The sequence below is a fragment of the Sceloporus occidentalis genome, unplaced genomic scaffold (genome assembly GCF_023333645.1).
Source record: "Sceloporus occidentalis isolate IW3139 unplaced genomic scaffold, rSceOcc1.0.p SCAF_10, whole genome shotgun sequence".
In the NCBI taxonomy this organism is placed as follows: Eukaryota; Metazoa; Chordata; class Lepidosauria; order Squamata; family Phrynosomatidae; genus Sceloporus; species Sceloporus occidentalis.
In genome coordinates this window covers 30,303,986-30,415,974 of record NW_028316990.1, presented here as the reverse complement: position 1 = coordinate 30,415,974, position 111,989 = coordinate 30,303,986, and the positions used below count along the sequence as shown (strand labels likewise).

Here is a 111,989-nt window from a genome sequence, read left to right as displayed (position 1 = left end):
GGAATAATACATACTCTCAATAAATAAATTGAACCGCCTTTAAAACAGGATTAAATACAATAAAGTTTTTGTTTTTTGGACTGATAAGTAGCTTCACATGAACACCTTTTGGGTGGACAATAAAGCTAAAGCTAGCCACTAAAATAAGCCGATTTGTTACCCGATTTCCAACGTAGCCATTCCCTACTGTTTATATTTTAAGTTATGTTTTAATAATAAATTGTTTAATTGTATTTTAAGAGGGTGGGGGTGGGATATGGATATGTATGTTTTAATCTTGTAAGCGTCCCCAGTGTATCTTACACAGAGGGGCAGGATAAAAATAAATGTTGTTGTTATTATTATTATTAGCCCTGTTTTGTGGATTTTGGATGTTATTGTACTTTGCTACTTGGCCAACATGGATATGTTTTATGTATATATATGTGTGTGTGTGTGTGTGTGTAATATGTTTATATTTATCATTATAATTATATTTATTATTATTATTATTATTATTAATCCTAAATATATTTGTGAACTGCCTTGGGTCCCTTTCTGGGAGAAAAGGCGGCATAGAAATAAAATAAAATAAAAAATAAATAAATAAATTGCCTTGGCTTGATTGCAAGGGAATTCTGGGAACTTTTATTATTATTATTATTATTATTAGCCCTGTTTTGTGGATTTTGGATGTTATTGTACTTTGCTACCTGGCCAACACGGCTACCCCTGGATATATATGTATGTGTGTGTGTGTGTGTGTGTGTGTATATATAAAATATGTTTATATTTATAATTATAATTATATATTTTTATTTATAATTATAATAATCCTAAATATATTTATGAGCCGCCTTGGGTCCCTTTCTGAGAGAAAAGGCGGCATAGAAATAAAATAAAATAATAAATAAATATATTCCCTTGGCTTGTCTGCAAGGGAATTCTGGGAACTGTATTTTTGTGAGGCGTTGTGTCACAACAAACTACAATTCAAAGCATTCCTTAGCACTGAGCTAGGGCAGTTAAAGCAGCCTCACACTGGATTATTTCTCCTTTGGCCCTAACTGGATTAATTCCATCTTAATTTTCATTTAAATTTAAATTTTAGCTTCTCTCAGGACCAATGAACTACATTTCCCAGAAGCCCACTGTGTAGAAGGAAGGCGCTGGGCCTAACTACATTTCCCGGCATGCTTTGCGCTTTGAAAGGCCCGCGCATGCGCACTGGCCTCCGAACCAAGTCCTCCGCAGGACAGGTAAGAAGAGGCGAAGGTGGTCTCTAGAGGCCACAAAATGGCGGACGGATGGGAGGGAAAGTGGCCAATAGGGCCATTGTTTGTAAAATTAACCCCAAAACTTGACACTTACATTTCCAAAAAGCCCTCAGAATGCATTTATAAGCCTTTGAGTCTCCTTTTTATACAGTTATGGCTTAATGAGGGGGACTTCAGAGGTTTTTCTGAGGTTTTCTGGTCCTCTAAGGAGGTTTGGCCACAAATAGAGCTTATAACACATTCCTTAGGAGTCCTAAGCTTGGGTTGTTATTATTATTATTGGACTCATTGGTCCCCCTTTTCCTCTAAATGGTGTGGGCTCTAACGTCCAAAGTGTGAGAAAAGGAGTCTTTTTGGACTGCCACTCCCAGAATCCCCTAGCATTTGGGGAGAAGGGACCAAGGTTTTGTTTGTGGGGATTCTGGGAGTGATAGTTCAAAAAAGCAACTGTTCCCATGCTTTGGAAATCCCAGCCCGCAGCATTTGGGGAAAAGGGACTAAAATCCTGTTTATGTGGATTCTGGGGGTGATAGTCCAAAAAGGCACCTTTTTCTCAGCTTTGGAAGTTCCATCCTGCAGCATTTGGGGGAAAGGGACGAAAGTTTTGTTTGTGGGGGGATTCTGGGAGTGACAGTCCAAACAAATAACTTTTCCCCATGCCTTGGAAGTTCCAGACTGCAGAATGGAGGGGGAAGGGACCAAAGTCTTGGGATTCTGGGATTGACAGTCCAAAAAAGCAACTTTTCTCCATGCTTTAGAGGTTCCAGTCTGCAGCATTTGGGGAAAAGAAACCAAGGTTTTGTTTGTGGGACGATTTTGGGAGAGTCTGTGACAGTTTTGACAATAGAAAACCCAGCCTTGTTCTCCAACTTCAATTCCTTTAAATAGAAATGGGAACCTTGTGACCCCTTCCGATGTTGGATTGCAACTTCCATCATTCCTAGCCAACACAGTCAAGGCAAAGGCGTGATGGGAATAGCCATCCAACGGCATCAGAAGGAACCTGGTTCGCCTGCTCCTGCTTTCAAGGGATCCTTCACACATACTATTGCCTGGCTGTTTTTCTGGGCCATCCTCTTACACAATCATCCACTGCCAGTGTATGTTATGACCCAACTGCTGTTACTTCTTGTAGTACATTTAGAGTAAAGGCTGCTCCCTGATTTTGCAATGAAGGGCTAATCTTCAGTGCTAATCTTTGCTGCGAGACAGGTTTGTGCAGGAACAGGCAGTTGTTCAGATCCCAAAAGATAAAGGGAAAGGGAAGTTACCTGGAAAAGATAGCAAAAATATATTGGCCTCTTCTTTCTAAAGTGTGTTGTTAACGATGCTACCATTTTCTCTCCCACTTGGCAGGAAAAACTTGTTGCCTCTGACTGTATTTGGTGGAAAGGGCGTTATAAATAAGCATCATTAGTACCAGATTGGAGCTGTGAGAGAACCATTCCCTGCTGTCCTTCTGCTGGCAAAGACCTTTTGATTCAGCTGAGATTTTGGTAAGTGCCTGGCTGAAAAGGAGCCTTTTAGCATATATGTTTTAAAGCCCATTTTTATCAGTGGGCTTTTGAATCACTTTTAATAGCTGTGGATTTATTTGCACTTATTTTTAATCTTGTTTGTAAGCTTTCCTTGAGTTTCAGATCGGAGAAAAAGCTGTATATAAAATAAATAAATAAAAATTTCCTCATCTTCTCTCAACTTCTCTGAGGTGCTGATACAACTATCCCATTTCCAAGCCATCCCAGATTCTGAGGAGGCAGCCATTACAATTGTACAGGGCAGATATAGAAAGTGGAGACAGTTATACTTTAATCGAAGGCCCAGAGAGGCTTACTGGGGAAAAGATTCTTTGGATCCATGTTGTTTATTCTTTGGTTAGATCAGTGGCCAAAATGTGTTGTGGACAGAGAAGATGTACATGTAGGGGATTGTTCTCTCTGGTCTTGTGGTAACTGGCAGCTTGTTTTCAGCAGAATTGTCCACGGAGCCATGTCCCAACTTGGCTTTGCTTGCCAGCCACCTCCTGATGTTGAAACAGATGATTGTCTTCCGGAATATACCTACCTCTTCAACCCTGACATCCTCAAGTAAGTTGTTCCAAGAGAGCCCTTCCTACTAGCAGGATACTACTTGGAGACTCTGAACTAGATAAAGTGAACGCTGCATGCTTTTCCTCTTTTTACTTCCCAATTCTGCTCTCAGTTCTTTGTCCATCACACTTCCATCCCTTCAGCAGAGATGTCAGCCAGTAAGGTGTTTCTTTCCTTATGTTGTTTGATCAGGAGCAGGAAACATTTGGTTGGACCACAACTCTGGTGAAAATTGTGCCTCAGGCCACATGTTGTCCACTCCATCTTAGAATAAGTTTTTGGGTTTAGACCCAAAATTGTGTTATTGTTTTTTCCTAAAGGGTGAATAATAGATTTAAATAGACCCCACAAACTGTTGAGAAACAGTTGGAAAGCTCTGAGGAACTTCCTTACTTGAGCCTACCTTTGTACCCAGCTGGTTTGCATGTTAACAAAGATAACCAGATTAAAGTGCATATAAGGAAATTTAACATCAAAAGAAACCAGCAAGACACAACATGCTAGATTTGAAAGAGAGGCTGACTATATCTGCAGGGATAAAAAAAAAGGCATCAGCCTATGGGTGGGGAAAAGCTAGTTTGGGATCTGTTAGTAGATCTCTGAGGGATTCACAGTAAATGGGCAAAGAATGGAACTGCTACTTGGGTGTACAACCTCCACAATCCCCCAGTAGACATGGTCACTAACTTTTTTTCATTATATGCATTTTAGAAAAGGCACTGCCTTTTTAGGAAAAGTTATGTTTCAAGCAGTCTATGTAGGCAAGAGTGTTGCCTGGTAGTTGTTTCACAGTAGGAACAACAAAAGGATTTTTAATCCCATCTCCCAGATTAAAGTTCTGACGTAAAGAGATCTTAGGGTACCCAGGAACACAGTTTTTTGTTAAACAAGCAAACATACAGGAAAAAACAGAGCTTAGTTCAGTTCTAATACTGAAAGCAAATTTTTCAGATCAGGATGTTCTCAAAAGCACCCTCTTCTTTAATTCTAAGTACTGGTATATATCTTTTTCACCTGGCTCTGGATGATGGATCTTAGGGTTCTGGTGACAAAATAAGCCTGAGAGTAAGTCTTGTTGAACTCAGTGGGATACACTTCTAAGCAAATATGTACAGGGTTGTACCTTAAAACTTGTAAGAAGCTTCAGTCATTCCTTTTCTTTATTCATCTCTATTCCTACCAGTATGACCTTGCCTCCAGGCAGGAATGACAGTGTAGAAGCATGGTGTACATGCCAGTTCTGCTGCAAATATTCTTTTCTAACCACTTTGCAGAGTGCAGATTCTATTCTGGGGTGTTTAAAGTAGCTGGCTGTCTCTAATAAGACCTTGCCTTTGACTTAAGCACGCAGGTTTTCAGGTGTACAATTTTTCAAGATCAAGTGAAATGTACATAGCAGGTGCCTGTTATGTGTGTGTAGCACTATATGTAACCAAGTCATTTTTTCCCCTGTCTTCCTTTACATGTTGGGAGTCTAAAAAAAGTATTCTTTCAGTTGCAGAAAGTGGTAAATATATGTGTGTAGGATACAGAAGAATGAAATCAATGCCTTTACTAATCCCTGATATAAACTCCTTTTCATATGAGAGAACTACTTTTCTTTTACTTGCATCCAGAAGCAGAAACAACCTGTGCATTTTATCTTTCTTTAGCCAAAAAAACCCAAAAAACAGGCTAGTAATTTCATCTCAGATGCTGCCTTTTATGTCACCAGTTCCTAATAAGCTGGTGATATATGCAGTCTTTGATCTGCCTGGAACTGATGTGAGCTGACGCGAGGGGATTTGCTTCTTTTGTCATAATCTTCACTGCTACACTTTTTGTAATAAAAAGCCTGTATGAATCCCATTGGCTCAATGTCCTCCTCCTTGTGGCTTCCTAGGAGCAAAGTTGCATTCATCACGGGAGGTGGATCTGGCATTGGATTCCGCATCGCTGAGATTCTGATGAGGTGCGTATGAGGCCCTTAAGGTTCTAGGATGGGAACATGTTTATCTTATTTTTGGAGGGTGCCACTGCTTTTCCTTGGCTGAGCTTCTGTCCCTGGCAAGCAAACATTGCCCTCCCCTTGCAGCCACATCATGCTCTGAGGTAGACATGTTTTCTGCTGCCATGCTGGCCTTTGACTGAAGGCTTAGTGCTCTAATTGCATCATTCCTCGGTTTGTTATATTAGTGGACAATTTAGTATGCACACATGGCCTCCTTCCTTAGCTTAGTAAAATGTGAACTGCTAAAGTTCCCAAACTTGGGTCCCCAGATGCTTTTGCACATACAATTTCCAGAATCGCTGACTATTGCCAAGACAACAGGAGGTTCTGGGAGTTGTAATCCAACAATTCCTAAGGAGCTATGTCTGATAGTTTTTAACAGAGGTGTGTAAAACATGGAGTCAGTCTGTTCTGTGCCCTTCTCATCTTGTTGCTTGTTACTGTTTTTGTTTGGCAGGCATGGCTGCCAAACTGTCATTGCCAGCAGGAACCTCCAGAGAGTGACAGAGGTAAGTGGATGTACAATATTTAATGGCAAGTCTGTGTCTTCTTCGCTGAAGCATCCTTGCTACAAGATGTCTGTTCCAAGCACCAGATCTGGGGCAGGATCAATAGTGACTGAATCAAAAATGGACAGAACAGATCAGTGAGCACAGTCCTGTAGGACTGTGCACTAATAAGCAGTATAGAAATGTACTTGTTATTGCTGTTATTGTTATTGCTGTTGCTTTACACAACATGACCATTGCCTGTGCTTCCTGAGGGATTCTGGAACTTATCATCTAAAAAGTAACTTTTCCACACTCTGCCTGTATTCTTAACCCAGCTGCCTTTATGCCAATTTGTGATATCTTCTGCTGGATTTATTCTGCCCAAAATACAGGAGAAGGTGGCCATCTAAATGCCAAGTCTTTATTTCTTTTCACAGGCTGCTAAGAAGCTGTCAGAAGCCACTGGTCAAAGATGTTTGCCTCTTACTCTAGATGTCAGGCAACCTCAAGCGATCATGGCAGCTGTAGATGAAGCCCTGAAGGAGTTTGAGAAGATCGATATCCTGGTTAACAGTGAGTTATTTGTGTCAGTCTGTTTCACTTCTGGGCTGGGAAAAATGGTCACTGATAGACTCTTTAAGACACAGATGCTACCAAGGCAGTTCTGAACCTATTGCAGAGCTTGGAAAAATTACTATCCATGCTGGCTAGAACATTCAGGGATATATTAAAATTTTTAGACCTAATTATACAAGACCAGTGGGAATAAATGATGCTCTCCATGAAAAATCTAGTCTGAAACATTTCCAGCTTGAGAGGAAATGAGTTCATTATGATGGAGTAGCAGAGCTATGGTGTCAGCCTTGTTGCCCTCTCTTGTCCTGACACTGTCCCTGACCTCTTTCCACAGATGCAGCTGGTAACTTCCTGTGCCCAGCCAGTGCTCTGTCTTTCAATGGTTACAAAACAGTGATTGAGATCGACACCTTGGGAACATTCAATGTCTCCAAAGTACTATATGAAAAATGCCTCCGTGTAAGTTTTCCTCCCTTAGGAAGTCTTTGAGAAACATATCTTAGATCCCCTTTCTATCTGGATTTATGCATTCCTCCTTAGTCCTAGTCCAACATTCTTACACTCTTCTCCACACTAGCTCACTGAAATGACACTTGTTTGTTTACTGTTGCAAAAGATACTGCTTTGCATTTTGAGTATCTTTTTTATTTTTAATGCCAACCCTATTGTTTTGCTTTCTATCCTCTGTACTTGCTCTTAATTTTTCTACCCATCCTGCCTGAGTTGAGTCTTGTTCTCTTCATCTAGGCCAATGGAGGGGTTATTGTCAATATCACAGCGACTCTTAGCTACAAAGGCCAGGCTCTCCAGATGCATGCTGGTACAGCTAAAGCAGCCATAGGTACGGTAAACCACCTGCCATTTTGTTCTCCCCCTCCTTATCTGCATCCTGTCCAGGTTTTGCAGTGATAGAGTCTATAATTTAATGAGGCTGCCTTAGTTTGTAGTTTGAAAGCCGTCCTTTGATACTTTGTGAGTAGCTTTCAAAAGGACTTGCACTTTAGAATAAAAGTGTCGTTGGACAGCTCCTCCTGTTTGTGGAGCTTAAAATATTACAAGTTTCTTCACTTCTTTTCCCGAAGTGTAGCTCACAGGATTGGGAAAGCGTCGCCCTGGTTCTCCATTTTGTGCACAAATGGACCACTTCAGTCAAAGTATGGCTCCCAAAAGCCTAAATTGCCATATAAAAATGGGTTTGATCCTCTTGCACCCTGGAATCCCCAAACATCCCTAAAATGAAAGTGGCCCTTTTTCCACCTGAAAACTTGAAACCAGAAGTAACGTTCTGTCACTTCCTATTATGCTGAGAGCAAAGAATCGATGAGAACAAGGTTTGCCCTTGAAGATATTCCTGTCCTTTCTCAACTCATAATTGTCTTCCTGGAAAAAATACTTTTGTGTACTGTTCATGGAATCATAGAGTTGGAAGAGACCCCAGGGCCATCCAATCCAACCTCCTGCCATGCAGAAACACACAGTCAAAGCACCCCCGACAGATGGCCATCCAACCTCTGTTTAAAACCTCCAAAGAAGGAGAGTCTACCACTCTCCAAGGGAGTGTGTTCCACTATTGAACAATTCCTGTCAGGATGTTCCTCCTAATTTTGAGGTGGAATATCTTTTCTTGTAGTGTGAATCCATTGCTCCATATCCTAATCTCTGGAGCAGCAGAAAGCAAGCTTGCGCCATCCTCAATATGACACCCCTTCAAATATTTAAACAGAGCTATCGTATTACCTCTTAACCTTCTCTTCTCCAGGCTAAATGTGCCCAGCTGCCATACTAGCTAGAGCTGTAGCATGAAAAGCTAACTTTTCAAGCTCTGTTTTTGCTTGCTTCTCTTCTTCCCTCATATTTATTCTTGAGCCTGTCTATTTGTTTGTTCTCTAACAGATGCAATGACAAAACATCTGGCTGTGGAATGGGGCCCTGACAAAATCAGAGTGAACAGCCTGGCACCGGGTCCCATTTTGGGCACAGAGGGCACCCGCCGTTTAGGTAGGAAGTGAAATACTGGCTGGAGGTGTAGTGTGGGCATGCCCTAAGATGGGGACATGGGAGTGTGCCCATAGAGGGATTCTAAAGCAACCTTCTTCATCTCGGTACCCTCCAAGTATGTTTGACTCAAAGTCCCATCATCACCCATCAACTTAGTATTTTTTAATGCATGTAAATGAGAGGATTGTCCTAGACTAAAATTCCTGTGGTTTTATAAAGGGTTCACTGAGGTGGTGGAGAACAACTCACTTAGGCCTGTGCACTTTCACTGTCCTGGTTTGATCTCACCATGTCCAAGTTTTAGCTTCCCTCCTTTCTTTTCAGTCCCACCTGGTGTGGAAAGCAGAAACATCTATCAAGAAATCCCTCTTCAGCGGGCTGGGAATAAGACGGAGATTGCCCACGGTGTGTTGTATTTGGCCAGTCCCTTGGCATCTTATGTGACCGGCACAACTCTGGTGATGGATGGTGGCTGTTGGATGACGACCAAGAACGACTTCCCCGCACTGTTGGGTATTGCCTCACAATCTGCTAAACTCTAGGTGATGCTCCTTTCCCGCTCTGTGGGATTAGATAGACATAAAAGGTGCTTGTGTGTCAGAAAATCACTTGCCTTCAGGCAAGAGTTTGCACCTCGTGGTGGTGGCCCCTTTAAAAGGTAAGTGGAAGATCAAACAGGATCTCCTTGTAGATCCAAGACTTGTGAAAATTACCTTTTGGATATCAAGTCCCACAGTCGCCCAGCCACAGCATGGCTACTAGTCGTATTGCTGTAATCAATGCATTGGTTAGAGCAGAGATTTCCAACCAACTTTCCCTGAAACCCTAGGGTTCTGCTAGAGGTAGTAACTAAAAAGAAAAGAAAAACATTGTGTGGTATTTTGATCTGTAGATGTAATCATATTTTTCAGAACTTCCTTGAGACCTAAAAGTTATTTCAAAGTTTGTGCAAAGTAGAAACGTGAGAAAGGCTGGGTTAGAGTATCTGAGTCCAAGAGATAGACATATATATGTTTGTTTGTTCGTCTCCAACCTTTCCCCCAGAACTGGGACCAGCTGGTAGATCTGTGGATGGTTGCGCTAGATTTCTGACTTATAGAGCAAGAGCAAATACAATTGTAAGAACAATCTGTGTTGTGGCTGGTCCTGTGCTACTTGCTCATCTCTTCACTTCAGTATTCCTCATCTGTAAAATGGGAATATGACTCGTGTGTTAGAGTAGGACTTTGTTTATCTCTGCTGACTGGTCTCTTGTATAAAAATGCCCCCGTCTTGGATAACTCATATGTAACTGATAGTGAATAATTAACTCCACCCACTGAATTACTAATTAGTTGTAGAACTTTGTGTTCTACAGAAAGAGTCTACTAGCATGTGTGTGCCTTATCTCTAAGCACCATACTAATGTTTTTGATCTGAGCTTCAAAAAGTTACTCATCTAGACAACATTCAAGAATCCTTATGCTACAATGGTCAGAGACTATGCTGGCAAGGGGACTGTAGGAATTGTTGGCTAAAAGAATGTTTACAACTTCTGATCTTGCCTGAGAAGTAGTTTTTAAGCCATTTTCAGACCCAACAAATACTTCAAAATGTCTTTAAATCAGGTAAATAATTCATCATGAAAGAGCACGTGAGAAGTAGCCATGGTCTTTGGGAACATAATATAACTAATTCCCTTTTGGAAGCATGTGCAGTAAGCACGGTATTACACACAGCTTTTTGTGAGCAGAAGAGACATCAAGCTGCAGCTGTTGGACCTCTCTTATTTCTAGAATCCATGGTTTGAATTTGCAACTCCCAGAATTCCCTTAGTCATTATGGCCATTGGCCATGCTGGATGGTGGATTCTGGGAAATATAGTGTGACTATTCTGCATTGTGTGATTTAACACCTACGACTCCTTGAACGCTTTCATCAGCGCTGTTTACGCACAATTCTAAATATACACTGGACTGACTATGTGACAAATGTTGCTGTCCTCGAGCAAGCAGGGATCACCAGCATTGAGGCCATGCTATTGAGGACGCAGCTGCGCTGGGCAGGACACGTTTCTAGGATGAAGGACCATCGCCTCCCCAAAATAGTATTCTACGGTGAACTCGCCACGGTTCAGCATAAGAGGGGCGCCCCAAAGAAGAGATACAAGGACTCCCTGAAACAACATCTCAGGCTTGGCCAGATAGATCACCAACAATGGTCCTCCCTGGCCTCGCATCGGGAGGCATGGAGACGCACTATCCATGACGCTGCAGCCTTCTTTGAAAGCTCATGCCGAACGAGCCTCGAAGAGAAACGACAACGCAGAAAGAACCGCAACCTAGAAACATCACCCAAGGAGACTTTCTGCTGTGCTTTCTGCAACCGGACCTGTTTATCCCGAATTGGCCTTTTTAGTCACCAGAGCGCTTGTACAAAGCGCGGGATGAGTCCTTCCTGAATCTTCGTTCGCGAAGCAAAGCCAGAGAGAGAGAATAGAAATTTGAAAAATGTACCCTTCTATCTCCCCCAAAGAGATGATAAGGGTCTGCTTAGGCTCAATAGAACTTACAGGCAATTGTGTACAGGATTTCATGATGTATATAGGATGCATGTATATAACAATGCTATGTATTCAATGCTTTGCAGCTAAAATGCATGCTCAGGTGGGAGGTTATCTTGCCTTGAGTCTTTATGGATGCCTTTTTGAAAGTAACATGTTAACTAATACACTCTTTGTTTTGTTGTTTTCTCATTTCATGTTTGCCAATAACCAGATGGTTTTTAATCTTTGTCTGAACTCTTTTAAGTCTTATGCGTCACTCTGAATCTATTATCTGAGTTCCAAAATATTTCTGTCTTATTAATCTAGCTGCAGATCTCCCTTCTTCATTTTTGGTCACATCTTCCCCCTCTTTAGATGTCATATAGTTTCATCCATCCACCTCATCTTTTTTCTTTCCTTACAGATTTCTGGACTGCGGAATTTAAAAAAGATAAATGAAAGAAGACCTTCTGGACTCTCCTGGAAAAGACCCTCCAATTTAAATGCTTCTTCACAAGCGTCTGTGCAGGGCCAAGGGTAGGAGTCACACACCTGCCCTGGTTGCAAAGTAGCTTTAGACAAAATTGGCAACAGAAGTATTTAAGATCATGCTTCTTGATGTCATGGGAGGGCAGATTGGCGTTGATGACAAGGGGGCTACAATACAGTCAGGAAATAAGTGGCCTTCCAAATGTTGTTGGATTGCATTTCCCATCATCTTTTGCCATTAAAGCAGGGTGGGCAACTGGGGGAGGCTAGGGAGCCACATAAGTCCCCAGGAGTCTGGAGAGCCACATCCACCACCAAAAACCTTTTTAAAAACTCGTCCCAACACCTTCTAAGGAATGCTGGGGGCATTTTTGCAATGTTTAAATTTCAGGTTTAAGAAGCGGTCTTTATAAAAACAACAGGAATTGACTGGTTTACTTCCTGTTTTTCAAAAAAGGCCTCTCCTGGGCCTAAAAAGCCTGGCTGAAGGGGGCAAAATGTGGCTAAAATGCCCCCCAAGCCTCCCACAGGAAATTTTGAGGCAATTTTTCTTTTACTCTTGGCAGGTCCTGGAGGCTACAAAAATGGCCCTGGGGGTCGGCACTCTGCCCATTCCTGCATTAAATAAATCATTGGGAGTTTGTAGTCCAACAATAATTGGAGAACCACGTATTTCCCAGTCCTGAGATAGACAGTGTATTGTATTCTTACCTAGGACTTTCCTGTTCCATGCCAGTTGTGCACTGTATGATACAAAAGAGCTATCTGGTATAGTAGCCTGGAAGAATAGTCACGATCCAGCTTAACCTCCTGGCAGGGGAAGTACATTTGGCTTGGTTTTGTTTTATTTTAATTTCTATGCACACACTAATGTTTTTTTGCCTTATCTGCATGGTTTGCCACCTGAGCCTTTTTACAAGGGAAGAAATGTATGTCTGTTCACTATTGACCAACCCAGCCTGAATGGTATGTGTTGTGATTCTGGACCAAACAGGGTGATTCTGCACTTTTGCCAATGCTCCCTATTTTTCAATTAGCTGGAATAATTCCATCCTCAAAATAAATTCTGTTTATTCTGTCTTTAAAAAAATCTATTTGAAATCCTTATTTTTGGGGCAGGTTTATAGTTTTAATATTGGACCATTTCAGGGATGGGGGAACCTCAGGCATATATTCTCTTGGGACTTCACCAGCGTGCAAGCCTCTTTTGCTGTTCTCTCCCATCAGTGATTGGAGAGAATGTGGTATTTACAGGTAGCTGAACTATGCTGCATAAAACTGGGCTGATATTTGCAAACACTGGAAGAAGTTGCATGGAGCTGAGATGTGTGGTCTCTTCTTGGACTATTTGTACTGGGTGGGGATATCATAATTAGGAATCTATGGACAGAAGGTCAATGATCTTACTAACCCAGGAATAACAGACTGCAGCCACTTCTGAATCTGGTTTGGCCCCCTTTGGGCTATTCTGTGCCTTCAAGTCATTTCCAAATTATGGCGACCCTAAGGCCATAATCATGGAGGTTTTTGGGCAAGATTTACCCTGAGGAGGTTTACCAATGCCTTTCCCTGAGGCAGAGAACATACTGGCCTGTTACAGACAGCCAAAATAAAGCTGCTTCGAGTCACTTTGGAGGTATGGTGTTTCAATGATGCATGCGTCCTAAGAGTCCAGAAGTCGCACCAAGGCCACGCTCCAGTCTGGAGCGTGGCCTTGGTGCGACTTCTGGACTCTTAGGACGCATACATCATTGAAACACCATACCTTCACTGTGACTCGAAGCAGTTTTATTTTGGCTGTCTGTAACAGGCCACTGTATGACCTGTCCAAAGTCACCCAGTGGGTTTCATGACCGATCAGGGAATCGAACCCTGGTCTCCAGAGTTGTAGACTCCAGTTAGGGTGCCATGAAACCATTGTCTTCCTTCATACCTCTGCTAATGGATTGGAATTTGGAATTTCTCTTTCTAGTCTTCCTTTGTAATTTCCTTGTTCAAGGAGCACGACAAAGTACAGGGTGTCCTCTGAGATACGTACTGTTCTATTAAATGAACTAGAATGCCTTAATCTTTTTTTTTTTGATGGCAATAGAGATCCTGCTGTTAGCAATCTGTGTGCAAGAGGATAAAGGGACAAAATTGTGACATTAGAAACAGCTGTACCCAAAACCAGTCACAGGGCATTTCAATCCTTGTGGACATTCAGCCAATGACCTACAAGTAGCTGTTCTGGAAGAAAAATTCAAATGAAAATCAGAAAAAGAAAAGGTTGAATTGGGATATATTCACAAATTCAAATCCATTATCAGAGGCAGGAACAGAGAAAATTATTATTATTATTATTATTATTATTATTTATTTATTTATAAAGCGCTTGACACACTGTATATATTAAATATTGGTTTTTATCCTATTTAAACATGTAACAAAATAATTTTCAGGTAAGTTTCTACTTCAAGGGAGAAGTAGAATGTATTGCTTTCAACAGACCAATCACTTGACAAACCTATATTTTACACAGCTTTTTGGAGGGTGTCACATTTTGCATCGTTCTGTATCCCACCACACTCCAGTTCCACCGCCACCACAATGTAATGCTTAAATATATCTGTGGCATCAATTTTTTATACTAGCAGTTCATCTCAAGAAGTGGATTGAAATCCACCAAATCTCATGCTAAAATAAATCATTTCAGAGGTACTGCGAGATTATTTCCCCCCTTCCACACACACTTTCCTTTTCGTGCTGCAACAGTAACACAGCTCTCATTGAGAACAGAATCTGCTGTATGCTTTATTTTAATGGGAAATTTCAGCATAAATTAGGAGTTGTTTGGGTTTTGTTTGTTGTGTTTCTGTGCTGCATCTTTTGGCTCCCAACAGAATTACTGATCAGAATTACTGATCCTGGAATTCATACAATTGATCATGATTTGTTGGATAGCTGAGCAAATAGCTGAAAAAGATGCTCCAAGTGGGTGCATGTTGTCAGCTTTCTGGTGCCACCTAGCGCCAGCTTTCTGAGTGATTCCTGAGATATGTACTGATTTTTTTCCACCAAAGAGAATGTGTGTGTGCTGTTGTTTGCCTTCAAGTTGTTTCTGACTTACTGTGACCCTAAAGCAAACCTGTCATAGGGTCTTCTTGGTAAGTTTCTTCAGAGGGGGGGGGGGGGGGTTGCCTTTGCTTCCTTATGAGGCTGAGAGAGTATGACTTCTCCAAGGCCACCCACTGGGTTCCATGGCTGAGCTGGGATTCAAATTTTGATCTTCAGAGCCCTAGTTCATGGCTCAAACTACTATGCCACACTGGTTCCCAACAAAGAGAATACTTCTACTACATAACTTAAAGACTATCCTTTATGATGTGTGTTGTGATCTCTTTTGGAAGTCTTATATCATGTTTAGGTTTTTTTTGTGGGTTTTTCGGGATATGTGGCCATGTTCTAGAAGAGTTTATTCCTGGCGTTTTGCCGGCATCTGTGGCTTTTGGCATCCTCAGAAAAAGATAGTTGTGTGCTTATATCATGTACTTGCTGCAATCTGGGCTTAGAAGAAGACGACTTTTCTATACAAAGTGTCACACTCTTTCCATAGCAAAATTTGCTTCAGTCCTTTAGATGCCAGGCTAAGGTGGCTTTCTTCTGGAGGTACTTGGGTTTCCTTTACTGAACATCACCTCTTTCATATAGAAAAGCATTGTCTGCTGCAAAATGTGGGAAAGCCTCTGGATTCAGGAAGTTGTAGTCCAAACAAAGGAACGTTTCCAAATTATAGCTATGATCAGTGCAGCTCCTAATTTGTATTCATAAAGTAGGATCCTAAAAAGTGGATTCTTTTGTATACAGTTTGTTCATCACAGTGAACTATGGTTTATGTTAGTCATGGTTTGTTGGTTTAGTCATTAATTGTCTAGGGGATTGCTAAACATTTTTCCTTTCATTTCTGGTCTGTTTTTTATTCTCTTTCCTTTGGTTCTGGTTCCAGAATGAGTAGCTAGACAGTCGGGCCAAGGGCAAGACATAGTTATGCGCTGAGACAAAACCACAAGCCATGGCTTGAGCTGTCTGTGCTTGTGAGTCCTTACAACAGAACCAGGCTTCCGGTTGTGGTTTGCAGCTGGTAGGAAAACATGGTCTGTGGAGATAGGTTTGGCAATAAGAGGAAGAGAGAAAATCCAACAAACCACAACTTGGCTTATTGTTCTGTGGGAATTTAGCAAACATGTCCTTTTGTTCTGTTTTGTCACACCTTGCTAAGCCTCCAGGAGAACGGTGAATTGCAAATACTTTACTTTCTGTATTCAGGTACCTTTATTAGGCTGACCAGCAATGCGTGCAAGTTTTCAAAATTCCCAGATCTCTTCATTGGCAAGATGTTACAAAAAGAAGATAGGTAAGACAACAGAACAGTCTATAGTAATTTTGAGGGTGGCTCTTTCAAGTGATGTATTTGGTTGCACTTGGAGTAGCCCTTAAGCATTCTGGACAAACAAACATGAGCAAAAAAGTGAGATCCTCTCCCTTTTTTTTTTTTAGTTTGGTAATAGTTTATTCTTAATAAAATCATAATAATTAGTTGGCATTTATGCAGTACCTGGAGTATTGGGAGCATGTATTTCACATCTGATTCATCCTTAGGAGAGTGGTAGGAAGGTCAGTATTATCTCCCTGCTCCGGAGGAGAGGATTGAGAATGAGAGAGAGTGACTTCCCTAAGCCGTTTACTGAGTTCATGGAAAGGGGAGATGTAGACTAGTTTGTGGAAGGCGGGGAGATATAAAGTAAGATTCACAGCTCAGTCTCTCAATCACTATGCTATGACTTCAAGTCAAGCCCTCCCTCCAGTCCATCTGCCTTGGTCCAGGCCTCGGAGGTAGAGAAGAACTGATGGCTCCTTTTGTGTTGTGTCTTTTTAGATTGTAAGCCTGAGGGCAGGGAACCGCCTAATTAAAAGACTGTATGTACAGCGCTGTGTAAATTTACAGTGCTTCATAAATAAAGGTTAATAATAATAATAACTGATTTGGAGAAGTTAACTCGTTGACTAGATTAAAATTACAAGAAATGAGATTCTATCTAAACATTAGAAAAAACTACTGTCAGAACTGTTTGACAATAGAATCATAGGATGCTAGAGTTGGAAGAGACCCCAAGGGCCATCTTGTCCAACCCCATTCTGCCATGCAGGAACTCTCAATCAAAGCATCCCCATTGAGAGATGGCCATCCAGTCTCTGTTTAAAGGCCTCCAAGGAAGGAGACTCCACTCCGAGGAAGGAGTGTGTTCCACTGTCGAACAGCCCTTACTGTCAGGAAGTTCCTCCTAATATTGAGGCAGAATCTCTTTTCCTGCAGTTTGCATCCATTGTTCCAGGTCTGTTCTCTGGAGCAGCAGAAAAGTTTGCTCCATCCTTAATGTGACATCCCTTCAAATACTTATACAGGGCTATCATATCACCTCTTAACCTTCTTTTCTCCAGGCTAAACATCCCCAGTTCCCTAAGTCGTTCCTCATAGGACATGATTTCCAGACCCTTCACCATTTTAGTTGCCCTCCTTTGGACACACTCCAGTTTCTCCACATCCATTTTGAATTGTGGTGCCCAGAACTAGACACAGTATTCCAGGTGAGGCCTGACCAAAGCAGAATCGAGTGGCACTAATATTTCCCTTGATCTAGACACTATACTTCGATTGGTATATTCTAATCCACGAATGCCCACCACTTCATGCCACAGCTGGAATAATGCAAACATTGGTGGGGCTGCATTTCTGAGGCCTGTTGGCTTGTGGTGGGTGGGTTCCAACCTGTCATTCTCCCTTCCTCACATGGGATGTTGCCAAGTGAACTGTTGCTAAGCAATTAATCCCTCCTCTGTGTAACCAGCGACATTCCTGACGCTGCAAAGGCTCGTTCTTGTAGCCATAGCAACCAGCAGGTGGTCAGAGAGCATCCTTGCTAGCCATGGTTGCCTTGGCGGTGACTGGCAACCAGAGCTTGGGTAGAATCGAAAGGCCTTTCAGGACTAGCACCTTCCCAAAATGCGTGTTTCAATGACATGAAAGTCTCCAGAAATGCAGATTTAGGAATCCGCATGGATCCGCTCAATCCTTAGAGTATATAGTGCAGTCTATATAGAGAGAGTATATAGTGCAGACTGAGGGGTTTCTGCAGAATCCTGAAAACATTAGCCCCAAAAAACCCCAATGCAACACTTTAAACCAAAATTGAGGTTAAGAGAGGAGCCAGAGCTTGAGAAATTACTATTAAAAAGTAATTCATTTACACTCTGATTTCTCTTCAGATCATAGAAATCCTTTGCCTTTTACTAAAGAAAGTAGAGTGAGACCTCCACATTTGCTGGGGTTAGAGGGAACAGGACCCTGTGAAAGTGGAAAAACCACAAATTAGTATAAAGAAACAACACATTTTGAACCTCTAGGAATCTCTAGGCCCTCCAGCACAACTCTGTGGTCAACGTCTGGCAGAGTCACACTGGAGGACCCAGAGATTCCTAGAGAGAACATGTGAATCAACTCCATGAATGATCAAATCTGTAACAGTCAAAGCCGCAAATGCGGAGGGCCGACTAATCCATTCCTTTATTCATGGTACTCATTGGCGTTGCTCGTTGCATTAGTTTTCTTTAAAAATGGCTGAGCAGAGAATGGCTTAAAACCTCATACAAAAGCATTGAGATGTGAGAAGGGTTTATTCCTGACGTTTCGCCAGCATCTGTGGCTGCCATCTTCAGAGAATGCTAGAATGGAAGAGAGGGGGGGGTATACAATGCTGTTGGTTGAGAGGATGCCGGCGAAACGTCAGGGATAAACTCTTCCGGAACATGGCCACGTAGCTCAAAAAACCCTAAAAAACTATGGTTGCCGCCCGTGAAACCTTTGACTTCCCATTCCTGGTGAAGGTCCAGTTGGTACAAATGGCAGGCAAAAGTGGTGGTAAGAGCTCTGTGGAGCTTCCATCTGCTGGAGCTGAGTCCCAGCGACTGCCGCCTCCTCTGCAGACTGACTCATCTCTTCTCCCCATCCACTTTGCCCACCTCCATCGGGAACGGAGGGCTCTCAAGGCAAAGCTGAGCCTGTTTCTGTTCCTGCAATTCCTAGAATTGGGGTGCATGAAGGAAGGACAAAGAGAAATGCCCCCATAGAGTAACAATGAAAAGGCAGCCCACCTCTTTCCACCACTGCATTGCAAAATGAAGTAAAACCGCTATGCGAGCAGCTGCTGTTCATTCTTCGTGCTAATGAACTTTTCTCCATTCCAGAACACTTGGATTGTTAATGCAAAGATACAGCCGTGTTAGTCTGTGGAATCAGTAAGCAGAGAGATCTTGTAGCACCTTAGAGGCTCACTGAAAGAAAGAAGTTGGCAGCGTGAGCTTTTGTAGACTACAGTCCACTTCCTCAGATGCATTGTTAATCTCACCCGCCGCTCTGATCACTGGAGGCCTATGGCCTTTTTGCAGCAGCATTTCAGTTCGGTCACAGATATTCAGACTGAGCAGAAGGGGAAGCTGAAAGAGCTCCAACAGAAAGCTAAAGCCTTCTGTTCTAATCAGAAATTCAGAAAGGTACTCTCAGATTCAGTCCCTCAAAAACAAAAAGGATGGTGGTGGAAATCATGTATAAGTCTGGAAATTTCAGTCGAAAAATTGACCCCCCAAAACCCCCAAATCCAGGGCCAATATAAATACTATACTTTTAATAGTTATTTTGAAAAGGGACCATCTCCTGGTGAAAGTCAAGAACTGACCCCCCTCCGTTATCTCATCTATACAGTCTTTAGTCTGAGCACAAACAGTTCATGTCTGCTGGGATTTTGTATGTCCTTTGACATTGTTTTCTTTGCATCATCCTTTACATCTTTTGTTAGATGCTCTTAACTTCCCTTCTGGGCACTTTTAAAGTGCGACAGGATTGCTGTAGACATCTAACATGGCTGTCTGTTTGGAAACGGTTAAGGAACAGGACCATGATGACAATGGATATGGCAATGTTGGGGACCAACAACCACTGATGTGACCTGGAGAATATATATTTCTTGTGATTTTTGAGAGAGGGTGCGAAATCAATCTCTTACGAAAGGCCTCTGATTGCTAAGCGGTCGTTCTTTGTTTGGGTTGCGCTCCTGCAAAAGGGGTAGTTTTCGGTCTTTGTTTACCAGTGTGTCATCTCAAATTATGGCTTACTGTGGGGATATGGTTGTATTTAAAGACACAATACACCTTCACCCTGTCAATTAGGTTACTAAGGTTATGGCCCAACTGCTTTGTTTTTTGACTCTAAACAAAATTCTCCTGGCCACTTCTAAGAAAGCCATCTCCAGATGTTGGAGGTGGAGGATTTGGAAAATTGGGCATTGCATTCCACCTATTGCTAGGAAAGGTGAAGAAGAAAGAGAGGAAGGCCACATACTAGATGGATGGACTGCATTAAGGAGGTCATGGGTATGCATCTGCAAGAACTAAGAAAAGTAGTGGAAGATGGGAAGTCTTGGAGATGTCTCATCCACAGGGTCGCCATGAGTGGAGAGCGACTCAAGGATGGTGAACAACAACAAATTCCACACATGGGGCTCCATTGCCCCAAAGTCGCCAGTTCTGGAGGTGGGTACTTGATATCTTAGATCAGGTAACAGGCCATAAATATTACTCCATTTACACTCTTATTAGTTGAGGGTCTACTGAGAAACCTGTACAAAGAGATCTAACAGCACCACTTCTTGGAAACAGTCAGACTGGAGTTCTCTAGAAGATGGTAAAATGTGCAAGACCTAAACATTTGAGGATGGATGGACTGTACATGAAACCTCACATTCTTGGAGAAATTCAGTTATAAACGTCCAAAGAATACTGATCAGCGTCATCATGTTATATTTCTTTTTCTTTTGTAGGATTCCTAACATCTTGACCCGATGAAGAAGACAGTGGGGCTTCAAAAGCTTGCATCATGTATTTTATGCTGCTTAGGTGGCCAAATAAAGGTACCTCTGTTTTGTGGATTCTGCATGTTATTGTACTTTGCTATATGGCCAACACGGCTACCCCTGAAATTAATTAATTATACACACACATACACACACACACCTCTAAAATAAATATATATGGACTTAAAGAAGAATTTTATGAAAATTATGAACAGATGGTATTACACACCATGGGAATTGAGAAAGATACATAAGTTAAAACAAGGGGAGTGTTAGAGATGTAAAAAAGAAAAAGGGCCAGCATCTGTGCTTTGGCATCTTCAGAGAATGCTGGCATGGAAAAGAGTTGGTCACACAGCCTTATACACACACACATACATATATATACACATACACACACCACTCTCTTCCCTGCCAGCATTCTCTGAAGATGCCAGCCACAGATGCTGGCGAAACGTCAGGAATAAACTCTCCTAATACATGGCCACAGAGCCTGAGAAACCCACAAAAATGATATAAATTATATATTTACTCCCTTTTGGAAAATAATCTGTTTTCAAAAGGCTCCTACACACAATAGTGTGAGCTGACTCTTTTCTGACTGAGATGTCAAACCACAATTGACATTTGCCTCTCTCTTCTCTGAGATGGGACTTTCTTTCCTCCCAAGACCTGGGTGTTTAGCAGTTACTTTATCACTTTCTATTTACTTCCAGTAACAGTTTTTGGCTTCCCAGACATGTTTTTGCTGCAGGCTAAATAAAGGCGCAGTAAATATCCCCTGGTATGTAACAACACCTTCTGCGGCGGTGTATTATACCAGAAATTGCCGTGTGATTCAGCAACAGAAACAGCTTTCCTTTTTTGGCACTTTTTAATTTTTGCTCGGTGGATTAATTTTAACAGTGCCCAATTTCTAAAATAAGAAACAAGAGGCCAGGGCATGAGAAATCAATGCTGTCACTGTTTTTTCTAGCCTTAAAACATGATTCATGGAGGTTGGGGGGGGGGACACCTTGTTTTGCCTTACATCAGGCTTTACTAAACTGGAGCTGTCTGGATGCTTTGGATTGCAACTCCCATCACCCCCTGGCTGGCATGTCATATTGGTAGCCAGTGGTTGTGGTACCTAGGGATGATGGAAGTTGTGGTCAACATTTTCAGGAGGCACCAGGTTAGGGAAGGGAGACATCACATTACTAAGGAAGGTCAAAGAAGAACATGCCAAGGTTGAATTCATGCAGATCCTCTGTGGTCCTTATTTTTGCCCTGGATTGGTGCTGCGACAATTGCACGCAGCGGCACCAATCCACTCCCTGGAGGGAGCAAAAAGAAGCCATGAAAGGTGCCATCATGGGCGCCAAAATGGCACCCTGGCGGCAGGGCCACAGCATCACGCGTGTGGATGCGACGCCATGACTCCATCCACAGGCTGGCCCTTTTTGCCGGTCTGTACAGGGCCTATATTTAATGGGACTTGAGCATTCATGGATTTTGTTATCCACGGGGGATCCTGGAACCAAACCCTGGCGGATAGAAGGACCAATTTGTATATGCCATTGGTATGTGAGAAGGCCAGTTCAGATTCAAAATCCTCTGTGCATGGAAATGAAGTAGCGTACGCTAAATGCATCTGAGGAAGTAGACAGAAGTCTAGGAAATCTCATGCTACCAATTTCTTTCAGTGAATCCCAAAGGTGCTACAAGATCTCTCTACAGACTGATTCTACAAACTAACACAGCTATATCTTTGAATTCTACCGCTATAAAACCTGGAGGTAGACTTTAAAGACAAGGCACAGTCTTTTTTCTTTCTTGCTGGTTTCTCTTGTTTGTTTCTGTTCCATTTCCCCCCTTTGAAGATAGAGGGGTGTGATATGGATTACATAATAAATCCGTTGGCGAGTGGCAGAGAAATAAACACAACACGATGACATTTACAAGCTGCAGAGCCAGCCCACACGGTTGTAGTGCCGGAGGCAGAGAACCCAATGGCCCTCCACCCTGGTTGCGCATGTGGGTGGGCGCATGGGTCAAGGGGGTGCCTGACTCTGGAGATGAAACAACTTGACAACAGGCACACAGCTCTGGTTCCTTTCAAGCATCAGCATGCATCCCATCTCTGTGGCTCCGGCTTTGATGGATTGGATGGTTTACTGGCAGGACTTGGAAATATGCCTTTGTTTGGTGGCAAAACCCAGAATCCCCCTGAAGCAGCATTGTCTCAGGTGTGATGCTGCATATGCTGCGAAGCAAGTGGACCACTTTAAGGGAAACACCAGAGCATCAAAGAGGCTTCCATTGAATGTGGATCCCTTTCCTCCTTGCCATGCAAAGCCAAAGGTTCTTTGTAGCCAGAGAGAGCAAGGGCCTCTGTGAGTGGCAATGCAGTTAGGCAAGTCTGGGCTTTGGGTTTATTTCTTGGTTCCAATAAAATCTGTCATTAACTCCATGTTATTCTCATAACTACCCAGTGAGTAGTTGAACTGAATTGAAGGGTACAACTCAGATTCTTCAATTCCCAGCCCAGTGCCCTGACCCATTATGGCTTTAGATACGTTGCAGAATTAACACAGTTTGACAACACTTTAGCTGTCATGGCTCCATCCCATGGAATCATTGAGTTGGGAGAGACCTCAAGGGCCCTGATCCAGTCCAACCCCATTCTGCCATGCAGGAACTCTCCATCAAAGCATCCCCATTGACAGATGGCCATCCAGCCTCTGTTTAAAGACCTCTAAGGAAGGAGACTCCACCGCTTTCCGAGGCAACATATTCCACGGTCGAACAGCCCTTACTGTCAGGAAGCTCCTCCTAATGTTGAGATGGAATCCTTTTTATTGTAGTTGCATCCATTGTTCCAGGTCCAGTTCTCTAGAGCAACAGAAAACAAGCTTGCTCCATCCTCAATATGACTTAAACAGGGCTATCATATCACCTCTTAGCCATTTCTTCTCCAGGCTAAACATCTCCAGCTCCCTAAACCGCTACTCACTGGGCTTGCTGGTTTCCAGACCTTTTACTGGTTTGGTGGCCCTCCTCTGGACATGCTCCAGCTTCTCAATGTCCTTTTTGAATTGTGGTGCCCAGAACTGGACACAGTATTCCAGGTCAGGGCTGACCAAAGCAGAATAGAGGGGCACTATAATATCCCTGGATCTCTATTGATGCAGCCTACAATCGCATTGGCCTTCTTAGCTGCCGCATCACACTTTTGTGTTTCTAGATAGCAGAATGGGGTTGGGCTGGATGGCCCTGGGGGTCCCTTCCAACTCTAGGCCTCTTTGTATTCCTTCACTGCAGAAAGGGTTGGACTGGATGACCTTTGTGAGTCTCTTTCTCCCAACTCTAGAATTCTATGATTGTATGTATTCCTGCATGGCAGAAGGGGTTGGACTGGATGGCCCTTGAGGGTCCCTTCCAAATCTAGGATCCTATGATGCCCAGCAGCAAGATCCAGGCAGGAGGAGTCCAAAAGGACCCAGCCTTTTGCTGATGCTCTTCCCCTCTTTTTCTGGCCAACAGAGAAGGAAGCGCCGGGTGGAGCCTTTGCCACAACGCAAGCGAGACAAAGCCAGCCTCTCTCTGCTCGGGAGGAGCTTCCAGGGAAAGAAAGCCAAGGGCCCCCTTCTCTCTCTCTCTCTCTGTCTGTCTTTGCTGGAGCCGGCTTCTTTTTTGCAAGGAGCCCAACGTCTGCAAGGTAAGAGGGGCCCCGATCTCCTCCATCTTTGCAGGAATGCCCCCCCCAAAGCCTCTCCAGAGGCCCCCTTTCCTTGGCAAGCTGGCTTCAGCAAAAAGAAAGAGGGAAGGAGAGGAGGAGGAGGAGGAGGAGGAAAATAATCACCCAAAAAGGTGGAGGGGGAGATTTCTTAGACCAATTGTCCAGGTCTTTCCACCGTTTTCCCCATTTCCCTTCCTTTCCTTCTATTCCCACCTTCTTCTTCTATTCCTCCAGGAGGAATGTTCCCCCAAAATGCCCTCCATCTTGAGCCTGACTCTGCAGAGAGACACCTTTTGAGAGCTGCCTACATATTGATCCTACAGACTTAGCAAGGCTAGAGCTTTGCATCCTGCCACTAAGGAGCATGGCATTGATCTTTACATAAGTGATGTATTATTAATTATTATTATTATTATTTGGTCGCTGGTTCCAGTTTGGCTTGAGTGCCCTCCACTGGGGCCTTGTCCTCCTTTGAGGTGAGGACCTCTTCTTGAGGGCCACCCTTTGCCTTTGCGCCAAGGGCCCTCCTGGCACTAGAAACTCCTCCAGGACTGCAGCCGCCTCTCCATGATCTAATACATCTCCCCTCCTTTTTTTCCTTTCCTTTTTTCTCCCTTTCCTCCAGCCCAGCTTTGGAGAACGCCTGTGCCTTCAGAGAGCCTCCCTTTCCCTTCCAGGAGCAGAAGATGGAGATGAAGATGGAGATGCAGAGGATACGGAGATGATGGATGCAGAGCCCAGATCTGGACCAGCCACCAAGCCATCGGAGGCTTTCTTAGCCCCCCTGGACACCTAGGCCTTTGCTGCTGAATTGTTCTTTTTTTAAGGAAGGGTTGTTGGGGGGGGGCAGGACACACACACACACACACACACACACACACACACACACCCCAGCTGATCCATCTCTCCACATCCCCAGTCTCTCTGATGAAAATGGAGCCGGATTTGCTCATGACTCTGGCCGATCCCGGGATCAAACCGGATCGAGACCCTTTGCTAGGGCTGGGGCAGCATCTCCATGGGAAATACCTCCTCCTAGAGACCCCCCTTGGCCCAGCCAGGCCCAGTCCAGAACTGGTCCTGCTTCCCCGAAGCCCCCCAGGGCCCTTTATCCTGCCAGGAGATGGAGACCAACCATCTCTGGCCCTGGAGCAAGTCTTAGGTGGGATGGAGATGGCTGAAGAGGGCTCCACTGACCATCAGACCTTCTTCCCTGAAGGTTCCTTGGAGTATCTGTATGGCATGGAAGAGGAGCTGGGAGGCCTGGCTGACCAGCCAGTCAATGGAGGAGAAGGCCTCCCAGGTGTGGAGGATCACCAGGATTGCTGCAACCAGCCCTCTTTGGATGTGGATTTGAGGCTGGTCCCTGTGGAGAATGAGTCCTTGGCTTCGCAGCTAAGCTCAGAGCCCAAAGCTGAGGAGGAGCAGGTAAGCTCAGAAGAGTCTCTGGATCCTCAGGATTTACCCCTGGTTGTAAGGGAAGATGTGGAGGAGTTGAACCAAGAGGAGACCTTCTCCCAAACTCTAGAGGAATCCCTTCTCCAAACCCAGGAGGACCTGATCTTAGACACAGCTCCTTCTCCTAAGGAAACCCTTCTGGACGGACTCCCCCTCGACTCTCCTTGGACTCAGGAGATGGAGGGCTGCCAGCCCCCAAACTGCCAAGAGAGGAGGAAGAAGAGGAGGAGGAGAAGTGGCAGCCCCTCTTTGCCAAGGCCCTTAGACTACTTACCTGGGCCAGCCCAGCTTGGCACCGTAGTGGACCTTTTCCCCGCCTGCCCTCCTGCCACCAGCCTTGGGCCCCCGCTTCTTGAGTTTGGCCAGGTGGACCCCACGACAGAGGACGAGGGCTCCCATGCTTCCCCAGAGGAGGTGCCTCGGCTGCGGGCCGTCTTCGAAGCCCTGGACCGGGATGGAGATGGGTTTGTCCGGATTGAGGAGTTTATCCAGTTTGCCACCGTCTATGGGGCAGAGCAGGTGAGGTTGCTCTAGTCTTGGAGGGTTTGGGACTGCAGTTGTTGGGTTCTCTTGGATTGTCCTTGGCAATGAGTCCACCTGTCTGTGTATTTTTGCATGTATACATGGACACTATATATCTATGTATGTATATAATTTATACACCTAGAAGAGTTTATTCCTGACATTTTGCCAGCAACTGTGGCTGGCATCTTCAGAGAATGCTGGCATGGAAGTGAGTGGGGTACATATACCCGAAATGGCATGAATAAACTCATGCAGAACATGGTCACATAGCCCGAAGAACCCCCCAAAATCTATGGATGCCGGCCATGAAGATACACACAAGTTTGGGGTAAAAACTACATTAGGATATGGCAAAACATCTTCTAGAACATGGCCACACATGTGTGTATCTTTGTTCTTCATGCAGGGGTGATGTCATGGGTACATTTTTTGGGCTGGGAAACCAGTTGTATTTCTGCTAATGCCTACTCTATCAGTTTGCTATACTCTATATAATGCTTTTGCTGTATGGTCCAACTCTGGTCATCTTGCCACTGTGAATCCTTTTGGGGTCCATGAGGGTTACTTCAAATTGAGGCTGGCCCCTGCCTCCACAAATCGAGGTACACAAGCACCCAAGGCTGGACAAGGTCTCCTTGCGCCTGAGATGGCAGGAAAACTCAGACTCACAGTAATGTGGGAATAAAAAATAATACAATGATGGTTTGTTGGTCTTTTGTGACACCCCAGATCAGCTGACTGAAGCATCTGCTTCATGCTGGCTGATGGAAGGGCCAGTACCAGATGGATCATGGTAAAGGTTGTAAGGCTTTTCTTGGGATGTTTAGTTGAGACTGTAGGTGAGAGTTGGTATGTTTCAATGGTGTTCCTTCAACATGGCCTATTGAGAAGAATAGCCAAGAACAGGTGCCAGGAAGAACTTTCCGCTGAGCCTTTCTTTATTTGTATGCAGGACATTCTTATTTTATTTTATTGATTGATTGATTGATTGAAGATCTAAACTGGGCTCAGTCTAAACAAGATTCTGCAGGACTTTGATTTCACATATGAAGTTGAAGGCGTTTTTGGCCGACCTCCATCGTTTTTTGTGGGTTTTTCGGGCTGTGTGGCCATGTTCTAGAAGATGTTTTGCCCTATCTTAATGTAGTTTTCACCCCAAACTTGTGTGTATCTGCATGCATGTAATGGTGTTGCTCCCTCTTACTTCAAATTCCATGGTAGCAATAGTAACATCTGGTCAGGATGGGATAACCACTGTTGGGTTTGCTACCATAGTTATCTCTGGGTCTTTTCAGCAAGAAAGATTGTGGAAAGTTGGAAGCAGAGGAGTTTGTTTTGGACTACGACTCCCAGAATCACTCAGCCAGCATTGGCTGGGGGATTCTGGGAGTTGTAGTTCAAAACAAACAAGGATAAACAACCTCTTCCAAGCTGTGGCTGACCAAAACTGGCTTCTTCCATCAAGGCTAGCTGGTCGGTTGGAATACAGCCCAGAAGAGGTTGTAAAAAGGCTGGGAGAGTGTATGCGGACGGTGAATTTAGCTGTAACTGTGGTTGGCCTGATTGAAATCACCTGCAAGGATGATCGTTTTCCGTAGCTGGTCGAAAGGTTTGCTTTTTTTAGCAACGAGGCCCAACCTTGTTCATTGCTCCATGGTGCAGTGTTGTGCTGTTCCAAAATATTTCCCAACAGTTACTTTCATGCAGACATTTTCCTCTTTAACCAACCTTAATTCACTCTAACTTGGAGCTTGAATTTTTGCTGCTGCAAATTGATGCACAGCACTAATGAGTGCAGATTTTACTCAGAGTTAATGTTCCAGATGAGCCTTGGCAAATTGGATACAGGCGCTAAATCTAGATGACTGTAATGCAGGTATGTCAGATCAAGCCAGACAACCTCACAAACCCTTTTGTCTTGAAGGGGCTGCCTTGGGAATGGGCGATTTACAGCCTGAAGCTGCATCTGGCCATTGGCCGACTTCCACCAGCCTCTCTGCAAGTGATCCTTTCAGGCCTCTGGCAAGAATGGTGCGTCTCTTCTTCAGCAGCTCCTGAACACAGAGAGAAAGGAGCACACTATTTTGGGTCTGGCCCAAGCTTCCTTCTTGCATATATGGGGCATTGACAATAATACACCACTTTTAAAAGCCATGGCTCCATCATACAGAATCCTGGGATTTGTGGTTGTGTGGGGCAGCCATACTCTTTGGCAGAGAAGGCTAAAGATGTTGTAGAACTATAAATTCCAGGGTTCCATAGAATGGAGTGACAGCACTTAAAGTGATGCCAAACTGCATTATTTCTACAGTGTAGAGTATGCATGATAGATTATCCTGAAAGGAACTTAACTCACCCCATCTCTTAGGGTTTTCTTAGGGGCTTGTAGGAGGAAACTACCTACAAAGGATTTTGAATTTCAACTGACATTCTCACATACTACTGGCATATATATATGTCTGTTCCTGGTTTCCACTCCACTAAATGCATCTGAGGAAGTAGACTGAAGTCTATGGAAGCTAATGCTGCCAACTTCGGCCTGTTACAGACTGCCAAAATAAAGCTGCTTCGGGTCTCTTTGGAGGTATGCTATTTAAATGATGCATGGGTCCTAAGAGTCTGGAGGTCACGCCAAAGCCACACTCCATTCCTAAGCACTGGAGTGCAGCTTTGGTGCAGCTTCCAGATTCTTAAGATGCATGCATCATTTAAACAGCATACCTCCAAAGAGACCCGAAGCAGCTTTATTTTCGTAGTCTGTAACAGGCCTTCTTTATTTCACTTCATCTCAAAAGGTGCTATAAGACCTCTCTCTATACCTTCTTATGATGTTCTAGTGCTTATTGATTTCCACTTCCTTCGAGGTTTTGTCTGCAGCTTCTAGGACAGAGCTGGGGAATGCTTGAGTCCTCTACACACATTTTAATCCTTATGCATTTGCACATTTTAATTCTGGCTTTCCAAACTTGATGCCCTTGGGATGTTGGGCTATAAATTCCTTCATTCTCTACCTGGGAATGATGGAGGTTTTACCCCAATGCATCCCAAGATTACTAGGCTGAGGAAGACTGGGTTCAATACACGAAAGGATGTGGCTGGTTGTATTTTTGTTTCTGCTGTTGCATTGACTTACGGTTCTGGCGCATTTCCTAGTACGTCTAGTACATCTCTAGATGTTGTTGAACTGCACTTCCCAATAACCCTACCAGTATAGCCAATGGTGAGGGATGATGGAAGCTGCTATCCTACAACTTCAGGAGGATGCCATGTTCCCCATTCTTGTTCACAAGGACAAGATGGAATTGTACCCAAACAAACGCCTGTGGTTTCAGTTGCTCTCTATTGCCCATCATCACGGATATGGGGAAGAAGTTGTGTTTCCAGTCAAACTGGCTACTGAATGTGCTTACTTGCCTCTTTCCTTTGTATTGTGTGGCTTGGCTCTTCTGCATGGCTAGCCGGGAAATAACTTGCTCAGCAAACCTGCTCATGTATGCCTCTGTTGACTTAACCAAAGTAAACCTGATCAAAGTAACATGGGCATTCCCAACTCCCATCTTGTTCCTAACATTAAAGGAGGGCATTATTAGGGCGAGTTTAGAGAGGAGTAGTAGTGCTTCAAACCTACTCCTCCCTCCTAGTTCTCCTTTGGAAATATTCCAAATGATGTCAGGTTATGCGATTTAAAAAGATTAGACGGGAGGATCAGTTGCATGTTCAAGGTGTGAAATGAGTGCCTTCCGCTGCCAAGTGGTTTGCCCCATAATCTCCCTGCTTCTGTGTACTTGGTTATCTGGGCAAAAGCAAACCTTTGAAGTAAGTGTCTTGCTCATCCCTGTGATGGTTGCGGCTTAGCACCTTTGGGTGTTTCAGTCTTTTGTCATGATGGAGAGCTGTGCATAAAAATGAAATATTTAGTCAGAACAAGCCAGGGAGGTTTTGGTAAACTCCGTCTTGCCCATAGCCGGCTGTAGAAGATACAATTAATGGTTCCAATTGTGGAACTGCTTGGATTACATTTGAAAATAATGGAGACATAATGATTTTTGGGAGGCTGGACCTTCGAAGAGAGATCCAGCAGGGCTGTTGTAATACAGTATGTAATGGATACCTCTTTCAGGTGTGTGTTTATGGATCCAGGTTGTGAGGCATGTGTGTGAAAGGATCTCTTCCCTTTCAGTTTTCAGCTTGCGTATAATATTATCTATCCTTTGGGAAAATATAGAGAAGTGTGCAGGTGAAAAGAGTTCTCAGCTGGAGCGAGTGTGCATCTCTTTTAAAAGAAGCTTGTTGTGGTGGTTTTTGTTGCATGCCTTCAAGTCAAGAGCCAGCATGGTATATTGGTTTGAGTGTTGGACTCTGAAGATTTGGGTTCGATTGCCTGCTTGGCTATGAAACCCACTGGGTGACTTTGGGCAAGTCCCATGCGCTCAGCCTCAGGGAATGTCAGTGGCAAACTTCCTCTGAACAAATCTTGCCAAGAAAACACTATAATTGGGTCACTGTTGTTGTTGTTGTTGTTGTGTGCCTTTAAGTCATTTCCAACTTATGGCGACCCTATCACAGAGTTTTATGAGGGTTGAGAGAGTGTGACTTGCCCAAGGTCACTCAATAGCTTTCCAAGGCTGAGCAGGGATTCGAAGCCTGGTCTCCAGAGTCCTATAGTCTGGTGCTGAAACCACTATATGCTGGCTCACACATATTAATTCTTAGACATTTAAAAAAAAGCTTACATGTTTTAATTCTGGCTTTCAACATTGATGCCCTTGGGCTATAAATTTCTTCATTCTCTACCTGGGAATGATGGGAGTTGTAGCCCAATGCACCCCATGATTACTAGACAGGGGAAGACTTTTCAATACACTAAAGAATGTGGCTGCTTGTATTTTGCTGTTGCATTGCCTTATGGTTTTGCCGCATTTCCGAACGACTTGAGCACCAGTCGCATCGCATCTTGTAGTGGTCAGTGTACTAGACTTTGTTATTGTTGTGTGCCTTCAAGTCATTTCCAATTTATGATGATCCTAAGGTGAGCCTATCATGGGGTTCTCTTGGCAAGATTTCGTTGGAGGAGATTTGCCATTGCCTTCCCCTGAGGCTGAGAGAGTGCGACTTTCCCAAGGTCACCCAGTGGGTTTCATGGCTGAGCAGGGAATTGAACCCTGGTCTCCAGAGTCGAAGTCCAACACTCAAACCACTACTCCACACTGGGAAAACCCAGGTTCAGATTGCCTCTCTGTCATGAAACTCCCTTGATAACCTTCATTGTTAGTCTTCTGTATCCATCTGACTTACTTTCACAGGATTGTTATGACAATGAAAAGAAGAGGGTGAGGTTGGCTGAGGATCCTGTAGTACAGTGATTCGGAAACTTTGGTCCTCCAGGTATTTTGGACTCCAGTTCCCAGAAGCTCCATCCAACTTGGCCAACCACCAGCAATTCTGGGAGCTGTAGTCCAAAACACCCGGAGGACCAAAGTTGGGGACCCATGCTGTACTGTATTAATGTAATATAGGGCCCATACAGAGAGGCCAAAATAAAGCTGCTTTGGGTCACTTTGGAGTTATGCTGTTTAAATGATGCATACATCCTAAGAGTGCAAAAGCCGCGCCAAAGCCATGTTCCAATCCTAAGGACTGGAGCGTGGTTTTGGCGCAGCTTCCAGCCTCTTGGGATGCATGTGTCATTTAAACAGCATACTTCCAAAGTGACCCAAAGCAGCTTTATTTTGGCATCTCTGTACTGGCTCATAATGTAATATTTCTGTCTGTGTTCCTGACTCTATAGGGAGAAGCAAGGGTTTGACAGATGATCTGTTGCACAGTGTTAAATCTCTCCACTTCTGGAGGATTTCTCCGACCAAATCAGTGTCAATGGATTCTTTGCATGCTTGCTTCCTCAAGCTCCACAGTTGCAGATGCCCATTAGAATGCATTTCTGCTGGGATGAAAATCCAGCTAATATTTTGTGCTGCTGGTGTGACCTTTGCAGGAAAGCACCTTGCTTCCAGTTAAACCTGCTGTGCCATGTGATGCAATCTGCATGGTGAGGGAAAAATAGCTAATAATAAATTGGGAAGGGAGGTGTTCTGGGTTATGTTAGCCCAAGTGCCACCCTGTATGCTGTGATAGAGGTCATTGCCAGCGGGTTTATGCGCCTATGAGATGCAGAGAGTTGCAGGTTAGCTTCCTTTATCCTCAGTGAAGTTTCTGTGGTTGGTCTTTTTAAAAGCTGAATTATAGTTCCTCTATCTTTAGAGAAGGTTTGAGATTCTAAAGAAATCAAGCACAACGGCTTCATCCTCTATCTCCAGTATTCCCTAAAAGAAATAGTTGTGCCGCAACATTTGGTTGTCCTGATACATAACCTATATTCTGGCCACTCTCTTGGAATGCCTGCTGATGGAAGTCAAAACAGAAAGTGCAAAAAGCAGGGTTACAGCGGAAAAGAAAACTAAAATGTGGGGCCACAGAAGATTTACAGACCTTTAAAGTGGGTGATGAAACCATCAGAATAGTTAAAGATAGTTTATACATTGACTCAGTCATAAATCAAAACAGAGATTGCACATCAGAAGTCTAAGACATAGAAGAGTGGCTGCTCTAGGTAAGATCCCCAAATGTAAAGATAGATCATGGAACTCCAAAGTCAGAATCATCCATGCCATAAGATTTCCAGTTTCTTTGCATGGATGTGAAAGCTGGACAATAAAGAAAGCCAACTACTGTATATCCTCATATATAAGTCTAGAAATTTAGGTCACAATATTGACCCAAAAAACCTGAGTCAGCTTATCCATGGGTCAATGTAAGTACTGTATCTTAACTCTTATTTAAAAGAAGGAACCATCCCTTGGTGAAAAGCAAGAGTATAATATGTCCTGGAAACACCAATCCCCTCTACTCTCTCATCCATCCAGCCTTAAGAGTAAGCACAAAGAGTTATGTCTGCTGGAATTTTGTAAGTTCTTTGACATTGTTTTGCTTTGCTTCATCCTTTCAATCCTTTGATATATGCTCCTAAGTTTTACCCTCGACTTATCCACGGGTCATAGCAAAATCCATAATTTTGGCCCCAAAATGTGCCCTCGACTTATACATGAGGCCGACTTATAGTCGAGTATATGCGGTAAATCGAAAAGACGGTCATGCTTGATGAAGTTGAAGGCAGAACAACTGTGTTATATTGGATCGGTTCAACCAAGGAAGACACAATCCTGACTTTGCAAGACCTAAGCAGGTGACTGTGAGTCTTGGAGGTCCCCATTTATAGGGTCCCCATTAAGTCCAAATGGACTGGATGGCAGATAACAACAACACAGTTTCTCTAGTATTATAGCAACACATGGTTTGTTGGCTGAGAAGTCAGAAATGCTAAGAGAGATAGTAAGGAGTCTGTGTGTGTGTGTGTGTGTGTGTGTGTGTGTGTGTGTGTGAAGTAATGTAGCACAATCAAATGAGGATAATCCAATAGTGTCTTGAAGGCAAGATGTCAAAGATTTTCTACATCAAGACGTGCGTGGGAGGATATATATAGCCTTATTACACATGCCACATGGAGGTTTTGAGCCTAAACATTGGTTGCGAGGAAATCATTCCATATGGATTAAATTTTATTGCAAGTTGTCTTCTCTCCCTCCTCCTTTCCCATTTAAATCTGTGGGGCAGGTAGCATTATCTGAATGGCGGTTAATCCCATTTGTTGTTCATACAATCCATTTCTTCGCAATACTGTGCCTACACCATTTCAGTAATCTTTGCAAGAAGCCAATAACTTTGCAGATGGCAGGCGGCTGAATTGTCTTCTCCGAGTCAGTATGTGGTTGAGAGGACATGGAGAACCAGGGATGCCTGGCGCATGGCAGTTCAGACAGATAATCTGTTGACGGGGAGAAAACGGATCAGGCAAAATAGCAAACAGTGCTAGGTCTGTGTTGGTACTATCGTCGGCATATGTAGAATGAAAGAGACATCTTGAGAGAACTGTGTATTGGAAACACACAAGGGAATATGTGTGGCTGATGGTGTCACTTTTCTCACTTCCCTCAAATTCTCATAGTTCCCTTTATTTCTGATGCTAAAACAGTGCCCGTTGTTGCCTATTCCCCCCAAATAGTGCCACCCAAGCGCAAGAGAGGAATTGGCAAGCCTGTGAAGCCTCGAGATTTGTAAAATTCCCTTTCATACATATCTCTCGATGGGGGAACAACCTTGTGAGGACTTGGAATGATATGCGCCTGTTGTGGAGTGGGGCAAAATGGAGCACAGAAAACTGGCACAGTTTTGGTTGGATGCATGAAACACGTTACAGTCGGCCGGTTTGATCTGCAACAAGGTGATTTTCCAAACACAATGGTCACACCGGCCGTAGAAAATATTAGTGGAGCTTCTGCCTGGATAGTCGGGAACATAATCAGAAATATTATAGCATTATATCTTAATTCTGCCCTCCTTGATGTCCAAGGAGCCATGAAAGGCATAATAGGATCCCAAGACAACAACCCTGTGCAAGTCAGATAAATAGCATGGCGGTCCTTTTCCTCCAGGCTTCCAATCTGAATTTGAGATGTAATACAACAAGGAAACAGGCATTTGGAAGAAGGATGTTAAAGAATCAAGTTGAGTACTTTACTTACAATGGGCAGTTGGATGGAAATAGCCCCATCGGGATGCTAGAATAGCTGATCCATGTTGACATTTGAAGGAGAGAAGGGAAGGCCTCTTCCTCTGTAAATGTTAGGTTTTTTTGAACAGTTGAAAGCTATGTGCAATTTATAGAGCCTTGCGCAAACTGAAAGGACTGTAGCACCAGAATCCTCCAACCTGGACTGCTCCAGATATTTTGGAATACAACCTCAGTAAGCGCAGGCTTAGGGATGATGGGAGCTGTAGTTCCCCCCCCAAAATCTGGAAGGTCTGGGTTGAGAGAAGTGGTTGTAAAGAAAGAACTGATGAGTTCTGGCATTTTTCTTTGTATGAAGCACTGTGGATTACTATGGGTGCATCTTGGATTACTATGGGTGAATCTACACTGTAGAAATAACGCATATCGACACCCACTTTATCTCCATGGCTCCATCCTAGAGAATCCTGGGATTTGTAGCTTTGTGAGATACCAGCACTTTTTGGCAGAGAAAGCTAAAGACCTTGTAAAACTACAAATCCAAGGACTCCATAGGATGGAGATACAGCACTTAAAAGTGGTATCAATCTGCATTGTTTCTACAGTGTAGATGCAGCCTATGTCTGTGAGGTTTTTGAAGTCATGTGCTGGAAAACATCTTGCCACCAGAGCAAGTTCTTTGGTTACTGTTTGGGTTATGCTCAGGCTTAGGATACGGCGGCAGTGTTCAGATTCTCCTAACCCAAACCCCGCCTGGATTTCTTTGTATTATTGATAGCCATCTTCCATCTCCCTCCTTCAATTTCATCCTACTGTTTTCAACAGTCTTATCCTCTTTCATAAGGTCTCCCTCAAGAAAGAAATCTTTAAAATATTAATGTGGGAAGTGGCTGTTAATTTTCACTTGCAGAAGTCCTTGGTAGCTTTTGCCTCTTTGGTCCAAAACACACTGCAGAAATAATCCCATTTCAGACCGCTTTAACTGCCCTGAATCAGTCCTAGGGAATCCTGGGAATTATAATTTATTGTTGCACCAGAGCTCTCTGACAGAGAAGGCTAAATGACTCAGAGATCTACAGTTCCCATACTTAAGTTGGGATGTGTGACTGAATGGACGTGTAAAACCTGTAAGGCAGGATGGATCCGTGGAGTTAAATATGAAATGATGCTTGTATATTTGCTTTTTAAATTAATAATTGTATTTACAGTGAGCCATTGGTATCTGCTAGGATTTGGTTCCAGGACCCTCATGGATACCAACATCTGTGGATGCTCAAGTCCCATTATATGCAGTGGTGAGATAAAATGGTGTCTCTTCTTTCAAATGGCAAAACCAAGGTTTTCTTTTTGGGGTTTTGTTGGGGTGGGCAATATTTCAAGCAGTGGATGATAAAATCCATGGATGCAGAGTCCATCAATAAAGAGGGTCAACTACATATTCCACCTTCCAATTGCTGTGTTCTTCCAGTGAACACAACAAGATGTGGTTCCCTGCTTCCTCCCACATTGTCTTCACAACTTCAGCCTGTGAAGTAGTTCAGGCTGGGAAGATGTGTCTGGCCCAAAGTCAGCTGGTGAATTTCATGGGTTGAGTCTCTATCTCTCAAGCTCCAGTCCAGGTATCTCACCACTGTGCCACAATGGCTCTAAAGCAGCTTGCAGGAGACAAATCTAGTGTAAAGCAAGGCTGCGATCCTATATGGATATGACCCTACCCATGCTTTCATATTGGAGATTATCACACGGGGGTTGTCCCCATCCTTCTGGCGCAATTGCGGGAAGGATTTTCAGACAATGTTGTGCAGATCCTGCATTAACCTATTCAGAAAGCACAATTGACCACGATCGTGCAAAAGACTTACAGATGACGTTGTGCAGATCCTATCATTAACCCGCCGTTAACCTGTCATTCAAGCAACATTGGCTGGAATTTTGCAATAACGAAAGTTTGTATTATTGCAAGGTTGCTTCAGTCATGGGATAACGGTGGGATCGGCTCTATGATTTCAAAGCCTTTCGTGCTATTGCAGTCACAGATGGGTTAATGATGGGGGAGCAATCTGGTCCCTATCCCATCTGTGTGTGATAATCTCCATGGTGTCTCAAATGAGTAAGTCCTACCACTAAACTCAATAACACTGGGCATGTCTGCACAGGCCACTTAAACCGTTTTGCCCCTGCCTTCACGGGAAAAGCCTTGATTCAACATGAGGCCAATTCCTTATTGAATCTGGACCATCCTTCCCTTAAATCAGATTCAACCTTTTGCTACAGACCTTCCAAGAAAACCCAGAGCACTCTGGAGCGACACCAGGTTACTGTTTGCACACGTGTCCCACTGTGCTGCCTGCCGCTGGTGGCATGAATCGCTCCCTCTGAGGTCCCAACAAGGCACTCATGTGATGGATGCTGGGTGCCTTGTTTTCATCACGTCGGGGGGCTGAGGTCCATCGTTACATGTTTAACTTGGCAACTTGGTCTGCGTTTCTTATATCAACATGATGGGAGTTGGAGTCAAGTATCTAGAGCATAGTGAGCGAATAAAGTAAATATCTAGAGCAATACCAGGCTGGCGAAGGCTGGCACATAAGAGGGGAACCCATTTGAACTTAATGGACTTGGAGAATTTGACTCCATCTCATGGCTGGCTGAATTGAAGGCAAGGGAGTGAAATTTCAGTGTGCTGCTAAGTGAGCTGTTTGGCCCAGACTGTGTTGGCTTTCCCTGAGCTCTCCTTGTTTCAAAAGAATTTAGCCGGCTTCTGCCAAGAGCCCTACCCTTGTGACAAAGGAGGGGAAGAGAAACTGGCAAGGCTAAATAAGGATGTAGATTTTCTGTGTTTAACTTTGGTGCACCAGAGAAGCTGAATCCTCTGACAGTATGGCTTTGGCTGGAGAAGGGTCCTAATGTTGAGGCTCATCCAGCTTGCTCTTTAGGCCTTTGCTATGTAATTCTCTATTGGAAAAAACCTCAAGGCTGGCATGGGATGGATGGTCTCACCCCATGAAGGGCAGATGTGATGGCCAGCATCTGCATATCTTAGATGGTTGATCCTTCCTTCTGTCTTTGCTCCTCCCTTCTTCTGCATTCTGCCCACATTCCAGGACTTTGAAATGCCCACCCATCTCCCTTTGATGTTACTAATCCTTGCAATAAGGTGGCATGCCTATCTCAAGGTACATGTCAAAACTCCAAAGAATGTGACATTTCTTCTTCTTTTTTTTAAAGATCAAAGTGGTCAGGAAAATGCCATGTTGAAAACAGGAGTTTGCTGCATAGTTCAGGGAAAAGGAAAACTGGGTTGAAGCTATTCATATTTGTGGCTGCGGTTTTAGCCAGAACAGTAGTTTGCTCAGTCTGAAGAGTGTGTGTGTATGTGTGCAAAAGCAGCAACTGCTTTCCTTCTTTTTTCCAAGTGCCGTCCTCCCTTCTCATAAAGTCAACACCGCCATTGTGTTATCCTTGCTATTAGATTCTGGCAATGAAAGCCTCTGCTTGAAAGGACAACAAATTAACAAGACTTTCCAGTTCAGTTCAGTCTTGTTATTTTCAAATAACCACAAAGACGACCTGTGTTCGGGGCTGGCTTCACTGTGCAAGCAAGGCAAACAATCCAGACACCCATAATGGTGGGAGCCACCAATGTTGGTGCTATGTGTAATGTTGCAAAAGATGCTGGGTTTACATTTTGCTTGGTTTGATCATGCATGCAAGATGCACATTGAAATCATAACAAGGGAGAGAGATGCAATACAAGTCCAGATATTGAGAAAGCTGAGCCAGTCAAAGAATAGACATTTCGCCAGCATCTGTGGCTGGCATCGTCAGAGAATGCTGGCATGGAAGTGAGTGAGGTGTATATATAATGTGTGACCCTGGGTTAGGAGGAGTGAACTCCATGTTAATCTGTGTATTGTTCTGTTGTTGAATGGCAAGGCCTCGGGGTGGAAAGACATACAAAGAGAATAAACTCTTCTAGAACATGGCCACATAACCAAAAAAACCCCACAAAAAACTATGGATGCCAGCCATGAAAGCCTTCGGCTCCACAATACCAAAGATGTTCCCAGCCATTAGGTTTAGGGCTGTTGTTGCCTGGAAAGCCTCCTTCCCCTCCTGCAGCTGGCACTGCCTTTGTTAGAATCATAGAGTTAGAAGAGACCTGAAGGGCCATCCAGTCCAACTTCATTTTGCCATGCAGGAATACCCAAACTACCCTTAACAGATGGCCACAAAGCCTCTGTTTAAAACTCTCCGAAGAAGGAGACTCCATCACTCTCCAAGGCAGCATGTCCCGCTGTTGAACGGCTATTACTGTCAGGAAGTTCCTCCTAAAGTTGAGGTGGAATCTCTTTTCCTATACAGTAGTTTGCATCCATTGCTCTGGGTCCTATTCTCTGGAGCAGCAGAAAACAAGCTCGCTCCCTCCTCAATATGACATCCCTTCAAATATTTAAACAGGGCTATCATATCACCTCTTAACCTTCTCTTCTCCAGGCTAAACATCCCCAGCTCCCTGAGTTGTTCCTCATAGGACATGGTTTCCAGACCCTTCACCATTTTAGTTGCCCTCCTTTGGACACGCTCCAGTTTCTCAACATCCTTTTTGAATTGTGGTGCCCAGAACTGGACACAATATTCCAGGTGAGGTCTGAACAAAGCAGTGCTGTTCCTCTGAGCTGCTGACTGCAAGCCTGAAAGCAAGAATCTTGAAAACAAGTGAAATTTTCCATTCATCTAATGCTTTGCTAGATACTAGTCTTGGAACTTGGCCTGATGATTCCCCTGGCATGCTCAGTATTCCAGATAGTACAATACACACCACTGTGGTGCAGCCAGCATCAGAAAACTAACTCTCTCTTTTCTCAAGTTGCATAATGCAGCCTCTGGTTTTTGTGTACCAAAAGGGAACTTGAGGTGCATTGTGTGCCTCTTTTGTAACGCATGTATGGCTGTAAGACATCTGTGTGTGAAAGCTGGAAAGTGAGTAAAGTGGATAGGAGGAAAATCAATTCATTTGAGATGTGGTGCTGGAGGAGAGTGCTTAGTCACCTCAAGTTGAGGCTGTCAGACTTTGGGCACATCATGAGAAGGTATGACTCATTGGAAAAGACAATAATGCTAGGAAAGGTGGAGGGATATAGAAAGAGAGGAGGACCACACGCTAGATGGTTGGACTCTATTAGGGAGGCCCTGGGAATGAATTTACAGGACCTAAGCAGAACCGTGGAGAAAATGGAGACTTGGAGATGTCTCATCCACAGTGTTGCCATGAGTCGGGATCGCCTCAAGGGCAGTTAACAACAACAACAACAACAACAAATCTGTGAATTGAATGCCATCTGGCCTAAGGTCCTGCCCTTACCTGCTGATCTTCTCCTCTCGCCTTACCCTGCCCTTCTTTGGGGGAATGAAGCTCTCTTGGACTGGGTCAGTTTCTTAACACTGGATGAAGCTGAGCTGTTTTCATGTTATGTATGGATTCTATCTTTATATGGTCAGCTGGTGCCCCAAATGTAACTTTTCCAAGCTCTGCTCTGACACTTTCATATGCTGGTACTCCTTTGTCACCTTGCATCCTCTGATTTTCTCCTCAAGCATAGAGTAGCATCTGAAAACACTATAAAGTTTCCAAGAGGGACGTGATTTCCTTTTTTAAAATAAGAGTCTTGAGAAATGCTGATGTAGTACATTGAAATGATGGGAATGGCTTTTGAAAGGGTTGCACGGCAAAAAACATATATGTGAATTTGCTGCACTAGAAATGTGTTTGTGTTAATGTCTGACCACAGTTCCTGTGTTTTCTACCTGCCCTTATCTCTGGCTGTATGTTGTCCCTTGACAAATGATTCTCCTTGGCTGTCTGGCACATTGTGTGTGTGTTTGTACGCACACAGATCAGAGATCAGAGTTTGAATCATTGCTCAGCCATAGAAACCCAGGGGCTGATCTTGAACAAGGCGTACTCTCTCAGTCTTAAGAGGAAGGGAAAACCCAATCTGAACCAATCTTGCCAAGAATAACCCATGATAGATTTCAGTTTTTCTTCTTGTACCTGCCTTTGAGTTGCTTCCAGCTTAAAGTGATCCTTGGCAATATTTGTTCAGAGGAAGTTTGTCCTTGCCTTCCTCTAAGGTAGAGAGAGTGTGACTTACCTAAGGTCACCCAGTGGGTTTTTATGGCCAAATGAAGATTCGAACCCTGTTTCCTAGTCTGACATTCAAATCCCTAGATCATGCTGGCTCCAGATTTGCCTTGTTGTTTTCGTTATGTGCCTTCAAGTCATTTGCGACTTATTTCTTACGGTCACCATAATTTGGAAACGACCTGAAGGTGTCAGCAACAACACTGTTGTGGCTTTGTGCTAGTTTGTTTCCTAGTGATCCCAATCTTTAGAGGTCTAGCCCATACAGGCCCTCCATATCCACTGATTTTCTTTTATTCAAGCATCCATGGATTGAAAATATTCCAAAATAATATAAATTCCAAAAAGCAAGCCTTGATTTTGCCATGTTATATAAGGGACACCATTTTACTAGGCCAGTGTATTTGATGGGACTTGAGCATCCACGGATTTTGGTATCCAAAGGGAGTCCTGGAACCAAACCTCGGTGGACACCGAAAGCCTTCTGTATTCAGTTTTTTTGGTTACTATAATGCACACTGTTGCTTGGGTGAGAGGAGAGAGAACTTGTCTGTTGGGTTTCCATTCTTTTTGTTCTTTTCATTTCCTCCCATGCCTCAAAGGTGGTTTAAATTTAGTAAACTCCTTGCTGTAGTAATGTGGGAAAGATGAGTGTAAAGGTGAACAGGGGAGATGACAACGAATGCACAGCGATGGGTTCTTATGACTCATTGGAGGTCTCTTGCCAGGACTTCTGCAACATTATACAGTCATAATACGGATGTGGAAGGGACACCCCCGTCCTCTTTCCTATTCCTGGGCCTGGAACAGTGTGATAACTTGCTACTGTATTATTCTAGAGACGTTGGTTCGTGCAGCTTCAGCATGGATCCCCAGAGAATGGCGGTTTTGAAAAATTACTTTCATCAGTTTGGACTAAATGCATGCCAAAAGTCCCCCCCCCCTTGTTCCCCGCCTCTTCGTGATGAGCAGCAATTACTCATTCTTCTTAGATCGGTATTAAGCAGAACAAAAGGGGGGAAAGCTCTTCTCAGCGGCGTTGGTAACACATCTACATTACAGCTGTTTGGTTAAATGGGAAGCTTAAGTCTCCCTTCTTGATCACAAGCTCTACTCTGTTTTGCTTTCCTGCAACGGTGGACTTTGGCTGGCGACAGCAATGCATTTCTTGAGTTAATCCACATGCTGCTTGGTCAGCCCCAACATTTTGCAGTTAATTGGAACTGTGTAAGGAAAGAATAGATGGTTGGACCCCATAGTAATCTTGTCTCTTTCCGCACATTGATGGACACAACTTTGATTCTCTTTTCAGGGCCAGATGTGACTTCATGGTGTGGCCAACATTGTTGTGATGGGGCAGTTATAATGCTGGACTGCAGAGATCCAGGTTCAAGTCTCCACTCAGCCATGAAACCTTGGGTCAGTTGCTTTGTCATTCAGCCTGACCTACCTCTCAGGATTGTTGTGAGGATAAATTAGAGAGGTTAAAAGACATGCATGCCCTCTTAAGGTCATTGAAGGAGAGGCAGGATATAAATATAGCCGCACTAGGGTTCAATTCCCAGTTTAGCCATGAAACCCACTGGGTGAACTTGGGCAAGTCACACACTCTCAGCCTCCAGGGAAGGCAATGGCAAATCTCCTCTGCCTTGAGTCTCTATGTCAAGAGAAAGGCAAGATGATGATGATGATGATGATGATGATGATGATGATGATGATGATGATGATGATGATGATAGTAATAATAATCTTTTTATGGAAAAATATTTCTATGGTGAGCCAGTATGGTGTCATGGTTTGGGCACTAGGACACTGGGAGACCAGGGTTCAAATCCTGACTTGGCCATAGAAACCCATTGGGTGACTGAGCAAGTCACACTCTCTCAGCCCCAGGGGAAGGCAATGGCAAAACCTCCTTTGAGCAAACCAAGAAAACCCCATGATAGGTTCCCCGTAGGGTTGCCATAAGTCAGAAACGACTTGAAGGCACACAACACAATACACACACACAGAGAAGCAAAAATAATAGTATGGTAATAATAATGGCATTAATCCACACTTCAACAGCCACTGTGATGTAACATCTGAAGTGCCACTCCAGGACTAGTGTTGTTCTTGTTTTGTGGTTTCAAGTTGACATTGATGTTTGGTGATTTTCTTGACAAGATACTTCAAACTTCAGAGGAGATTTTACCATTGCTTTCTTCTAAGGCTGAGAGAGTGTGACTTGCCCAAGGTCGCCAATTGGATTTCCATGGTAGAGTGGAGAGGATGGAGCCATGGCAGCATCAAGTCATATCAAAGTGCTATAAGTGAGTAATGTCAGAGGGTCCTAGGGATAGATAACTTTGGCAAGAGGGATGCTCTATCTTCCAGACTTCTATTAAGTCTTATCAGCTTGGATTTCCTTGTTTTTCTCTTGCATGAAATTAGTAAGCAAAAGTATGTTGTGCGATTCAAGGTGAGACCTGGCTGAGCTTCCTAAATTCGGGCAGATTCATATATTTCGCGTCAGGGCACACCCTTTCGTTGGGAGCTGCTAGCTTTGGCCTTCCAGCCTTGTGGTTAAGAAATTATGAATATTTTTCTTTGACTTGGTTAGATTACAGTTTCCTCTGTTTCAAACCCAACCTTTAATAAATTTTCCGGGCTTCCTTTCCCCACCTCTCTGGAATCCACCCAGGGAAATTTCAGTGGCTTTCTGTAAAGGAAGTTCAGTATGTAGAGTGAAATCCTTTCTGGGCTGCTCTATAATGTGAGTTACAATGCAGGACTTGTTCCCAAGGCAGCCTATAGATCAGATGGGATTTCAGTGCTTTTCGTTTAACTCAGGTTTTGCATGGGATTAAATGGTCCTATATAAAGGAGATGGTGTTCCTTATATCACAAACATGCCTGTGGGCCTTCAATGCCCATAAGACCCAACAAGACTTCCCAAATTCTCCATTGCTGGAAAAAAATTGCTCTTCAAATGGAGAATCCTACCTCCAGGGATGGGAGTGTCTATTTTAAGGATGTTTCCTAGGGTACAGGAACAGCATGTGCCCCCCCCCCCCCCAGCAAGTTCCAAATCTCATGCATATTCAAGCACCATAGACTTGAATGGGACACATTCATGCGGGGCGCATGCCCCATTAAGATTAATGGCAGCCACCCCTCTGCAAATTTCCAAGTCTGCAGTTTTCAAGTCTTGGAGGGGCGACTGTAGTTAGCATGCGCTAAATTACAGTGATTCCCAAACTTTGGTCATCCAGATGTTTTGGACTTCTACTCCCAGAATCCCTATCCATTGGCCAGGCTGGCTGGAGTTTCTGGGAGTTGAAGTCCCAAAACACCCGGAGGACTAAGTTTGGGAATCACTACCACTAGGACATTGGTTTGTCTCAGAGAAGCTGGGATGTAAAAGAGTGCTTCATGCCATAACAAACCATGGTTTATTTATTGCTTGTTTGTTGTGACATTCATGTGTAGCCAGTTTAACCACTACGACTGAGCAGGGTGGGCCAATGCTCTGATTGCAGCTCCCTGTATTTCAGTATCTTTTCACTGAATGGATGATGCTCAACTAGAGTCCTTTTTTCAGACTGTAACTCCCAGAATACTTCAGCTAGTACATAGCTCCCAAATTGAGCTTTTCCAAGCTTTGGCACAGCTCCTGATAAACATCTTGTAAGATGGGAAACTGTAAGAGTGCAAGGACCGATGGAAGGGATACAGTAGTCTTTTTCAGTGATGGGTGTTGGCCTCCATCTTATACGGCTTGCTTATGTACTTTGGCTCACATTCCACCCATTCCTTCCTGTTTGGGCTATGAAGAAAAGCGTATCATTGCTTTCTTATGTGCTGAGCCAAATCCATATGGTGAAGCCCTTGATTTAGGAAGGGTGATGTTTGCTTTGCTTGACAGGACTCCTGTTCTCAAATACATGTCGCTATGTGTTTTCCCCCTCCGGCCTGGTTCACGTTTCTCCTGACTTCCTCTAAATACACATTTATTTGGTTTAACCTTGGAAGAATCTCGTATCCCTCCTTAGTTGTTCTGTCTCGGACTTTCAACCACAATATCAGTAATGGAATATGCATAGATGCATAACTCTCTGTTCTTAAAGCCACTAAGTTTTGTGGGGGACTTTTTGTGGTTCCCTTGCGTGGCTGATTCAAATTACAAAACGAGAGATTCTACCTAAAAATTAGGAAGAACTCCTTTACTGTACTGACTTGTTTCAGGAATGCTTTAGCTGTATATTCCTGCATGGTTACCGAAATAACACTTGATTCTGTGAAGAGGCACGCTGCAGATACTTAGGCCTCATTCCCGCTATCTTTTAAACCGGATCGCAATTCAAATGACCCTGGTTCCCACTTAAATGAATCGCTGAAGCGATTTGGCGAGGGGCGCCATGCGCCAGACCCATTTAACCCACGTCTTTTTGACGCTGATGTTTTCCATGTCTTTTTGGATAAATCAATTCTGCGCAAGTGTGAACCAGATGTGGATCGGGTTCGGTTTAAATTTGCCCTTCGGGTGCCTGGAGCAGATCCGTTTTGAACCGATTCATTCGTGAATGGGAACCACAAGTGGGTTATTTTACAGGGGGAAAATGCATTTGGAGCAAATGTAATGGGAACCACACACCGCTGTCAAATCAATCCATCAATTCAGATTGCAACCCCTTTTTTTTTGTAAGAGGGAATGAGGCCTTAGCTTCACTCTTTCTTAATTTGTTCCAGAATTGAATGGTGGATTTGGAAACTGATCCTGTTAGTTGTTCCTGATAGCCTGTGTTTTTTACCAGCCTTACCCAACCTGATCTCTTACAGAAGTTTTAGCCTGCAGCTCCCTTCAGCCTCCAGTAGCATGGATAGTGGTTGGGGATAGTGTGAATTTGTAGACCTGGAAGGTCTTGGGTTGAAGGGGGGCCTTTTGTGCTCTGGATCATAGTAGGTGCATACATTCCTGTTCAGAAACATCCTAACACAAAATTGCTGCTGAGTTGGAATAATAGAGTTAAATGGGGTCTCATGGGCCATCCATTCCAACTCAGTGCTCAGTGCAGGGTCTCCAGCTAAAAAATCCTCAGCTGACCAGACTCTTTTTGAAGACATCCAGAAAAGAAAACCCCGAAGTAAGGATTGCAGTCCTAATTTATCAAACTCTTTGTCCTTTTCAACTGATGTGTGTTTTAACTGATGTTGTGTGTTAATTGTTGTTCTTCCTGACCTTGATTGATGAGGAGAGGTGAATACGAAATAATAATAATAATAATAATAATAATAATAATTTTGTGACATTTGGGGGGGGGGGCTCCTGGTGGGCTTTGCAATTGCAACCCATGGGCTAAGCCTTCCTTATCACTATTCTATAAGGTCTTTTGGACAGTCTTTTAATGGCATAAGCAGACTATGGTATAAAAGCATATTTAACAAATACCCCAATAATACCCAGATCTTTATATCCCAGTGATGTATGACTTACATTTTAAGGGAGCTAGGAGAGTCTGCTTTTGCTCCTACTATAACTAGCCATTGCTGTAACTGGATAGGGCTTCCCGAGGCCCTTTTTAACGATTAATTAATTGGTTGTGATTGGAGTCGAGCAGATGCATGCTCCGGGCCAAAGGCAGTGGTGCATATTAACTAACTTTTCTCCTGATCAGCCTGGTTAGCAATGGGGAAGCAAACTGGCTTCTCCGCTGTGTTAGTCAACTGGATGGCGAACGCTGTGGTTGCTATGGCACCTTTATCTAGGAGCTCTGCCATGGCTCTGAGCAATCAAATGCTTCCTCCAGGTATTGTATGTTTTGGAGTAATGGTGCAAGGAGATCTTCTGGGGTCAGTGCATTCAACCATTAACTGTCATTGCCTGCAGAGAGCTTCACCGTGGCAAAATGAAAATAGCGGCTGTGATCCTGTATCGGTTGACCTAACTATGAGACCCTTCCAACCCTCTCCAAAATGGACCTTTTCTCACCTATAGCCCACACTGAGTTTGGCTATTTCCAAGTTGGTTGGTGGAGAGTGGGGAGATCATTCTTTGCCATGGTCTTTCACAACCACACAACTGCAGCCCACAACTTTGCAGGGTTTCCCTTCTCTGTCGATCTTGCAGAGACCTACCCACTCACCCAGCTTCTTGTTGTTTTCCTACAGCTGAGCCCACAATGACAGGCATCTGAGGAACCTCCAGGAGTCCTCCAGAAGTCCCTGCAGATGATGCCATTTCTCAGCATCCAGCTGCAGGGAGATAGCTAGATACTTGTTTGCAGCTCCTCCTGCTTTCCACCAATGATTAAATAATTTGTTGTTGTTGCTGTTGTGTAAGTCATTTCCATCTTATGGTGACCCTAAGACCCTATCACGTGTTTTCTTGGCAAGATTTGTTCAGAGAGGGTTTGCCTTGCCATCTTCTGAGGCTGAGAGAGTGTGTCTTGCCCAAAGTCACTCAGTGGGTTTCCTTAGCTGAGTGGAGATTCGAACCCTGGTCTCCAGAGTCACAGTCCAACCCCCAAATTGCCACATCATGCTGGGTCTCATACCCTCCAATATTTCATAAATGAAAACTGGGACACATCTTTGGCCATACCTATCGCCTGATGCCATCTGCCTCTTGTCACTGCCTTGTCTTTGAAGCATGATTTGCCCACACCTTGTCATTGATGGAAAAACCCGTCAGTAAGATCCCAACAGCACTGGTATAACACTGGTCAGGTATGCTTTCGTTGAGAATTCCTGCATGGCGGGGGTTGGACTGGATGGCCCTTGTGGTCTCTTCCAACTCTAGGATTCTATGAGTTCTCAAGTGTATTAAATGGGGATGCTCCAAAACACAATTGCAGCAAGTACAGAGGTGGTGTGATAAACCCCTAAATCTTGTGAAGCATATAAACCAATGTTGTTCTTGCATGGAAAAGTACACAGTATAAAGCATGTAAGCTGCCCAGTATCCATCCACAACCAAGACTAAGAATCTGGCTTACCAATTAAAAGCTCAGCAAAAAAAAAATGTACAATGCTGGTGGGAACAAAACTCCAAAGAAAGACAAAGAAAGGAGGCACACTGTTGTATAGCCATCAGTGAAAGACAAAATTTCAACAAAGTTTTTCCTTTCATTTCTTAAGCTTTTCTTCCTCCAATTTTCCCATTTACGGACCATAGGAGCAAAAGTCTCAGTGCCTTTAAGAACAAAAGAATCTTCTTGAATGAATGCTCCCCCCCCTTTTTTTTTTTGTACTTAATTGCATTTTATTTACTGTATGGTGAATGAAAATACCAAAGGCTCTTTAAGCTCAAGATTTACTAATACTAATAACAGCTTGTGCTATATATTGTGTACAGGGCAAATGCAAAGCAGAAGTCAATTTTGAGTTTGCACAGCGAACAAGAAAAATAACAATAACGTAGTTCTCTGTTGGGGAGATAATTTTCTTTACTAAATCAGCTTGATGTCTTGAAAGCGTTTTATTCAAGTTTCCTGCTGCTTCATGATCATAGAAACCAAATTCACTCTGAACTTTGTTCGTAGAGTAACAGTCCTCCACAGCATGCAACCCAGTTTGGTTTCCTGGAAGCCAGTGACAACGATAGTTCTTACCATTGATTTCTGGGAAGCTGCATTTTATGTGCAAGGTGGTTGTTGTGTTATCAGGGCACTCCCTGTGGCTCAGTGGTTCCCAAACTATGGTCCTCCAGGTGTTTGGGACTTCAACTCCCAGATGTTCCTACCAATGTAGCCAACTGTCAGGAATTCGGGGATGTGATGTCCAAAACACCTGGAGGACCAAAGTTTGGGAACCATTTTTATGGATGGTGGTGATGTAAGGAAATCTGCTCACTTTATGTGATGTTACCTTTTGGAGCATGGGAAGGCAGTGGCGTCACTAGGGTTGGCATCCCCTGGTGTGGGAAATCATGGTGTTACCACCTACATTGACCTCCTCCTGTGTCAGGCCATATGGAATCCTTAATAATGCTTTTTGTACTAGTTGTACTTGTAAATTGCAATTCCTCTATATCACTGACCGAAGCAGGAGGCTGCTGTCTTCTATTCAAAAGATGAGCCTCCTGCTTCAGGAATAATGTGCAGAAGGAATCCAGGGATACTTAATCTTACCAAGTCCCGAAACAGGAGGATGTTGTGTCAATGGAAGACAGCAGCCTCCAGTTTTGTTAATATTGTGCAGGAGGAATCCAGAGATACTTCATCCTCCTAAGTCCCAAAACAGGAGGATGTCTTCAATGGAAGACAGCAGCCTCATAAGACTCATACGTTCAGGAATGGGTTGCAGGAGGGATTCTTTGTCTTGGATTCCTTCTGCATCCCACTATGTGTGCCTACTTTCTGGCTACTGAGGAACTTGTGTCTTAATGGGATGTGAACGCTACATCTGGTTTTTGCCAAAAGGAAGATGTTTGGGGAGCAACAGTGGCATCACTAGAGTTGTGGTTGTGGTATCGCTCCTACTTGTGGGGTCACCCAGTGTGGTTCACAGCTGCTAGTGACAACCCCTATGGAAAGGTATGTATGAAATTCCTGTAGCCAAGCAAGAAGGGCTGGCTGTGGAGATGCACCCCATTCCCGCATTGCATCCAGTTTATGCAAAGATGAGTCCTGGTAGTGAGATCAGCAGGAACATAAATTCCCGCAGCAAGGCCTGGCGAATGAGCTGAAATGAGAATGGAGTCTCAGCATTGCCAAATGGTGGAGCCGGCTTTCCGGGACGTGCATCTCCTGCCCTGTCTGTCACCTGTGGTGTTCTTCTTTAGCATGATATTTGCTGCCTTAGGCAACCGATGATGCAGGGAAGAGATTCCCCACCCCACGTCCCAAGGGAAAACAGCAGTTTAATATGTAGTCTGTATAAGCTTAACAATATCCGATTATGGGCTGCACTGCCATATGTGTGCCAGCAGTGTGTACCTGCAAGATATTAAGCTTGCTAGTTGGCCTGCCTTTTGAGTGCATAAGTGCATTCGCTCAATAAAATCTCATTTAAAATCTGGCACAGAATGGTTGGCATGGATCCTCCACCTCTCTCTGCAAGTGGTTTTCACTGCGTACAAATGTGCCATTGAAGGGTGTTGCTAAAGATGCATCTCTCTTTTCTCCTGCTTGGTACTCCTCAGTTCTGGATAAAGATAAATGGATAAATGCTATTTTATATAAGGACACCATTTTAGTAAGGCATTGCATTTAATGGGACTTAACATCCTGGGATTTGTAGTTTGCTGTGGCCCCAGGGCTCTCCGACAGAGGCAGCTAAATATCTCACAAAACCACAACCCCAGATTTCCATAGCACTGAGCCGTGGCAGTTAAAGTGGGATCAAGCTGTGTTAATTCTACAGTGTAGATGCAGCCTTCCACCACTGACTCTAACGCCAGGGATTCCCATTCCAAATGGCATGGTTATTTTAAATCATAACTGTAACCTAATTCATATCAATGTTTTATTAAATAATGAAAAATAAACAGTATGTTAATTAATATAATTGAAAATATTATTTGGATGTTATTTCACTCTAAATTTCAGCCCCAAATACTTGCAGTTGCTCTTTCTTTTATATGAATATATTACTTAAAAAAACACCCTTTTTTGGAGAAGAGAAGATTGAGAAGTGATATGACAGGAGTTGTCAAATATCTGTCAGGCTGTCAAGCGGAAGATGGAGTGAGCTTGCTTTTTGCTGCTCTTGGGGGGTAAGACGTGAACCAGTGGATTCAAATTACAAGAAGGTTGATTCCAGCTTAACTTTAGGAAGAACATTCTGATGGTAAGAGCTGTTCAAAAGTGGAATGGATAATCTTTGAAGATCCTCTTCAAAGGTTATCCATTCCACTTCGCCTTCATTTTAAAGAGAGGTTGGATGCCCACCTTTCAGGGGTGCCTTGGCACTGGATTCTTTGCACTTGCAGTTGGACTAGGTGGATTTTGTTGTTGTGTGGCTTCAAGTTGTTTCTGACTCGTGGCTACCCTAAGGCGAACTGATCACTGGGTTTTCGGGGGCTGAGAGTGTGTGATTCACCTATGGTCACCCAGTGGGTTTCTGTGGCCAAGTGGAGGATCGAACCTTGGTCTCCAGAGTCATAGCCCAATGCTCAAATTGCACCTTGCTGGCGCCTCTCTTTGTACATACCCTAATCTTAGCTGATATTTCCATCCTTTTCTTACTTGCGTGCACCTCCAGGTGTTGTGGAACTGCAACTCCCAGGGTTGCTCACCATTGGTTGTGCTGTTTAGGACTGCTGGGAGTTGCACTCTAACAAGATCTGGAGCAATGTGCAATTCTTACCCCACAAAGGTTAGGCATGTTGATGGTAGTTGTACTCTAAATCATCTGGTCTTATGCAGAGAGAGACTGACATACATAGAGTATACATTGTTGTTCTTGTGTTGTGTGCCTCCAAGTTATTTTTGACTTATGGTGACACTTATGGTGATGCAAGCCTATCATGAGGTTTTGTTGGCAAGTTTCTTCAGGTTGAGATTGCCATTGCCATCCTCTGAGGCTGAGAGAGATTGACTTGCTCAAGATCACCCAGTGGTTTTTATGCTTGAGTGGGAATCAAACCCTGATCTCTGCAGCAGTCCAATGCTCAAACCACTACACCATGGTGGCTCTGTGTACAGTCGGTCCTCCGTATCCACAGATCCTTCAGCCACAGATTCAATCATCCATGGCTTGAGAATACCTTTAAAATGAATAAATTCCAAAAAGCAAACTTTGATTTTGCCATTTTATAGAAAGGATATCGTTTCATTATGCCATGTGTTTAATGGGGCTTGAGCATCCACGGATTTTGGTAACTATGGACATTCTTGGAACCAAACCACCAATGGATACCAAGGGCCCCACTGTATATCATTTTCTTTAGCCCATATATGGTTGTCATAAATAAACTGTAAACTCTATATGATTTTCTAAAAAATGAGGCAGAGATCCTTGGGCTAAAGGTGGGTTCCAGGTATGGAAAGACTGGAGGCTGATGATCTGAATTGATTCTGGGATTCAGGCAGGATTCTTTCTCAGCACAAACAGGAATGGTCAGGGACTGGACCTCTGACCATCTGTACATAAGTTGGCGATGCTATTGAGAAGAAGTATTCCTTGACCAACACTCCTGGATGATGCCAGGTTAGGGAAGCTTGGAGTAGAGTAACTAAGACCCTATACAGACAGGCCAAAACAAAGCTGCTTCAGGTCACTTTAGAGGTATGGTGTTTCAATGATGCATGTGTCCTAAGAGTCTGGAAGCTGCACCAAAGCGGCACTTCAGTCCTTAGGACTGAAGCGTGGCTTTGGTGCGGCTTCTGGACACTTAGGACACATGTATCATTGAAACACCATACTTCCAAAGTGACCTGAAGCAGCTTTATTTTGGCCTATCTGTATCAGGCCTTAACTCTGCTAGACCAGAAGAAGTTTATTTATATAGCGCTGTAGATTTGCAAAGGCAAACCACCTCTGAGCAAATCTGACCCATGATAGGGTCGCCGTAAGTTGGAAATGACTTGAAGGCGCACGGCAATGAGAACAAATAGCAACCTGTTCTTAAGCTATACTCACCTTCTTGTGGTGGGTGGATTTTTCCCCTCTCTGTATGTTTTCTTTATTTTGTACCAAGATTTTCCACAAGAGAAGGCAAGAACAGCGAAACTTTCTGTACGTTAGCCTTTTTCCCCCCATGCCGCATAATGCGTTTTGTGGTTTCCATTTGATACTTTAAATTCCCCGTGTTTTGAATGCTGCAGAAAGGAAGCGGCGACTGACACCTTGTGCGAAGGCTAAAATTAGTCACCTTCTGTGAGTAAAGTTGGAGATTGTTGCTCACCACGTCATTGAGCTGCTACATAACGCACTGAGGTGTTGGGAGTTGTTAGTTTAAATATAACAAGCGTCTTCAGGCCTTACTTTTGTCAAGTGAGACAAAAATCCTATTTAGGGTTGCGATCTGGGTGTGCATGGAGTAACCGGAGGCAGGTCGGGATGCATGCAACTTCTTTGGTGGGTCTGTTCCATACTCCTGGAAATGGGAATTCACATTTATAATTTACTCTTAAAGTGGCTTTGGAAGTGGAACAAGACCACCCCAAAATAAGGGAGTGTCTTCTAAAGAGCTGTCTCTAGGGCTGAGGTAGGAAAAATAGGTGACTTCTTAGATATGCAGGTTTAAAATAAAACATGTAGACCACTCTGGTCAGCCCTCAAAACTCGTGTGTCCTAGGATCAGGATTGGAAAGAATCTCCCACGGTAAAAAACAAGCCCCCCCAAAAACTGCTTTTGGGGGTTTTTTTGTTTGTTTGTTTAAGCCAGGATTGGTTTTTCTTCATTTTTTGTTTTGCATCAATGTATAGGACTACACCAATATAGGACTAAATCAGAAAATGAAATAGGAAAAGACTGCTCAGCTGTTATGGAAAAATTCTCGCTGTTTAAAAAGTGCTCTTTAAAAGCAAGTTGGTTTGGTTGGACTTATGTTAACGGAAGGATTTGTTTCTTCCTTATTTAAAAATAATATTTTATCAGCTTTGTAAAAAAAAACCACACATTTAAAACATACACAATTAACAGTGTATACTTATAACATTGCTTTGCGCCTGTCTTTACACACATTAAGATCACTGTATCTTCTTTACTAACTCTTCCAATCACCGATTCTCCCCAACAACCATTATGCATACATTTCTTTCTATTCCCTACCTCCTAATCTTAAATCCTACTTGTTTTAGTCTTCTACTACACCTTTCATCTTCTCATCCTACCTTCCCACACTCTGTCCTTCCTGTTCCCTTCTCTAATTTCCTTCCTATACCTTCTTTGTTCTTCTACTTCTTCTCTTGTATTCCCATCCCTTATCCTTTTTTACTTCCTTTCTTCCCACTCATCCGCTTGTGCTCTCCATTCATTCTCTTACACACTTACTCAGACCCTCATCCTACTTACTCAAACCCTCGCCCTACTTACTTCCAACTTTCATTCATCTTCTTTCAGGACACATTACACCTTTGCCTTTTACCAAGGGATAGTACTTTTTATAAGACTTAAAGTACACTGCTTATATTGATCCGTGCATAAGTTGAGTCAGGTTTTTTGGGTCAAGTTTTTGACTAACATTTCTAGACTGATACATGAGTATATACAGCATTATCTGGAGGGGTCTGACATGGTTTCCCTTTTCAGGGCCAAAGGGGGGAAGAAATGGAGCAAGGCTCCAGGGGCTGCAAAATTGAACCCTGGGGCCAAAGACCTCCAATGTGATTCCCACCTCCGACATGAAAAGCAAAGGGAGAGAGGCCCATTCTGGCTGTCCAAAACACTTAACACTGATTTTGTTTTGTGGCTTGCAGGTGAAAGATCTGACCAGGTTTTTGGACCCTGCTGGCCTTGGTGTGATCAGCTTTGAAGACTTCTATCGGGGAATCTCAGCTATCAGAAACGGAGGTTGGTTTATTGGTATATATTTTTAATGTGTCTGGATAAAAGAAAATCCCTGTGGGTCAGCAACCTGGAAGAAAGCCTTTCCCGTCCTTCCCGAATCTTTTGCACTGAGACTCATCCTGACTTCATTGATTCCCCTTGGGATGCTCCGACTCTTTCCTTCATGAAGGCATCCTATATAAAAGAAATGAAGCAAAATAAAAAAATCTGTGTTTCCAGTTGTCAATCAAGGAGCAAATTGGTTTCTAATTTCCAGTGAGTTTGCCTAGAAAGTACAGGGATTGGCATTTCTGAACTATGTTTCAGTGCAGCCTGCTGCAACACACAGCCATCCAGATGTGAATTTCCAAATGCTGTGAATTATTCATTTGTAAATCTGTATTTATGCTATTTTCCTGAGCACAGTTTGTGGAAAATAGTATAAATACAGATTTACAAATTAATACTTCATAGCACTATAACAAGTGCTGGTCAGTTTTGATATGAGCCAACATCTGACCCTGGTTTCTTAAGCTTGCTTGTTTGTTTGTTTGACTTATACCCTTTATTTCTGCCAACAAATGGAGTTACTTGGTGGTAAAACAAAATATGGATTGTCGTTGTTGTACCTTCAAGTCGTTTCCGACTTTTGGTGACCCTAAAGTGAAAGTATCATGGAGTTTTCTTGGTCGGTTTCTTCAGGGGAAGTTTGCCATGGCCATCCTCTGAGGCTGAGAGAGTGTGACTTGCCCGAGGGCACCCAGTGGGAGTTCCATGGCCGAGCGAGGATTCGAACCCTGGTCTCCAGAGTCCTAGTCCGAGTGCTCAAACCACTAAATGACGCTGGCTGTCAAAGTATGGATTAAGAGGGGTAAAATACAAATTAAACACAAACACAGTCAAAAGCAAAAGCAGTGGAAATAATAACAAGGATAAAATGCAGATTTAGAGCAAACTTTATTAAAAATGTAAGATACACAAAGCCCCTTGTACTCGCTACACTGCATTGTTGGGTACTAGATTCATGTATGAATCAACCCAGTTGAAAAGCATTATGTAATGAGGTGAGGTGAGCAAACCTAGAACCAGCGTATATGAGTGGCTGCTCTTTGGTACTTTCACATACACAAGGCATGGGTTCATGTTGCAGGCATCAAGTGTCATACCTATGACTCCTCCTGGTTACGAAATTAGACTTGCATAAGCATGTTTTACTGCCGTACTCCATGGAATATCAGTCCATGCACGTTTTCTCCAGAAAGCCAGCCTTCGTACCCCCGGCTTAGTTAGCTTAGAAATATACATGCGTGCCTAAACCAATGGGGCAGATGATCCAGCGCACTGACCTAATTTTTCCAAGAGGAGAAACGGCAAGGAGGTTCCGACGGCGGTGTCGGCTTCCTTTTATCACTGCCAACTCCAAATGAGAATGGCAGAAACTACACAGGCGTGTGACTGTGAGGTTGTTGCTTTGACACCACAGCCTGAAGGCTCCAAGGGAAGACAGAAACTGGAGGAATGCTCCTTCCCCGTTTTTGTATTTTCCCCTTTCTCGTTTTGCTACTCTGCGGCATTAACTAGGCAGCAGCAATAGCAAACCATAGTTATGGAATAAATAACTGGCTCTGGATGATCCAGTGAGATAAATATTAATAATATCTGATTAGGTGCATTCTGCTCTTAACAGCCCAAGGCTGAACTTCTTTGATAATGGGGAAGAACTTGTTTAACTTTGGTAATGCATAGTTTGCATTCAGACTGTTTGGTAATGCTTACCATTTTTCTGAGTATTAAAATTGCTGCAAAGAGCCAGTGTGGTGTAGTGAGTTGAGTGTTGGTTTATGACTCTGGAGGCTAGGGTTCGCATCTTGGCTCAGCCATGGAAACCCAGTGGCAAGTCACACTCTCTCAGCCTCAGAGGATGGCAGTGGCAAACCCCCTCTGAAGAAAGTTGCCAGTGTCCCCATGGTACATTGGCCTTAGGGTTGCCATAAGTCAGAAATGACTTGAAGGCACACAACGACAGCAAGCTCTTTACAACATTCCTATCAGAAAGGTGGTTGTCCCTATATTCCAGCCCAAAAGGATGAGGCTGAAAAAAGTAGTGGTTTGTAACTCAGAAATGTTACTTTTAGGACTACAACGTCCCGATTTCCTTATCCAATGTGGTCCACTGGCTCCATAGTTCAAAAGCCAACTTTTCCGATCTCTGGTTTTATTCTTTTCTCCCACTGTAAAGCTGAAAGGAATTGAATAAGACTTTGTTTTGCAAGCAATTTTTTCTCCGTACGCTGGCTGATTGCAACATTCAGTCTATGGGCCGGAGGGTTTCAGCTGATGGAGGTGGAACTGGAGGGATGCAGTGATGGTCCAAGGCTTTGGCTGCTTTGCTCTGGCCCAGTCCACACAATATGTTGCAATAATAGCCTGCCCTCCTGCCCAGGCTCATAGACTTCACTTTACAATCCCATCCAGACTGGTCTGTGTGGTTCCCAAGCACCATAGAAAGGAATGCTCTCCCAGCTGATTTAACCCTCCTGAAAGCATCTATTGTTCTAGGTTAGTTCCTATATGAAATCATGGCTCCAGTCCTGACCAGTGCATCGTTTTATGCTGCCCTTGCTCATTTCAAAAAGCTGTCATATTCTCTTCCCACCAAACCCCCCCAGTTTGAGAAGTTGAGTTGCTCTTATACTGTTGAATTCAGCAAAATGATGGAGCTGTGTGCATCTAGGAAACAGCTCTCTCTGCCTAAAGCTTAACCACAATATTTTGGTATTACCAAATACTCTTTGGAATACCGATTTCTAGCGCTTAATACCAATCAACACAGAGAGGACAGTCAGCCCTCCATATCTGTGGATTTTGCATCCACAGATTCAACCATCCATGTCTAAACATGAAAGTCACTTATATTTTGTATATACTTTATATGTATAGCCTGAAGGTAATTTTATGCACAATATTTTTTAATAATTTTATGCACGACGCAAAGTTTGTGTACAGTGAACCATCAGAAAGCAAAGGTGCCACTATCTCTGCTACCCATGAAAACGTTTTGGTGTTGGGATATTTCGGATTTTAGTATTCCAGATAAGGGAAACTCAACCTGTAGTTGATATTTTGTCAGCCTGATTTTTCTGGACCTGCTCAGGAAAAAAAGAAACGTCCCGCCATTGTCATCATCATCATCTCCTTTGTGCCATTTTATCCTCACAACAACCCTTTGCAGTAGCTCTCTACTGCAAAGTGGAGCAATGGTTAAATGCCAGTCCTGCAGCCACAAGGTTGTGAGTTCGATCCCAGGGCTCCAAGGTTGACTCAGCCTTATATCCTTGGGGGCAATTGGCTTATGCATTGTATAACCGCTTAGAGAGTGCTGAGATGACTATTAAGTGGTATAGAAATATAATGAAATGAAGTGAAATAATTTATTATGGTACATGGCCAGCAGAGAAATATAAATGCTATTCAGTCTGAGAACAAGTGTGATTGATCCAAGATCACCCAGTGAATTCCGCACCTTAGCAGGGATTTAATCCTGGATCCTTCTTGCCCTACTGATGCTCCAATTCTCCCTCTGATTTCTAATGACAAGGACAATGAGGTCTGTGTCAGCCATGTGCATGACCGCGCATATGCTTCTAATATCAGAATCGGAGAACTCTATAGGTTTGTGTCTCTAATGAGGAAGAAGGCTTTCTGGGGAGAGTACATGGTGCTCATTTGGACAGGAATCCAGAAGCTTAACATCGCCTATTGTGTTGGAGGGATGAGCCGGCAAGGGCTCCATGGCAACTTGGAGTGTACACAATGCGCCATATGCGTTTGGGGGTGGGGAGGGGGAAGAGCTGCGCTGCGAGAGAAATGTGATAATGAGTCGAGGAGATAACTCGACCCATGTTAAGCTTGTCTGTTCTGTACCATTAATGTGTGGGCTTGGCGTGCGGCCAGGATCCCTGCTGTCTCCGAGTTGCAGCTTCCCAAGAACGCCTTGTGGATGATTGGCAGTGAGTAAGCTTGGAGGAAGGCAGGCGGACTTTCGAGGCACGGAAATTTGGGATACTAGTCATCAAAAATGAAGGATATTGGCTTCAGCAGTGTGAAAGGTCCATAGAAGCCTCCATCTCTGAACATGAACACAGATATCTGGGAGAAGGTGTCCAGAAATTTATTGTCCCAAGTTCTTGGTTGATTTGTATCACCAAGTGGATTTTTCTACCAATTTAATATCATAGCTTCCCCCGCAGAACTTTAGGAAATGTCGTTTCGGAGTGCCTCAGGGATCCATTCTGCGAGACATTCCTAGCTCTGTTTCTCCTCCGCACCTAGCCAAGATAGCAATCTTGAGTTGCCTGGGAGGAATAGATGATATGTAAACTAGTTTAGATCTTGTGTAAATATGCCCAAAGGAGCAGTTCCTTTGTCTTTAAAAAGGTTACTTTCCAAATTGGATTGCAAACAGCCTGGCTTCTTCTGAAGGGACTTGGAAATGTAAGGTAAACAGAGTGTTAGTAGCTCCATTTGTTGCATGTGGCGACCAGCTTGAAGTAGTAATGAAATGGAGAATGGACATGGCCTTTCAGTTGTTGTTGGGCTGCAACTCTCATCAGCCATGACCATTAGCTTTGCTGGGCATTGTTGGAAGTTTTACGGTCGAACAAGATCTTGAGAAGGGCATATATGCCTTTTGGGATGCAGTGATGGAGGAAAGTGTAACCTGAGGGCCACAATAGGATTCCCTATTATTGTTGTTATATCCCATCCTTTTCCCTGTGCAATACTCAAGGCAGCTTACAAAGTTAAAACAAGTACAGGTTGAGTCTCCCTTATCTGGAATTCTGAAATCTCAGATATTCCAAGTGCAAAATTGTCCACTTTGCTTTTTGATGGTTCAGCATACGCAAACTTTGTGCCATGCACAAAATTATTTAAAATGTTGTATATAAAATGACTTTCAAGGTATACGTATAAGGTGTATAAAAAACATTTGAAATGGGATGGATTACACTTCCCTATTTCTCTTATGTTTTGCATGGTGGCACGGCTTGATGGAGGGATTCTGAGTTGTACTTGAAAGAGTAACTTTTCCAAGGAAACCTTGGAAGAGAAATAGGGAAGTGTAATCCATCCCATTTTAAATGGGCATGCTAGTGATGGAAGCCTGCGTCTCACCATTTCAGAACCGTCAACATTTACAAAGCCCCTAAAGAGAAGTTATTGCAACCCAGTATGCAGAATCAGCAGCCCTAAAAACGCCGGGGAGAAAACGGCTGTTTTGTGATACAGGTGCCAGCCTGCAAGACCTCCTTCCTCGAACTGTGCCGAAGAGAAGAGCTACTCTAAGCTCGTTTTTCAACATGACTTATAGTATCGCCCTTTGCAGTCAGGCATCCCAGTTAAGAGATCTAATTTGTCAGGATGCCATGTGTTAGACTTCACCCACAGAAGACCGATTCTGATAGACTAGGCTTCCCTTTTGCAGGGCAGAGCAATGCAAGACTGTAACCTTGGAATGTGAGATTTGTATTTTTACAACAACCTTTCCCCATGAGTATTGCTTTTGTGGAGGAAGACTTTTGGGTGAACAGATTTATAATCTTGGGTTAGGAAAGATCTGGTCTAGGCAGAGTTAAAATGAATTTGTTCAGGGAGGTAGTAAGTGGGGGTGGAAATGTTTCTCAAAGAATATGTATGCGTAGTGTTTTATGGGTTTTTCGGGCTACGTGCCCATGTTCTAGAAGAGTTTATTCCTGACGTTTCGCCAGCATCTGTGGCTGGCATCTTCAGAGAAAGATATATGTGTGTTGTGTGCCTTCAAGTCGTTTCTGATTTATGGTGACCCTGCCATGAATTTTTCTTGGCAAGGTTTGTACAGATGAGGTTTGCCATTGCCATTCTCTGAGGTTGAGACAGTGTGGCATGTCCAAGATTTATGGCTGAGCTGGGAATCGAACCCTCGTCTCCAGAGCCATAGTCCAACACTCAAACGACTATGCTACACTGGCTCTAAGAATATACTCCATGGAAATGATATCCTATATTCTCCCTTGAATTTCTGCAGTATCTCCACTTTAGGGTCTTGTCCTGTTTGATTTCTGGAGAAAAGGGAGTAGATGGAGGTTGTGCAGCAGTGGCCCTTCAGTTGTTGTTGGCCAGCAACTTCCATCATCACTTGCCAGCTGAGCTAACAGCGAGGAATTATGTGAGTTGCAACTTAATAATTTTTTGTTGAGAACCAAAGTAGTGTAGTGGTTTGAGCATTGGAGTACAACTCTGAAGAACAAGGTCCGAATCCCTGCTCAGCCATGGAAACCCACTGGGCGACTTTGGAGCAAGTGGGATTCTGGGAGCTGTAGCTTGAAAAATAACGTTTCCAAGCTCTGAAAAGAGTTGATTAATGTTTCCAAGCTCTGGGCCTTCCTCAGTCTGGTCTCATCCTTTTGCATTGGACTAGAATTCACATTGTATCTGTCCTTGGTTAACCTAGCTGGAGGACCACTCAAAGACATCTCACTGGGGAAGGCAACTTTTCTCTCTTTCTCATGGCAATTCCCATGCTGCTCACTGTGTCCATGAAGCACCAAGTCAACCCTACCAATGGTTTAATACATCATATGTGTTTGTCTTCCTTTTTTTGCAGCGGATCCAGACAATCAGCTTTGTGCTATGGGATATGATGCCCAAGACGAGGCACCATCGACTTGTCCCGATGAGTTTGATGACTTTGTTGCATTTGAGGTAAGGGTGACCATGCACATAGGAATCCTTTTATTTGTCTTTGGTGAACAAGGCAGGAGGGCCATATTTCATCCTGGGCCAGCCCCAAGAGAGCAGATGATGGCAGAGGGCATGCCCCTCTCTCAGAAGGCCCTTCTCCATGTTAGCTCAGCGATTCCCAAACGTTGCTCCTCTAGGTGGACTTCCAAATAGCCAGGAATTCTGGGAGCTGAAGTCCAAAACACTAGAAGGACCCAAACCTTTGGAATCACTGTGTTAGCTACTTCCAACTCACTGGCCAGCTCATGGGCTGGATGTTCTCCATTCTTGGGTAGACTTGGATCTTAGAAGAGGGATAATGGCCCAGAACTCTACCTGCAGGATTCTTTGCTCCATATGGTGCAGTTGTCTTCTCCTGGCATGTGCATTCTCTATTTTTCATTGAAAAATGCACTTTATGTACAATGAAGAGTGGCATATGGAGGATGTTTGGTTCCAGCAGGGGTGCCCTGTTGACTTTTTTCTTCCCAGTAAAGCAGTAGGTCAGTTCAATGAGTTGTGGTGGTTATGTCCTCTCTGTTCTCCTTTTTGCTGGTTTGCCTTTTAACCTCTCTGCTTTTATGGCAAACAGTGGTTTGCCACTTATTATCCAGTTTTCCTGTGAAACTGGAAGAGTGAATAGTCTCTCTGGTTTTGCTTCGCGAATGAAGATTCAGGAAGGACTCATCCCGCGCTTTGTACAAGCGCATTGGTGACTAAAAAGGCCAATCTGGGACAAACAGTACATGGATAGTACATGGTGCCAAATTATGACTATGGTGTTGCGTCCATATCTTGAGGCCTCTTTAAATGCCAGGATGAACATGAGTTTAATGCACATCTGCTCTGACTTCACTCCTCCTTTTGCATAAGCAGCAAAAAAAGCCAGGAAGCTGCAGTTAATCATAGCTTGATTGTGATGATCAGTGGTTTCCAAACAAGCTATGATTTGGGAGCCATGGTTTAAATTCTGCTTCTGTATCCTGCTTTTTGTTGCTGCTTCCACCAAGAGAAGTGAGAAGCAGCTGCATGGAAAACCCTGGAGGTCATAAATGCCTTGTCCTATTAAGCTAGATTTTGATCATAGAAACATGGCCAATACATTTGAGCTTTGCTTTCTAAACATACTGTGGTTGTGTTGTAGAGCGGCGTGAACATTCAAAAAGCAAACAGGCCTCTAGGAAATGCTGGACCAGCAAAGAATAGAACCAAAATGTGAAGCATGAACTGGATGCACCCACAGAATGTGTTTCGCAGGAATAACAATAGATTGGAATGCATCTGACTAGATTTCTTTTCAAAACGGTATTCTTAGTCTGCGAGAGCTTTTTTGGCAGGCTTGCAGAATGGCAGTGCCATGCGCCGTCATTCTGTGGACGCTCTTACTCCTGCCTCCCTCTGTTGCTGCTACATTAAATTTCTTAAGAATGCTTAGTTTCACAAAGAGCCATCCATCTGTGCTGGACTGGATGGAGACCAAAATATTGCTCCATTACTCAGAATCAGTTCTCTCGATCCATTTCACTTTTGTTTGATAGATGGGCAAGGACTAGTTGCCTTGATTTCTTGGTGAGCATTTTGCTCAGGTTTTGGTTTTTTGCTACAAGTCTTGTTTTGGTCTGAAGGGTGGGCAATACAGGGCATCAGATGGGGGAAGTAGACATGTGTGCAAACAATCTGGTGACCTGCCTTTTAAATGTGGCTTCCAAATAGTAAACAGATGTTCAACATTGCCTTTGGAATACAGGGTTTGTATAAGTACAAACAAGTACACACCAGTTTTCCATATACCTAAACACACACATAACACACCTAATTACCTAACTAAGGCCCCATACAGACAGGTGAAAATAAAGCTGCTTCAGGTCACTTTGGAAGTATGCTGTTGAAATGATACATGCGTCCTAAGAGTCTGGAAGCTGCACCAAAGCCATGCTCCATTCTTAAGGACTGGAACATGGCTTTGGCGTGGCTTCTGGACTCTTAGGACGCATGCATCATTTAAACAGCATACCTCCAAAGTGACCCGAAGCAGCTTTATTTTGGCCTGTTTGTACAGGCCCTAACATGGATCTCCTCTTTACTCTCTCATCCATCCAGCCTTTAGGATGAGCACAGTTATGCCTGCCAGAATTTTTTTGGCATCCTTTTCCTTTGCATCATCCTTCACATCCTTTGTTGCATGCCCCTAAATTTTACCCTTGACTTATCCATGGGTCATTTCAAAATCCATAATTTTGTCCCCAAAACCTGCCCTCGACTTATACATAAGGTCGACTTATAGTCAAGTCTATATGGTAAGTAGTATTACCTAAAACCAAAAATCAAAAACACAAGAATTACAAAGCCCATGGCTTAGTTAGAGCCAGACCTACAAGTGCCCAAAATAAACCACAGGCTGACCATTTTAGTAGTCACGAAAGAGCAGGAAAAAAAGAGTTGTTTAAATTGCAATTCATGCATTTTATTCTCAAGGCTGGGAGGTCATATTGGTGGGATTTTCTGCCTCAGGTGCCAAGATATCTTGCCTGGTTTGCATAATTTGATATTATGCCTCGGGCAGCATAAAGTCTTAGGCTAGGGCTGATGCTGGTGTAAGAAGAGGGCTGTTGCAAAGGTATACTTGGCCACTCTTGGATGCTTTCTTTTTCTGAAGAACTGGGTCCTTCCTGCAGCTACATTTTCCAATGGGGAGAAAAAAGGGAAGTGGCATTATTATTATTATTATTATTATTATTATTATCATATTTATTTATATCCCGCCCTTCATCCAGGGCTGGGACTCAGGGCGGCTTTCAACATTAAAAAACACCATCCATCTTTAAGACTAACTGGTTTTTATTTTGGTGGAGATGAACCATGTCTTCAGGTGCACTAAAGCGTCATATTAAAGCCTCAGGATGTAAAGCATATTTACATAGTTGTGGGAGTGGGATGGAACGTAATAGGATCCAGAAAGCTGCAAATCATGTCCCTTGGCCTACATTTTCAAAGGGCTGGGGATGGTGAAACAGATCTTTCAGATCTTTACAGGGGGCAGTTAGTGCTGACTTGCGAAAGCAATAAATCTTCTCACCAAAAGCCAGCTTCCCAAGGTTCAAAACTCTCTCTGAGTACATTCCTTTTGTGTTGATCTATATGCAGTGTGCCATGAAGCCATTGTCTTTGTTCATACCTCTGCTAATGACTTGGAATTTGTGAATATAATTCAGTTCAGCTGTTTCTGTTTACTTTTATGAGGGCGTGCCCTTTGGCTCTGGGTTTAAAAGCCTCCTGGAGATCTCCAGGTCCACCTCATCCATCCTTTCCCTAAGGAGCTACTAAGCCCATCTGCCTTGGTTTTCTTCTAATGAAACCGGATCCTGTCTGATCTTGGAACCTAAGCAGGCTCAACCCTGGTTAGTACTTGATGAGAGACCGCCAACAAATACCAGGTGCTGCAAGCTATGTTTCAGAGGAAGGGACTGGCAAAAACACCCCTGAGCATTGAAAACCTTCATGGGGTCTCCATAAGTCAACAAGCGACTTGAAGGTGCATACACAAATGCCAACAAAATGTGCCATTTTCTGGTGAGACAACACCTACATGATGCCTACATGATTGCCATCAAGTTGGCTTCAACTTATGGCAACCCTATGAATGAGAGACCAGGGTCCGATTCCCCGCTCGGCCATAAAACACATTGTGTGACCTTTGGTGAGTCACATGCGCTCAGCCTCAAGGGAAGGCAATAGCAAACCTCCTCTGAATAAATCTTGCCAAGAAAACCCCACAAAAGGTTTGCCTTAGGGTCATCATAAATTGGAAATGACTTGAAGGCGCACAGTGTACACTCATGAATGAGAGACCTTCAAGAGCATCATCAGTCTTGCTCTGCCAACTTAAGGCAGCCTTGGCTTCCTTGACTGAGTCCATCCACCTGTAATGCAGTCTTCCTCTTTTCTCCACTGCCTTCCACTTTGTTGAGCGCCGTTTTAGAAAATGACCCAATTTACTTGGCATTTAGAGCTTCCTGTTAATCGCCATCCATTTTCTATTCCAGCTCCAGGCTGCTTAACATTATAGAGTGAGTCAGTCCTTAAGATGGTTTGAAGAAGGTCTCCTAAGAGTGCCATTCTCATACATTCTTCAGTCTTTCATTGCATTTAAACTGCAATGTGGATCTGGCTGGGGGGATTTGGGGGTTTGCAGTTCAAAAAGGTAATGTTGTTCCTGTTCTCCTCCCTTCTCTGATGCATGGCTTTCTTGTACATATGCTTAGCATGTGCAAAAGTATACCATTGCCTTTTGATTGCAAAAATAATAATAAAGGTTGAATTGAGCTGTCAATGCTGCCCTCTGCTGACCATCGCATATGATATACATGAGCAATAAATATGGCATGTAAAAGATGCAACAGCAAACACATGCATATTTGGCTCTTCCATACCTGACGAATCATCATCATCATCATCATCATCATCATCATCATCATCATCATCATCTCTCCAGTGAAGACTCTGTTCTTCTTCCCAGCACCAGCCTAATAATAATAATAATAATAATAATAACTTATTTGTATCCCACCCTTTTTCCAGAACTGGGACTCAGAGCGGCTTCACAATATTAAAAGAACAATGCAGTTACAAACATAGAAATGAGGTGCATTGAAAAGGAATCACATTATTACAGTGTTAAGATAGAGAGTTATTAAAAATACATTTTAAAAAGATAAAACGGTATAAAACACTTTAAAATGAAACAACATCCCAATCCGGTCCTTTACAAACATCCCGTAAAGAATGTTGCAGGTGGCAGTATTTGTTGCGGTGCGTCTTGCTTTTCAAAAAAGATCCAGCTGGCATTTTGCTCATCGCACAGGGTTTGGGGCTTTCCTTTCCTCTTTCCTGCAGCCTTCCAAAGTATTTTGTTCCAATCTGAAAGATAAGGATTTTTATTCGGAAATTGTAGGTTTGCTCATCGCATGGGGTCTTCTGTTTTTCCATTGCCCTCCCATAACATCAGGACTCAGCAATATCTTAGAAAGGCTCTCCCACTTTCCCCTTGTTTAAACAATTAAATCTCAGGAATCTCAGTTGCGGTACCTTTGCCCTCTCCTATTTTTCTCATTTGTCTCCCTACCTTTAAACAGCATACCTCCAAAGTGACCCAAAGCAGCTTTATTTTGTCCTGTCTGTTCAGGCCGTCTCTATCACCTGATATATGATAGAGAGCTAGCATGGTGTAGTGGTTTGAGCATTGGAACTATTGTGCTAGGATTGTTGTACTCATGTTTTGTTTCTAAGCACGCAGAGGTACAGAGCTGGTCACTTGGCTGTTCTTACCTGATCCGATAGGTTTGTGATTTACTAGCCATGTGGTATGTACTTAATGTGCCACGTTTGGGGTGGAAGCGGAAGTCAATGTTTTACAAAGTCAGACAATTGTTTTCTTAAACCAAGGCAGTTAAGTACTTGGAACAGGTCATATGGATGAAGTGGTTCTGAAAAGCAAAAAAAAGCAAAGTCCAAGCTTGGTCAAGTTACCTGCTGTGCAGAGAAAGATAATAATAATAATAATAATAATAATAATAATAATAATAATAATAAGCATAAGCATCTGAGAATGTAGACTGAAGTCTAGGAAAGCTCATGCTGCCAACTTCTTTCTTTTAGTGAATTTCAAAGGTGCTACAAGGTCCCTTTACATACCGATTTTACAGACTCTTATTACCTTTGGATCATCATCATCATCTGAAGAAGTAGACTGAAGTCTACGAAAGTTCATGCTGCCAACTTCTTTCTTTCCATCAATCTCAAAGCTGCTACACGATCTCTCTACTGATTCTATAGACCAGGGGTAGGCAACCTTTTTGAGCCGGGGGCCGGGTTGTTGTCCCTCAGACAACTGGGGGGCCGAAGCCAATAAATAAATAAATAAATAAATAAATAAATTATAAATGAATGAATGAATGAATAAACCGCGACAAATGTAGGACAAAATTTTCAAATGGAGGACACTGTTTTTTAAAAAATGGAGGAAACGCAAAAAAATTTGCTGATTTTTTAAAAAATGTTAATATAAATGCATATTTCGGAGGCTTCTATAGACAATTGCCCCCCTTGCCTGCCACTTGCCCCTCCTTGGCTGCCTCCTCCTGATAGGCCAAAGGCCCCACGCGAGAGGCCAAAGGCTCCGGTGGCAACCGGCGGCAGGACCGGGCTGGGGCCGGTCCCAAGGCCTTGCCGGGCCGCATGAGGCCCGCAGGCCGCAGGTTACCTACCCCTGCTATAGACCAACACGGCTATATCTTTGAATTCTGTTATCCTTCAGAAAAGGTGACCTTCTTCCTTCAAGCTGGCCCTTTTTTATGTACTTTTAACTCCGGTAGTGTTTTAATGTTATAATTCGTTCACTTGTGTTCGAACATAACTTTTTTTACCCCGGTACCTTTCCTGATTTGGATCTTCCTGTAAGCTGCTTTTACGTTCCGAGTCTATGAGAAAAGCAGGATATATAAGTCCCGTAAACGAATGACCTAGGAGGATGTTTGCTCTTTATCCTTTTCCTCTTTTGCATCCCAACCCGACCCAAACTTGCATTTTAATGCTGGGCATGGAGCCATCCTGGTGAAAGTGGCAGGGAAATAGGAGGTGGGGGAAACAGGGGGAGATTATAACTCTTGCACAGTTTAAATCGGGGGAGTTCAAGAACAAAAGGAACTCTGTTGAGAGACCTGAGGTTAGTTGGTTCAGCTACGCTTCCTGATCCTTATGTTCCTCCTCCCCTTCCCAGAAGAAGGCTGGGAGGTCATGGTTTGCTTTTTTTCCTCTTTAACCGTGAGCGTATTCAGAGGTGGACTTTCCCTTCCAGAGCAAGAGCGGAGCCTTCAGGTAAAGCATTACCTCTTGGTTCGAAAAACAATAGCGGCACTATAAACAGGCTGGATGCAGCGAACCAAATTCCTATCCTGTCCTGAACATTTTTTGCACAGCTGGTGTGGTGGGTTTCCAGAGGGTTTTTGACCCAAGTTGGCTTGCAATGCTGCTGCTTTCCCTCTCTCACTTTTTTTGTAATGCTTGGAAATGGTAAGAATCAAGCTTTGGGGGGAATGGCGTCCTTGCACCCTGGTGCAATATGTGGCACTGCGAGCTTTAAAGGGGTGTCAGTGTTGCGGTTTTGTGTTCCCAGGTGTACAGAGCCAGGGACGGAGTAAGGCTTCGCTCTCCGAGCTGCGTTCAAGGGAGGAACCGGTTCGGTGGGAAAGGTGCGCTTGGCTCCAGGCTGTTGGCATAAATCATTTGTTTCAATGGTTTGAGGATTGAATGCTCCGCAGGTCCGGTTTAGCTCAGTAGTACCGTTGCTGGGTACATGCGAAATATTCAGCAACTGACCAGGTTGAGAGCTGCTCTTAGTGGTAGTTTAGGTCTGATTACTCTGGATGCATTCCAGTTTGAGATATTCTCATTATCCTTGGCACACCTGGAAAGTTGCTTTAACTGCTGGAATAAAGCAGGGATTTGGGCTGGGGGCAGTTGAATTATAATCCTGCATGATAGAAATCTTGGATTTCAAGGAATGAAATTGGTTTATTCAATCGTTTGTTGTTGTTAGCTGCCTTCCAGTTGTTCCTCACTTATGACGACTCTAAGGCAAACCTGTTACAGGGTTTCCTTGGCAAGATTTGCTCAGAAGGGCTTTTGCCAGTGCCTTCCTCTGAGGCTGAGAGCATGCGACTCGCTTAAGTCACATTGGGTTTCCATGGCCGAGCAGAGGTTCGAAACCTGGTCCACAGAGTCGTAGTCCAGTGCTCAAACCACCACACCACCCTGGCTTCTGTGACTATTAGCCAACGAGAAAACATGTATCCTTAGACCTCCATTGGATGCGTGTGGTGACATGTTATACAACTAGCTCTCAAAGGTTGCATCTGCAAGCCATCCAGTCTTTACTGCCATGGCACAATACTATGGGATCCTGGGATTTGTAGTTTGCTGTGGCACCAGAGCTCATCGACGGAGAAGGTGAAATAGCTCACAAAACTACAAATGCCACTACTGGTGTCACTATCATTAAAAAAAGCAAATTGAATCTTTAAATGTTGATTTTGCCATCTGGAAGACGTACGTTTGTACCTGTTTATAGTGGCTGTCCCCAACTTAAGGGCCTTCCAGATGTGATCTCTGTGTTTTGGTCTTGAGGATGGGTTGGAGGTGGCTCATATCTCTTATTTAGATGTGGAGATAGTGTGATATTTGAATGACAACTCTGGAGACCAGGGTTCGAATCCTGTCTCAGCCATGTAAACCCACTGGATGACCCTAGGCAACCCTCCCTCTGCAGAAACTTGCCAAGTAAAAAAATGACATGGAGGCACACAACAACGACAAATAACGTTGGTCAATCAGATAACCATTTGGGCTTAGTTGAGGCTTGAAACCAGAAATACTGCCCCTTAGCTATGATTTGTCCCCTTCTTCGTTTTACTTGCCTGGTTAGTGAGACTGGGGCAAAGAAATGTCTTGATGTCCCCATGTTCTTGTAAGTGGAGAACATCACACAGATCCAGATGTTCTACTGACCCTTTTTTCCCTTTCTGCTTCCTGAACTGATATTGCCAGGAAAGAATGGAAAGTATGGAATGTTAATCTCTGTTTCAAAACTGGGAAATGTCTGTGTCACCGTCCTGGATGTTAACCTGGATGTGTGTATTTTTGTGATTTTGTTCTCTTTTTGGAATAAAGAAGAACAAGAGCAAAAGAAGTAAAGACATCATGCTACAGACATTATAAATACCTTTCAGAAGAGGAACTAACAAATGGAGAGTATAGAGTCCTTTCATTTAGGATGTCAACCAGCAACATCCTCTTCCACAGGATACTTTCTGCTGGGTTTTTCTGTTTTTAACCCATCAGGCCCTCATTATTTTAGGTTCAGTGAATATACATAATGGTCACTGGGCTTTTTTGACCCCCTCGTCCTCTGGATGTGTCTCATGTGTGTTTGTACTTCTGCAAATGTAGCGGTTCCCCAAGTCTGCCAATACCTCCCTCTTGTGCTTGGATGTAGCTGCTTTGGCTGCATATGGGACCATGTTCAGAAAATGGGTTCACCGCTAGTGTAGTTCTCTTTTAAATGGCAACATTTTAATCCTGGCTTAAATTAATTTTATGCTGTGTTTAATGTTATAATCATGTTTTTGTTTTTCTTTGGATTTGCTCAGCCCTCTTGATTCAAACTAATTTTTGTTTGGTGTCCCGTGCCTTCAAGTTGACTCCAGCCCATGCGTTTTCTTGGCAAGATGTCTTCAGAGGAGGTCTGCCATTGCTATCCTTTGAGGCTGAGAGAGTGCAACTTGCCCAAGATCAGCCAGGGCAGGGTTCATGATTGAATGGGGATTCAAACCCAGGTCTTCTAGAGTCCTATTCCAGATCTCAAACTACAACACTGGCTCTCTTGAAATAATGACTATTGAAATACACAACAACAGCGGGGGAACCTATGGCTCTCTAGATCAGTAGCCTTTTGGATCTGAACCCCCAGAATCCCCGTGATTCGAAGTCCAAAATGTTTAGAAGACCAAAAGTTGAGGATCATGCTCTGAATAATGTTGGACTCCAGCGCCATAGTTCCCAGTCAGCATGATCAATGCTGATAGGAGCTGGATATCTGGATATCTGTAGATTGCCTAACTATGATATACAGTAGGAATGAGAATTGTGTAGCCATCCAGATCTTGTTAGACTGGGAACGAGTGCATCGCTCCTTGAAAATCCATACATTTGCCACTGTTTTTAAACTATGCCCCCGTTCGTCTCGTCCTTTATGGAGAGCAGACTGTCTTGTCACCAGCGTGTGTTGGTTGACCCTTCCAAAATCCCCCTGTTAACTCCCATTCCCCCCTTTTAAATCACGCATTTGTTTAGCATTGCAGGAAAGCTTGGATAAGGGATTTATCTGTGTTGAGGGAATGTGCTGAGGTCAGGCCTGTCGGTAATACAAAAACAAACTTCCTTTGCAAAGGAATCTGCAAAGAGTTTTAAAGTACTGTCCTGGAAACCGGCTGCCTTTCCTGGGGCTATAAATGGAGACCAGTGCAAAGGTGGGACGAAGTGTTTTTGGCCGAACCGGGCAACCACTGACTTTTGGGGACTTAGCTTTTAGTAAATGGATATCTAGGTTAGGTTAGGAATGTGAGCCTGTCTCCGCAGAGTCTTGGCATGAGGTTTAATATTTAATCAGGGCAGTGAAACAGCTACCGAAAAAACAGCCTGGCATGGCTCTGTTGTGCTGCAACAGGAATGAGACTTGTTGTCATATGGTAGCATTTTTGACATGCACAGAGGCATAGTGGGGAGAAACCATAGAGCAATACTGGAGCATATAAAATACACGTTTAAAGTACAGTCTTGGCTGTTTTTGCAGGAAAGGTAACAGTACAGTATGAAATGTTCAACATTTTCTGTGCACCTGCACTGCGGAAACACCACTTTGACACCACTTTAACAGGCATGACTCGGTGCTGTGGAATTCTGGGAAGGAACCCAGCTTATTTCTGCAGTGCGGATAAAGTCATTATTATGTTGGTAGTACAAGATGAGTCTTCCTTATTCAAAATGCTTGAGACCAGAAGTGTTTGGGCTCTTGGTATCCACTGGGATTTGGTACCAGGACCCCTCATGGATACCACAATCTGAATGCTCAAGTCCCATTATATACAGTGGCATAGTAAAATGGCATCCCATATATAAAATGGCAAACACACACACATATGCGCACGCACACACACACACACACATATATATATAATGAATATTTTCCTAGCTGTGGATGGTTGATTTCATGGATAAAGAATCTGTGGATACATAGGGCTGACTGTACATAATGAGATATCTTGCAGGTGGGACCCTAGTCTAAACATGAAATTCATAGTTGTTACCCGTTTTGTATACTATATACACATAGCTTGAAGGTACTTTTGTGCATAATATTTGTAATAATTTTGTGCAGGAAACAAAAGTTGTGTACATTGAACCATCAAAAAGCAGAGGTGGCACTATCTTAGTCACCCATGTGGATAATTTTGGAGTTTGATTTTGGAATTCCAGTAGGAAATGTTGAACATTATTATTCCATCCTGTCTTCAAGGAACTTTTCTCCCCGCTCCCATTTTATTCTGACAACAACAACCCTATGATGTTGAGTATGCAAGGGCAGGATTGCTTGTGGAGTTTGTTTTTGGTTGGGAAATATAATGGATGGATGGATGGATGAAGGTTCAAGAGAGGCTGTGAGCATCCTTTGTTGTTGTTGTGTGCCTTCCGCATTATATATATCTTACAAGGTTCTGCCCTTTTCTGTCTGGAGACCAAGCCACAATCGTTCATGTCTTGAAGACAGGACTGCTGAAGTGCTCTGGCTTCCAGTGAAAAATGTGTTGCCCAGAAAAATGCCAGTTGCAATCCATCAACTTTGGAGAGTAACATGATTCCCACCTTAAGATACAGAATGGATAATGATATATCAAAAGGCTTGTTCAGTTGGATGTTTCCAGTTACGAAACTCTCTCTATCGAAAGACTTATCAAAATGGAAGTAGGATGCTCTCAGTTTCAAAGTGATTTTCAAGGATGCCACTTTTATGTTTAAAGATGACTTTAATTATCTTTAAAAAAAGAACTGGATGCTGAAAATCTTGGTGAGAAATACAGTTTGGAGTGATCCTCTTGTTATCAGTTGTGTCTTAGATGGTGATTGTTTGGGCCATTCTGGAAAGTAGCCTCAAAGCCTATAAAATGTTCTTCCGAGTTCAGAGGTGCATGCCTTGGTAATCTTTCTTTACAAAGCAGAACTTTGTGATGTTTATGAAGTCAGCTCCTCTGACCTTGATAAGGGTGTGTATATTTTCTTTGTCCTCCAGGAGTTTACTTCTTGAATGTGTGCAGATTAATGTGCAAGATGTCCTTCAGGAGTCATTCGCCAGGTTTTTAAATTCCCTTTGGTGTAGAATGGCACCAATACTTTTTCTGCCAGAAAGGATGGCCACGTGTGTCAGGAAGAAAATGTGTCCAAAATCCATTAGGTTTTGTATCATATGCTGATGACTGTAACACTTTTAGAAGGAGTTGGACACACAACGGCTATAGAAACATAAAATACAAAGGCTTCCCCCCCCTCCATGTAATTATAGTCATATCTCGGGCCTCATTCCCACTTACAAATAAATTGCTTTGCGATCCAAATCGATGGATCCGTTTGGCAGCGGAGCATGATTCCCACTACATTTGCCCCAATCACATTTTTTCCCCTCTAAAATAACCCACTTGTGGTTCACATTCATGAATGAATCGATTCAAAATGGACCCGCTCCAGCTGGTTGAAGGGCAAATTTAAATCAATTCCGATCCGCATCTGGTTCACACTTGCGCTGAATCGATGTATCCAAAAAGACGTGGAAAAAATCAGTGTCAAAAAGATGGGTCTAGCGTATGGTTAAATGAGTCTAGCGCATGGCCCCCCTCTCCAAATCGCTTCAGCGATTTGGTTCAAGTGGGAACCAGGGTCATTTGAACCGATTCAAACGAATCTGTGACCTGATTTAAAAGCTAGTGGGAATCAGAACTTGGTTTCTTCCTTCATGGAACTCAGCTTGGTATATGTGAGAGCTCCCAGGTTGTCTTCCATCTAAATAGTGACCCAACCCATCCCTACTTAACTTATGTGTTCTCATATCATGGCTGGGGACCTATCCAAATCCCAAGACATAAATCTTTGGAGAGCCATTGAAACAGGACAGTCTATGAACAGGGTGACACTAGAAAAACCTTATTCTGTCTGGGGTGAAATGAACATGCAAGGTGTACACTACCTTTCCATGCTCTTTCTCACCCACAAAAGTGATGTTTGCAGAGGAGTATCGTTTTTCTCCATATTTAATTATACAGGTGGTTAAGTATTTCAGAGTCATTGCTAGTAAAATCTCTTCCTCACATGTTTATCTAACTTAAAAGAGAGGAGTTGAATAGGTGTGTATATTTGGAAGCAAGGGCAGACAAAAGGGTACTTTTAGATTGCAGTTCCCATAATCCACCACTATTGTCTATACTGGCTAGGGCTGATAGGACTTGGAGACCAAAAATATCTGGAGGACCATAGTTGCTACCCGTGTTTCAAAACCAAAAATTAATTGGCTTTTTAATCAATGTCCCTTTGGTCTTCCTAGTTACCTCTTAGTTCTAAAGAACTGTGTTTTGGATGTAGATATAGGTATGAGTGGAAAAGGATAGATGGAATGGATAATACTATACAAAAAAAGAAGTAACATGGCAGGATTGGCAATATGAGTTTTTCTGTAACACACACACACCTTGTGGCAATGGATTTCCTCCAAGAAGATATCTCTTGACCTTTCCATTCTACTCTATTGATTACCTCTTTGAGGCTGGGTTGGTCCGATACCTGTAGAAAACAAGCCAGCTCATGATTTGGCATTTTCTACTGTGATATCTCAAGAATAAAGCAAGCAGTATTGGGTTGCGGATCTTTAAATTGTTCTTTGTCTTGTATCCAACAGGCCAATGAGGTGACCGACAGTGCGTACATGGGCTCAGAGAGCACCTACAGCGAGTGTGAAACGTTCACGGATGAGGATACTAGCACACTGGTCCACCATGAGATGCACGATGAAATAGAAACAGACAGTGCCATTGATTCCACGGTGCACTCGGAGTTCACAGATCCTATTGAGGAACCTGAGAATGGGTAGGTATTTCTCACCTGCTGGTAAAAGTGTACAAAGGCAGAGAGAACTTAGGTCTGTCTATCTGTTTTAACTTTTGTAAGCCAGTGCGGCAAAGTTGTTTGAATGTTGGACTGCAACTCTGGAGGACAGGGTTCGATTCCCAGCTTGGCCGTGAAAACTACTGAGTGATCTTGGGGCAAGTCACACTCTCTCAGCCTCAGGAGAAGGCAATGGCAAACCCTCGTTGAACAAATCTTGCCAAGAAAACCCCTTAGGATCATTGTGAGTCAGAAATGACTTGAAGGCACACAACAACAACAAAGTCACCTTACGTCCCAAGGCTGGGAAGAGCTGGGGTATAAATAGACAAATAGGTTTCTTGGTAGGGCAGCCCTAAAAATGCACAAAACAAAGGCAGGGGAATGGACAAGTAGATTTTGGCAGCAATGGCCCTCTTCACAGCAATTGCCCTCTTCATCAGTGAAGCAGCTAATGTTTATGCATTCATCTTGGAAGGCATGATTGGTACTGAGCACTCATTGAGGTTAAGCAGTGCTCCTCTTCCACTCCATATCCAAAATGCTTTGTTTCCTTGGGTCCTTTCATATTCCATAATTGTAGTGCTATGATTCCACTTTAACTGCCTTGGCAGCATCCAACAGCATCTTGAGATTTGTAGTGTAGGGAGAGGGATTTTGATGTTTCAGCAAGTTAACTCTTTGTTGTTGCTAACTGCCCTCAAGTCATCCCCAATTCATAATAACCCCATGGATGAGACATCTCCAAGACCCCTTATCCTTCATTGCTCTGCTTAGGTCCTGCAAATTCATTGCTGTGACCTCTCTAACTGAGTCTATCCATCTGATGTAGGGTCTTTCTCTCTTTTGCTGCCTTCCACCTTTCCTAGGGCTATTGTCATTTCTAAAGAGCCATGCCTTCTCATGATGTGGTCAAAGTACAGCAGCCTCAGTTTGATCATCTTGGCTTCTAGTGCCCCCCCCCTAAACTAAGATTTACGTAGGATGCTGCCATTGCAGTTGAAGTGGAATCATAGTGCTAAAATTGTGTGGCATGAAAGGGTCCCTACACAAAAAATCTGAAGGGGCAAACCTTTTTTTTCCCGGCCAAGAAGCTGCTTGCAAAGCAGGCAGGAAAGAGTGTTATGTTGTTGAAGGCCCTGCAGATTAAGGCAGGTGGGGGCAGGGGACGGGATTAGCCTCCTGCTGCTTCCTTTGCTGAAAAGAGCTGGGCTTGGGCTTGACGGTTGCTAACCCTCGGTCCGTAATCGGCTTCCGAGCTGCAAGGCCACCAAAGGCCCCTTTTTCTTGGAGAGAATTAAGAAGCATGCCAGCCTGGGTCTGTTCTGCTCAACCTCCTCCTGGGAGTATGGCTCAGTGCCTGGGACTCTCCTGCCTGTAGGTACAAAGATCTTCTTTTGGGGGGTCTCTATCTATCTATCTATCTATCTATCTATCTATCTATCTATCTATCTATCTATCTATCATCATCATCTTCAGGATTGCAGGGCAGGGAGAGGACCTATGCCATCTCCTTTGGTCTTCCCAGTGTCTCCAGTCATTATAAGCAGCTAGTGAGCAAACATTGTTCTTGTTTTTATAGTGCATGAGCAAAAATGCCATACTTGCAGATCTTTAGAAGTGTGTGTTTGTGTGTGTGTTAGAGAGAGAGAGATGTGAATTAGGATACGGAAGGAAGTTAGCTTAAAGCATGAGCATGTTTATGGATGGCCGCTTCCTATGCTCCTGGCTCAGCTGCTAGCTGGGTTTTTTTCGGAAGATATAGTCCCCCCCCCCCCCCAAAGTAATTTTTCCAAGCTCTGCTTCTGTTTGGATCTCTTTCTGTTCCTGCTTGGCTAGATACACCCAGCCAAAGTGTATTTTTGAGCCCGTATAGACAGGCCAAAATAAAGAAACCCTCTTATAGATGTGTCAGTCACAGACGTGAATTTAGGAAAGCTATATTTGCCTGTGAAACATGCATTTCTACCCTCCTCTCCATCCTTCTTCAAAAAAGGACTGGACTCAGAAGTAGAAATAGGGCTTCTTTCATAACTGGCCTTGCTTTGACCTTGATGGGCATTTGCCTCCTGTGACATCCACTTGAACACTTCTCTTTCCTTCCCTCCCTCCCTTCCTCTCCTCTGCGCTCATGATCTCTCTCTCTTTCTCTCTCTCTCTGGGACGGATTTGTTCTTAATATCTACAGGTTGAGTCTCCCTTTTCCGAAATGCATGGGACTAAAAGCGTTTTGGATCATGGGTTATTATTATTATTATTGGTGGTTTTGAAATACCTGTATTTGCATATGCACCCATCCCTCCATATTTGGGGCTTTGACATTTGCGGCTCTGATTATTACCGGATTTGATTAACGTGTTCTCTCTAGGAATCTCTAGGTCCTCTAGTGCAACTCTGTCATCAGCGTTAACTAAAAGCTGCACCAAAAGACCTAGAGATTCCTAGAGAGAATGCTCTACTAGGCATTTGTAGCTCCTCCAGTGCAGTTTGATGGTCAGTGTTTGTCGGACGTTTACCAAGAGTTGCCCTGGAGGACCTAGAGATTCCTAGAGAGGTGTCCTCTCAGGTAAAATCATGGTGTTTTTGGTATGCCGTAACCTCTGTGTGTGTGTATACACATACATACAAACACACACACACACACACACACACACACACACACACACACACTCTTAATGAGATATTTTGGAGAAGGGACCCATGTCTAAATGCAAAACTCCTTTATATTTCTTACATTTCTTAATTCCATACAATATTTTAAATGATTTTGTGCACAAAACAAACAGACTACTGTTTGCTTCCTGGAGCTTTCTTATCAGCACTTAGAGAGTAGGGAGATATTGGAAACGCAGAGCTGCTCCTCACATTTCCAGAAAGATAGCAAGTCTCTTTTGTCTGTCAATACAGAAAAGGCATGTATGTTTGCATCCCTTGAACTGGTGATAGATTTGAGTTTCCTGTTTTTGAATTAGCAAAGGTTCAGGGCCATAAGTTCTCACATTCCCTTCCAAGTTGCAACCCTCAGCTGGTTTAGAAAAGGTTTTAAAAAAGGTTTTCCTCCAAATCCACTGTTCTCTGGTCCATTCAAAATCTGTTGTCACTCATACAAAGATTGTTCACTTTCACAGCATCCTTGTAAGGCGGGTGATCTTTATATCCAGTGTCCAAAGAAGGAACCAAAACAATGTCACTTGTCCATGGCTCCATCTGAACTGCAGAATTAATGCAGTTTGACGTTGCTTTGACTGCCATGGCTCCAGTCTCTGGGATTCCGGGATCTGTAGTTGTGTGAGATATTTAGCCTCCGTCAGAGAGCTTTGGTGCAACAGCAAACTACAAATCCCATGATCCCACTGGAGTGTGACAGTTAAAGCAGTGTAAAACTGCATTAATTCTGCCCATTTCTAGTTCTACCCATTTCTTTTCCATGCTGGGGAACTGAGCCTAGGACCTTCTGAATTCAAAATATATGATCTGACTGGTGCACATATGGGTATTCGACACTCCTTCAGCAAGACTTCCTAGTGTGTGTCTTTCTTGGTTGACCATTGCACCTCTGCCTTTTGGTCTTATGGAGCCATCACACCAGGAGGTCCAGATGGCACCCTGTGCAAAATCTTCAATGTTTTGGAGCTAGCTTGCAGATTTCCAGTAGTAGCAGCCTGCGCACTACTGATATCCTGATCATACCTTCAGGGATGCCATGGCTACTAGTTTGGGAACTGTGAGTGCAGGCAGTCTTTGGACCCTTCTTTTGACTTGTTGACTTTCTTCCAACAGATCTCACTCTCATGACCTCTCCTTAACTTCGGACATCAACAGCCACTCCATCGTCACAGTTATTACCGGGGAGGAGCACTTTGAGGACTACGGGGAAGGGAATGAAGGGGACATCTTCTCAGACAGCCTGTGCAATGGAGAAAGCGGTTTCAGCAGCTCATCCTTCCTTTCTCCCAGGTAAACATGCCAACCTGTCTCTGAATGTGTTGCTGGATTTCTGCCCTCCCCTCTGCATTGTACGCCGTTTTCTCTACCATGTTGGAAATAACTGTTGTGTTTAACTACTGGAAATTGGTGTGCTACCTCCAAAGTAGTAGAAAATCTTCTTATGTAATAGCATGAAACTGTAGCTTACCTCTGGTTTACAGCGTGGGACTGTTGGCAATTATCCTGGTGTAAATCCAACAAAACGCTGAACGTTGCAGCACTCTGCCTGGTTATGTTCTATTCCCAGTCTCAACATTCCTGTTTCGCTGGGAGAGAGGAACTAGATTGATGGTTGGTGGTCGTTTCCAAAAACAGATTCTTGCAGTTTTCTGGGCACCCCAATACCTTTTGGAGCACAGTTTGCTGCAGTTCACTGCATCTCATCCCACATGCACATTCGTGGTTCACACACAAAGAACTTCAGTGGGCGACACACAGAAGTGTAGGAAGGGACTGTCAGTGGACCTCCCAGGACATTTTTCCTGCCTCAGCCAAAAAAATACTATCTGTTCCATGAGCTGAAGTCAGTTGGACTGGCAATTGAAAGTTAGGGTGTTCCATCACACCTGAGGACACAGCAAGCTAATTTTGAAGGGTTTGCAAGAGAAAAGAAAGAGATAGGGAGCTGTGGAGGATCAGCCAGGGATCTGCTCATCTGTCACTTGAGGAAACTGCCTTGATCTGCCTATGGATAGGTCCAACCCATGCCCCAGTAAGCCATTCCTCCCAAATATTCTTACCAGGAAGGACTAAGAGCACCCCCTGCTCCGCACTTTACTCCATTCCTGATGAAGTGGCATGTTTTTCATGCCATCACTTCTGGCTTTGAAAAGAAAGATCCTTATGGGCCTAATCATGTGACAAAGAATTGAACCCCCCCCCCCCCCCCCCAATATCATGCCCCATAGATGGTGTTTGGGGCTGGCAGTTTGCAGCCCTCTTATGTCAGTGAGCAAATGCAGTCTGTAGATCTCTGAAATTTGGCTAGCCCTGCTTTAGATGTATATTAAGTAATTAACCCAAAATCGTTACCATAACAGGATGAGAAAACAACGAGAGGGAAATGGTCAAACACTGATAGCTATTATAGATCATGAGTGTCCTAGTTTCCTTGGTTCCTGCTGAACAGAAGAAAGCTGGTTTCTCTTCCATTTGGAGTACCATTGGCAAAGAGAGACCAAATTGTCATTACCTTTGTTTTTAGAGCATTTTCACACACCTGACTCTCTCTGAACTTCTTCCTGCCTGCATTAACTATGCACATGATAAACGGGGCTTCAGTGCCCATGTTCATGGCAAGCACATTTCTAGCAAGGCCACAGGGAGTTAGGTCGAAGTATGAACTGTGTCACTTGGCCATTTTTTTGGATGCCAAATGCTGCTCTACAAAGGAAACTGGCATAAGGGTTTTGTCGCACCTGACATATGCTGAATTTGGGCTTTGCCTACCTGCTGCACGTGTGGCTGTTAGCAGAATACTTGCCACTGACCAATATTGCTGAGAGAGTAGGAGAAAGAGGAGAGCGATGTAGACTTGTTGTTCAGGGTTTCTAGTGGTAGAAGAGAACTGGATGAAATGGCTTATCCAGGACTGGTAGGTTGTTGCTGCAGGAGGAACCTGCCTTTTCTCTGTGTTGTATTCTCTGACTCACCAGTAGACAGGGCAAGACTGTTTGGGTCCTGATAAGACACAAAAGTTCCCTGATCTGTACAAAATATACCTTAGTATCTGGAGTGTGTATTTGTGTGTATGTGTGATCTCGTGGGCTGCATGTTGCACAGCACATCAATGTTCGTGCACTTAATTCCTGTGCATCTGCACTAGGGATAAAGCTAGTTCGAACTTGCACAGCATTGGTGAGCGTAATAGTCAGTACATCTGGAGCGTGGCAGGTTGTGGAAAGCTGTTACGGCAAATGGTAGGAGGATTGAGCTAAGGTCAGAATTTAGGAGGGTGACTTTTTTTTCTTGGACTACAACTCCCAGAATTCACCAGCCAGTGCAGGTGGCTGGTGAATTCTGGGAGTTACAGTCCCCCCAAAAAAGTCACCATCCCAAGCTTTTAAGTTTTGAACTTCTTATTTCACCCATATCAGTTTCTCAAGGTACAAAAGCATCTTTCTCTCCTTTAGTCTGAAAGGTGCTACAAGATCCTTTTGCCTACTAGACTAACCCCCAGACTAACATGGCTATGTCTTTGACTTCTCATGGCACCATTTTTATCACTGTTAATCGTTTCAAACCAAAGGGTGCTTCCTTTGGGTCTTGGTTTCTCTTTTTCCCCACTCATGCACCTCCAATCCTCACCACATCACTCTCCTTACTGACGCTTGAACACTGTTGCATCTTGTGCTGTACCACTTTGTTAAACTTTTTATCAAAAATGTACCAGCACAAGGAGGAAATAATCTTTTTACACTTGAGGCGGGGAGTGAGTTGCAAGAGTTGGACAGGCTTGATCTGAAATTAATATTAATGCAAAGCCATCACAGTGTAAGAAATGCCAAGGCTTTCCGTCGGACACCTTGAATTTTGCATTGGGCAGTAACTCACTTTGGTTCATCTAAATGGCTGCTGGGGGGAGACACTTTTCTTGAGCTCTAGTTTCACAGAAGCTGCATAACTGTCTTTCTTTCCAGGTGTCTGGATTTAACTTTGTTCTTGCCTGCTCACACCTCTGTCTATCTGTCGTCACTAGTAACCTTTTCCTGATTAAACCTTGTGGCTTCCAGAAGTTTGTTTCAACGGAAAGGGATGCAGAGCATATGCCTGTCCCAACCAAATGTTAAAACTTTTACTGCCAATTTTTTTGGTCCAGTCGTTTTAGACCTGAGTTTCAAAGATGCCCACCAGAAATCACAGCAACTGTGTTATGTTAGTGAAAGTCTCAACCATGTTTAAGCATTTTGGGGGGAGCACACTAGCCTTCCATGCATCAGAATCTGTCTTATTACATAGGGGTAGCCAGGCTTCAGACTACTGGAATCAACTTTTTTTCCCACTTGCAAAATTGCAAAATCAGCTTGCAAAATTGTAATGTGAATTCCCCTTACAACATTGCAAAATCACCTGTCCAGAAATATTTTGGAGTAGCAGAACCAAAGAGAGGGTCAGATTTCTTCTCTCTCTCTTTCTGGTTTTGTCTCCCCTCCCACATGTACACAAATGCACTCTTTTGCTCAAGCAAGGGCCACTCCATTGCTGTTGAGGAGCAGCAAAGAGGATCATCCTTCTGGTAGCTTCCGGGGGATGATCCTCTGTTTTTAACAACAGCAGCAAAAACACTCTCCTCCTGCTGATGGTGGTCCAGGGTCCACAAGAACAAGTATGAGCTACATGCAACCCAGACCCCATGTGCTGTTCCTGTTCTAGGCAGTTAGACTGTTGGACCATCTGAATGTTACCTTCCCTTGACTTGCTCCCCAGAATGCGTCTGGAGATGTTTCGCATTACCTCCTCCCTGATTCCTTGGGCTGGAGAGGCCAGGTTTTGAACCTGGGACCTTTTTGAATGCTAAGTATGTTCTCTGTCCCTAAGCTGTGTTAGGGGGGTCCTTTATCCAAAGGAAAGATTATGTTTCATCCCCATTCCCTATGCTGAAGTTGCTGAATCCACTCAGAGTCAGGCTAGAATTGATTTCATTGGAAGATCACCTGCAATTTCCCAGGGGCACCAGGCCATAACACTGCTTGAATTATTTTGATGTGCCGCTTGCTTGAGGAATGGTAGGAGGTGATATCCAAAACTGGCACCTTAGCAGAGAAGCTTCCACAGAGTAGTGGGTGCTCCCCAAAAATGTTTCCCTCTATCTCATTTATTGTTCTGGATTTCAGATGCAGCCCATTAAACTTTGGTTCACCTTGGATTAAATCCTTTTCCCCATGATAATGATGTTCGGCACCCTTTTGGTTTCCCCAAATTAATTTTTGCGGTGTCATTCCAGGCAACTGAACATGGGCATTCAACAAGATAACCAGTTCGCTGGCTCTACTGGTATTGGAAACAAACAGTGAATCACTTAGTAATGATCCCTGGTGGGTGGTTTGGTCTGAAACTATTTTGAATGACATGATCTGGCTTATATCAATAAAAATCACTCAATAAAAATCCTCCTGGTCCTAAATCTTCAAAAACTGGCAAATCCTGGACAGAATGGATGCAGTTCACTAACATCTGGAAGCCACGGGTGAAATCAAGGCTCGGCCTGATATGTTCTGTTCTCTTTCCTTTCAAAAGAGCAAAAGAATGACACTTGTGATTTTTCTAGCACCAACCCACTTGCCGCGAAACTGCACAGCATCATCACTGACGATGCATTTGAGTTTTACTGTACCCAATGCCACAAACAAATCAACCGCCTCGAGGATCTCTCTGCTCGCCTAAACGATCTTGAAATGAATAGGTAACACTCGGGAGCCCGGCACTGCTCCTTATGCGCATGATTTTTGTGTTCTCGGAAAGGAAGGACTCTCATTTGTTTTGAATTCTTTGGCATATGTGAAAGCTTCTATTTAAACCAAAGGCCAGCTTGGCATTATGCATAAAGCGGATGTAATTGTGAAATTCCTGATTCATATTTAGCCTCTTTTTTTCTGACCATAACACCTGGGGCAAATCTCAGCCATTGGTGTTTAAACTCTTTGAGATACCTATGATGCAGGGCAACTCATTTTCACAAGTAGTGCTTAGACTGGGTTGACTACACTTATGCACTTATGCACACCCCTCACTGCACATTATGTATATTATCAGTTCTTCCCATCCACCACTTACTTCCATTTTATTAGCACAGGGGTGGGTCACTGTGGCTCTCCAATACTGTTGGATACGCTTTCCATAATCCATAACCGTTGGTTTTCTCGGCTGGAATGGATGGGACCTGCAGTCCAACAGTCACTGGGGGAAACCACACATTCCTCACCTCTTTCTTGACAATGTTGCATCCACCATTTTCATGCATGGGAGATGCTATCCCCGTGTCTTGGGTAGGGAGTTAGACTGTTGTATTCTTAATAGCATCCATGGCTGATAATATAGCACATTATGAGTATTAACTGTTCACCAGCCACATAAAAAGGGAAAATTTGGAAGAGGAAAGTGTGTCAGCAGTGCTTGTGAAAATCCGTTCAAACCCTTCAAAACGAGAAACTTGATAATACTTAGGGGCAAAGCAAGAATACTTGCAGTGAGAATCCTTCCTTTTGGTTGTGTGAATTTTCTTTCTTTACAAGAAAACTCCTTTGCATGTGTAACCCTTGTGTGAAGTGAAAGCAACTTGAGCTTCTCTGGCTTACTGTCAAAAGAGGAAGAGGTTGCCCACTGGTAAGAGATGGTTCAGGAGAAGAGAGGAGATGTTTGGAACCTGGACCATGAGGAGAAGAAAGCAGCTTGTTCATTATGTTGTGGTCACTTCTTGGCAGCAACCATGGGAAGACATAGGCAGGGGAAGATGTGGCCCTCCAGATGTTGCTTGGCTACATCAGCCCTTGTCTACATAGCCAGTGGTGAGTTGGGAGTTGCATTCCCATATGATCTGGAGAGCCACAGGTTCCCCATTCTTGGCATAGCAGAAGGGATGTGGTGGGTATGGAGGAGAAGGGGAGCATAGATGAGATTGTATGGAAACATGAGAGAGAGAGAAGTGAAGTCCTTAAGCCAGTGATGTTCAAACTCTGGCCCTCCAGGTGTTTGGGACTTCAGCTCCCAGAAGCCTCAGCCATCTTGGCTAATGGTCTGGGATTCTGGGAGCTGAAGTCCAAAACACCTGGAGGGCCAGAGTTTGGATATCACTGCCTTACAGTGCATTCTTGTGTCTGTCTCCTTAAAAATAAGTTTCTGTAAGTTCAGTGTGGCTTAGTCCCATGAAAGTGTGTATAAGATTTCTGGCTTATATCAAAAAGGCAGCAGTTGGTCCATCTACCTCTGCTGCCTACGCTGACTGACAGCAGCTCTCCCAAGTTTGATGGAAGTCTTTTGACAATGGTATTTAAGATCCTAGGATTCAGCCCAGTATCCTCTATAAAAAGCATGCATCCTGCTAGTGAATCAACGCTCCACTTGATCTTAAGGGAACGGTTACATTAAACCAACAATGTGTGCTGAAAGGCTCATGACAACATTTCAAATGGATACCTTTTCCTCTGGGAGAAATAGTCTCTTTTTCACTGCTTGAATAGATTTCCAGCAGTCACTCCGTAATGATTATCCAAACCTGCAGCCTAATCTGGAAAAATTTCACAGGGGAAATTCACAATAGTCAAGGGGGAAGGTTAAAGGAAGATTTGTTACTTAGAGCGACTCCTTTGCTTGCTGCACCGTGAGTTGCTTTGAGAATGCTGAAAATCGGATGAGCTGGTTGTGGAACAGCACTGCATCTACAAAACATAAAGATTACCTTTTTAAAAATTGACATAAGGTTCAGAAATAATGCACTCTCAGAGCTAATAGATAAGGTCAGAAGAAAATATGGTACAGTCCTCCTGGAGAGATAGAGGGTGGGAGGGATTCCGTAATTGAATGCATCATTTTATCACTTAAAATAAAAAGCATGCAGGCGGGTGTTAAAAAGCATGCAGGCAGATGCCGAGGCGACAGTTAAAGCTTTCTTTGCAACATGCTCACTTTCTGCTTGCATAGAGGTTTCAGCCATGCGTTGTATAGGGGCAAAGCCTCAGGAAGGCTGTGATGTTTTCTCCAGCATTTGTAATTTTGTGCTTAAATAATGGGTTTAGCAAAAGTACAAAAGCCTGACATAAGAAAGTAGGAGAGGGAACTAGTGGCATGGGGGATTCCAGAGTGCAGATTCCTGTTAAGGTTTCTTTCTAGATGAGGCTTTTAGGTATTAGGCAATTGCTTTGCCTTCTTTATGGAATTTTATATGGGTTGGCCACTTCTTCACCATATAGTATACTGTATATACTCGACTATAAGTCGCTCTCATGTATGAGTCGAGGGCAGGTTTTGGGCTCAAAATTATAGATTTTAATATGACCTGTGGATAAGTCGAGGGTAAAACTTTAGGGGCATGTAACAAAGAATCCATGAAGCGAAGGAAAACAATGCCAAACAAAATTCCAGCAGGCATAACTATTTGTGGTGACCCTAAAGGCTGGACAGATGAGAGAGTAGAGCGGGGTCAGCACTTCCAAGACAATTTACGCTCTTGCTTTTCACCAGAGCATGGTTAATTTTTTGATAAGAATTAAGGTACTATACTTACATTGACCCATGGATAAGTCGACTTAGATTTTTTGGGGGTGAATTTTTTGACTTTCTAGACTTATACATGAGTATATATAGTATGTTGAAAGCAGATAGTCACATTCAGATGGGTACCTAGTTACACACATTCAAAGAGCTTTATTCCAATCGTGACTTGGAAGCCACAAATTAGTTTCCAGTGAGTTACTGGGGATGCATGGGCAACAAGGGTGAGCAAAAGTTACATTTCAAAAGCAATGCAACAAACCAGAAGGAAGTCACTTGATCGGTGTGATCAGTAACACTTCAAAGTCACCTTTAAAAGTTACAGTCAGCCTTTCTTGTACACGGATTTTTTATACACGGATTCAAGCATCCATGGTTTGAAAATGTTCCAAAAAAGTATACATTTCAAATATCAAATCTTAATTGTCCATTTTTTATAAGGGACACCATTTCGCTATGTCATTATATTTAATGAGACTTGAGCATCCATGGATTTTGTTATCCACGGGGGATCTTGGAACCAAACCCCAGCGGATAACAAGGGTCCACTGTATTTCTAAGTAGCCTTTTTAGAGATGTTTCGGCAAGATTTTTGTTTGGTTTTATGCTAAATGGAAGGGGGTTTTGTGTTCTAAAGTACAGTGTTGAGTGGGGCAACTTTTGACACATAGTTATGAGTAATGGTAATGAATTACTTCCGAAATGGTGTAATGATGTACAGGAGCAAATCACTTCTTATAAGCAACTCTTCAAGCTCTGATTAAAACACTGAGAGGCAGAGCAGTTCTGCTGGACCTTCGGATGTTGAAGGAAGTATTGCTAGAAAGGACCTTACAGGGAAAGGACCTTACAGGGATCCTGTTGACCCTTTTGCTCTTGCGTTCAAGCCCATCTCTTTCTCATTCCTAGTCGTGTTACACTCCCTGCTGGCCTTCCTTGTGTCTGCAGATGCCTCTGCTTGGAGGGATTGCTAAGATGTTCTTAGGCGAGGCCTACGGTAATGTTTGCAGAGGTGTGCGCAGTCTCCTTAACCTTTGCATTGCAGCCGTTTCCCTGTGGCGCATAGGATCGGGTTATGTTTTGTATGTCCTCAGTGCCATAGCTGGTTTTCAGTGCTCTCTTGGCATGCGCTGCCAGGTGGGTTTGAATATAGCACAAGCTGGTGGCCAAAGTCCCACCAAGCTCAAGTTCTATTCTTAGCAAGGGGATCTGTTTTCAGAACGGGACGAAGTCAGGGAGAGAAGATCATTTGAGCTGTGCTGGAGTCGTAGAAGTCTCTGCAGGCACCACAGATTGCTGATTGCTTTGGTTCTGATATGAAAACCCTATTAAAACTGTGTGTAAATGTGGCCTCTGGCTGGGTTTTCCCATGCGGAGGGCACATGTTGCCCACATGGGGTGTGTGCTGTGTTCCGTGGGGTGTGTGTTTTGTGCTGTGCTGTCAATTGTAAAGGATATGGCCTTGCTGCTCTGTCTTCGCTTGCTTCCTGTTTCGCTGTTGCTCTTTGGTGTCAGTTTTCCTGACTTCGTTTTCCTGTTTTCTTTCCACAGTCCAAATAAGAGGCTCTCGAGCAAGAAGGTAGCAAGGTACGCAAACGCTTCTTTAAATTCCCCTTCTCTCTTTCCTCTGAGGACTCTGGCGTTCTTGTTTGCACAGGTGCTCCCACCTGCGGAAGTGGTTTGGTGCGGATCCCTGTGGGAGATGTAGCACCTTTTCAGCATCAGCACAGGGCTGTTCCGTTCTTTACTTTTTTCAACCTGAGAAACAGTAATACAGCTCCAGGTTTTTAGAGGTTAAAAGTTTGATCTCAGGGAGGTGGGCTTCCCCTAGCATGATTCTGTTCTCCTTTTCCTCTGTGGAATGGGATAGTTCCTCCTAGAGCAGTGGTTCTCAACCTTCCTAATTCTGCAAGTCCTTAATACAGTTCCTCATGTGGTGGTGACCCCCAACCATAAAATTATTTTCCTAAGATCATTGGAAATATGTGTTTTCCAATGGTCTTAGGAGACCTTGTGGAAGGGTTGTTCGACCCCCAAAGGGATCATGACCCATGAGTTGAGAACCACTGTCCTATAGGGTCCCCCCATTTTAAATCACTTTAAATTTGAAGCCCTCCTTGTTTGGACGATTAGTGCCCAACACACTTTGGTGATTCCCACATCTCCGCTTCTGAACTCTGAAATCCTCTGTGACATGCTTGAGGTTCAATAGTACCATTTGCAGATTGGTTTTAATGGCTTCTCCTCACCTTTTGCAAATGTGGCAGCTTCAGGTTGGGTTTGCCTTCAGGGCTCAGGATGAAGTTGGAGGAGAACTAACCTAGACTACAGTCCCAACGGCTAGTGGGTTCTGTTAGCTGTTACCTAAAAATGTAACTTTTCCAAGCTCTGATCTAAACAGGGAAAATATCACCCATTCCTTCCTGAAATCATGCAGTTATTCAGAGGCATTGATATATCCAGGCCTGTGTTGTCCTTCAAACCAACAGACCTGTTGTATTCTATCTCCAGGTTGTATTCTATCTCCAGGAAATGAGACCAGTAGTAGGAGCAGAAATGAACCTTTGTATCCATGAATTTTTTATCTATGGATTCAACCATCGATGGCATGAAAATACGTTTTAATAATATAAATTCCAGGAAACAAACGTTGATTTTGCTATTTTATATAAGACATTATTTCACTGTGACACTGTATTAATTGGGACTTGAACATCCCTGGATTTTGGATGTGGAGAGTCATGGAACGAAACCCCAGTAGATACCAAGGACCCACTGTACATACTTATGTATGTGTATATATGTAGTAACGTGTTCATCCATGATTTCTTCAGTCAGTATACCTCCACAGATACACACTGGATTTATTTGATGGTGCCATTGTGTTCAGTGGCTGCTACCCAGTCATCTGATGGCCCATTTTCTGGTGGTGAGCCACTCTGTACTCAGTTTGGCTGGTCTTCAGACAGTAGACCATCTTCTCTGAAGATGCCAACCACAGATGCTGGTGAAACATCAGGAATAAATTCTTCTAGACCATGGCCACATAGCCTGAAAAACCCACAAAAACCAATAGACTGTCTGTTTCTGAGGCCCTCCTTGCAGCCTGCCAACGAAACCCGTCTGAGCTTAAGCTCTGCTGCCTTAGTCCTTAAGAGCATGAAGTCACCATAAGGTGGCAGAATCAGATCTTATTGTTGGGGAAGAGGGCAGACCAAATAGATTCACTGCAGGAGGGAAATGGCCACATTTCTGAGAAGTTCCAGGGAGTGTACATTCAAGTGTTGGAAGTCATGAGTTGCCCAGCTTCCAAAGCAAAGACATTGTTTTGAATTAAGTGGAACGGATTTGTGATATAACATCTTATACCATTCACTGTGAGACTCAGAGCAGCAACTTTCCACACATGGAATGGTTCACAACAGGTGCTCTCCCTGGGGGCATGCCTTGGCTTGTGAACCTTCATGTGCTGACAGGTTTTGCCCAGCAAACAGGACTGTTGCTCTTCTACCACAGCCATTGGGGTAGGCATAGTCACTTGGCCAGTCACGGCTGGGCTTTCTTACCCAGGAAAGGTGCCACATCTGCCCGGTCCTAATTCTGTGTGCTTTGGAACTTGTGGAGGGGCTTCCAGGTAGGACTATAAGGGAAGCATCCAGGATCTGCTCAATGCAATGCGCAGGAAGTCTTCCAAACCTAGCAGGGCAGGCTGATTGTATTTAGAACAGAATTAATACACATGACCCTCAAAAGGGGGAAAGTGCATAAAAAGGTTAGACATCCACATTTCAGGTTCCTGCATGGCAGGCAGTGGACTTTGGAATCCCTTCCAGCATTATGATTTTGTGTTGCTACACACTTTTGCATGCCCTGCCTGACAAAATTCTGTCCAAGGTAGAAGTGCCATCATGGTTGGTTCTTGCTAAACACGGCAGTATTTCTGGATTCATTCTTTTCTTACATATCTTACTCAGAGCTTGGAAAGGTTACATTATAGGGATTCTATGAGTTGTCATTAAAAATAAGAAACTTGTCTCAGCCTTGGGATTTCCAACAGTTGGTGGCATGGGGAAAAGTGTATGAGATTTTGTGAAGTCAAAGGCTTTCGTGGCCGGCATCCATAGTTTCGGGCTATATGGCTATGTTCTAGAAGAGTTTATCCCTGACATTTCACCGACATCTGTGACTGCCATCTTCAGAGAATGCTGGCATGGAAGTGAGTGTGGTACGACTCCAGGTTGGGAGGAGTGAGTATATATATATACCCCACTCACTTCCATGCCAGCCTTCTCTGAAGATGTCAGTTACAGATGCTGGTGAAAAGTCAGGAATAAACTCTTCTAGAACATGGCCACAGAACCTCAAAAACCCACAAAAAAACCTATGTATGAGAATTGCTACTAACTTGGGTTCGGCCTCTCCTCTTGGTGGACAACTGTGTAACAGCCGTAACCATTGAACTCAACATTCCCTAACAAATGTATGAGCCAATAGGTTATCCAGATGTATTGAGTCCAACTCCCATCTTCCAGTGGCCTTGCTGCATGGGAATGAGGGCAGTGGTGGTCTAGTACATGCAGAAGGGACCAGGTTGAGGAAGCCTGCTGTATCCTTGAGACTGCCATTCATTCTTTACAGTGCCTTCCTTTAACTATATGAAAACATGTAGCAGAAGGATCCTGATACCTTTTCCTTTGGATCCTTATATCTTGAACACCCTTTCTATATGATAAAAGCATTACTGGTTAACAGCTGATAAGTGTCTGGCATGAACATTGTGTCGTAAAATAGTGGCCTTTGGACCACAACTGATGCGGGGAGAAATCTTGAAAATGCAAGTGGTTTTGTGGGAACACACTGAGAGGACCTGATCCAACCCCAACCCCCTCCATTCCTTTTCTCTCCCCACCCCCCCACCCCTTTTTCTCACATTGCCATTTATCAGGCGAATACTTTTTGTGTCTTGTGGCCATAAAGATCAAAAGCAAGTGGAGTGGCAGAAAAGTCAGATTGCTATCTTTCAATATTCCAAAGAGCAAAGAGGAAATGGGTTCTGCGTCACTCCAAATAGGTGCCAACACTTGCTCAGCTTAGAAAGTGATGAAGAGGGAGGAATGGGGGACAGTAGCCTCAAGCTGTGCAACTGAAGTGCAGTGCATATATATATATATATATATATATATATATATATATATATGAGACTGCTTTGGGGTCAGTAGGCTTTTGAATCTGCCTGAAGGAAGGCAGTGCTGTGGAATACACCACAGAAAAAGGGATGAGCAGTGTGGAAAGGCTAACTCAAGTGTGACCCCGGAGGCGTCCCGTTCTCCACTCCAATGGTTCCACTCACGGTGGCCTTGCTTTGGATTGTATTGCTTTCTCTCTATTACAGGCACCTGCACCAAACAGGGGCCCTTACTGTAGATGCCATGGAGGAGCCTTTTCAGAATAACACCCAGTGCCTGGAGGAGGATATCACCGACAAGGTAAGTGAGATGGAGCGCATCTAAGGACCAAATTACATGTGTGCAGAGCTTGGACAAGTTCTTGTTCGGGAATTCAGCTCCCCAAATCCCACAGCCAATGACTTGTCCATGTTCTGCATGTGACAATAACTGTGTCTTTAAATGAAACCTGCCTGCTGCCACTTTTCTTGAGAAAAGCAACCGTTTTCTCTCTCTCCACTACCCCAAAATGCAGCCCTGATTTGGATCAAAGTCCCATAGCAACTTTTAGCTGAATGTCATTCCTGATTTTGTGAGGCTCCAAGATCCAGGGTCCTCCAGTTGCTTCCATATCCACTGCCACCTCCACTGCCCAAAGCAACAGCAACATTTTGAGTGCATTTGTTTTTACAAATGTATGGTCCATTCCTAAGTGATAAGTAGTTCAGCAACGCTTGCTTCCCTGGGTTTAAAATTGGGCCATTTTTTCTCTCTCCTTTTGGAGTATGGGAAAGAGTTAACTTTCCCACAGGCCCTCTCTGCTTCTGCAAGCATGCTCTCCTGATCAGGAGATGACTGAGGCAGAATAGCAGGTTGGGTTGCCTTTGCAGCAGACCCTGCCTTGTGATGCCTTTCCTGCACTGGTGGCATGAGCTTTTGTAGACTTGAGCCTACTTCCTCAGAGGCATGAGGTGGAGTAACCTTAGTAAACTTACTACATGGGAAAACTCCCAGAATCTCCCAGCCAGTGCTGCAATGTCTTGTGCATGAGATTAATTTTTGTCTGGGGATTCTGGGAGTTATAATCTAAAGGGGTTTCCTTCCTCAGTCCTGCACCACAGTAGTTCTCTGATCAGTTGTTTGTGGCCAGGGCCTCTCCGGTCCTTAGGATCTGTGCTTTTGGCTTTGAAAGGAAAACATTCATAGTTAGGTCTATCAGAGGAGTAAATTGGAGTGACCGCCTCGCCTGCATTTTGACTAGCAAATTAAGTCTGTTTAAATATTTGCATCATGTTGCCCAAAGTGCAAGGGCTCCTTTTTCTCCTGACTTATTGTAGGAAAGCATTAGTGAATTTGCACCTGAAGAAGCCAAAAAACCAGCTCCTGAATGCCTGAAGGAAAGGGGACGTCTGATATTTCCGTTGACATGCCCTACGCATCACTTGCCAGAACCAAAATAGCCTCCAAAATAAACAGCCAAAGCTTTCGTGGACTAATCTACCAATTAAAAGCGAATTAAAGCTCTAGCCTTTAATAGTCCTTTGCTACCATCTGTTTAGCTGACATACTATAACATGTTGGGATCCGATATCTGAATAGATGGAGTCACAAAGTGGTTCCTAGATCAGAATGGGCAACTATTGGGGATTAGTGAGTTGCATTGCCAACTCCTTGGAACTTTGGAAGGCTGCATGATCCCCATTTTTTAAAGGTTTATCCCTCCCTTAATCCTCCCAAGGGGATAAGGGCCGCTTTGTTTCTCTGTATCTCTCCAATTTCTCTATAAGGGAGGGAAGTATATGAATGAATGAATGAAGGTTTATTTATATACCGCCGTTCCAATGATCACGGCGGTTAACAATAATAACAAAAACAATAACAATACATTATATAACATAGGAACCCCCCAAGATAAAACCATACAACATCATAAAAGCCATCATTCATTCCTAACTTAAAACCAATAAAAACATCAATAAAACCCCCTAGCTAAAACACGATCAGACATCATTACAGGAGCAGATAACAATTCAAGACATGGTAGGGAAAGCTTGCCGAAACAAATGGGTCTTCAAATTCTTCTTAAAGGACTCAAGGGAGAGGGCTGAGCGGAGCTCGATAGGGAGAGAGTTCCAGGACTGCGGGGCAGCGACCGAAAAAGCCCTCTGCGAAGTTATTACAAATCTCGTCACAGGAACTCGCAGAAGTTGTCTCCCTCCTGACCTGAGAGTGCGGGGCGGATTATATGGGGAGAGGCGGTCCTCCAAGTACTCTGGGCCCAAGCCATTTAGGGCTTTATAGGTCGCGACCAATACCTTGTATTGCGCCCGGAAGCGAATAGGCAGCCAATGCAGATCTTTCAAGATAGGTGTTATGTGGCTGACCCTGGAAGAACCAGTGACCAGCCTGGCTGCCATATTATGAACCAACTGAAGCTTCTGGGTTTGGTACAAGGGTTGCCCCATGTAGAGCGATTACAGAAATCAAGTCTATGTCCCAGCAATAGATGAAAGGCCCTTTCTCCATTCTAGCTGTCACTGCTGCAGCTTCAGAGGGAGAGAATAGGTAATACCTGCCAGACCTAATCCCTTTCCTGCTTCCATTCCCTCTTCCTCATATTTTGTATCTTATTTAGATTGTAAGCCGAGATGGTGGGGACCCTAAATCACCCCCCGGACCAATCTGTCTGTCTACCAATCAATCAGTCAGTCAGTCAGTCAGTCATGTTTTCGGCCCTCTCTGGACTATGTTAGGGTCAGGAGAGGCTTTTTCCCCCCAATAGAAATAACAGAGGACATTTCAATTAATATTACATAGCTATAGGGTAAATCAACTAAGAAGATGCCATTTTCGATGGGCTCCCACCTGTCCTGCATTTAACATTTACATTGTTAAATGAAGTTAGCCTAATTTCATCTTCTGTTATATGCTGTAAAATGCCCACTCCCTGAAGCCTTATCTAAGGCTGCTTGAACAGTGCTTTTTAATATGTTTCCCTTCCACTTAATACATGTTTTTCTACACCAGCTTCATCTTTCAAACTCATTGCTGGACCAGTCACTGTTGCAATAGCAACAGTAGTCCTTTCTGAACTTTTACATAACAGTTCCCAAGTCATTCTTTTTTCTAATTGTATTTCTTATTACATTTAGGCATATATTGCCTTTGTAGGGGTGTTCTGTTCTTACCGCTTAAAGCCAAACTTCTTGCTGTCCAGTCAAAGAATTAAAAAGCACTGCCTGTAAGTCGACAGAAGATTCAGCCAGTGAGCCAAGCTATACCTTGCAGCTGACATTTCCAACAGTAGCCACAGGTTCTTTGGCAAAATGTGATCCTGCCTTAAGGCTTAGGATCTATAAGTGTCCAGAGTCTTTAAGAGTTTGTTTTTTGTGCACTGACTTAAATGAATTAGGAAGAAGAGATAACCTATTTTTAAAATCTCTGCTGGAACTGAGACCAAGGAGCAAAGAACGTTGCACAACATTATGCACAGAGCCACTGAAATTTTTTAGGGGGGACCCCAATCTGCACAGTTGGAGTCATTTGTATTAGATTTGTACAAAAAATGTGAATATAATACTAAGTGCTGGCAGTAGACTATAACTGCACCTTACAAGTGAACGCAGTAAGAAATGGGTCTTTTGATGCAACTCTTACCACTTCATTGCCTTTTCCTTCAGGTGATCTTCTTAGAGAAAAGGGTGACAGAGCTGGAAAAGGACACGGCTGCAAATGGAGAGCAGCACAGCCGATTGAAGCAGGAAAATCTGCAACTGGTACACAGGTAAGAGGAGGGTGGGAGGCTGGCACAAGCTTTTAGGAACCCGAGTGTGTGTCCGGAAACATGTGTAGTACTGGACTGTGGTACGAGTAGTGGCTCAAGTGGAAGAACCCTGGCACACCAGAGAGGAAGGCCAGTCTGGAAACCTTTTCGTTGCCAACCTGCATTTCCATGGGCAGAGCTTTTCCAGTGTTTTCCTTGGCATTGGTTTTTGTGGGGTTTTTGGGGCTATGTGACCATGTTTTAGAAGATTTCGTTTCTGACGTTTCACCAGCGTCTGAGACAGATGACAGCCACAGATGCTACCAAAATGTCAGAAACAAACTCTTCTAGCCTGAAAAGCCCACAAAAAACTATGGATGCCAGCCATGAAAGCCTTCGACTTCACATTCCTTGGCATTGTTCCCATTTTGGTCGTCCTCAAGAGGACTTCCTGGTGTATTCCTGTATATACTCATGTATAAGTCTAGAAATTTAGGTTAAAAAAATTACCCAAAAAACCTGAGTTGACTTATTCATGGGTCAATGTAAGTACTGTATCTTAACTTTTATTTTTAAAAAGGAACGATCCCTGGTGAAAGGCAAGAGTATGATCTGTCCTGGAAGCACATGCATACGCACACACTCTTGCATCCATCCAGCCTTTAGTGCAACCACAAAAAATTATGCCTGCTGGAACTTTGTAAGTTCTTTGGCACTCTTTTCCTTTGTTTCATCTTTTAGATCCTTTGCTGTATGCCCCTAAGTTTTACCCTTGACTTATCCATGGGTCATATCAAAATCCATAACTTTGGTCCCAAAACTTGCCCTCGACTTATACATGAGGTCAACTTATAGTCAAGTATAGGTATCCCTCATCTCAGTCAGTCAGTGGTGAGGAGGGGATGAGATGTAATTTTACAACTTGAGGACTAATCTATCTTAGGTCTGCCTTTTAAGAAAGGAAATGTAGGAAGAGATTTGAGTTTTAGAGAACAGACAGTTCACTTAATATGGTTCAGCTGAGATGGAGAATATATTTAGTGCAGAAAGTGTTTCTGTAATGAAGAAGGGAGGCCAGAGTTGAGGTTGATCTGGCTACCTGGCATGAACACTCGGTAGGATATCCTAAATAGAAACATTCCCTAAGTAGGTTTCCTTCTTCTTCCTTTACAAAGGGTTTTGCCTCCCCACTGCCATATAGCTGAACTAAAACTAATCCCAAAAATGTTCCTCCTCTTGTTAGAGCAAATGCCTTGGAGGAGCAGCTGAAAGAGCAGGAGCTGAAATCAGACGAAGTCCTCATGGAAGAAATCCGGAAACAGAGGGAACTTCTCAGCAAAATGGAGCGGGAGAAGAGCATTGAGATTGAAAATCTACAAGCCCGGTACGGTTCATGGAGGCGATGCATTGTTAGATTGCTGTTTTTAGGATTTGGGGGTTATTCAATGGAATAGATTGGCACAAAGGTTCAGGAGAGACAGAAAGGGAAGCACATATGGGACTCGCTGCTGCAAGGGTATGGCGATGGCTGTTGGACATTAGACAAATTCACAGAGGATGAAGATATCTGCTATGACTGGTTGGAGGAGCCTACAGGTGCTGGGATGAGAGATGTCTCCTGAATCCCATTTGCTGCAGAGTGATCATGGGAGAGATCTGTTGCTTTCATTGCCTGCTTACCTAATTTCTGAAGGCATCTTTTAGGGAAACAGGATGCTAGACTCCCTTGGCCTGATCCATATCTTTAGGGTATCTTCTTGTTGTTGCCCTATGAATATACCGTCTACTTTGCAGACTATGCTGCCACAGTGTTTAGAAACATGTATTTATATAGCATATATAGCAAAAACAATAAAACAGACAGCCCTGCCAAAGGCATATAATCCAGTTTGTTTGCAGTCTCCATTTTAGGGGGGAAACAGAAGGAATACTCTATGTGTGTGTGTTTATGAAAGTATGTACAGTGCTACCTCGGGTTACGAAATTAATTCGTTCCGCGGCGCCGTTCGTAACCCGATACATTTCGCAACCCGAAAAGGCTTTCCGTTAGCGCTGGAAAGCCGCTAGCCGCGCTTCGCATTTGAATTTCGCACCGAAACGCGCCAAAATGAATTTCGTAACCCGAAAAATATTTCGTTACCCGGAACAGTTTTTTCCAATCTAACTTTTTCGTACCTCAGAAATTTCGTAACGCGATCAATTCGTATCCCGGGGTACCACTGTACATATGCGAACAAGAGCCTACAGCTGGGATACCAGGGTTAAAAATCCCACACAGCCATGGAAACCCACTTGGTGACTTGGGCAAGTCATACTGAGGAAGGCAATGGCAAACCTGTTCTGAACAAATCTTGCCCAGAAGATCCCAAGACAGGTTCACCTTAGGGTCACTATAAGTCAAAAATGCGCTGAAGGCATGCATCAACAACAGACAAAAACTTAAATGTCACTCCTTGCTGAGTGCACCCATTTAATGTGTAGAATGACTTGAAAGGGGTCAGTGAGAACACTAAAGGGATTTGGGTCTCACTTTGCAACTGGTTAAACCAACCTGCTTCAATTGACCCCATGAGCAGGGCAAGGCAGAGGAGATGATGCAAAAATAGATGACTGAATAATGCTGCATGGCTTTTAAAAGATGGGCCCTGGCAGAAAAAGGGGCATCATTTGGTCTCTGTTATGGGCAGCAAAATTCTTGGGCCAGGTTTGGAGTCAAAAGCAGTTAAGGTTTTGGTTGAGTTGGAAGAGAGGTATTAGCCAAGTCTTCATGAAAATCTGTTAGGGCCCACCAGTGTTCACAAGGTGGAAGGTAAGATGCAAGACTTATGATGTTTCTGTAAGTAAGATCTTGTGTTAAACCCTTACATGCAATTTGTTACTGTTTTAAGATGGTAATGGAGTTGGATGGAAGAGAGGCAATCTGAATTGTAGACTCTCTGTCCTAAACCTTTGCAATGGTGACAGCTAGAAAGTGAAAGATTGTCAAGTGGTGGTTCAAAATCTGCAATTGGGTTTTGGAAGCTTTTGAGACCAGGTGATTACTTTCCTACAAACCTTTTATTGTGTATTCATGTGTATGTATCTGTATCCACACACACCCCAACATATACCTACTTATGCCTCCCACAGAATATTGTTTTTTGGGAATATATTTCAAGCTGGTGCCACCACAGCAAAATCTGGAAGTTTGGGTTCAAAAATAATAAGAAGAAACAAAAGATATGCCTGGTAGCAAGTTGATAATGTCACCACCTTCAATGAAGTACCATCTTTGAGAGAAAGGTAGTATAGTGAAGACTGGTAAAATGGCTACAAAAGAGATCCTCCATTTGTTACAGACCCATGCATAAAAACTTACTCCAAAATGTAACTCACCCTGATTATCTCTTTTGGGCCTAAATCTCCTATCAGCACTATTCAGCATGGCCAATAGTAAGGAACTGTGATAGCTGTTGGCAGAACACTAACAACGCGAAAAGTACCATGCCCTCAGGGTCTAGAGCAGTGATTTCCAGACTTTGGTCCTCCAGAGGTTTTGGACTTGAACTCCCAAAAGCCTTAGACAGCTTTGCCAACAGTCAGGAATTATGGGAGCTGAAGTACCAAATGTCCGGAAGACCAACGTTTGAGAACCACTGGTCTAGAGTATGTTGAGTCCTAGAAGGTATGTGCCAATACATTTCTAAGTGTGCGTTTGCGTTTCTGCATGTTGCAGATTGCAACAGCTGGATGATGAGAATGGCGAACTTCGGTCCTGTGTCCCTTGCCTGAAAGCCAATATTGAGAGGCTGGAGGAGGTAAGGTGCCTCTCCTTTTTTTAGGGGTATGGCTTTCATGGTTATGTTCTTCACATTGTCTAAAAATAGAAGCAACAGTGCACATTTCCTCAGTGGTGAAGGTGGCTGCGCACGGCTCTCATTATCCCATGATGGCTCAGCTTCATCACCTTCTGGTCTTATGGAACATCCTTTAGAGCATGCAGTGCTCAGTTCATTCTTGTCAGAGCTCCTTCCCATCTGCTAGCATGTTTTCTCATCAGTCTCTGCCGGTGGTGGTTTTCTCTCCCTGCCCTTGACAGTCTCCGAAGCTAAGCCTAGGCAGTCTGGTGACTTCTGATCTTAACTCTTTTATGCTGCACTCCTATGCATACTTGCCGAAGAGGATGCCCCATTGGATACAGTAGAAATGGCTGCACAGCTCCTGTGGGCTTGCTTTACTTTGGAATTTATCCTAAGACAGGCAAGATGGACCTTCTCTGTGCTGATGTTTTAGCCTAAAGTTCCCATCAGCGCCACCTATTCAGCAGTTATGGTCCGAGACACGTGAATGGGTAAAGGTGTCATACAGCTATCCTAAGATGTTACCCTATATATTTAAAGGCATCTTACCTAAAATCTATTAAGCATTGAGAAAAATTGAGAGGTCAAAGCAGGTTTTTGGAGGCTTGGGTTAGAAGTTCCAGAAGTCCTGAACACTACACTACTGTAGTTCCACCATTTCTTATGTTTAAAGATGAGTGCCAGATGGCTCTGGTTGGATGTTGGGAATGCTAATAAAAAAGAGCAGATTCGATCCCGCAAATCTGCCCATTGTCAACTTAAGACCAACCACTGGATTCGTGGCTTCTCCAAAATTCATACCAAGAACCTCCTAGTCACACTGTATTTTGTTCCAATCGACTAAATATCATGTTTGCTTCTCACTCCCCTAAACTATATACTGATTTTTCCCCATGGTCTGCTTTGACCGTTTGGCCCTTTTACAGTCTCATTTCAGACTCTTCAAGTTATAAATTTCCCTTGCGGTTTCACTGCATCTGCTTATGAACGGTCTCAGAGCATGCGTGTGTTTTTCCAAACCAGACTTTTATTGTACAACCAGCCACCCTCACTCACAGAATTTTAAGAAGGGTCTGTTTGACAGGGTCTTCCATTTGTAACCCTCCTAGGTTTCCTTGTTGCTTCGGGTTTTTATTTCCATTAAATTATGCAAAGGGGGAAAAGTCAGAATGGCGAGACAAGGCTTTCTGAGTGATAGTACTAGCAGCAGTCTGTCTGAGCAGTGTCCAATGCCTGCTTTCAACATGATGAATTTCTGGTGGACAGCCTGTAATCTTTAGCATAAACTCAAGAGGCTGGACCAAATCCAAGTCTTTTGGCAGGCAAAGCATATGCTTTCCCACTCTAGTTTTCCAATCCACGATGATGCTTCAAAGACGCGAGGCTAACAGAAATATTCCTCTTTCATAATTTCTCTCGTTTGATTTAGGAAAAGCGTAAGTTATTGGACGAAATAGAAGATCTCACATTGCAGCTCAATGAGGAGCAAGAGAACAAGCGGAAACTGGGAGACAAACTGAACCAAGAAAGACATCAGTTTCAGAAGGATAAAGAATCTACGCAGGAGGTCAGTAGAGTCCACTATAATTCAAAGCCTGCTGCAAGCATAATGGACCACACAAGGGTCCCAGTATCCTTCTCCGCTGTCCAGAAAGCATTGCTTAACCATTAGAAGCTTGTTTAAAGATGCACCCAGTCAATGTAGGCGTGTTCCAAGGAAGCTTGAACTGGTTTAACAAGCCAATAAGAATCCTGGATAGCTACTGGCTTCTCTTTTTGATATTTATTACATTTAACAAAACACATTGATTAACCCTAAAAAATAGAGCAAGAGCTCTACTGACTCCAAATTAAACATTAAAATTAACTGAGTGACTACAAAAAGATTTCAGCACAGTAAACTGAGCTGACAAAAACATGTTTGTTGCTATTAACTAAGAGCTCATCTTACCTATTACTGGACTTGCGTGCATCCAATTTGTAATTATATTTATATACTGATTTTTAGTATGCAGTTAGTTTCACTGCAGTAAATAAATACATTAGAAAGTGTTGTTAAAGGAGGACGACAGTTGTTAAAGAATGATGTTAAAGGATGACTCCCAGCCCAATCTTCCCAGTTAACAACAATTTCTAATGTATTTATTTAAAGCATTTTGCCCTTTTGTTTTTGGATTCTCTGGTTCAAGATGGAAATAGCTGTGGGTTAGGGATGTTTCAAACTTCACTTGGGGCTGGGTCAAAACTCTCGCCAGTATTTCAAGGCTTGCTTCTAGATACAAATCAGATTAAATTGTAAGGAAGTGGGAGCAGGGGAAATTGTTTAGAATGCTTTTCCATAGTTATAGCATAATTATGGACCCAACGGGCTGCGTTTGCAAGCCATGCATGTTTAGTACAGGGACTTGTTCATAGTAAACATTGTTCTGTGTGTATGAGCTGGAAAGAGGTAGAACAGGTAATAATTCTCCACTGATCTTGCTTACTTGCCTGGCAGCTCATTGAGGACTTGAGGAAGCAGCTGGAACACCTGCAGCTCTTCAAGCTTGAAGCTGAACAGCGAAGGGGCAGAAGCAGCAGCATAGGCCTCCAGGAGTATAACAGCCGGACACGGGAAACAGAATTGGAGCAAGAGATCAGGCGGCTCAAGCAGGTAGGTGGGAGAAATCCTCTTGTGACAGTGTTTGCTAGCACACTCAGTTTGTTGGGGGCTGTGTGGGGTTGTCACAGTAGGTTGCAAACCCACAGTCTAGTTGCAGGAATGCTCCAGGTTGTTTTGGGTAGGTTTTTTTCTTTCTTCTCTCTCTCCTTCCCTCCTTTACTTCTCTCCTTTTAGCTATTCAAGGAGCTGTGAAGTGAGGGCATCAGGTTGCTTCTTAGTTCCCTTAACATCCTTTGCTGCTGTCTCCTTCACCCAAATAGTGAACGCCAACACAGGAGCTCCTGTGGTCTGTGTGCTCTTCAGGGCTTACTGATAGCATTGGGCATTTGGAGCAGAGCGAAGTGGAGGAGCTCTTGCTTAGTGTCACAGTACCTGCCTGACATGCAGAACATTCCTGATCCAACGTCTGGCACAGCCAGGCATTGTTGTTGTTGGTTTTAAGGTGAGACATGAGAGAATACTCTTCATGACGCACTACCAGTTGGAGTAAATCTCATTTGGGCTGGGTGAACAAATAGTCAGATTTGGCAAAAGACAGCTTCTGTTTTTCCTGTGCATCTCAGCTGAAGCGTTTTAGTTTACCATGTACAGTGCCCATACTATGTATGCAGAAGATCCCAGGTTGACTCCTTCCATCTCTAGAAAAGCTCAGGCAACCAGGCTTTGCAAAGACCTTTATCTGGAAGAGTCAGGCTACACTGACCCTTACATTATCAGACTGTGTAAGGTGGTTTCACATGGTCTTACCTGCCCTGTGCCAGCAATGAATGGCAGGCTTGACATTTCAGTTTCTGTTCGCAAACAGGACAACCGAAACCTGAAGGAACAGAATGATGAGCTGAATGGGCAGATCATAAACCTCAGCATTCAAGGTGCCAAGAACCTCTTCTCTGCTTCCTTCTCTGAATCTCTGGCTGCAGAAATCAGCTCAGTCTCCCGAGATGAGGTACTGTTGTTGAAGGGCCTCTGGGTACTCCTTTTGTGTCAATGATAACAGAACTATTGCATTCATTAGCACTTTAAATCAAAGTGTGGCAAGATGTTCTAGTAGGAATTGGAATCTAAAGTGTTTTCTAACTCAAGATGTGATGATTAGAGGCTTTGATGGGACACCTAAGTTCCACATCTTTCTCTTGTAGCCAGGACAAATTAAGCCTCAGCTTGCCAGATCTAATGCATCCTATTTTTGTTAAGAAAGAAATCAGATATGTATTTATTATTTGTTAAAATAGTTATATCCTGCCTCATTTCTAAAGATCTCGTCGTGGGGAAGAGAAACAAAACCAGTTTAAAACAAGTCAACAATTTGAAGCAGTATAGACTTCACCAGAAATTCACGTGCTACTCAGATCATGATCATCCCTAGGCTCTAAAAGCCTTAGTGAAAAGCCAAGCTTCAACTTGGTGCCAAAACAAGGCCAATGTTAGTGCTGGTTGGGCCTCCACAGCCAAGGGAAATACCACAGTGATCCTCAAACTAATGAGTTTAGGATGCTTCTGAGGCTCCTATAAAGGACCATGAGTAAGTGGTACCTTGCAGCTGTGAATCTTAGATGGCTGTACAGAAGCTGCCTTTGCCACCTTAGCCGGCAGTCTCCACTTGGAAAGTGTAACCCTGTTGATTCTCCTAGATGTAATGGTATGCTTTGGGATGTTCCTCTGGCTAGGGTGAAGACGAAGGGTACATCTTTCAGTAGTTCAATTCTCACTTGTCAAAGTGATTCTAGACGGTAATAACTGATAATTGCACTACATGTTTGAGTAAGTTGTCCTGACCAAACTTAGCCATAACAGAGTTGCCTTCCAGTAACATGCTTCCTTCTTTTCGAATAGCTAATGGAGGCGATTCAAAAGCAAGAGGAGATCAATTTCCGTCTTCAAGACTACATTGACAGGATCATTGTGGCCATCATGGAAACCAACCCATCCATCCTGGAAGTCAAGTAGGGATCTAAGAGCTGTGGGCTTGCACTCCCGATGGTACTTGTCTCTGGTGGATTTGCTGCTCTAGGAGGAAAACACTGGCAAAGTCTTTGCTCTACAAAGAAGGCACAAGACGCCTCACATCGGGATTGGCTGGGTGACAGATCCTGGTGGACTTGGGGGGAAAGAGAGGACCAGCTGTTGAGCCTGCCTCTAATAACTCCAGTGATCTTTGTAACCCTCCTGACTTGTGGGGGTGAGGTTGGGTTTGGCAAAAGGGAATCTAGAGTAAAGGATGCAAGCCACAGAACAAGGTGGAAAGGGGGGTAAGGAATGTGAACGCACACCAACACCCTGCTGTGGGAATGTAGCAGGCACTGTGCTACAACTTGAAATCCCTTTCTCATAACCTCACAATCCTTTCCAATGCTACAGCTAGATGAATGGGGCTGAGAAGGAGAGGGGGGGACCTGAATGTCTCCGCATTGCAATCAGAATGGGGTGGTAAAGGAAACAGAGGTCCAAAATGCCTTGCCTTGCCCATACATCTCTGCTTAACCATTTCTTCCTGAAGGTTCATCAAGGCAGGTGGATTGCACTTGCCATCATGTTCCTTCTTAAAGCTGTAGAAGTTCTCCAAGCAATGTGAAGTGTGGCTGTGACTTCTCCTTGTTTAGCCAATGGAAAGGAAGACAGAGCTACCTTTGGCCTAGGCCTTATCCCAAACTTGGTGGTCTGTAGCTTGCAGAAACGTGTTGTTTCTTTGGGACCGGAAAAGTGTTTTTCAGGGGTCTGCCACACATAGCTTAGGGTGTTTCCTGATTTCTTTCCTTTGGCCACCTGCCTTAAAATAATGGGACTGACATGTTGCCCTTTAAACAAAATTGCAGAGAGGTGAGAAACTGCTGAAAGGGGCCTTCCCAGTGGTGGGAATTGGACCACTGGTCCTGTTTGGTAAAAGACTGAGTAGTGGCTGGTGGTGGCCTTACAAGGCACTTATTTGCCAGTTGATATGGTTGGTCTGCTGGAAGCAGCTGTAGGGGGATGCTTAGCTGATGATAGTATAGCGCTGGAGGCAAAGCTAATCCCCACAGTCCTCACTATATGCACCAGGAACCATTTTCTCCATCGCACACCTGTTTTCTTTACTGCAGATTGTTCTTTTGTTTTCTCATCGGTTTGGTCAAGTTGAGAATAGCAACTGTTCTGCCCTATGTAAAAGAAATTGAGTAATGGAAAAGGGGAGGAGGAGAGTAAAGGCAGAAATGAGCTGTTCAGCTGCTGATGCAACTGTGTTGTACACATAAAATATTTTGCTAACTAATAATGAAAGGTATTTTATCTGTACTTCTCTTTGAAGTCAGAATTGATTCTAAATTTATTAACCGTGACTTAATTTTACATATCCTGGGAAGAAGATGAAAGAGTCATGTTGCATCTTATTCCTTCTTTTACTCTCCTCCCTCTTTCATGTTTTAAACAGACCATATCACTAGGATAATCTGGGGGGGGGGGGGACAAGTTACTTCTTCTCCCCCACTTTATGGGAGGGGATATTATTGCCAAGATCTAAAAGGTCCACTGTTTCCACTGAACTAGAGGCTTACATTGTTTTCTGGGTTTTCAAAAGAAGATGTTGCTTTGGGACTTGGTTGTAGAGATCATGTTTAGTTTGGGGGTTTCTCTTCTTAATGCACAACTAGGAACTGGAAAGGTGGTGCTTTATTCGGTGGATCCTGGCGCACTATGTCTTCATCAGGAGGGAGAAAGCATCCTGAAGTCCAATAACTGGGATTCCAAACCAAAATTTGGTTCTGGGCTGGATAAGAAAGAGAGTGGAAGCTTTTTATGGATGCCTCTTCGTAAGGAGACACAAAGCAACCATGCTACATCTTGGCATGAATTAGCAGTGTCTTTCATCCTACCTGAAACACATATGCATCTGGTCCTCATAGAAATCATAAGGTGCTTTAGTTCTCAGTCCCTGATGTAGAGTATAAATGACACAATCCTTCCGTCATTTCCAGGTGGATCAAGCAAGCATGGCTGTGAGGAACAGAGAGTCACAAAAACCGAGGAGCTACTTCTTCACTCATACAATACCCAAGCATTCTTTCACATTTAGGACTTCCCTAGCCTGTTTTGCCCCCTTCACCCCCCAGATGCGTTTGGAGAACGAATCCATGTACTGTACATTTGCAGAGGAATTTTGGGTGTAAATCAATGTATACTTGCAGAGGGAAAGATTTTTTCTTTTTCTACCTTGTAGAGTTAGGTATTTTTTATAGCTTGAAGGCTGATCAATTTTTTAATACTTCAAAGAAGAGAGCAATGTATCTGTGTATACACACACAAATATATATATATATATGTATGTATGTATGTATAATGTACAAATCTATAAATAATCAGATCTGCCTTTCTTGACTTGGGCACATACGTCTGTGAAATGAACACACACTCCTCTCCCAGCCTCCTGGTTGATCACAAAGAGGTACTGTAATGTAAATAGTCACAGGAGGGGGGGACATTAAACCAACAAAAGTGGAGCACTGGCTTGCACACACCGCTTTAATTTCCTGAGATAAAAACTGTTCTTCCCTGCTGGTATGTGAAGGAATTTCCAAAAAGAGACAAATGATATTGGTCTTAACGGGTGTACTGACTCTTGTCTGATTAAAACCTGTTACTGTCTCTTTGCGGGAGACTTGGCTCTCTGTGTGTTTGTGCTGTGATGCGTTTTTGTCTCTTGTAGCATGGATGGTGAGTACTGTTGTGAGTATGGCAGCTGTGAACCTAATTTCATAGATACACGGAGTTGGAAGAGACCCCAAGGGCCATCCAGTCCAACCCCATTCTGCCATGCAGGAACTCTCAGTCAAAGCATCCCTGACAGATGGCCATCCAGCCATGAGTCACTGAAAAAGATGATAATACTTGATAGAGTGAAAGGCATTAAGAAAAGAGGAAGACTGCAAATGGATTCATTCAAGTCAAGGAAACCACAGCTCTCAAATCTGCAAGAGCTAACTTAGTAGGGCAGTTGATAACCGGGATGCATTTAGAAGACCCCATTGTCCCCATCACTATTCTAACCTTCACAACTTGCAAAAGTAAGCTTGGGGAAAGGTCCTTCATTCATAGGGTACCATAAGTGGAAACCAGCTGGATGGCAAATAACAGTATGACAGATTTGTTTCTGACAAAAACTGTGTAATGCAGTTTCAAAACACTGGTGACAAAGTCACTTTATTAGTCTAATGTTGGTGCAGGAATTACGTGGTCCTTCCAATATTGTAGCGCTGGCTTGGAAATTGTTTGCCAAAGAAATCACTTGTTTCTCCTTAACACAGTGATGTCCAAACTCTGGCTCTCCAGGTGTTTGGGACTTCAGCTCCCAGCATCCCAGACCATTGGCCAAGATGGCTGAGGCTTCCAAAACACCTGGAGGGCCAAAGTTTGGACATCACTGCCTTAACAAAACGTACACAGCAAACTGGAGCTCTAAGCATATCCAGAGTTCCTTTTCTTCAAAACTAAGCAGTACCCTCCTTACTGTCCCAGAGCCAAGGAACACAGTCCTGCTGGGATTCCCTTAGTAGCCATGTCCCATTTGGTGGCATCCAGTGTTTATATGATTTTTGCCTCCTTTGCTTCTCTCCTAAAGCTTAGTTACTGACAGCAGGAGCTTTAAACAAAAATACATTGGTATTATTTGAGGTTGCACGCTTGTGCTTTTGGCCCCTGGGAATTTCTGGGAAATGAGATTCAGAATGGTTTCTTATCCCATTTTTCTTGACAACGTCCTGAGAATGTAGGCACTGTTTTAAAGCATTGGCTATTACAGCTTAGAATGGTAGTCCTGTACCATTGCCAAAAACTCTCTTGCAAAGCTTGAACTACTGCAAGGACTGTAGAGATCCAGTCTTCTAATCTTTTTACCTTTTGTAATGACCGTTTTGGTTGCTATTCTTAGCACACTAAGTGGGAGCTGAAATTTAGCTGACATTGGGGAAGCTGTATGGTACAGCTTGTGGATTTGACGAATCCCACTTATCTGTCCCTTACAATCTGAGTACCGCTAATTTTTACCATTGCTACCCTCACACCTTGAGCAAGGAGATAGGTAGGGGCTACAATTAAATTCATATTGTCTTGGGGTTTTAAAAGTCCACTTTCCAGGGTATCCTTCCCAGTCCACAAATGGATGCCTCGGACTGTCTTCTTGTTCCCTAAGGAACTGCCACTGTTAATAGACAGAAATACATCACATCCTAATAGCAACATGCTCCAATGTGAACAAGGTTGCTAGCATTCGATAACTGCACAGCACGAAAGCACTCACCCAAATGTGTTGTCCTGCTGATCTTGGTTTGCTAAGGCACTTCTCTTGTTCTGGCTCTAGGCGGCACCAAAGTATTGTTGAAATTGCAGCATGTCACTCCCCATGCTCACCTCACTCCAGAAAAGATGACTGTTTTTCCTCCACTGGAGAGAAGACAAAGGCCAGGGATGCAATGCGTGACAAATACTGGCCTTCATCTGGCCCTTTGAGACTCCTGCTTACTCTTTGATGCAAGAGCTATCATCTCTTGGTTGCATTTAGCTGTAATGGGACACAGGAACTATATGGGAACGGAGGCTACGAATCCATCCGATCACCAAATCCTTCCCTACTAATGTATTACTCCGTGATGTTTAATTTCTTTTAAATTAGAATAGACTGGGCAGTTTTGGAGCATTCTGGGGCTACGGTTCTGCCTCTGGGACCTTCTGGGACTGCTAAAATGACCCCCAAAATGAAATCTGGAAATGGCCAGTAGTCATGAAAAGATGGATTTTTAAAATGTTTGGGGGGGGGGGGATTTGCCACCTATTCAAAATACGACTCACTGTTCCTGGAGGTTTCTAAAAGCGACCGGTCCAAAAAAGGCATTATGGGGGGTATGGAGGGGTTTAGGGGCTGCTTGTGTCCCAGGGCTCTTTTTTGTATAACATCTGTGGCTTGACTGCTTTGTTGCCTTTGCACTAGCCATGGCATTGAGGTCTAATAGTGTCTGCTCTATGGCTTTGGCCAAATGTCACAATCCTGGGGTAGTCGGCTGATTCTGTGAGGATTGCTTGGCTGGCTTTTTCTTGCTATGGACTCCTTGGCTTTGGCTGGAACCCAGCCCTTCTCAAGGGCTGCCTTTTTCCAGGATGCTCTGGTGCCAGTCGCAGCTTTTCATTACGACTCAGATTTCCCCGATGACTTGTAAACCTGGTGTTTATGAAAAATTGAGATGTTAAAGACTGCCTCTAGAATGAGGGTTGACAGAGGTGCAATCTATGACAAAATAATGGGTACCAAGGCTGCCTTATTGAGCTTGTCTTGCCAGAGCAAGAATATACATCTCTGTAAGTCTTGATTTCCTTGTAGAAATCTTGTTGTTTTGTGGCTTGGACTTGTTTCTCACCCATGGCAACCATAAGGTGAACATACCACAGGGTCTTCTTGTCAAAATTTGTTCAGAGGGGGTTTGCCTTTGCCTTCTGAGGCTGAGAGAGTGCGACTTGCCAAAGGTCATCCAATGGCTTTCCACAGCAGAGCAGAGATTTGAACCCTGGTCTCCAGAGTCATAGTCCAATGCTCAAACACCATGCTGAATGGATGTTTAGAAATCTAAACATCCAAAATTTGTTATTCCGAATCGGTATATGGACTTTGTGCAAAAGACTGCTTGCATTCAGTCTATCTAAGGATAATTCTTCTGACCCTTCAAATGTGCCTTCATCCTGTTTACTCTGCAGAAGATGTTATGCTGCTCAGTGGGATAAAATTCAAGCCGAACGGATCAACGTTCTAAACAATGGCAGGAAAAGGCAATATTGTCCCCACTTCCCATTTCTTCCCTCTTTTACATCCACAGGACAGCATTTTGTAACGCATTGGGTAAGCGCAGGGGAAACTACATCAACAGAAGGAGCAGTGTGTAGTGCCAATGTCACACATAGTTTAAATATTGCTTATTTTGGCATGGGATAGAGACTTGGACTAAGTGCAGCCTCTCTGGGGCTCTTCGGGGCTACAGACAGTATGCTATAACTATGAACTGCCTCGCCGTACTCCAGAAACATAGCAAATGAACCTATATTGTAAACTTGTACTATATAAGAAAACATGGGAAGAGTAAAGGTGATCATTCAGGTTGCTTTAAACTATGCAATTCTATGAGAAGGGGCTAGTAGGGGATGCCCCGCAACACCTTCATTCATTTGTTTAATGTGCAAGGAGCACTGTTTTATTTAAATCTTCTACTTTGACATCAGTATGTGAATATTAAGGCTTTGTAATATGAATTTATTTCAGCTTAGTAGACTACTGGTCTTTTAAGTATGTGGCAAAGTAATATCTAGGTTCAGTAAACCTGCTAAAAATGCCTGATGTTAGGTATGCTGCTTGATGATTTCTCAGACACACAGATAACGCCTTTGCCATTATAGTACCATCTTTCAGATGCTACTGCCTATTCCTAACATTAGGTAACCACCCAAAGAAGCTGCTAATACTTGGAGAAGCTACAGAGGAGACTGCTTTGAAACCCGAGGGCAGAATCACCTGGCACAGTAATAGAGCCAAGCCTAAACCAAAGGTGGGAAACTTCTTCCATGCCAACAGCCACATTCAATTTCAGTTGCGTCTTCACTGGTTACATCCCTGTATTGGACTAAAAGTCAACACGTGGAACCAAAAATAGCCATACAGGTTAACTTATATTTTTTGACTGCCAGTAACAAAGCCCTAGGATAGGCATTTCTATATTCTAGAATGGGGAAACTGTCCAAAAGATGGGAAACCACTACATGATGATAATGGGACCATAGCCATTTGGGGAACCCCAAAGAGTCAGACTCAATCTTCAAGAGGAATAGATTAAGTCTCCGAATGCAAGGTTTTCCATCCTTACTCCGACTGAGTCGAGACTTTTAATTCCCCCAATGTTGTGTTGAATTCTCCATTAGACCTCGCCTTGTATAACTTGTCGTTGCATCCCTTCAAGTCAACTAAGAGTTCATACATCTGATTAAGATTCTACATCACAAAAGCTTACATACATGTCTTACTGGTACAGACTGCCAAAATAAAGCTGCTTCGGGTCTCTTTGGAGGTATGCTGTTTAAATGATGCATGCATCCTAAGAATCCAGAAGCTGCACCAAAGCTGCACTCCAGTGCTTAGGAATGGAGAGTGGCTTTGGCGCAACCTCCGGACTCTTAGGACCCATGCATCACTTAAATAGCATGCCTCCAAAGAGACCCGAAGCAGCTTTATTTGGGCAGTCTGTAACAGGCCTTAGTTATCAAGATGCTGCAAGATTCTTGGCTGTTTTGCTTGCCACAAGACTCTTGGTTGTTGTTATTTAATATTTGCTTGCCACAAGACTCCTGGTTGTGTTTACCACAGCAAAGAATAACATGGCGATCCTCCTGGCAAGTAAATAATAAATGCATCATAAGGCCTTTATTGAGGGCAACGCAAAATCTCAGCCACAGCCAGCAAATGTGGGAAAAAGAGAATTGTGATTCATAGCCTTATCATTGCACACTCCTGTTTCAATCTAGGTCAGAAACATGTAGTACAAAGGGAGGGAGATGTGATGAGTAAGAAAGGGCAATGCCAGCTGAGCTGTGGCTAGGATGACAGGGAGCGCAAAAGGAGCGGCCAGGTTTGGGAAATTCCTTGCGGTAACAAGGACTGTGCGTTGTGTCTCCTGTCGACTTAAAATTTATTCCGTGGTCACAATAAACTTTCATATCTTTGATATTGATGCAAAGAATATTTTTCCTTCAAGCTGCGTAACCGGTGCGATTCTGCCTAAGCCAGATATTTCGCTCATTGCAAAATCTGGAAACGTGTCTGGCAACGAATGGCTTGGTGAGCAAGAGGAAATGTAGGTAAGTGAAAAGGCATTGGAAAGACAATGACTTAAATTTCTAGACTTATACATGAGTATAGAATCATAGAATCATAGAGTTGGAAGAGACCCCAAGAAAGGCCATCCAGTCCAACCCCATTCTGCCATGCAGGAAATCTCAATCAAAGCATCCCCATTGACAGATGGCCATCCAGCCTCTGTTTAAAGACCTCCAGGGAAGGAGACGCCACATGCATACAGTATGTTCTGAACTTCACATTTGACCAAGAGATAAGGCCAGTTTATATAAGAATCCATGCATACAGAAGTCTTCGAACGGTGGCAACCCCTTGATGTGACGACGCAACACAAAGCCAAGCTTTCCCAAATGCCACTCGGCTATCCAAAATTCCCAGTTGAATATGGTTAAAAATAGGAGGGGATAGAGGATAAGCGTCTTAGTGCCTCGGCTTGAACATTATGTCATTCAGGAGAAAACGTAAAGCGGTTTCTTCCTTTCTGAAACAGGCAGCCTTCAGAAGACAAGATGATGGAACGATTTGCTACGACCAATTCTTTGACAGAACAGAGTAGTTGATATGTGCATTTCACCAGCAGAATGGCTGTCACTGTTGCGGGTGATGATGTATGGGCAGAGGATAACTACATTTCCCTTCAGGGTCACAACATACAACAGCATTGCCAAATGCACTCGCCTAGTTCCTGAAAGCAGAGACTCGTGATGGAGAACATGCCTTCCAGGTCTGGATCCTAATGTCACCATTTA

General features: G+C 43.5%; 2 protein-coding genes across 13 annotated transcripts; both read left to right on the top strand.

The window, feature by feature from the left end:
* The first annotated feature begins 1,103 nt into the window (after nucleotides 1-1,103).
* On the top strand, nucleotides 1,104-24,951 carry LOC149306311 (peroxisomal 2,4-dienoyl-CoA reductase [(3E)-enoyl-CoA-producing]-like). Of its 8 annotated transcripts, none has more exons than XR_016282517.1 (13): nucleotides 1,106-1,238; nucleotides 2,613-2,752; nucleotides 3,230-3,343; nucleotides 5,229-5,297; nucleotides 5,794-5,845; nucleotides 6,265-6,400; nucleotides 6,738-6,862; nucleotides 7,151-7,244; nucleotides 8,297-8,401; nucleotides 8,726-8,914; nucleotides 11,350-11,462; nucleotides 20,324-20,413; nucleotides 24,703-24,951. XR_016282517.1 is itself a non-coding variant. In XM_089540905.1 (11 exons), the coding sequence occupies exons 3-11, from the start codon at nucleotides 3,246-3,248 to the stop codon at nucleotides 11,382-11,384; spliced, it is 903 nt and encodes a 300-aa protein (XP_089397031.1). In that variant the 5' UTR covers nucleotides 1,104-1,238; nucleotides 2,613-2,752; nucleotides 3,227-3,245; the 3' UTR covers nucleotides 11,385-12,961. The 8 variants fall into 8 exon arrangements, 4 of the variants coding, with proteins under 4 accessions (XP_089397031.1, XP_089397028.1, XP_089397032.1 ...); XR_016282516.1 differs by lacking the exon at nucleotides 24,703-24,951 and adding an exon at nucleotides 23,882-23,948; XR_016282518.1 differs by lacking the exon at nucleotides 20,324-20,413.
* Nucleotides 24,947-105,995, top strand: RAB11FIP3 (RAB11 family interacting protein 3). Of its 5 annotated transcripts, none has more exons than XM_089540897.1 (16): nucleotides 24,947-26,054; nucleotides 54,176-54,269; nucleotides 60,889-60,986; nucleotides 74,557-74,744; nucleotides 78,543-78,719; nucleotides 83,017-83,151; nucleotides 87,507-87,542; nucleotides 91,348-91,441; nucleotides 94,801-94,904; nucleotides 96,127-96,267; nucleotides 98,599-98,680; nucleotides 100,152-100,289; nucleotides 101,220-101,375; nucleotides 102,190-102,330; nucleotides 103,218-103,327; nucleotides 105,335-105,995. In XM_089540897.1, exons 1-16 carry the CDS (start codon nucleotides 25,005-25,007, stop codon nucleotides 105,357-105,359), a joined length of 2,769 nt encoding a protein of 922 aa, XP_089397023.1. In that variant the 5' UTR covers nucleotides 24,947-25,004; the 3' UTR covers nucleotides 105,360-105,995. The 5 variants fall into 5 exon arrangements, with proteins under 5 accessions (XP_089397023.1, XP_089397024.1, XP_089397025.1 ...); XM_089540898.1 differs by having other exon boundaries at nucleotides 103,218-103,364; XM_089540899.1 differs by lacking the exon at nucleotides 83,017-83,151.
* Nucleotides 105,996-111,989: the final 5,994 nt, after the last annotated feature.

What these genes read in the sequence shown, in the direction of transcription:
- LOC149306311 (XM_089540905.1), top strand. Translation starts at nt 3,246, where the DNA reads ATGTCCCAACTTGGCTTTGCTTGCCAGCCACCTCCTGATGTTGAAACA. An exon ending in TTCAACCCTGACATCCTCAA is followed by an intron (nt 3,344 to 5,228) that starts GTAAGTTGTTCC and finishes GTGGCTTCCTAG; the next exon opens with GAGCAAAGTTGCATTCATCA. An exon ending in TATATGAAAAATGCCTCCGT is followed by an intron (nt 6,863 to 7,150) that starts GTAAGTTTTCCT and finishes CTCTTCATCTAG; the next exon opens with GCCAATGGAGGGGTTATTGT.
- RAB11FIP3 (XM_089540897.1), top strand. Translation starts at nt 25,005, where the DNA reads ATGAAAATGGAGCCGGATTTGCTCATGACTCTGGCCGATCCCGGGATC. An exon ending in TCGAGCAAGAAGGTAGCAAG is followed by an intron (nt 87,543 to 91,347) that starts GTACGCAAACGC and finishes TCTCTATTACAG; the next exon opens with GCACCTGCACCAAACAGGGG. An exon ending in GCTCAGTCTCCCGAGATGAG is followed by an intron (nt 102,331 to 103,217) that starts GTACTGTTGTTG and finishes CTTTTCGAATAG; the next exon opens with CTAATGGAGGCGATTCAAAA.